The sequence below is a fragment of the Oreochromis niloticus genome, linkage group LG5 (assembly GCF_001858045.2).
Source record: "Oreochromis niloticus isolate F11D_XX linkage group LG5, O_niloticus_UMD_NMBU, whole genome shotgun sequence".
NCBI classification, from domain to species: domain Eukaryota; kingdom Metazoa; phylum Chordata; class Actinopteri; order Cichliformes; family Cichlidae; genus Oreochromis; species Oreochromis niloticus.
In genome coordinates, this window is record NC_031970.2 from 27,670,787 (window position 1) to 27,803,682 (window position 132,896).

The window sequence follows — 132,896 nt, forward strand, 5'->3', positions numbered from 1 at the left end:
GGTGGAAAAGACTTTTTCTTGTGAGCTAAACAAAGATTTTACCTTTACACTAGAAAATGAGGAGATAACTCAGACCACAGTCATTATCTGCACAGCTTAAGTCAGCTTTCTTTGAGCAGACGCACTCAGCAAAAATCGACAGTTCTCACAGAAAATCCATCCATTATTTCTCAGAGGTGGAAATAGACTAAATGCCATTTAGGCACAGTGTTAAATCTCAATATAAACCTCTGTGAGAGAGTGTTAATTGCACCCTCAGCACACGCTAAAACACTTCCCCTGATAAATGATTGGTGTAACTTTCCTTTAATATTCCTGCAGGGAGTTACAGAATTACACTGTGTGTGTGTACAGCAGTGAGATGATAGCTGGTTTTCATGGATTTTATGTCAGGTTAACGTGCTGTTATTTTTCTTCTTTTAATCTTACTTCATGTAAGGCAAAGGTTTGCTTTTGTTACCTGAGAGTTCAGAGTTAACAGGCCTGTAAAACATGATTATATATATTTTAGCATCATACTGTGTGTCATTCAGAATGACAATGTTTTCATAGTGATGAAAGCAATCGGGACACCCATCGCATGAACTAGGGCTGTGCAACTGTTGCAGTGTGTACTTGTGCTTTGAGAGGGAGGAGTTGTACAGTGAGAAAACCACAGGCAGGAATGATTTCCTGTGTCGTTCAGTGATGCATTTGGATAATCTCAGTCTCTCACTGAATGTGCTCCTGTGACTGGCCAGCATGTCATGGAGTGGGTGGGAGGTTTGGTCCAGCACTGACCTTATCTTGGACAACATCCACCTCTCTGACACCACCTTAGGGCGAGCACAGCTCCATCCCCACAACGTAACTGGCCTTACAGATCAGTTTATTGAGTCTGTTGATCTTGATCAATAGTACTCCGGGCTTTCCAAGGTCTTTCAAAGTTTTTCTCTGTACTTTAGCTGCTTTTTCACTTATTTCCAGTCCAGTCCTTGTACCCGACCATTTTCAGAGGAACTATTAGTATACATTATTGTTATTTTGTTAGCGACTTAAAAGTGACCTGTGAATCATTCAAGCCTAAAGGTAGAGCTAACTCAAAGAATGAACCAGTGTTGTATCTACACATAACAGACAATTAGCAATGAAACAAATGCCATTGAATGATTTGTTATCATTTGTTCCAAATTTGGCAAAAAATGCCAAAAACAGTTTAACAAGCATAAAATAGTATTTTTGACCAACAAGGTGATTCTTAAAGAGCTATTAGCTGAAAACTTGGCATATCTCAGCATAGTGTGCAGTGTGTCTTTGAAAATATACTACTACTACTACTACTACTAATAATAATAATAATAATAATAATAACTATCTACAGCAGATGACCAGTATCTGAAAGCCATGTCCTTAAGAAAGAGGAAAAAATTGAGCAAAGACCTGACACAGGACCTAAGAGATGCATCTGACTCTTCAGTTGATTCATCTAATGGTCACCGAACCTTCGTTCGGTGAAGAAATTGTGGCTATGAAGAAGCCATTCCTACGAAAGGGAAACAGGGAGTAAAGGATGAGGTACACTGAATTACAGAAGAACTTGACTGCAAATCTGTGGCAACAGGTCTGATTGAGTGATGATTCCAAATTTGAAATCTTTGGTTCAAATTATTGTCAGTAAGTATAAAGCAGCCAGGAGATAGGTACAACAGTGAGTGTCCAGAGCCATGTTTTGTGTTATAAAGGCAGAGTGCCGTTAGATTTTAGAAGTTTGCGGCTGACTCTGCAGTAGTGAGGAGTATCAGAGAGGGGTGTAGTGGACAGTTTTGTTGCTGGGTACGAGCAAAACCATCTGCAGCCTAACATGGCAAAGACTAAGAAACTGGTTGTGGGCACGAGGAGGACAGGAACACAGTGGCCGCTGCTTCCATCCATATGTATTAAAAACACTTCAATGTTCACACTGATAAAAAATTGGATTTCATTAAAAGCTCTCTACAAAAAGTACTAAAGCCTCCATTTCCTGAGATGACTGAGGTCCTTTTGCATCTGCCAGACGATGCTCAGGATATTTTATGGGTTTGCGGTGGCCAGTCAGTGCCATCCACTATGCTGCAGTGTGTGGGGGCAGCAATCAATAGACTCAACAAACTGATCTGCAAGGCCAATAACACTGTGTGCGCGGAACCCGATTAACTGACAAAGGTTTCAGAAAGGGGATGCTGCCCACGTTAAAGTCAGTATTGGACAACTCTTCACACCCTCTCCATCCTGTGCTGGATAGCTACAGGAGCACATTCAGTAAAAGAGATACAGGAAATCATTCCTACCTTTGGCCATGAAAGTTTACAACTCCTCGTTATGACACCTGGACTATTTTCACATTCATATCTTGTCTGTAAGGTACATACTAGTGTTTTGATTTTGGAATATTTCATTTAAATTTCAGATTTCTCTCCAAGTGCCTTAGTTTTACTTCTTTTTTATGTCTTGATGCATGCTCGATCATCCAGGTAAGTAAACCCTAAAAGGTTGATTCTGCTCATCTGGACGTAACGTTTTCAATGGGAGGAATGTTTGGACACTCATCCAAGTTTCCCCCAACCTTATAACTGAAACCAGCCCACTGAATGAACAGTGGGCTGTGAGGTCAGTACCTTGATCATTAATATGCAAATTGTCATGACTATTGATCAGCAACCACTGATCAAACCCCATTAATCAAAGACCAAATATTTTTTATGCTTTCTATCTTTCATCTTTATATTTTCAGTGAGCATCTTTAACAACATTGTCCCAGTGGATTAAAAAAGTATTCTGACTCCAATGACAATGATCACAAACACGCTTCCCATGCAGTAAAAGCATATCTGGCCAAAACAAAAAACACACAATGAAACAGTATCAGTCATGGCCCCCAGAGCCTGGACGTCATCATTTTTGAAGCAGTGTGGCATCATCTTGTCAGTGAAGAGAACAAAAGGCATCCAACTTCCAAAGAAGAGCTTTGAATGTCCTGCTAGAAGCCCGGAGAACTATTCCTGAAGACTACTTAAAGAAATGACAAGAAAGCCTGTCTAAGAGAGTTCAGGCCGTGTTGAAGAATAAAGTTGAACACATCAAATATTCACTTTCAAGCTCAGTAAAACTGTACAAACTCTTTAAAAAAAAAACTTTCATAGAGTATTTTCATTTGTTTGCACACTTTGTAAGAAAACATTACACCTATTTTCTATAAAATATACAGAAATGAGGCGTGGCTCAAGACTTTTGACCACCAGTTTACATGTTAAACAGAGTAACATGGGGTGATTTTTCTGGGCAGCCCTATAACTACTGTCAGTCTCTCTGGCTCTGTCTTGGTCTCCATGCTGTCATGAGGGATACACTTGGCTGTTCAGACTCCAGCCTCTTCAGTATGTTCAGCAGCAGCCTGGTAACCTTTGTTTCTCATTTGTCCCTGAGCAGCAAACATTCAGTCTTAGAGCTAGGTAGGATCAGCAAATTTAGGTGACAGTGATTTTGTCAGTAGTAATTTCCACCAGACAAAACTAAAAATTGAATGAGAACTGCACCTTTTCCCTTCACTGACCACATGCTGCACTTGCAGACAGTTAAAACTGGAGCTGAAAAAGCCAAGTCGATCCAAACACTCATCCCTCACCACTCCCCACATGTCTCGTCTCATCCACAGTATGAAGTATCCACGGTACTCCTGCCTGATGCTGTCAGACTGGCTCCTCCCTGCCCTTAACACTTCAACTGGAACAATCAAGGATTTACACCCCCTGCTTAACCCTGCCAAGGTCTCAAGTCGGGTAAGGCGACGGTGGTGAGGATCGCTCGATGGCATCCTTTTGTGAGCAACTCCCCCCCCTTACTCCTCAGTATAGCATTACCCTCTTTACATCACCACGACACTAAAATAACAACAGGGCTTTGTCTTAGTAAAGCCCTTTGTTTCAGTAGCCAAACATTTCCATGCACACCCAACACACACATCCAACTTTCTGCGCACACACAGACACTGGTGCAGGCATGTTTTGGATTCTACAGGGTCACCAGCTGCACATGCTCGCTATTCTTAAGTGCTCAGATGCACTACCTAACATGGATTTTAAGGAGTATCTGGTATAGTCATCTGTTCAGGCAGTAATTGTGTGATCCTTGAATAGGTAATGACAGTTCACTGCAAATCAGGCTCTATTGAGTCTGTACCATCTTCCCCACAGTGGCATCCAATCTTAGCAAAAACAGCAGAACCATAGCTCTCGTAGCTTTAAAAATCTTTATTAGACTGACAAGCAAAGATCTAACAAGTGGCTATGGTAAAAACAGGCGTGTGGTTATTAGTATAGAAAATGATAAGGAAAAATAATTTAATCAGTCTCAGGTGAAGGTGGGGAATATGCTGTGGATAAAGCAGAAAAAGAGCACGACACTTGATGATGTTTGATGCTGTAAACTTCCCATTTTTACAGGCTGGAAAAGACTATTTGTCAGGATCCTCCCCCTGCTCTTGAGTGAGGACAATACAGAAACAATGGTGGCATAAAAGCTGAGTAAATAGTCCACATTTCCTTCATGCGCAGTGAGTCAGTTTCAAGTCACAGCTGGGTACACAAACTGACTTTCTACTTCTCGAACGCATTTAAATGAAGGTTCACTCCTGGTCCTTCTCCTCTCCATGAGTAATGATGTGAACCAGGTTTTTGTAGTCCAGGTTTCCAGCCACATCCGGGGGGAAGGCAGCAAACATCTGCTCCATCTAAGCAACAGAAAGGCAAACATTAACACCGCACTTTTATCAGATGTTATCCCCCACACAGCCCATAACCCAGTGTGCATAAAAAGGGTGTTAAGATGATTCACTCAGGGTTTTTTTGCATGAAAATGTGTCCGACGTGGACGCAGGTGGTCGTCATCATGACGTTCATCCTTGTATTTTTTTTTTCAATTCAACTCACCCACACTCACAAAACTGTTATAATGATGATAATTAGCATGGGGTGGGGGACTGCAATGTACCTCTTCAGCTGAGAATCTGTCGGCTTGTGTCGTTAGCATCTGTGTCACGCTGGAGAGGAGAAAAAAAGGAAGGGAAAAAAACGCTGTAGAGATGACGAGACTTCTTTTCACAAGTGAATGAACTGTACGGGTCACAATGGTTTTTAATCATTGTGGAGCTGAGCTGTGTGAGGATGAATGACTGCAGTCAGACTGAGTCATAAACTGTGAGCGGCAGCTTGCTCACTTGCAATAAATTTGCATATGCAAGCTGATGCTGCGTGACAAGTGTGAGAAGCCACTTACTAGTCCTTCCTCAGGACCCCTTTACCCTCAGGGTCAAAGACTTTAAAAGCATTGAGGATGGTCTCTTCCGGATCGGCACCTGGGAACATCAAAACAGCACTGAGACACATTCGCATCAATGCTGTATTCATGTCTTAGATGTAGTTTTTACTGGCCGGCCAGTTCTTACCTTTGAGCTTCTCGCCGAACATGGTGAGGAAGACGGTGAAGTTGATTGGGCCAGGAGCTTCTTTGAGCATGTCATCGATCTCTTCTTGTTTCACATTCAGACGTCCTGCAGCACCAAAGAGTCAATGTGAACGCACGGCACGAGCGAGGATGAAGGCTTTGAGTGTTTCTTTGACTGGTGTCCACATACCTAAAGCAGCAAAAGTGTCCCTCAGATCGTTCTTGTCGATGAAGCCGTCTCTGTTCTGGTCCATGATGGTGAAGGCCTGAGATCAGAGCACAGGAAAAAAAAGCCATCCAGAGTCACATCAAACAGTTTTACATTTTCTTTTTTTGGGTTCTCTAAAATTTTTGGTAGGCCATCTTTATACATGAACACTGTTTAGTATTTATAACGCGTTACCCTCCCCCCTCCCCTTGGATTTAGTCTGGCATCCTGGGCATGCCCTGCAGTTCATCTGCAGCCTAATCACTGATGACAAAGTCTGGATGTCTGGGCACCACTGTCCCTCATACCAGCATACCGCAAGCCTTAGTGCTGTCAAGCCAGCAAGCGGGCAAACAGACAGGTGCGCATACTGCCACAATGAACAATGTAAGTGGAAAGACAAAGAAAGAAAGTGGAGACCTTTCTTTGTAATGCTTTATGCAGTTTATTTTTTAATTCAGAAATGCCTGAACCTTGGTGAGCCGACTCGCATATTAATACACCCTTTGCAATATTGCTCGGCGGTTCTCTTCCAAAAGGAAATCCGTGAAATAGAAAGTGGTTTCAGCAGCAATCACCTCTTTGAATTCCTGGATCTGGGCCTGCTCAAACATGGAGAACACATTGGAGTTGGCTCCCTCCGCTGCCCTCTTCTTGGCTTTCTTGGGGGCCTTTTTTAGCACAAAGACAGGAGAGGTGAAGCAGAAACTACACGTTTGTTCAGGTAAAACTGCATGTCAGAAGAGATGAATAAATAGGATTGTGCATCCTTGTAAGAAAAAGCAGTTTAAACAGCAAAACAGCTACTGACAAACAATTAAATAAGTTATGTCATCTTTTCATCCCCCCTCAAAAATGCTAAAACTGTGTGCTTTTAAATGATATGGAGGTGAAAAACTGTTATTTTCCTCATCAAAACAATTGCAGCATCCTCAAAGCCATAAGACACACCTCCCAACAAACACTGCACACACACACACACACACACTACACAGACTTACCATGGCTGAGCAGCTGGGAGGTCAGACCAACTATGATGCCAGTGAACAATAGGGAGGCTGTGGGTGGCCTTTTGTAGCCCACAGCCCTCCGCTCCAGTGGATGATATTTATAAACTATGCCCTCTTTAGGAAGTGACAGGTAAATGATGCTTCATACAGCATATACAGTATCGCATGCTCACACACTCTCATACATAGCCGCTCACCCTGTGGAGTCCTGATTGGCATTCGACAAAGAGAGTGGAATAACTGGTCTAGAATATCAAGAGCAGACTGAAGGTGAAAGCACTTAATCACTTTAAACAAGACTCCATCCACAGGCGTTGTCTTGTCTGTACGAACTACTGACTGCAATTGTTGTAAGTGAATGAGAGTGCTGTACAGTAAAAACAAAAGCAAGAGTGTGATCTGTCAATCTGTTGGTCCGTAGTCTTTCCATAGACAGCATTATTTATAAAAGCAAAATGAAAGGAGAACATTAGACTAGCCTACCTAACTCGACCTCTGTGACACACTGATCTTTATGATAGCCACAGGTTAAAAAATGCAATCAGAAATCATAAGTGATATGATTAGAGGTTTGTGTGGCCGATACTTCTGCCCGCCTCTTTTGCAGTAGCGCTGACAGGCTTGTGAACCTTTAGATTCAAAAAGTATTTAAGTACTGCAGAGAAATAAGAACATACTTCTTAAGACATACAGTATAAACTGTATTTACCCAGTGGGAATGAATACAAAACAAGTCAGTTTGAGAATTTGAAATGCCCAAATGATGTAGAACTAAAACCTGAGCTGTGAGAGATTATGTCAGTGTATTAAAGCAAAGTCTTTGGAGATTGAATTCACTGTCTCTTTCTAACTCTGATCTGTGTGCCAATCATTTCTTGCTCTCATCTGATAAAAGGCATGAGAGTGCCTGAAAAGGCACCAGCTCATTAAGTGTAATTTACTGACCTGTCAGGTCTGTGTTAGCGCCAACCTTTCTAACATGCTTCATCACATCATATCTTTGGCTCTGCTTACCTTGGCCAGACAAAGCAGTGCAATACAGCATTGCACAGGGCTCTTACATTAAATCACTTAATTTATTCTATCAAGGTTATTCAAATTGGAGATATTTATGGCAAAATGTCAGATTTTCAGGTCGTTTTTACAGGGTTCTGTGTCCCTACAAATGGTTTGCTTAATTTAATAGATAATGAGAGGAATTAAAAGAAGCCAGAGCATCAAGTGGCATCTTCAGTCTTCTTCACAGGGATTGCGGTATTAAGCTCATGGATGTCAACAGCTCTAGGTGAGACATACTGTGTGAGACACTGGAGACACTGAACACGTCCTTACAATGTGTCTCTCAGCACCATTAACAAGTCATCCCCCATCACTCGGGGCTCCCAGGTCAAGAAAAGTGACAGCGCGTGAAAATGAGCTGAATGAGCAGAGGTTGGGAGGTGACTGGTCTAAATAAACTTAAGCCTCCTCGCACTCGATCGTCTTACTGCTAAATAAATTGCGATGGACGAACCAGCAGCAGATGCCGTCGGTGTCGTCTCGCAGCGTGCACGCAGAGGACACAATTAGACGAGTTATTGTTAACCCAGGACGCAGATGCTATTGTTAAAAAAAAAGGCTTCTTCTTCAGCTCCTCTCAGATCAAGCAGCCGCTGCAGCTACTGTGACTGGAATGGCAGGCTGAGTGCTGGGATCAGACACCTATAAATAGACGAAACCTTCTCCAACACAATGGATGTGGACAAATGGCCGTGTCACTGGCCGTCTTGAAACAGAGGGTAAATGCTTCAGATGTGACTGTTTTATGATGCTTATCCACTCAGAGATAAGTTTAAATGTCTTTGTAAAGAGACACGCACAAGCACAACAGAAGGAGGCACAATCAAAGTGAAATGCAATGATTATAATATTTAATACTCTGTGACAAAATCTCTACAGGGAACGCTAATTAAACATTTGTTAGCAGACATCAATATCATATCCAGCGTTACAGCAATATGATTCAAGATCATGTGAGTGAGAATACAAATTTAAAAGAATATAAAAATAAAACCAAATACGATGGATAACCCTTTTGTACAGAGTCCTATAGAGAGAAGAAGACATGTGCAATCTAAAGCATTTGGTGCTTTGTTTTTGTTGTTGTTGAACATTGAGACCAACGAACCGGCTGTATCTTATTGGCTTTAAAATACATTCAGGAAGATTTTTACCATCTTAAAAATAATCATAGGGGACTTAAAGGCGAAGAAATCCTCCTAGTGAGCGCCTAACTGTTGACAGGCAAACTGGGCAAGTTAAAGTTTGGCATCTCGTTTGTTTACATTCAAAAAATTCTGCTAAAATCCACAAAATATTCTATTTCTATACATCAGATCATGATGTACAGAAATACATCCATCTTAGCCATGTGAACCAAATGAGTGTGGATGGACTTTAGCATTTGTTGTGATTGGACTGGATGTTTTAACTTGCCAAGAATGCCTTAAAGAAAAGAAAAAAATAAGAGTTATATAATATAGTTGTGTGAATTTACTGTGCAAATACATGAGAGTTTAAAGATAGAAAGTGTTATTCACGTGCTTTGTTTTTAAAAATGTAGATTAAAAATATAACCCAAATGAGGCAGAAGCAGAAGACAACACCCCGTTTCATTTTCGAGATATATATATCCATGCCATTAACGGATCAGGGAAAAGAAAAACAAAACAAAAAAAGGTTTTTTCTTCATCTTCACTTTAAACAATTTTGGGTTATATACAACAGCAGGGGACATTGTACAAAAAGAAATGCTCAAGTACTATGTTTAAGCTTCAAACATGATCTTTTTTCCCTCCTGTCGTTTAGGTCAGCACTGAGGTTTTGCCTTTGACAGATGGAAGTGCATACACAAGTTTGAGATACAATCACTCACTTGATAAAGGACGTTTGGACATTAAAAGAATACTCATCGGACATTCAAGAGGACACACTGTCACTTTTTTTTTTTCCTTTAACAAAAATAGACACGGCTTATCCAGCCTTGAAATTCCTTCTTAATATATATAAAATTATGTCTCGTCTATTTACAGTCAGATAGCGTTCTGAAGATTTAGAAAGGTCCTGCTCCATTGCTGCTGGGGATTGTGGGTAGTGCAGTTTTAGTGTGTGGTTCTACAGAGTGGATTTTTTGGGAGGGATTATATATTAATTAATTTTGATTCAATTTATTCATGCTCCAGCCGAGTCCAGCCAGCATTACTGACCAAGGACCGAGCTGAAAATGATTGTAATTAGCCAATAACGATTGTGTGTTAACATGTGAGCACAGGGCTAGAGCCAGAAGTAATACTCAGTGTCACAACAGGTCATCTGCTACACCTTTGCCCTGATCTGTAGCTACTGTGGACAGCACATGTGGAAATGAGCCACATGTGTTAATGGCATTTTGAATAAAATGACTAAATATATAGGCATCACTTGCTATGGCTGTGCTTATCCATTGTAGTTAATGCTTTCTAGAGTTAAATGAAGCAAGCCAAACCCAGTAGTCTTAACTTGAGAACTCATCTCAGATTTTCTTTGTGGAAGAAGAAATTATATGTAATTACTAATCCCTACTCGGAGTAGAGAACACATGCTCAAATGCATCGCAAAAAACCCTGCTCAGGTGGTTAATATGGCATTTTGTTGACCTTTATTTAAAACTATAACCTGATACTAATGACATCTCTTTATTTATCTGGTGCTCGCTACGTTCTGACAGCTACAGTTGTTTTCCTCCATGGGTTTTTCAGTTTGGATATCAGGCAAAATAGATGTGTGGCAGTGTTTCATCATGAGTTGGTAACATTCTCACTGGTTCTCTGCTACATCTTCTCTCTTTTCAAACATGAACTTCTTCTTCCACAGCGGACATGAGGGTCTTTTGTCCCTCAAACAGATGACTGATCCCACACCTGTAGGGTAAAACCACCAACATGAAGTCAGGTTAACATACAGATAAGCACCATCACTGAGATACTTATACCCATTTGAGGCTTCTTGACTTAGAGTCAAAATGTACACTAACACAAGAGTTAGACTAAGAGTCCACAGCCTTGAAAGCTGGTCTTTCCATTTTAAGTACATCTGAAGTGTCCTGAAAATCCACAGTATAAGCCAAAACTAAATAAATTTAAAAGACCACATGACCACTGCAAGACTAAAAAGTCTGGGGAGAAATTTATACTCCTTAAAGGTCTGTAACAGTCCATCCTATAGTCAGAGTATTTCACTCAAAACAAGACATCACAACTCACTACTGTCATAAAAGCAGCATGAGTGCATCAGGAACCACTGAATCAACCACCTGAATGGAAACGAAGAAGTTTTGTACTGAACCTTTTATCATACTTCAACAGTTTCCAATGTATGTCAATAAAACACAAAAATATTCAGCTTATTGCTAACAGTTACATATTAAAGTTAACGTAATGCAGAATTTCTTGACAAACCTTGTTAACAGGGTTTATGGGCGTGCGTCCAGAGCCAGTATGAAGCCTTTGACGCTCTTCAAAACGTCCAGGGGACCTCTCCCTACGAACATCCATCATCCTGCCAGGGGAGCGGTCCATGCGAGGGTCGGCCATGGCCCTGCCTGGGGATCGCTCCAACCGGGGGTCTGCCATGGCTCTACCAGGCGACCCCACTATCCGGCTTTCCAGCATTCTGCCAGGAGACTTCTCTCTCTCCAGTGGACGGCTGGGGGACTTGTCCCGCCGAAACTCTGTGCGAGCCTCTCTGTAACGGTGCGGTGTGCCTGGGTCTCCGTGGACCAGAGGATTGGCTGCCAGCCTTTTAGAGATGTGCTCATTGTAGGAAGGAGGACCACGCTTGTTGGGACTGTTGGGAGGAACCAAGGTTAAAATAAAGGGGGAAAAAAAAAAAAAAAGGAACATTGGGCAAATGTTGGGCAATGTTTTTATTTGTCTCAGTTCATGGACTTAGCTTGGCACTGTGGGACTGTGGTCACTCAGCAGATTTGGTGAGATTGATGGACTTACAATTAAGCTGATTTAATAAGCTAATATATACATACACAGCACTGCTACTACTACTAATCAGAACAGACTGATCATATAAATTCAATTTGGTTTCCTAAATAAGAGTGGACTCTGTCACTGACAATTACTGTAGAACAAAGCTTTGACTTGCAAAGCACAGTCAGTAAGCGTCACGATGAGTAACAGACCAGTCATAAAAGGGAAGATGTCAGTCTTTATTCAAAAATTTCCTTTCTACATTTGACACAGAACTTTAAAAAGTAATTTAGGTAAAATAAAGAATGATGACGACAAAATTTCTTAAAATCTGCTACAGATAAAAAATGAACTCTTCTTCCTGCAAAAGACAAAATGATGGCATTACTCTCCTGTTTTGTTTTTTTTAACTAGTTCAAACATTTAAGCCAAACTTACGACCTATAGGTGCCAACCTATGCCCCTCAGTGCCAGCTAGGCCCAGTGACTCATTAACACCAGTGTACACAGAACAGAAGAGTGCAGTGTGCTTAGAAATCTCCCTCTATGTACATCTCTGACCTACAAACCCGTTTCCAAATATTTGGGATGCTATGTATAAAGGTGATTGGCAGATGGTATTTAATGCTATTTGTGTGTCATTACCTGCGTCCAGAGCCATTACGCTGCAGATCTCCACCGTCTTGGCTTTGGACAAGGTTGCCCTTGCAGCAAATGACCCGAAGTTTGTTCTGATAGGATGAAGCCAGGTATATGGCTCCAGAGGAAATGGCTGGGCCAAGGTAGCGTGGGTTAGGGATATCCAGATGCGCGTATGAGTGAGGACTGGAAAAAGAGAAGAAAAATCAGCCATGGCAGTAATAGAAGATGGAAAATAAAAAGAACTTGATAAACAATTTAAAAAAGCTAAGAACACTCTTACCCAAGAGCAGCATGTCCCTGAATCTCAATGACGTCCAGAGAGTTAAAGTAGGTCACAAATAGGTAAGGCTCTCTATAGGCTGAAATACAGAAATACAACTTGTTATTTTAAAAAACCTAAAGATCCTTAAATCAAGAGTGAAGATATGCAGCAAAAGGCCCAGAGTCAGACTCAAACCCAGGCCACTGCATTGAGACTCGCAGGATATGGTCACCTGCTCAACCCAGTGCCCAAAGAAACTACGCTTCTAGTAAACATGCAGATTTACACTTACCAAATGAGAGAGGCAGACGGCTCCATTTGATGTCCTCACTTCTACTTCTGCGGCCATATGCATCCACAAACACACCAAACTCTGCAACAAAAAATACATAAACAAAATGAGTTCTTTAAATTTAGCATAGAATATGTAACCAAAAAAGAAAAAAATGACTTTAGAAATGCTTAAGAGATCGCTTGTCAAATACAGATTCTCAGACAAACTGTTCCACAACTTTGTTTATCCACTAATTTGGGGATGTGTATACACATTCAACTGAAAGGGTTTGCGAGCACAAGTAACTGTCTAACCATGGAAACAGAGCAGGTATTCATCCTTCTGTGGAGCCGTGGTGACCTGGATGATAGAGATGGGGAAGCTGTGGGAGGACGCCGCGAAGACAGCTGACGCTAGCGTCACATCGTTTTTATCCAAGAACTCTGCAGAGAGAAATCATTAGTATCATTCAGCTTGTTCAGGTGTGAATGTTGGAACACAACAGAGACAGAAACACCCTTGAGTGGACTTTGTTGGAGCACCATCTGGTAGTAAAGAAACAATACTAAAGAAACAATAATGCTGCATTTGACAGACCTTCCAGTACATACTGCTTCATCTCAATCTCATAGAACTTGTTGGTGCCGATAATGATACTGTAGCCAGTGAAGTGAATACAGCTGCAAGGCTCTGATGTCTCAATCTCCTGCAAACACAAACACAAAAGTTCAACATTGCCACTCTTTTTTAAACTCATTATTTCTAGAAGAAAAACAGAGCATCTATATTTCCTAGAAAAAATGGCCATTGTTCACAATAAAGGTCTCTTCACTGTAAGCTGTTCACTTTTAATGCTCATTCACCTTTCTGATGCAGAACTTGTTGAGGCCTTGATTATGCCGCAGGATTGTAATCTTATTGGGCATTGCAGCACAAATACAGAGCCCATTATCAATCTGTAAAGAAAGAACAATTCTGCAATCAGGCAGCACACAACACGATGCCATTACTGTGATGTTCAGCTCCTTAACTCAGACCCAATAACAGTCCAGAAGGACTCTGCTCCCTGCAAGTTACAACATGACTCACCTTTCCAGAGGAGAAGAGATGGCATCCTTTGACTGTCTCAAAGATGAAGGGGTTGAGGTCAGGCTGAGCTGGGAGATGGGACTGTGACAAAGACTGTTTCACCTTCTTGATCTCTACCAGGCACAGTGCCCTCTCCTCCCCTGAATGACACATCAAACATGCCAAGTGTGAGATGATGCGCATCATCTTCTCTTTACTTCAGTACTTTCGTTCGCTATTACTTCAAAGCACACATTACAGTTTCTAAAAGATAACTATAATGTGATGTAATGTGTTACAATAAATGCACACTATCCAGAAGCATTATGTTACAGCTGAAACACAGTGTACGAAGAAAACACAAATCTGATAACATCATAAAATAACTTCAGTATAATGGCCTCCGTTAACTGACCAGTGATCATCAGCAGCTTATCAAGCTCCTTCAGGATCTGGATCTGGAAGACGGAGGTCAGGCCCGGGATGTGAGTCAAAGAGTTCTTTATCACATTCAGAGCATACAAACCCTCCTCAGAACCAACCAAGACAATCTGCAAGAAAGGACAAGAAGATCACCAGAGCTTTAAAAAAAAAGAAAAGAAAGATAAAAAAGAAACATCCAGCATGGTGATGTCTAACTAGAAAGCTGACCAGTTAGGTTTTTAACTCTGTTTATGACATGTTTGTTTTTATACCTGGTCAGTGAGAGGCAGAGTGCAGTTGATGTCCAAACGGTCGTCACCCTCCAGCTTCAGCAGAGAATTGCCCAGAAGTTTCTATGGTGAGAGAGAGAAAGAGAGAGAATGGAGTAGGGGAAGGAGGCGGATTAAGACTTCCTGCAGATCGGGAGCTTTAGCAAGACAAGCTAACACAGCAAGGATGCCAGCCGGAAAGCTGCCACAAAATAACCACAGCAACATAACATTAAAGATGTGTCATAATTTAGGTGAATCTGGTGTCTAAATGAGCTAACAGTAAAAGAGAGTGGGAGAGAAAGAGAGAGCCTTGCAAAGTCTTTCCTGTTGAGACTGAATCTCACTTGCAATGCTAACAACAGAACAACTACAGAGCAAGAAATACATTTCATGTTGTTTAAAACAGAAAAGCACAAATGAGCTATGTCTGTCCATTAATAAAAGATATTTTTAATTTGAGGACACACTGCCTTTTGTTGACAAATGGTCAGAGTAAAACCCTCCAAGTTTATACATTCCATGACTGTAATGGGTTCTGTGGAGAGCAGCTCTTTGTTTCCACTTTATACATTAAAATCAATGATGAAGCACAAGCTCAGCAAATATCACAGTGCCATTTCTCCAGTAATGTTGGCCTTGAGGCTTTATCACTGAACATTAGTGCCTGACCTCAGTAATGTTCTTATGGTTTAGTGGGAAGAAAACTCCTCAACTATCTTAGCGTTAGACCTGCAGCTGCAGAGCCTTTTCCAAAAAAGCTGATACAGTTCATCAACATACAGCCAGGCTGTGTAAAATACACATAAATGAGAATGGAATGATTTGGAAATCATTTAGACCCTTCATCTAATTTAGAATAGTAGAAAGATAACATATCAAAGTATGAAAAAGAAATGCTGTCTGTGGGGGGAGGCATTTTGAATTTGAAGCAAGCAAAAAAAGTCTGAAATAGTTGTTAATTGTTAGCAAGAAGGAAAAAAACCCCAAAACAAAACAACCCCCCCCCCCCCCCCCACACACACACACACAACAATATTTAAATAATCCACAACAGCTCAATAACATGAGACTTATTAATAATAATAATAATAATAATAATAATAATAATAATAATGATGATAAACAAAACAGAGGAGAGTACAAAATCCCTTTAGATATAGGAATAAATTGAAGGTGCTGCATATGAGTTAAAGAAGAGAAAGGAGAAAAGTTGCTGGCATTAATTCAAAAATTTTCACAAAAGCAATAACAGAGTCAACAAAAAATTTCACAGATTATGCATTTCATATGTTATCTTTGAAGTATTTAAATAAATATGGGGGTTAAATGATATGCAAAGCATTGTCATCTGTCTTATTTACATTTTACACCCTGCTCCATCCTTACTGTATGCTGTACATACAGTAAGGATGCAATGTAAGCAAGCTGCCGCAAGCTGTATGTTCAACTTTCAAATCCATATTTAGTAAGTGATACAACTAAAAACACAGCAATGCAACTTTTTGAGAAAACTGAAATACACTTTTGGAACCATTTGACTTACTACTTCACTTTTAATTTAAGGGCCATTTTGCAGAGAACATAGAAAATATTTCTTCAGTTTCTTCTAAAACTGCAAGAAACACAGAAGCGCCAACAGCATATAGCTGCACACTGAAGTTAAATTGCTCAAGGTCTGCGTGTGCGTGTCATATTTCTGGGAAGGGGGGCTTAAGCAGTGCACGGGCTTTGCAGAATCATGCATGACATAGCATAGGACACCAAATAAATGGTGCACAGCAGTCTATTCACATCCATGCACTACATATGTTTCTGTGTGAATACACACACCATATTCAGGAACTGATTCAAGGACTGTACTTATAGTGCATCAGTGTCATATGTATGTACAGCTACTGCATGCTCAGTCGATCGGTCGACTGAAGCTCAAGCATTCGTGCAGCTACTTACTGTACCTGAACCAGAGGGGACAGGTTCTTCTGTCTTTTAGAAACACCTGCCTATAATATGATTCACACAACCGAGTTGAATGGAGATAGACAAACACACAGAGTATAGTCATATAAAGAAAAAAGACAATGACAACAAATAAACACAAGACGTGGATGTTGAGAACATGCAGAGAGAGAAAGAAGAGGGAGGGGGAGAAGAAGAAGTGAAGGCACTGGCTGATGTTTAATGGAGGTACTCAATATTTTACCCAATTTTCACACAAAATGACACAACCAGCTTTGTATTAATTTGCTCATTCATATGGGCCTAACAACAAAGCTTGTGCTGTGTAAAGAAGGCAATGGTCTTTTGCGACACCTCAGATACACTACAGTAAGCCTAAATTATGAACGCTATCAAGCCTGACACAAGGACATTCATAGGTATGTAATATGCAGGCATGATACTTACAGCATCAGAATCCACTTTCTCTCTAGATCCACGACTACCACCCACAACAGACTCCAGTACTGCCACCCAGCGCTGCTTATCAGGAAAGCTAGGAGCCATGAAGTAGAGGGACTGGCCAGGCCAACATGTGGTGTGCGGATGCGATTCCAGCTTCAACACATACGGGATGTCTACGCACAGACATAAAAAAAAAAAAATGCATCAGTTTGTTCCTCTGCAGCTGAGCAGAAGTGTCAACATTTTTGCTGTATTTTGTGTTTAAACATTTTAGACAGGAGAGGTAAATCCAAATCAAAATTTGGAGAGAGGATGATACACTTAATATCCTACAACAGATTGAGTACACTGGGATTAACTAGTATTGATCCAGTACCTGACTTGGCAGTGTTGATGAGCTCAGAGGCTCCAACAGCTCCATGGACAGTCACCTCTCCATCAGGCAGACAGAGCTCAAACTCTTCCTCAGCCTTTACAGAGTCTACAAAGGAGGGGAGAGAAAACAGAGGATTCGCCAATTTGACTAACATGGTAACATTCACTATACAGCTAAATTATGAGCAAAAAGACAGAATCAGTCATTTAGAAAAATAATAAAATAAATAAAAACAATTTAATGAAGTACTGACCTTCTCTGGGCTCAGTATCATAGATGGACACTTTGGTCCCATCAAGAACCACATATTTCCTCTCCCAGCCTTGTTGCCCACGCTTGCCATTTCTAAAGGAGTAAATATGCAAATAGATAAACTATATTCAATGCAGTGTACATAACATACTGCATACATTCAGGATGGCAGTAAGGACTTAAATCGTTACCTAGGCTGCTTCATCCATCCTTCCAAGCGAACATGCCCACTGGCCTCTTTGACCTGCAGTGCAGGTGAGTTTGCCTTTTCTCGGCACAGAGCTTCTGAAAAGTGAGTGGCATACTCAGCTGGCAGACCACAGGTGGCCGGAAGACACGGCGAGCATTTGGGATGGCAAATAGTGTGGCACTCTACAATGAGACAAAGAGAAGGACGAAAAATCTGACTGGATTTAGTGAAAAGTTCTTTAACATGCTGAATCTTGTCAATAAAGAAGGTGCCAAATGTCAGACTCATTGTTGAGAAAGCAAGAATACACAGTGGTAGGGATTATCACATTAAAAATATCCAAATTCTATCTATCAACATTTCATTTATACAGCTGTACATATAAAACTTGGAAGGGTGCTGTTCTAAAGTGCTGGTTTGGGAACGCATCAAACTTACATACATTCTAAGACTCACAACACTTGGAAGGTGAGACTGATTCCACCATGCGATGGCGATGCTACAATAACTATTTCCAGTATTTTTGTTAAAGCTGGCCAGTAATGTATCCACTGAAATATTTTCACATTCAGTCTGCCCAGCTACAGCGCAGGATACAGACCTAGACAAGTGGCAGCTTGCCGTCCAAAATGCACAGTGTCCAGGCAGACGGCACACTTGGCAGCCCTCATGTTGAGGCCCACAGTGAAACGATGAGGGATGTTGTGATGCATTCTTTCTTTCACACGATGACCAAACTCTATAAAGCAGTATAAGTAGGCAGTGTAAGGAGTTAGTGAAAGTAGGCATAGTCACTTACAGTCTTAATCACTTAAGAGTTAACAACAGTTAAATGAGATCCAGCTCTTTAAAGCAGTATGAGGCAATCCAAATAATGATTTTTTTAAATACAGATATTGGATATAAATGAAAGCTCAAGTACCAAAGTAGCTGACTGGAATCAGATTGTGCATGCCAGTGAGCATGGGATGTATTAAAATGTTTCCAGGTGAAAAGGTACCTATCCTACCATATGCTATCTAAATCATGACTCCAGAAATGGGGGGAGGGAATGAAGGAAACTTGACCCCTTAAAAAAGCCTTTGGTCAAGCTACAGTTAGCCAGTGGACAAGAAGACAGATGTTAATACAGCAATGAGCATGTGGGTGCACAATTTACCATGCGCAGCAGATGAGCACATGTGTGAAGAGAGACCGTAGTGGGTGCTAACTTACTTTCAAACGTGACCCTCCTCTTTTCTGTGAGGAGCAACAGGAAAAAGACAGAAAGGAGAGGAATCTAACAATAACTAAGTGAAACCAAAGGAACATGGACAGTAAGGAGCTTGAAACACAAAGCAAGTCCAACTTAACCCTCTCTTCTCTTATGGATTTGGGCAAATCATTGTTTTAGGCTGGTCTGTAAATATAGACTAAAATAAGGTACAGCAACTTTCCTTAAATACTCCCAAATATACCAAAAACACCTTCTGTATCATAAAAATCACTGTATTCATCGCCTCATCAATATTTTGGAAAATACAAATATAGTTATTTCAGGTTTTTCCTAAAGAAGTTTATTAGGAGAAGGTTTTTTTTTTAACCTTTGGATGTGATCTATTGAGCAAGCTACACAGCTATGACAGAGTATTCAGCAAATGTTCAGTTTCCATGGTGATCAACAGCATAAAAAGATATAATTTTGCTTTGTGATGGCGGAAACCCTGGACTAAAACCAATGCTACCTGCCCAATCCACTGTTGCTTTGCTTTGTGAGACAGACACAAGCAGGATTACAAAGTCAGCTGGATAAATGCTGTGAATGAAAGCTGAAACAATGATTTTTGTTCCTTTATGTCAGTCCATGTTCCTGTTTGGAGCGAGTTCTCGGCTTAACATGTTCTGAGAACAGTTATCCAACTTTATTTCACTTCATAATCCTGCTTTGTGAAACTGGTCACACATAAAAGACACACAACGTAAACAAGACAAGTGATCAGGGAGTCCATTTATTAGCATAAGGTGGAATGTTCCTGTAAGAAAACTGTACAGCCTCAATTTGGGAATCTGAGGTTCAAATTTGGCTGCATTTAGATGAGCTGTATATTTGTTTATGGTCTGTGTGTGAATGACTAACCTTCAGGTGTAGAAGTCTCCTTGCAGCGGGTGGAGGGGTTAAGCAGGCTGCTGGGGTTGGGCTGATGTTCTGGGGATTTGACAATGGCTGACATGAGGATTTGATGTCGAGCCTGGGCTGGTGTGGAAGGAGCTACATGGTCCTGGGCTTTGAAATGAGCCGCTGAATCAAAGAAGCAAATAAAGCAATGTTTTGGTGGTAGGAGTTGGAAGGAAAAGGGATTATAAGAACACCCTGTTTGCAAAGACTGAAGGGCTTACTAGAGGGTAGATGTATGCATTTGAACTTTTGTCCTTTTTTGGATGATTACAAACCAGGGTTGTCTACCTAAAATATTCTGACAGAGATTTTTAGTCTTGCTACATGGCACTTCAGTAATCACCACACAAACAAAAACTATAAAGACTAAAAACACTCTTCAAGATTTCTGCCCTTACCCTCCTCTCTGAGGGACCGCAGCTCTATCCTCATCTTCTGCAGAGCCTCTTCCAGCTCGGCACACCTTGAGCGCTCCTTCTCCAAAGCTAGTTTCATGTCACTGTACTGCAATGGAACTGCCGGCTGGGCCTGTGGAGCTAATGCCCCATTAGTTGTGGTGCCTACATCTTCCCGCCGCCGCCCAAATATACCCTGCTCAGAGAGGAAACAGTACTCAGTTGGCTTTACCTTGAAGCTGATTATTAATCTAACATGGTTTGTACATAGATTTTGTAAATATTTTCCCACACCTTCTTTTTTTTAGTGGGTTGGTCCATTTTGGCCTGGAGGAAGTCAATGAGTTTAGTCTGCTGGGAGATTGTCCCCTCCATCTTCACCTTCTCGTGGGAATATACCGCCTGTAGGCAGGAAAACAAAAGCTCAGAGAAGGAAATACTTCTGAAGACAGCTATGAGAAGAATTTCCACTGGGATTGCATGACTTAAGATTACTTTATCCTTCTTATGCACCGGTATCAGTGGCACTATTTTAATATCCAGCTGGGACTCCTTCTCCCCAGAGACCACAGTATTTTATCTTATTGCAGAGGTTTGCACTGAGCACCTGCATATTCTCCAGCTGGTACTCCAGATCGGTCCTCTCTGTCTTGAGCATGTCGGTTTGGTCCAGAGCATCCTGCAGGCCCTGGGTCAAACGGAAAATGTGGCTCTTCTGGAGGTCCATCTGCTGCTGGAGTTTTGCTTGCTGCATGAATACCAGCACAGAGCAATAGTTACAATAGGTAACAACAAGAAACCCAAGTTTCTTAAATACATGTGTAGAAATATCTGCAGGTTAATTGATTTTCACTTCCTACCTCTTCCATCAGCCTTTGTTTCAGTTCTCTCTCAGTCTCCAGTTTCTGCTGTAAGCTACGGGCATTCATCTCCAGCATGGCATGTTTCTTCTCCAGATCATTGAGCTGTGAGAACATGCGAGTGCCTGTTAACCTCTAATTCATCCCAGCTACAAGTCTAACCATATTTTTGAAAGATTGAAGCTGGGGTTAAAGTTAGTTCATGCATGACAGACTCACAGTATCAGATAGACTTTCAGCCTTTAGTCTTTGCTCCTTCAAAGCCTGTTGTAAGGCCAAGATCTCAGCCTTATGCTCTTTGACTGCCAGCTCTACTGCCTGGCGAGACTCAGTGCTGCGCTGGTCTGCACGCAGCCTTTGAACACAACAATAAAGTGTTATGACTGTAATATACTAATTTATAAATAGAAATGACATACAATGACCACTTTCTATGTAATAAGTGTAAGTATAAATTTAGGAATGTTACCTGTTCTGCTTCTCATTGTCCAGCAGTCTTTGCATGTCCCTGGAGCGTCTCTCGGCTTGGCTTTTTTCATCTTCCAGAGCTGCTCTCCAAGCCTCCCACTGCCTCTCCTTTTCCAGCAACTCGTCGTTTAGGGACTCCAGCTCCACCACCTGCTCCTCCAACATGCTGCATGTGGTCTTCAGTGTCTCAATGTTCTGAGAGCATAAATGAAATAACAGACTGAAGGGAACATCTTTCTCAGCGTTTGGCAATACCACGTGATTGTTGTCTCTATGCATTTTCACTGACAGCACATGATAAAAGTATTAAAATGGAATGATCTATGATGCATCATAATAGGTTCTCTGGTCTTGAATATTTCAGACAAAAAATACAAATAAATTGGGTTAAAAAAGTAAATTAAATTCAAAAAGGATTATAAATTGTTGCTTTTTTAATCTGCTGGCAATATTTGAGCAATTAATAATGAATCTTTCTACTCCATCTACTAACCTGTGGTAAGCGTCTAATCTTTTAATTTAGGTTTAGACTCTTTCAGAGATACACTCCTTCCTATTCAGCTGCTGGTATGAGATGGTCTCAGCACAGTAAGTGAATGGCACACAGCTGACAGAAGACACTGACTGCACGCATTTAGTTATCAGAAGGACATTTAGCCTAAACACCCCATACGGCAGCAGAAACCATCCATGACATGTAGCAAAAGTGCTAACTTCATTAATTACTTCTAATAAAACCTGGTGACAAGACTGAACAGCAAATTACACTGCGTGCACCGGTTCAAACAGCTGAGCCACACAGAGTCACAGTTTATAAGCTAGTTTAATATTGTCTGATCTGTTTACCAGTGCTGTGTTGTAATGTTTATGGAAGCGTTCCCATAAACACTAGTATATAACCCCTCTAGTTATTAAAACAAGTATAAAAATAGAATTCCCTTGTGCAGAAAACTCTGATCTAATATATTAAGTGTCACTGTCAAATCTCACCTGTGTGTTCATAAAACAGGCTCATTCAATAAGTGTTGTGGCGATGTCTCACTGAAGCAAGGCACGTTACCATAAAAATGATTTACATCTGAATGACACTCAACACACTGAGAAGCCAGCAATTTGTCTGGAAACTGTTTTTGTTACCTGTTTCTGGTTGTTGAGGTGCATCTCACGGTCAGCCACCTCCCTCCTCAGGCGGTCCACTTCCTGGCTGAGCTGCAGCCGATCCTCTCTCTCATCTGATGCTTCATCAAGCTGTTTGGACAGGTAGAAGTTCTGGCGATTCAACTCGGCGTTCTCCTGACTAAGCTGTGTCAGCTGTTCCTCTAGGTCAGTGATCACCTGAGGAGGCACAAACAGGTAAAGGTTTACATGTGCAAACAAGAACATATTTTAAGGCTTTATGCACAAAACTGGCTGTGTTGTAATAATTCTATCTGGTGAAATACAACTCCAATTTTTTCATTTCATTTCAATTGGTGAAGTTTAGAACTCGACTCTGTAATATGTGCAGTATGCAGTTTAGCATCGTCTTGCTGAAATATGCAAGCCCTTCCCAGGAAAAGATATTGACTGGATATATTTTCTAAAACCTGTATACCGGTCAGCACTGAAGGTGTCTTTCTAGATGTGTATGGTGCCAATCCTACAGCACTGATGCACTCTCATTCCATTAGAGATGCAGCCTTTTGAACTGAGCGCTGGTAACAAGCCAGATGGTCCCTCTCCTCTTTAGTCAAAAGGACATGAAGTCCATGTTTTCCAAAAAGATTTTTACATTTTGATTTATCTGACCACAGAACAGCTTTCCACTTAACCTCAGTGCATTTTAAAAGAACTTTGGCCCAGAGAAGACGGCAACGTTTCTGGATCATGTGCATATATGACGACTTCTTTGTGTTACAGAGCTTTAACCTGCATTTGTGGATGGCACGGTGAACTGTGATCATAGACAGTGATTTATAGAAGTGTTCCTGAGTCCATGAAGTGATTTCTGTGAGGGAATTGTATCTGTTGCTAATGCAGTGCTACCTCATGGCACAAAGATTATAGGCATCAAATTTTTATCTTCAGTCTTGTCTCTTGCACACAGAAACTTCTCCAGATTCTCAGAATATTTTGATGATATTATGCACAATAGATGACGAGATAATCATAGTCTTCACATTCAATACTAATTAAGATTCTTATATTACATTATTTGTAGGTGCGAGTTTTGGCAAATTGGTGAATTTCTGTCCATCTTTACTTCTGAAAAACTCTGCTTCTTTCTTCTTGCTACCCAATCTGCTGCTGCTTAATTAACCGATTTAGTTTCAAAACATCCCTCAAATTTTTCATGAGTCAGTAAAATGTTTCAGTTTAAAGATTTAAAGTTTTCTATATTCTGTTGGGAATAAGATAGAAAATGTATGAGATTTCCAAATCTTTGCATTCTGTTTTTAATTTACATTTTACATATCATCACAGCTTCTTTGGAAGTGGGATTGTAAAAGCACAGCTGTAATGAGTATAATCTACAAGTGTAATGAATACAGTGACAGCAAGTCATTTCCAGTCAGAGTAATAGGAAACATATTTTTGGCACATATGAACCACAAAACTGTTGTTTCACTTTAAAAGTAACATAATAAGAATTAGTTTCTATTTCAACTCGATGATAAATAAGATAATTTGTTGAAGATGATAGATGGCCATGTTCATCTTACATTTACAGTACATTTTTTAAAAGAACTGCACAAATTGGAAGCTACCTAATAGTTGAATTAAAGTGGTCTCAGCACTACTCAGGGGTAACTGAAGTAATGTGTTGGCTGCGCATCAAAAAGATTTTTGTCTTTGTGACAACTGTAATGGCACCCTTTATAAAAAAATAAAACAAAAACAATTCACCAGTAAAACGCTAACAGAGTGCTCTGCACAGCAAGCTGCATTTTGCTGCCAAAGATTGATTCAGTAGACTACATTGTTACATTAGAACAATCTTTTGGAGCTACACATGAATCACTATATATTCAAAGGTCTTGTGAAACCTTTGAAGAATTTTATCTCCTGCTGCTGAAAGCACAGACAAAAGGCTGTGGAATCACTTACTGAACAACTGTCTCTTAAGGCATCAAACTTTCGCTGAATATCATCCCTGTGGTTCTGGAAGAAGAGCAAATGAAAAGAAAAAATACAACCAAATCTGAGTATGCATAATGTGTAATCGTAAAGAATGCCGTTCATACTAACAGCACTATAAAAACTTTAGTTATTATTGTATTAATAATACAGACTTGCATCCATATATAGGAAATGGTGAGTACCACCATTACTTTGGGTGACTGTGATTGCATACATGTGTGCTTCCTCTTGCTCGTCTTACCCTGAGGGCCGTGATCTCCTCCTCAGCCTCTGCAGTTGTCTCTTCCAGCTCAGTCTTAGCTTGCTGCAGCTGACTCTCCAATGCAAGACGTGCAGCCTGTAGGCTGCTGATTTGGGACTCACGCTCCTGCAGGGACAGGGTCAACTCTGACACCTGCCTCTTGATCTCCAGTTTCTCCTCTTCATGTTCTAGGCCCATCTACAACACAGAGAGTTACTGTGAATACTGCGTTGATATTGAACAAATCGAACCTTTAACACTTTGTATTTGAATATCATTTTCAGCATAATTTTAACCTTAATCACATCATTAGGAAAGCAGGGTGCTACTAATGAAAGACTGCTGGAATTAATATGCAATTTTAGTTAATATCAGGTTCTGCACTTCTTACTGGCAGATACAGAAATGCAGTCTGCTGAAAAATACACAAGAGTTCATTTAGCTGTTTCATAAGTGTTTGACAGATGGAACGGCCGATCACAACTGAAGTACATATTTGTGTGTGTGAGGACAGTGTGTATGTGTTTAAGCGAGGGTGCAGAGAGGCCAGCAATTAGTGCCAATCTGTGTATCATGTCTCAGTAGGGAAGACCGTGTGGAGGTAGAATATGACATCCAGTCAGCAGGCTGTCGACCAGGAGCGTTGACAGACAAGCACACTGGGGGGTGAGAGCGTTCAGAAGAAAGGGGGCATTGTGTTCCTCAAAATTAAGCCGGAACTTCTTTTTATAGAGCAGATTTGCAATGGGTTCATAAAGACATCATGAAATTGAGGGGTGCATTTCTCAGTGACCGAGAAACATTATATACATACATACAAGTATAACTTGAGTTTAATGCTTGCAAGCAATTATCAGTCATCCAGTTTGAGGGTAAAATGTTGACTGTCCACGCCAGAACTTCTTGTCCTGCTTCATTTTCTTATGGTTTTAGGATTTAATCTGTTGTTAGGTAATAAACAGCACTGCTCCAGAGATAATACAGGAAGAGAACTGCAATTTTGTAAAGAGTGCCATTACAGATCTGTTTTTAATTAGCTGTTTATCTGAAAAGCATCTGAGCTCACTTGCTGATCAGCTGCCCTAATCCCTTTTGTGGATAGTAAGGCTACACTGTGTGTCGGCTAAAGTGAATTAGTTAATCTTGAGCTTGAACAGATTTCGCACTGTCTCTCGGCCTCCTGTTGCCTCACCTCCCGCAGCCTGCTCTCCAGCTCCAGCAGCCGGGTTCTCTTGGTTTGCTCCTGTTGACTCATCTTCTCCAGGTGTTCCTCTAGTTTGGCATTTTGGGCCTCAAGCTTGCCTGCCTGAGACTCCAAATAAAACTTTTGCTGTCGAAGCTCTGAGATCATTTCTTCCTGGGCTTTCCTAAAAAAATTCAAACAGATGCCAATTATATCACCTGTTTTGAATTTATATTCGTAAAACAAAAGTTGGAGCTTCATGTGTAAACAATTTAATTGCACTAATACAAAATGCACGGTGCAGCAATTTAAAACATCGGTACCTGCCATTAGACTAATTATTATCTTAAAAATCAATATTAGACAGAAATTTAGAGTCTGTGCATCTCTAATTGTATTAAACAAGTGTGATACAATGCATCAATACAATCATTTTCATTCTATACATTTAATATAATAAGCATATTTATCCCCCGTGCTGCAACAGCACAGTGCAGGAAAATATTCCATTCTTGCTGCAGGCAAAAGTGCAGGCAGGCCAGAGTTTTATAATTTTATGGCAGAGCTATGCTGCAGTAATGCACACAAATGCCATGTTCTTGCTGAAGTAAGCAAGGCCTTCCCTTAAAAAGATGTAATTTGGCATCGTATGTTGCTCCAAAACATTAACTTTCCTCTTAAGTAGAATAAAGCGTGCATGATTATTATTCTTTTATCAGTATTGCCATTTTCCACCCAAAAGCAGTGCTTCTTGTTTATTTGCATGTGCATTCATGGATTAAAAAGCTTATTTGAAGTGCTCTTTAGCTTAGTTTCACAACTATAATGTTTATTTCAGTCTTGATGCTTGCATAGAGAAATTCCTCAGGATTATCTAAAAATATTATGTACTGTAGATGATATTATATTGAGAATTGCTGATTAATTTGCTCTTACTGTTTCACTTTTTACCTTCTAAAGACTCAGCCCCTCTGGCATTGCTTGTTTTGTACTTAGTTATTACTACTGCTACTTAATATCAGTATGTTATTTGAAATATGTAACTGGTATATAATTGAAACTAAGAAAATATTTTAGCATTTAAAGTCATCTTTGTACCATTTTGAATTAAATACAGCATTCAAATGGTTAGTAAGCTGTTGAATTCTGTTTTTGTAGAGCAGACTAACTTCTTTGGTAATAGGCTTGTATATTCTATTAAGACTACATGAAAGTGCATTTCCTGTATTTAATCTTAAAGATGACACAGTTTACACACAGCGGGGACAGATCAGCCATGTTGCACAAAGATGTAAGTGCAGTCAATGTGTGTGGACACACTCGTCAAAGCACAGTGTGGGCAGAAGGTCTAGTTAACTCACATATTCTTCTGGGTGTAGATGCTGCTGTTAGCAGCCAGCTTGTTAGCCTCTGACAACTCAGCGATGCGCTGCTCCAGGTTCTTCATCTTTGAATCCATAGCATTAATGGTCTTTGGGAAAGAAGAAGGTGCAAAAACATGCTGTAGATCACATCCCAACACAAGGATATATTCTCCACTGACTGATAACCAGATCCGGGTCAGAATATAGGACATTCAGCTGCACATTTTTTTTAAAGGTAGAAAAACCTTTTACTTCAGAAAAATCCTATTAGAGACTATTAAGGTGTTGCCTGAGTCGTCTACTGTCAATGTCAGATGACTACCTCTAAAAGCTTCTTAACTGCCTCAAGTCTACCATATTAACCAGATTAGAACTTAAGCCCAGCCTTTATAGTGCAACATGAAGCATACTCTAATTTAATCCGTCTTTTTAACCTGTACATTTAAAAACAAAACAAAAAATCACTACTATAGTACTATAACAAATTATGGTGTAAAACAAAAAAATATATTTGTCTAATCCTTAAAATAAATGCATAAGAGACAGCCTTTACCCAATGAGATTAGATTGGGAATGCTTAGTATATGTAAAAAGGAATAAAATACTGTAAATCGGATAAATTGCATATATTGTTTTTCTTTTAATATCACAAAAGTTAAAAAGTTACCTTTACTCATTTTAAATCAGGCTTTGTGTCAACCTGAGCATAAAATTTACAGCAAATGCCTGAGATGATATGAGGTTTTGTTGCCTTACTGCTTTCTGTTCACTGATGAGTTTACAGTTCTCCCTTGACTCCTCCTCCTGCTGCGCCCTTCTGGCCTCAAGGCTCTCTTTGTCAGCCAGGTCTGCTTTCATCTGGGCCTCAAGAACCTTGATGAGCGAGAACCAGTGAATAAATCCAGTTTTAATTTGACACATTGCTATTTAGATTCCGGCCTCCCATGTGAAGCAGTCATTCAATGATATGGTTGTAAATGTATAACCTGATGTGGAAATATTAATTAGTGTGGTGTCACATCTCACCGTAAGACATGTGACAGCTCTGACTTAATCCAAAGCAACACCTACTTGAAATGTCAGGACTGACTAAAACTGACTGGAGCACACATATATGCTAATATTTCTTTAAAATATCTGCAACAGTCTGAGAAACATTAAGCTGACTCACTTTGATCTTGTCTTCATAAAGCCTTTCCTTTTGAACCAGTTGCGTTTCCATCCTCTGTGCAGTTGACTGGGCATCCCTCAGGTTTTCCTCCAGTTCCTGGACAAATTACAGTTGTAAATGGATAAATCTAACGTGATAGCCACAGATAAAAAAAAAAAACAAAACAAAACAAAAAAAACTTGACTACATTTTAACAAAAAAAACAAAACAAAAAAAAATTAGATGCATATACACACAAATTCTGTATTACATACAAAGAAAAAAATGCTAAAACACAGATGAAGTCATAATCTCTTAAAAACAGAGGCAAAACTGCTCTACTACACCAAAAACATTACAAAAATTAAGAAACTTGCATGGAAAAGCTGGAAATCCACAAGTCGACTGCAGTGATGCCTGCTCATGCTGACTCTGGTAAAATCATGAATATGTTAAAGCCTATTTATGTACCAATACTGGATGACTAGTAGCCATTTGTGATGGCTCAGCTATCTAAGTGAAGAGTATGTAGTGTGTACATGTGTGTTCTCCGATATCTGTTGAGGATAAATGGACAGAGGGCTGGTTGAGTGGGCAGTGGGGTGAAGTTAGGGGTGGAGTGATGGAGAGTATTAGCAAGTCTTATCTGTAGCTCTCACCAGGATCTTTTCAGCCATCTGCTGGATCTGTTGGGATTTGGTCTGAATGTCATCCTTCAGCTTGTTTTCCCGACGCTCAACCATCTCCAGCCTTTTTACCTGATTCTCAAGTGTCTTCCTGCCCTCCTGCTTACACAACAAAAACGTAGCAAGGCTAATTACACAGAAAATTGCAGGGTAGTCCAACTGTCAAAAAGGTTATTTAACATACGAATAGAAAGCATTAGCATTAGCAGGTCAGTCTGGTACCTCCGTCTCCCTAAGACGGCGTTTTAAAGTGTCACTAGAGTCGGTTTTGCCTTTCAGGCGCTCCAGATCTCGTTCCAGCCGCTCTTTGGCCTGCCGAACATTCTGCAGCAGCTCTGTGGCTTCTGTGCTCGCTTTCACTGCCTGGGGAAAAAATCAGGAGGTCAAAGGCTGTTAGTAGATCCCCAGACAAACATCTTGATATGCTTGTGCAATTTCTGCCCACTAGGACAAAAAGAAAACATAACAAAAAAAACAAACAAAAGCAATTCTGCTGAATAAATAATGAATAACAGCAGAAATGGCTGCACAGCTTCATCCTGGATACATACACATGTAATAGTGGTCTGTTGTTTTTTTTGTTTTGTTTTTTCCTTTTTCAGATAAATAGGAAAGATTACAAAATCCAAAGGCTTTAGTAATTGAAATGTAGGTAAAAAAAAAAACAAAACAAACAAACACAATGTTTGTTACAAAAATAAACAATGAAAGACAGTTGTGAAAGAACCGACCTTGGACAGTTTGTCTTGGAGCTCCTGGATCTTCACCTGCTGCTCAGAGTTTGTCTTAAAGGAATAAAAAACAATTTAGAACGTGAAAAAACTCAAACTTTGGGGTAACTACAGTTCTGTAAGCTCTGCACACATTTTTGAAAAAGGAAGAACACCTTTTCAAGTTTGGAGAGAAGCTCCTCCACTTCAGCTTTTCCCTGCTCTTTTGCCTAAAAACATTAACAATATGATAAGAATTGAGCATAAATTCATCCCGAAATATTTGATTCACATGAGTAAAACAGCTTGGATCCAGAAATTACTAATGATGGAAAGAGAATGAATAAAAACCTATTTGATATTTACTGCAATATCCTACAATAAAGTGTATGAGGCCTTTTCTCTGATTTATAGTATGCATATTATCATTCATTTATTCATTCATTATTCTGCAAGAGGGTAAGGACAGCAGCAGAAACAGCACATTTTTTCTTCTGAAGGATCCCTCCCCTGTTTTTAGGTCAGCAGGGAGATGTAATCACTACAGCAGTGCACCCTGGGTCTGCTCTGGGATCTCCTCACAGTCTGCCATGCCCAGATCACCTCCAAAGGGAGGCATTCTGGGCCCTTCCAAACCACATGACTGTACCAATTCAAATGAGACTAGTAGTTTTTATCATCAACAAAACTGTCAAATATTAAACTCTTTATATCCAAGTAAAATGCCCCCAAACTAGGAAATGCAGTTCACTTGAATCCAACTGTATTTTATGATCAAAAGCCAAAACAGAAATCATCTTCTCTGTAAAGTGACACAGTCATGTTCATAATTCATGAGATGTGCAACTTGTAGTTTCATTCCAATCCCTCTTAACAGGTTTGTGCTTTGCTTTTTAGAGCAGATCGAAAATACAAAGCACAAAAAAGTGTTCCTGTTATTTGGTTCAATTTAGATTTAGACATGACATGAACTATAAACATATATGGTTTAAACATATACACATTTACATACCTTCTGGATCCTTTGTTGGTATTCCACAGCTTTTCTTTTGAGCTCCTCACTTGTTTGTCTCGAGTCTCTAAGTTCAGCTTCATAGAGGTCGCTGCGACGTCGGGCAGCGGAGAGATCCTCCTCCAGCTGCCTGATGGTCACCTGCATTTCCTCCAGCTGGGCATGGTACTCCTGACATTAATAAGCACAGAGTGGTTAACACAATTAATTAAATTAAACATACAATTTACTGTAAAAACGACCACATGTTATGCAAGCTAACTAATGACCAGATCCAGCTCCTCAGTTGGGTAGAACGAAAATTCTTTTGCACAGATTTAATTTTCACCTCAGTTCAACTTATAATTTTCATTTAAAATCATGAATTTATATTAGAAAGTGTAAACACTGTGTATCATCTCCCTAATTAAAGGGTTGATGAATCTGTAGATTAATGATCAAGTCTCCACTTTTGTACCTTGCAGTTATGCCATCTGCAGGAATGACCTTTGAGCGCTAAGGACAAGGGAGTCCTTAGAGGGAAAACCCTCCCTGTGTGACAGGGACACACTGTGAGGATAAGTAATCTCATCCTTTTTTCAAGGACTCCACTATCAGTTACAACGGTACAAACAACACTGTGTCAAATAATTTCCCCAAAAAACAAAAAACAGTATGCAGATGCAGTTTAAAGGCACTTTTTCCCCTTTCACTAGACGGTTTTATTATAAATACCATGAAGTGTCCATGAAATAATTCTTCATCTGCACCACATCATTATCATGATGAGGAGGAGGATTCAGAATCATTTAAATGAGAAAATTTACATACTTGCTCCTTAATTTCTTGCAGTTTGTTGCTCTGTTCGCGTATGTCGTGCAGCAGCTGCATGGCCTTGTCGTCCTCTCTAGAGACTTCCACTCGTGCCTCCTCCAAGCTTCGCTTTAGGCTCTGCAAACAAATACGTGTTTCAGACTGACACAAAGTGCAGCAAGATTTTAAAAAAATAAAATAAAATAAAATTTAGTTTACAGTATTCTTACCTTCTTTTTTTCTTTTTTTTAACTACTTAAGCTCTAGGCTACTGTCTGACATTTCCAATTGAAAAAACAACCGACAATTTCATCAGTAAAAGCTGCAAAACTTCAAGTTAAATAACAGAAACTTAAACAGGAATTTTTACAGATTTTTTTTAATTACAAGGCTAGAGGGAGTTTCAAAAAACTACGGCCAATAGTGCCATCAACATTTCTGCTAAATCAAAACCCAAGTTTGAAAGGAAACACTTTGTTTGTTTAACCTGTTCTAAAAGTTGTCAACTGCAACTCTACCATACTTAGTACAACAGAACTTAAGCATGACAATGCTACATGGGTTTAAGTCATTATTGTATGCCTCAGTGATTGTACTACACTTGCAATCTTCATGAAATGGTAGATGCATTTTTATAACAGATGGAAAGCCTCCAGGGTAGAAGAGGTTAATTCAATAAAACACAAATGGACAATGCTGGTAGTACAGTATGACTCACGCTGCACTCAGTAATGTAGGTGGCAAGGTCTTGCTCCAGGATACTCCGCTGAGTCTCAGAGGCCTTCAGCTCCACATCCTTCTGGTGGAGCACTGACTCCAGGTCAGTCATCTTACGCTGGAACCTGGAGATTTCCTGCTCCATCTGAACACAGCAGTGAAAACATCACTTGTTTAAAATCTTCACCTGAAGGTTGATTAACATTGCTGGTTCGTGTCCCAGCTGTCTTCTGCCTGCGTCAGAAGTATAAGGTACTTAAAGTGGCTATTTACTTCTCTATAAATAAGGGGTCCATTAGCTGTAAATGATTTTTCTAACAAATGGCCAAGCAAGAATGCTTTAAAACGAGTAAGCTGCTATGTTTTTCACACTACAAAATGAACTTGGCTCATAACAGCACCAACAGACGCTTCCTTGATCTGTGTTAGGCCAGTCAGCCAGAATAAACACAAGAAATCTGCTAATAAAATCCACAATAATGAAGTGATGTTGCTCAAAACAAAGTTTCAAAATATGGAAGTCCAATTTCACAGTTTGTCTAAAAATAAAAAGCCTTCTTTCCAGAATATGTTAATGTTATTTATTTGCTAATCAAAGGAGCATTCTGAGTTTGCCAAAATAACAGAGACAGAAGACAAAATATACTGCGGATTTACTAAATTACGTTAAAGCTGAAAGCTTTGTTAACAAAGGTTTGTGATGAAAAAAAAAACAAAGAATGAAAGCCAAAACAGGCTGTACATACTCACCTTGTGACATTTGTCTTGAGTTTCTTGTAGTTCTTTGCTTTTAAGGTGCAGTTTCTTTTCCATTGAGTTGGTCTTAGCAGGAGAGTTGAGGCCTGCAGACACTGACCTGGGGCAACAACATTTACAGAAATTCTTGAAACGTAAATATTTCAACAATCAAACTGGTGCACATGATGTTGAAATGTGCACTGTAATAATTTGTTATTTAAACACAGAGACATATTCACTCTAACTAAGGGCAATGTTTTCTCTTTGGCGAGCGAGTTCCTGTCAACCTCTTTATAATCAACAGACCAGAGAGCGCAAAATGCTTCAAAAATCTTCCTCTTGTGCAACAAACTATGGAAAAAAAACATCAATTAAAAATGCAACAAATGACTCGAATGATCAGTCAGACTAATGAACAAGAATGGGGATCGGCTGGCATTCTTATATTGCCACATAAGGACATAACACATAACAGCAAGGCTTACAGTCATTGTATCTGTAATGAAGTCGGTCAAAAAGCAGACACAACACCCACACGTCATAAACGAGCAACAGAAACCAGGAGCATAAAAGCTGACTCAACCTTCCCTTTGGAGTTGGTGACTGAAGAATATCTAGTGATGACAATAATTCTCCTGACAACAATTAGGACAACAGAACAGCTGAGCAATTTTTATGCAGAGCAATTTGTATATATATTTTTCTGCTGCAGTATGATTAGGACAAAACAGACGGCATGAACAAAACGGACCTGCAGACCCGGGAATGTTTGCTGTTAGCCTGACAAAATAATTTGACAGGAGAATTTGGGCTATGCTGTTGCGTGGGGCTGGTCTCCAGAAGGCTCAGTGTGAGTACAATACACTCTTTTTTTGTTGTTATTTGTATAAAGTAATGTTCTATTTTGTTTCCATTCTCTGCAGCAACCGAGAGCACCAAGTGAATTTTTCCCATTTTGTTGACCAGAGACAAGGCAACTATGAATAGAGGTCCTCTAAATAAATGAATGAATCTGTATGAATGAGTTCACAAACACTGCAGAGGGATCTTTAATAAAGTTGACTCAGACTGAGTCACAGTGTTAAAAATAATCACGAAAGCAAGCACTGCTCCCTTTGCCTCTCTGCACCGAGAAGCATCCCCCTGAAACACACACACAACATATATACAGTATACAGAAAAGTGTGTGCACACACATTTGGCTCATACTGCTGAAACAAAAACAGCAACACCCTAGGCAGTCCTTTTTCACAGGCCTCTAGATTAAACAGAAGCATTTCAGCCAGATGCCAATTAAAAATTGATGTTAGACATCAAAATTCAAGTGGGAGATGGGGGGTGGGGGGGGTTTTGTACAGATAATGTGGCCATTAAATAATTAGCTGGAGATTTTTGCTTGAGTTTCAGGAATCATAGGTAATACTTTAATAGCGCTAAACATAATGTGACCATGAAGAATTTAAGTATTTAAAAGAGGGAAAATGTTAGACCACTCTTTCCACTGAGGAATGGGAGAGCTGTCATGTCTTTGAACTGTGGAGGAAAAAGAAATGAGTAACCAGTGCAAACTGCATTATTGAAGAGACTCAGAAAGACAATGACACAAAGAAAGTTAAAAGGCTTAGCAGCACTCATCAGGTACGCAAAAGGATGGATAACAGTCATGTAAGGAAGAAACAAACACGTAATACTAACAAGCAGTGTGATGAAAACAAGGCAACCTCTGGGGAAATCTTTTGTAGGACATGCAAAATTCCCAATAACAATTTCTTCTTTCAATTTGTGCTTAAAATAAAATAACACACAAACACACACACACACAAAATAATGTGTGTATATACACATATTTTTTTCTCTGTTGTTAATATAAGTGATAGCAGACTCTTCTTCTCCTGCCATTGCCAACATTTTTTGGTCATTCATGTGCTACATGTCCTGGGGCAGTTTGTTCAAAAGGGTTCCCCATGTAAAGCTTTGACCATGATGGCACCACTGTAAATGGCGGGAATTCAGTACAAACACTTTTTTTCCCCCTAAAAGCCCATGAATGTCCTCAACGGATTTCCTGCATACTGTGTGACCAGTTGCCAAGACACCTTGTAAAACAAAAATCATAGCCTATATGACAGGATTACATTTGACGCCAATGAAGGAACAATGGGCACCCATATACCTTTACCCAGTATCGGTAGATATTTGGCACAACGTTGGATGCCTGACCAGACAGACTGACCTAATAACACCGTTTTATGTCCAGCTCCAAACAGGCAAAAAACGGATATTTATAAACTGTAAATACTGCACATGTTGTATTAACCATCTCAGAATTTCCTTAATCCAGCCAAAAATCCTAAAAATGTCATTTTTTATGGGTGTTTAGTATGATTTTCCGACACCATACCACAGACAGCTTCTTATAAATTTGAGGCAAGTTTTTAAGAGGATTTTGCTGTTAAGTTTTTACTAATGAGGAGTCAGACAGACAAGTTCAAAAAGGAGAAGAAAAAAAAAATAAAAAAAAATAGCAGGAACCCCCAAAACAGATGATTAGCATTTCATTATGCCTGGCTCTAGGTTCATTTCTCTTTCCTATTTGGCATTGTAATGAAGAATGTGTACACGGATATGCATGCTCCCACACACGCAACACAATTCTGACACATCTTATGAACACTGAGCTCCTCTTAATCAAATGCAGCATAGAAAATGACTGGCTTCTGTTAAAAACCTTGAACAGATGACTGATGGTGTAACAGCAAGGGACATAGACATTAGAAGAGGGAGAAATAACAGGAGGAGATGAGACGGGTAAAGATGGGGGGTGGGGACTGGGAGAAAAAAAAAAAAACATCACGGTTGTAACCATAGAAATAATTCTCTCCCCCAATCTGAGCTCTCATCCTTTCTCCAGTCTAATCTGCTAATGCTTTTTCTCCATTTCTGTTGCCGCTGCTGTCATGATCTGCAGTCTCCAGCACCATTAACCTCCGAGAGCACTAGCATGGGGCTGCAAGAACAAAAACCCATCCTCTTGCTTTATTATCAGGGGTTAAGAAGCCAAACACAATTAGGTATAATTACAGTCCCAAAACCCATGCCGTAAAAGTCAGGAGCCCATTATGCTTCACAGTAACAGAGAAGGCACAATAACAGCAGTGAGGGTGGGAGTGTGTCTATGTGTGGGGTTCCACTTCTCAGCAAACCTCATCGGCACACTCAGCCGCATACCAATCAGAGTCGATGGCAAGATAACACCAGCTAACATCCTCTGAGCCATTCATTTGATCTATCTGCGCACTGGATCACTTACGTGTGATCTGAAGGTACAAAAACAAGAAGTCAGTAGGAGAGAGCACCACAGAACAGGGGGATCCCTCCCTTTTCTCATTCCTTGTCTGACACAGCATATGGCCAAACCCTTTTTGGCCCCAACAGGCACAACACTAATGACAGGGACAATACCAACTGCCCTGGGCACCATGCTAGGTCACCTGAAACAAGGCTACCTGGAAATTGTTGCCGTGGTAATGAGGAGACTAATGGCAGAACAGCATTCAGTACTAGCATGTGGTCTTTAACCAACAAAAGGTATTAGAAAGGTGCATGCAGGAGGTCTCTGCATTGTCTAAAGAAAAAACAGGCTTTAGTCTACTTTGAATGATCCCAACAATGACTAGTAAACAGGTACCACTTACTCAGTTTTGGCCAATAGTATCAACGCTCTGCTGAAGAACCAGCCTAGAAAAGGCAGATCCTGGCCCTGGAAGCCCGCCGGCGGAGCTCCTTGCTGGGCTGCTGAGGCTGGCCAGGGGGCTGCCTGCTCCGGCTCCTCAAAATTAGAGGTGTCATCTTCAGCATGCAATGCAGGAACGAAAGGCGGGAGAACTGCAGGGGAAGAGGATGAGAGGTGGGAATAAGAGAGAGGGCAAGGGAAAAAGGAAGCTGCTATGAACAAGGTACTTAAAAAAATGTTTAAAAAAAAAAAAAACACAAGGAGAAAGGGGAGAGAAAGGAAGGGAGGAGGAATAGAGAGCGGAGAGTGGTGGGAGCCTAGAGTGCAGTAAGTCGCGCGTTGATGCACATGCTGCCTCTGTCCCTCCCTCCTCTCTCTCGCGCTCTCTCATACACACATGCTCACTCACTCTCTCACTGCAGCAGAGCAAGCTAATCAGCTGGACGCAAAGCTGATGCATAAAGCTCCATCCGTGTTCAGTTGTGAATAAACAAGGATGATATTTTTAATGCAGACATTTGTACATATATTTATTTTGAGGTTTTTTGCTACTACTCAAACAAAATCATTAACAAAGAGAAAAATAAATAAAGAAAAACTATAAATCTAAACACTTTACCATAGACAAACAGCTGTCAGTGGTAAGAGGCAACCACGGGCATAGTAATGTCATATAATTACTTTCTAATAGGGGGGGGGGTCATCTGCAGAAAAAACCTATTTGGTAGAGCCAAAACAAACACTCATCACCCCTGCAGATACACTTGTGAATTACAGTAGCACTGTAGGCATGTGCTTCTTCAATGTGACCATGCTTCACTGAAATTATCTATTAATTTGAGTGTTATGGGTGTGTTTTCCAATGGCCAGTCAGGGGAAACTGTGAAACTCACTGGCAACAATGACGTTCAACAAACGCACTTGTATTTCCGCTACAAAGAGCATGTCTGGTGTCGCCTGCGTAAACGATGCGTGCTGCATCTGTTGAGAAGCAGATGAGTCGCAGATCTTAACGGTCTGCCTTGCCTTCCTCAGAAAAAAAACTGGCTTACTGCCAACAGTGCACAGAATCTCATTATTTTACTATAGACAACACCAACGCTATTGTTGTCTATGAGCTCACCCCCTGAACACACACACACGTAGACTAGATGTTGTTGGGTGGGGGTTTGGGTTGTTGTTTTTTTGTTTATATATAAAAGAATAAAAAAAGAAACCCAAGCATTAGAATTTGACAGCCAGTAAGATATCAACTGTGTCGTAACACAATTATAACAAGAATGTGTCATTTCAAGTGAAATTGAGCATGTCCACTAAAAAGACTGCAGAGGAGTCTCAAAGGAGAGGAATCTCCTCACCTTGTCGCAAGTTGTTCCAGTCGACACTGGAGAAGAAAGAGTGACAGTGGAGTCCCTGGAAACCCAGTCGCTCCTTTGCACCACAAAGTAAGCTCTGTACCAAGTCTACAAACTGCTTACTGGTACGTGGCTCCTCTGGAAACTTTAAGCAACGCTGTAGGCAAAAAAAATGAACAAGAATTGAATACATAATTTATAGACTGATTAAATATTGCCTAAATTAGACTGCATATATTACTGATTGTAACAGGAATACTGATTAGACTATTTGTGTCTGATCTGTAATAGAGATTGAATACATAAACAATGACAATGTCAGCACCTGGAAGTTAAGGATGTTGTAGATAGTCTTGGTCGAAGTGGCTTCAGAAAAAGGTGACCGGGCATAAATCATCTCATAGGCAATGACCCCAAGGGACCACCAATCACACTCAACTCCATAGGTGCTGTTAGAACCCCCATTCATGGCTGTCAGGACTTCAGGGGAAAGAAAGTCCTGGGTTCCAACAGGCACTGTGGGAGTGGCCACCTGGGAAAACATAACAGAAACTCTGTAATGTCACTGCGAAGAACAGTGAAGTTAATACATATAGCAAAGTCTATATTCGACTTACCGTTTTGTTAGCAGTCAGCCTGGCAGCTGATCCAAAGTCAGCCAGCTTAATATGACCAGTCCGATCAATGAGAATATTCTCTGGTTTGACATCTCTGTAAGTGGATAGTTTAGTAGAAATTTGAGACTGCTTTTACAGAGCTGTTTGCTGTCTGAGTACTGTAAAATGCTCTACTGCTCCAAGCATAACGGAGACATTTGCAAACTCCACGGTGTTTTTATATCATGTGCCATCACACTCTACACTAAATTAGTTAAAGTGATAACAATTCTCATGTACAGGATCCGGTTATTGTGGCCTTTTCAATGAACATTTTTAATATAGACCTGGAAGTCGAGAAACCCACTCTACGGGAACACTGCCACTCCTTCATTGATCATGTTTTACTGTTAAGCCTTACTTGGCTAATCCTCTATCAATAACAGGTTGGATTTGGTAGCGGGTATTTTACCTGTGGACGTAGCCCAACTGGTGGACAGCATGAATGGCCTCTACCAGCTCAGCCAAATAAAATCGAGCCATGGACTCATCAAACTGATCCTCATATCGGTTTAGGAGAGACATCAGGTCACCGCCTGGCAAGTACTCCATCGCCTGAAAGCATATGTGTGTAAAGTGAGGAACTGGCAGGATAAGACTATAACCAGTGTATGGCATTTGAAGGATTGTGTGTTGTTGTTGAAGGCTGTAAAAGCTTTAAGAACGCCTCTAAATGTGTCTATATTTAGAAGGAAAAACAAAGCAACAAGTGTAGGGCCATGTGTTTGAGCTTACATCAAAGCTCTGCTCAGCATAAGCTTATAGGGTGGTTCACCTCATTATAGATTCAGTTATATAACACCGGGTACTATTGCTGATTTATCTATGATACTGCAGTCAAAGCATTCCTGTTCAATTGCTAAAAATATGTCAAGAATAAATGCATAATCCCAGTGTAGCCTAGAATGAACGATCATAGGATGAAAGAAGACACATTTAAGTCAAAGCAACATACTGCAAACATAACATAGCTCATTTGAAGACATGTAGTTTTTAAAGTTTGGAAAAATAAATCAGCCTTGGTTAATTTTGCCTAAAATTCTGTTTTTTCCTGCTGTCTGCACACTGAGATAAAAGGTGCCGTGCCAAGTTGATTTGAGCTATATGTTTAAAGCCATACAGCCATAAACAGGCAAAGCCCATGCACATGAATGGTCAGCGAGTCTCAATGAACGGGAGCATTCTCCAGTGTTACCTAGCAACAGGGAGACTGGGTGCCTCTCTGACACACGGATAAAGATGGATGCTTTGTATTTTCCTCCATGCTCAGTTAGGGAGCACAGAGACAGAGGGGGAGTGAAAAAAAAAAGAGGAGGAAGAATTGAAACAGATATGCAGGGGACATAAAGGAAGGTATATAGATGGTGAAAGAGAAAAACAATGGGCAGGATAAAATATAAGGCCCGGCTGCACAAGAAACTGACTGCACTCTTTCCTACTACCTAAGACAGCCTTGATCATAAGGAAAAATACAGATTGATTGTACGGTTAACAGCTAACTGTAACTGACAAAGTGCTAAGATTGCATTATTAAAGGGATATGTTTCCCCCTTTAATTAGTTATTCATACATTAACACAACATAAAGAGTATACATTCACTGGGTGTTTTAAATGGTAAACAGTAAGTTCAGTTCCTGATTTCCCTCCTCATTTTTTACAGTGATAGCTTAAAAAAATGTGATACTGTTGTGTTAGTTGCAGTAAGCTTTTAATTTCAAGCAAAACTAGGTCCAAAGATTGCTCACAGCATCTAAGAAGCCACAGGAGGAGTCAGCAATGAATTGTGTGATTTATCTGAACAAAATCCTGGTCACTGTGGGATGTACTGATGGCTAGCCTGCAAGCTAACATGACACTATAACAAAAATAATGACTTCTTAAGGATGAAACCTTTTTCCCCCCTGCTACAAACAGATTTGTCACTTTATAATTCCTCCTTCACATGCCATTTTGAGTGACTGCCAGTTTTGTTGGTCAAATTTTGAAAATCAAACATAGAAAGCAGGTGACAAGACAAATTTTGATGACTGTATTTCTAGGGTTCATGTATAGTGTGGGTTTTTGTTTTACTTCTGAGTCTAGCCAATTTCCCACAGTATAATTTTAGAGTTTGGGGGAATACATGGTGTGCTTATGATACTTTGAGTGACAGCCAACAGGTCATACCAACAAAGCTCAACTCATTTTTATTTATTTATTTATTTTTCATAGCACCAAATCACAACAGGAGTTTCCTCAAGGGGCTTTATATTGCAAGGTAAAGACCCTACAATAATAGAAACACTATGCAACAGTAGGAAGGAAAAACTCACTTTTAACAGGAAGAAACCTCCGGCAGAACCGGGCTCAGGGAAGGGCAGCTATCTACTATGACCAGCTAGGAAGCCACTATACGGTCAGTACTATTTTGTAACACTGGTACTAACATTACATCGAGGCCTACACTACAAAATACAAGGCCTGTGCTTTATACATGAAATACAGCACAAATATTGTATTAGTAATTGCAGTATGTTGTGTGTGCGATTTTCTCTCTGTGTTACAAAAGATCCTTAAAACATTCTTTTGAATCAGACAAATTTAGCAAACTAGTCATTTCAGTTCATCCTTAAGATAAAAAAAGAAGAAAAAAAAATGTGCCGCAGTCTCACCAGGTAAACATGATCTTTATCCTGGAAGGCATACAGCAGCTGTGGGATCCAGGGACTACTGTTCAGAGCCAAGATCCTCCGCTCCTCTTCATGAAAAATCACCTTTGAAGAGTTAGAAGGAAGGTGTGCAATGAGCAGTTATACTGTTTGAAATGTAAGCAATACAAAGATTTACTGTGATTAGTATAATGGCCATATAAACAGATGTGTCTGAAACACAGAAAATTCCATATTAAGAAACTGAATGTGGGTTAAATGTAATTGCATTTTATTTCAGATAAAACTGCTTTTAATCAAACTTTTTCTGGTGATTAGAATTCTTGCCCTTCTTGTCTAGCTTCAGTTCTTGTTCCCTCTTTTTATAAGCGACAGATCATCTAAATTACACAAAACTGTCACAGGTGGCACGAAGAAGACATTTCTTCTTCATTAAAACTGTTCATTCTTCAGCTCCCTTTGTGTCACAGCTCATGTACTATTCTGACGGAGATCTGTCCGATTAGTCATATGCCAGAGAGCACAGCTGTGAAATATTGGATCCAAGTGACATTTGTTGTGCTTAGCCCTACAGCACTCTCCAGTGGACTTTTTTAGGACTACAAATTTTGAACACTAAGTAGCTAAGACACTTCAATACTCCTGAGGAAATCATTTTAATGGTGGACTATTATAACAAAAAATGATAAAATAATTATCCATCCCATGCATCCTGGTTAACTGGTGTTTCTAAATTGCTCATAGGTCTGAATGTGAGAGTGAATTGTTGTCTCTGTGTCAAAATAATTAAATAAATACTTTTCAATAAATGCTTTTATTACATGATTATTCTCAGTGAATTTCATTCTGACAGAAATCCATCTCAAGTACATGAACCTTTCCACTCCCATACATAGCTTTAGATGGACTCTAAATCTACCCGTTTTATAGGGTTTCTACTTGTGGTAGTGAGCAAACCACAGGTGGCATTATAAACATGAATAAAACATTAATAATGGGCATTTGTTCCAGTAATCTATGACAGTGTATCCAAAGAAATCCTGAAACAAAAGCTACAGTCTTGAGAAAAAGTTTTTTTCAGCAGTCTATGCAGTCATGTGAAAAATGAAGTACACCCTTACTGTGTATGAATTAAGAGGGTAAGTAGCAGCCAGGTGCTGCTGATCACCAGCAAATGTGATCACCTCTGCAAAAACAGAAGTTCAACAAAGTAATCCAAAGGTCAGATGGCCCAATATTCAAAGAAATTGCTAAAGCTACACCCAAACTAGGTCATGTAACTTAACAATGACCCCAAGCACAGCAACAAATCTGCAACAGAATGACTGAAAAAGAAAAGAATCAAGGTGTTGCAATGGTCCAGTCCTCAACTAGACTGAAAAGTCTAGAGGAACCTTAAGATAGCTGTGCATAAACAAATTTTCACAAACCTCTGCAAACAGAAGCAACGTTGTAAAGCTACAAAACTGTAAAGTGCACAAGACTGCTACAATGGAATCCTTAAAACTTTCTTTTTCACGCAACTTTAAATGGAACCAGCATACATTTATTTTAGTACTCTCACCTCTGGTTTTCCTTCTGGAAAAAAACTATTAACAAATAAATAGTAAACTACCAAAATTTCCTTTTTTGCGTCCCAGATATGGATATCAAAACTCTCTGGTACGATGTAGTTCTTAGAGGATGAAACTTACATTTTCTTGAGTGCGTAAAACTGTCTTCTTCATGACTTTAAGTGCACAAACACCTCCAGTAGCCTTCTCTCGGACAACGCGGACTTCAGCAAAACGACCCCGACCCACCACTGCACGCAGGTCAAAGTCTTGAAGCCCGGGCTGTAGGGCCCGCAGCTCCGAGACAACTTCGGAAACTGTTTCAAAAAGCACGAACAGCTCAGCACAGCACAAACAACTTTTTCACCCTTTATGGATTCAAAATTTGAAGTAAAACCTTTAAGACATTTTTTTGAATGCGAACAATCAGCTAAATACCTTATTCTAACTAGAACCACAGCAACATACTCTTAGTACAATTATCAAAGTCCACCTTGCAGATATTACAAAAAATGCATATGCCTTGTAGTATGCTAAAGAGCATTTTAAAACTGTGCATCACAAATATAACTGCTCTGAATCAATTTCATCAGTTGATATAATCAGGCTCTGTTAAAACGGATATGACTGATAAATAGAACAAACAAAAAAATCTTGCTCATATTTAAAATGTATGCTTACATTTATTGACGAAGTTTGCCACATGATGTATCTTCATAAGTTCTGGGGAAGTGCACTCTTGGTAGAGAAGCAGCAAAGCATCCAGAAACTCTTCCCGACCTAAAGTGCATCCTCCCTGCTCCCCACACAGACTCAGTCGTCCCTGAAAACAATACACAAACAAGAAAAGTGGAGTCCACAGGAGACTGTTATTTGGGATGTTTTTAAACTGAATTTTAAGAGATCGAGCTGATGCTGATTTTAAGCTGATGCTGATTTTAAGCTGATGCTGATTTTAAGCTGATACATTACTTTACCTGAAACAGCTGGTTGAGTCGTGAGCTGCGGCTAGTGATAGGGTCAGCAGAGGAAGACGGTGTTTTCAGGTTTCCCTGACTCACGTATTTAAACTTCAGCATGGTCTCTTCACAGCATAAAACCAGGTAGCAAGTCGAGGTTTAAATCCAGAGCGTTAACGAAATATTGATACCTACGGACCAAGGAAAAGCTGTCACTTGGTGTCAACAACATGCCCCCCTTTAGCGCGCTAAGCTAACGGTGGGTAACGTTCGCTTTCTAACTTAGCTTATAAAAAAAGAACATTAAAGACGAAACACTCTTGACATATGAATAAAATTAAAGCGGTCTGTTAGGAAATTACTCACCAGCTTGTCATTTAGGTAGCTATCATACTCTTTTTAAGTTACATAGGCATATTTATGTGCTTAAGAGCACACTATTTTCTACACGGCCAACCTGTTTCCGGTCAACTTTCAAATTTTGCGCGTTGCCCGCCCAGCTCACGAGCCTGCTGAATGAATCTTGGTTCTGATTGGATGTTCCATTTTATGTGGGCGGGCATAAATGCAGTTGTTAACCAATGAAAGTTGAGCACACCAAGGAATGCTGGGTAAGGTTCTGAAGAGGGGGGGTGATCGTGTTTTTATCAACAAAACAGTGCCTGAATATCACAGTTAGTTTACAATCTAACAAAGTGCCTAATAGTAGAAAAATGTATAAAAATAACAAGAATTTTATGAGCATTAATTACAGTTCCCCAAAGTTAAAAAGAAACGGGGCCTGACTAGATTCAAAGACTCAGAAGAACCAAACATCAGGTCGACAGTGATTAAATAATTGAAAAGGAATAACAGGTTATCAGTGGTGGTGTAGCAAGGATTTCTAGTGTCACAAGAAAAACAAAGCTTTTTTTTCACATCACGCACCCTTCTAATGCAAATTATTAATAGTCGATAATTATTTCTTTCTGGTCTGAATTATTATTTACTTAATTTTAATATACTTATAAGTTTGTTTGTCTAATTCACAGATCGTTTTAACACTCTCACTCCAATCCCATGTATTAATTTATACAAAATAAATGGCACTGAATAATTTACAAATAACCAGAATCAGGGCTAAAACCTTTATTTCCAACAGAGATGCATGGTTCATTTTTTCAGTTCCAGTTTTCCAAAACTGCTTGGTCAGTTAGCATAAACCAATAAAGAGCTTTAATAAGGAGAGACTAAGGACTGGCCAGCTGCCTTCAGCATTCACCAGTTTCTGTGGAAGGTGTCAGAGGTGGGAGTTTAAGCTTGGGGCTGAGTTTGGGATTTGGGGTTGGGAGTAGGGTTAGGATTAGGATTGGGATTGGGTGGTGTAGGGGCAGGGGCTGGAGCTGGGGCTGGGTCTGGACCAGGAGCTGGGGCGGGGGCAGGGGCAGGGGCAATATAGCACCCTCTCTTATGCCACTGCATGTCCCGCACACGTCGGACGGACTGGATCTGAGGTGCAGTGGCTCCCCAATCATTCCAGTGCTTGAAGTCTCCTTGCTCAAACACATACTGGCGCCCTCTGTAGCCTGGATACATGTATCCTACCCACCTTCATGAGGAAGAGAAACAGTATCACATTTCTGGGACAGTGATTTTTACGCAAATTTAGTATAATTTTGCACAAATGCACTTCTGTCTTACATTTCATGACTTCATTTCTGATAAGTGAAAATCAGTGTAGTGAGAGACTGAAAATGGTGAAACTTACGTTCCATTGACAGCCTTAGCACTGGCCACACGGTCTTGGAAACCATGAGCCCACAGACTGGGGACATCATCATCAACAATCTCCATTTTTCTGCCTTCAAAGCCAGCATTCTCAAACAGATGTAACTTGTGATCTGCACTGTCCTGCAGAAAATAAACAGTATATTTCCACATTTTTAACATCAACCCTTGCGAAATCACAAAAAGTCTGAGGTTAATTTAATTTCAGGTACTTACCACTTTCAGAGGCCTAAAGGAGCTCAGGCTGTAGCTACTCTGGCAGTTGGTCCAGGTGCTCCAACGAGGATACTCTCCCTTCTCCAGCACAAACAGCTCTCCAGCAAAACTTGGACGCTCAAACCCTACCCATCTGACAACATGGAAAATCAGCAAGCCATATAAATGCACACATTTATTGCAAGCAAGGGCAACAGCTAGAAAATAGGATCAGCATGCAGGGAAAATGAAGGAAGGGTAACTGAGTCACTCACGGTCCCGACTCCACAATGACTGAACCAACCCTTTGTGTCTTCTCCAGCACATCTTTACATTCACCAGATAGCTCCACCTTTTTTCCACGAAAGTTCTCATACTCAAAAACCGCCAGCTGCAACACAGGGACAGGTGGAGCAGTTGAATGATGCAGTCCATAATCCTGTGGTCTTTTTGAGCTTGTTTAACAGAAAAGTCCCTGTTGTTAAATCTGGTACCTTATATGTTGCTCCAGCCCCTCCTTGGCCCTTTTCTGCAGGCAGCTGGTCTGGGGTTCCCTGCTGGTCTGTCATTTTTAGTCTACAAAGCACAACAATGACATTTCTAGGTGTTAGATTAAATATATACACCTGATATACAGAATAAACATTCAAATAAAAATTATGAGATATGAGCTATTGACTTTATGCATGAAAAGAAAAGGTTTCCTGCAAGATTGGATTGCATAATACAGCTTATTGTTCAGAAATCAATCAGGAAGTAACTTGCAAACTTTTGTTTAGCTTACACAAATCTTACTTGTATCTGTTAGAGTAGTACACTAATAGTCCCTCTGGAGCCACACAGAAGAAGTTCTTGAGAGAAAACAAAAAAGGGAAAAGAATTATCTTGGTTCTTTTTCCCTTTTTCTTTTTTTTTCTTTACCTTGATGGCTTGTGCTTCAATGCACCCCGTACAAGCCACGTTTTCCGTCTTCCCTCTTTCTTTTCTTTGCCCTTTCTGTCTGTGACTGAGTGAGGATCTGTGTGGAGGCCTGGTGAGCGGTTGGTGGATGCCAGTGGGGGTATTTATGGTTTATTTCTAGCCACAGCAGCAAAAAGCCTGTTGATGCAGCAAGTCTGTCGCACCCATTGTGTCCATCACACTGCTTCTCAATAGGCTTGCCCTCTGTCCCTGGCACACTGGCAAGCGCTGCCCAGCTCTCTGCCCGTGCTGCCATCCTGACCATGATCCTATAGTGGCCACGAGCTCTGACTGCCAGCCAAGAGAATGAACAGAGATCAGTCTCACTCAGCACTATTGGCCCCACCCAGCTATCTTGCTCTCCACTCTCCAGTCTTCTACCCCTTTCTTTACCTTTCTCTTCATCCAGTTCTCAACAGAAATTGTGTCCAAATTGTTTCTTTATGTGCAATTTCAAAAGGATAGGCACATTTTTATTTTAAACATTTAAAAAAAATTAACTCCAAAAAAATGACAAGAACAAAAGGATTTGTAAAACACAATTAAAACAATATTATATATAAATTCAATTAACACTTTTTAGGCACACCTACTGCTTGTTATCTAATCAATCAATCGCATTGACCCTGAAACTGCATAAAAAAGTGCATTTAGGCATGTGGTCAAGACGGCCTCCTGAAGTTCAAATTGAGAATCAGAATGGAGCATAAAGGATGACTTAATTGACTTTGAATCTGGCATGGTACCAGATGGGCTGGTCTGAGTATGTCACAAAGTGCTGATCTACTGGGATTTAACACACAACCATCTCTACAGTTTACAGAGAATGGTTCAAAAAAGAGAAAATATCCAGTGAGCTGCAGTTCTCTGGGTGAAAATTCCTGGTTGATGCCAAAAGTTAGAGGACATTTGCCAAACTGCTTTGAGCTGGTAGGATGAAAAAAGTAACTTAAATAGCCATTTATTCCAACCAAGGTATGCAGAAGACCATCTCTGAACAAATGACACATTGAACCTTGAAGCAGATGGGACCACACTGGGTGCCACTCCCATCACCTAAGAACAAGAAACTGAGGCTACAGTTCAAACAGGCTCACCGGACAATTGGAAATTGGAAAAACGTTGCCCGATCTTGATTTCTGCTGTAACATTCAGAGCATAGAGTGAGAATTTGGCATAAACAAGATAACACTATGAATCCATCCTGGCTTATATCAATAGTTTGGGCTGCTGCTGGTGTGATGATGTGGGGGGATATTTTCTTGGCACCCTTTGCTACCAACTATTTAAACACTGCAGTCCACCTGAGTATTGTTGCTGACCCTGTCTATCCCTTAATGATCACAGTACACCCATCTTCTGATGGCTGCTTCCAGCAGGATAACACACGTGACAGAAAGCTCCGATTATCTCAAAGTGGTTTCTTGAAACTGACAGTGATTTCATTGTGCTCAAATGGCCTCCACAGTCACTAGATCTCATTCCAATAGAGCTCCTTTGGGATGTGGTGGAAGGGGAGATTCACATCATGGATGTGCAGCAGCTGAATATGCAGCAACTGTTTGATGCCATCATGACAATACGGACAAAATCTCTGAGGAATGTTTCCAGCTTCTGGTTGAATCTATGCCACAAAGGATTAAGGTAGTTCTGAAGGTGAAAAGGGCATCCAACCCAGTATGAATAAGGTATACCTAATATATTGCCCAGTTAATGTATCTATGCTTTACTGCCACTGAATACAGGCAATAGGAAGTTCAACGTCCAAAATAAATCAATCAACAAATAAATAACACACTCAACTTCATTTCATAGAAAACATTTTAATAAAATTCCCCAATTTCCCATTAACATACAGTAAGTTGATCAATAATGAATTCCATTTTGATGACATTCACTCTTAAACATTAAAAAGGCACATAAAACCTCAAGCACATTATTGCATTTTTCTCCTTTAAACATATTTTTTTTCTGACTCTGTTATTGCACCCCAGAAATATCCTCTCAGCCCACTGTTGACGCTCTAACCAGCTAGTGGGTGGGTTAAACAAATCAGGCAGTACTTAATTAAGCCTTGTGAGATCTTGTTTTAAACAGTAGATAGACACTAATGATGTAACAAAATGAAGAAAGCACAAAAAAAATCCCTGGATTCTGTCACTACAGTTTTTACTCTATTGCTGTTTGGACGGTAATTTGCTAGAACTTTTCTTAAAGTGCTTCAAGCCTTACTTGAGATGCTTTGTGATCGGTTAAACAACATAAAAGGCATTTTGTACAATTAAAACTAAATACACACAAGGTGCATTATTTATATTTCGTAATTCTGTACACGTGTCTCCTCATACATGTATTTCTGTGTTTATGAGGATTTAAAAAAATATATATATAAATCATCGTGAGGGCACTTCTGCATTGTGAGGATCCAGAGCCTCAAAGGTCTCTTCGAGGGTTCACACTTGATGATAATGACGTGGTTAAAATTGGATTTAGAACATGACAAGAGTTGGGTTGGGAGAGCGGGTAGGCAATGTGATCAACGAGTGTTCTCACAACTATAAAAAGGCCTGCGTGTGTGTGAATGTAGATATCCTGCTGAAGGCCTAGTGTCATCAGTCCCTGTCAGTACATGACAGTCTTACAAATTCACACAATCCAGGCAGACAGTCCATGACTTTGCTCCAAATGACACTGGGGTATTTGCTCTCCATTGAGCTTCTTACACAACATTTCATATAACATGTACTTGGCATTAAAACATCACAGGCACGTAGACTTGGCATTATATTCCATTTCAAAGGAGCGTTCAGCAAAAGTGAACATCCCAGTGAAGGTACAAAATAAGGCACTCTGGGCACACGATGGAGCGGTCATGTCTGCCGGCAGCAGCAACTGAGCTCAATGGCAGTGGCACGGTGTTTCCTAAAGGGTGGAAAAGATGCAGTAAGATCAAATGGAAACATTGAAAATATAAAATTCATAATGTGGTAACATCAGTAACACAATGTGTGTTTGGTGTGTTCATAAGCACTTTATACTTCCATAATTTCTCCCTAAGCTAGTCAAAACCTGTGAGAGTTAGGGTTAATTCCACAGGCAGGTTAAAAGCACATCAAGCAGAGCAAAGTACATTTAGGTACAAAATGTTTTTCCCCTGTGTGTGGTTCTCATTGTGATAGAAGAAGAAAAAAGCAAAGATAATGGCCTGTTTCCTGTTGGGTTTTTTCTTGTCTTCGCTGTCGGTTTAGTCATAGCCTGCCTTAGAAAAAAAAAAAAAAAAAAAGGAAAAAAAGGAGAAAGCTCCTGACAGTATTGCCACCAAGTCTGAACCATTCACTCTACTGTAGTATATGTATTCAGCAGTGCTGCATTATGACTCACAAGAAAATTGGGCCTTTTAAATAATGCTTCCATTCCCACCAAAGTGATGCACAGTGTAAGCCAAATGTTAAAAATGTCAAAATTTTCATGCCTATCTACAGCCAATCCTATTAAGCCCTATAATTATGCAATGCACCAGTCATAAAATGGTTAAAAAAAAAAGGCAGAAAAACAGCTGATGAATCTACAAGTCATTCAAAGGAACCTTTTGCACAAAAGACTATTAGATCACTTTTTGGATGAGAAAAAGTAATTAAAAAACCCTTTTACCCCCTACTGACAACTACACTGAAGGAAATAATAATAACTTTATTCACAAAGAAATCAACAGTCTCTACTTTTTATGGTAGTTTCATTTTAATGGAGAGAGACAGAATATCAACCAAAAATCAAGAAAAACACACATTACATAAAAGTTATACACTTATTTGTGTCCGTCCATCCATTCTCTTCTGCTTATCCTTATAAGGACCGGGAGGGGTGTAGTTGGATCCCCAACTACAATAGGGCAGGAGACAAGGTACACAATGGACAGTTTGCTAATCTGACACAGGTATAACACAGAGAAAAAAAACAGCCAGTGCCACTCACATTCACACCTGTGGGTAATTTAGAATCACCAATTAACCTAACTTCACTAACTGCATGTCTTTGGGCTGTGGGCGGAAGTCGGAGTAACCGGAAAGAACCCACGTAAACATGGAGTCCCATATGTATGTCACTGAATGAAATAAGTATTTGATCACCAAGAAAAACAGGACTTAGTAGAGAAACCCTTTGGCAAGCACAGTGGTAAGATATCTCGTAATGGACTGAAATCCTGTAGCGGCTGCAAGGCCCACCTGGTCAACAAGGCACATGTTCAGGCCTGTCGTAGGTTTTCCAGTGAACATCTAAATGATTCAGTGAGGCTTGGGAGAAAGTGCTGTGGTCATATGAAATTAAAATTGAGCCATTTGGCACCAACCTGTCATGAGAAATACTGACCCAAAGAACACCATCCCCACAGTCAAGCATGGAGATGGAAACATTATGGTTTGAGGTTGTTTTTCTGCTAAGAGTACAGGACAATTTCACTGCATTGAAGGGCCAATGGACGAAGCCATGTACTGAAAAGTCTTGGATGAGAACTTCCTTTCTTCAGCCAGAAAACCGAAGATGAGTTTTGGATGGGTCTTCAAGCATGACAATGACCCAAAACATACTGCCGAGGCAACAAAGGAGTGACTAAAAAAGAAGCACATTAAGGTCATTTTGTGGCTCCAGACGCCAGTGCGACAGTAAATCTGTGGAGGAAGCTGAAGCTTCGAGTTGCCAAGCAACAGCCAAGACAGCCAACTGAGCATGTCTTTGCACTGCCTTTCTTTAAAGTTTCTGTAAAGGGGAGCAGGCCGAAATCCCTCCTCAGATGTGTGCAAACCTGGTGACCAACTACAAGACACATTTTTTTCTGTATTATTGGTTGATTGGTTAATACTCTGTCTCTCTCCACTAAAATTAAACCAACATAAAAAATTTTTGTCTTTGCAAGTGAGCAAACTTACAAATTCTGCATGTGATCAAATAATTATTTCCCCCACTGTATGAGTCATACAGCAATGTAGGAACTTCTGTACTGTAACGTAAAAAATCTATATATTAAAAGCTACAGTAAGATGTTTTTACATTTTTGACTAATACACGGAATCATATTTTAGCATATAAGTAGAAATACAAAAATCATGGCAAGCTTTTTTAATTATATTAAATCACTCACCTCCGTCTGGCTAAGCGTCACTGCCGTGCTGACTCATACGCTTCTTAGATTTCAGCTCTTTCAGCCAAGCAGGCGAGGAGGCACCACTGAATGTCACAGACGATATTTCGATATTTCAGTCATCTTCCCCAAAGATATCTGGATCATTTACACAACATATATATTTGTTTTGGTGAGCAGCGCTTCTTTCTGCTTACCCTTCTTCCTTGTTGCCTATGACTGGCAGCACCCGTGTAGCTCCAGCCAGACGGGCAGGCGTGCGAGGAGAACGCGAGAGCTCCACGGAAGATGGTGCCACTTCTTCATCTTGATGTTCCTTCTCTTCGCTAGCTTTGCTTTCTACGGTTTCCTCTTTCACTCCAGTTCCTCCACCACTTGTTTTCCTTTTGAGTTGAGCCTTAAAAAAAGCAAATAAATACAAATAAGAACTTAATTTAATAAAAGAAAGACCCGTTTGCATCATATTACACATATTAATAATAATAAAAAAAAACACATTTAAAATAAATTTAAGTTGTTCTTGAATGCTTTGACAACTTACAAGCAAGCCTGCAGGACTGATACCAGGAAACACTGGCACTCGCTGGGACGGGGAACAGACTACCTTGGGTTTAGGCTGTTCTTCCTCAGAATCTGACTCCCTTTCTTTTGAAACTGTCTCTTTTTCAGCTGAAAAACACAAACACGAGTCAAAACAATTCGATACTGTCAGCTGTCTTTATACCACTGACGCTTTCCCATAGAACATTACAGATACTCTAATAACCTGTGGAGTCCTGGGTCCTCCAATCCTGCATTTCCTTCTGAGCTAACCCTGCGGTCAGCTTGCGTGATGGACGTGTTCGAATACGCCTCTTTCCCAGATCCGCCTTGGATCTTTGTGCACTGGTGTCAAGGAGAGGAGTGGAGCTCTGTACAGAGACACATAGACAAAATGTAGCAATGAAAAGCAAACACACTGGCCACAAGTGTGCATTATTTATTACTAGAAAATAATTAGAAATATAAAAAGTTACTGAAATTTAATTACTTGGGGTAACAATAAAAAGTCAATTATATGATATTCTGGAAGTCACATATTGAATACATTAAGAAAAAAGATTTTAAATCAGCTATGACACTGTATAAAGTCAAAGATTTCATAAACCACACTGTGCTTACAAACGTCCCTATATGACATAATGTGTAGAAGTATGGGGAAACACATCCAAAAGAAATATACAGCCAATATAAATATTACATAAAAGAGCAATAAGAATAATTATTAACACTGGCTTCAGTCAGCTGTCACTCAAATAAAAAAAAAACCAATGTAGTGACCTGGTTGAGTCAAAATTATGTACAAAGCAAGACAACACAAGTTTCGCCCAGAATTTGTTTCAAGCCAGACAAAAACATCACGCACAGAGAGAAAATGATATGTTTAATAAACTCGCCGTAAGAATCAATAGTAAATATCACAGCATTACAGTCAGGGGAGAGAAGACAAAACACTGTGGAAAGACTGCACAGAGCCAATGAAAATCTGTTTATCACTGCACGAGTTCACACAACTGTATTAAAAAAATGATGTGAATATCGTAAATACGTTTTCTGTTTTGCTGAGTTCTGACTCTTGTCTTCTGGATGCCACTGTTTTCCATTATCGATGTTATGTGTACATATCTATAGCTATGTGAATGTAGACAGCGTGTATAAAGTTTAGTTGTTTTTGTTTTTGTCTTGATAACTCTCTCCAGGAGTTGATAAAATTATTTCCACAATGACGAGTTAGTGTATGTCTGCTACAAATGTCATTGATATCTTTGTTTTGTGCTTCTATTTATCTTTCCATCTATCCATGCTCCACACTACAGAAAGACATTTTCTAAAGTAAGTTTGCAAAGTAACAACTGAATTCCATGTTACCTCTTTTGGTCGATGGCACGGGGAAGATTTAAAATCTCACTAACCTCGGGAAAAGGGGCAAACTCTGGCTCTTTCAGATCATCTGCGGTGTCTTCAGATGAGACTTCAGGTACTTCGTCAGGGACTGGGTGTGGACTGAAGAGAACAAAAGTGTAAACAAAGCTGAAGAAGAATGTTCACAGGGCATTGCCAAAATGCTTTTGGCTCAGTTCAATTTGTTTTTTGTTTTTAATTTCACCACTCCGTCAAGCATATGTGTTGTTGACCACAAGGGGGCACAGGGAGCTCAACTTTCAAATGCCTGACAGCACATTTTACTGTACATCTGCATTTGGTTATGGTGTCACAAGCTTTCTGTTCCTAAACACTTTCCAGAAGTCTAAATTATGACATTTGGCCAAACAAATAAAAAATAGAAATGTTCTAAAGGCTTGTGGATTAACACTGTTATACAAGTACAAAGAAAACTCAAACTACATGAAGATTTTTTTTATTTTTTTTAAATAATGCAAATGATTTCCTACCTGTTTCTTTCAGGTGTTTGTTCCCAGACTGGATCCTGCTGGTCATGTTTAAGGCCAAAGTCTATCAAAGCATCAGTGTCCTTGTCTTCATTGTTTGTGGAGAAACTGTTAGTCTGATCCTGCGAGATGGACACAAAATTTCAGGTAAATTCAAAAGGAAAACACATGCAGAAACCAGAGTAATCGTCAATTCAATTCAATTTTATTCATATAGCCCAAAATCAAAACAACAAGTATGTAAAGTAAAGAACCTATAGTAAGACAGAGAAACATGGGTAATTTAGAATCACCAATTAACCTAACCCCACCAACTGCATGTCTTTGGACTGTGGAAGGAGTAAACCCGCGCAAACACGGGGAAACGCATGCAGCTTCCACACAGAAAGGCCATGGCCAGATGGTGGATTCGAACCCAGGACCTTCTTCTATGAGTCAACAGTACTAACTGGCAGGTCACCATCATGCTTCCCTGCTAAATGGCATATTTGGCTGTATACCTTAACTTAAATTCTAAACTATTGCTCTGTTCATTAATCGAAAATCCTTTTTTTTCCAATGACCCAAATGATCCTCTACGTCGTATAAATTTGTGAACAAGAACTTTAAATTGTAGAGTTGAAACAAGGAGAAACTAAACTGTGTGCTGAGCCAAAACTCACCAGCTACACAGAGAGAAAGGACCATCCAAGCATGCGTCTTTTAATGAGCCAGTCACAGAGGCTGGGTTGTCCTCAATGAACACCGGGGGCATGAACATGCGCACACAGACACACACGCACTGGCGTACACACCTTTATGCCTCAACAGAGACAAAGTAAGCACACTGATGATGTCACGCCCACATGCTATAATACACGCGCGCATACACGGACGCACGCAAACACGTTCCAAACAAAAGCAACCACTTCCTCGCAAAACATTCCTCTATGCTCACTTCATATTTCGTTGAGGGGCACATCCCAGTGCTGTATGGCCAGACACTGTCACCTGGATACAACACAACAGTTGAGTAAACATCTCGTCTCCTTTGTGAGGCCATTTATTACTCAGGACGCTCAGGGCAGCTTCATTTGCACAATGCCTGTTATCTGGCAGCATCACAGCACAAATGAATAGGCTTCTAGTGATTTTCCTATAACCACACTCCATGTTCAGATGCAGAGAAAAAACAAAGTGCGCAAGAGGAACAGCTTTTCACAAGCCGTTCCTCTGCAATGCGCTTTATCCCGTGTCTGTGCCACCTTTATCACAGAGCTGCAGCTGTCACTCACAGTTTTAATGTTGACTAATGCTTCCCAGGAAGTATCTTCTGCTGAGTTCAGTAAGAAAACAAAATAATTTTACAAATATGCAGTAATTCCTGTTTGGGTGAATCTTAAGTATGCAAAGATTAGAAAAGCATTTGTGCAAGAGATTAAAGAAACAGTGAGGCATTGTATTGTGTGATTTGGAGACACTGTTTTTGGTTTAAGTTACTTTTGGATGCCTCCTCGTCACAAGGGGTCACCACAGCGGGTAGCTCTGCACATTTGATTTGACCACAACCCCAAAGGGGATTCTTATCTCTGTATGGAACTGAACCAGCAAAATTTAGCTTGCCAACCAAATGCGTAAACCACTACACTATGGAGCCAGTTCCTTCCGTTTTAAAATATCAAAACAAACAGCCTCGTCTTCCTACTTTGGCCATAGCTAAAGGAGTTTTCAATAAATTAGATATTAGAAACATGTTTAGAAGTTGAGCAAAGATATTGCAACAATTGCAGAGAAATGAGAGATACATTTGTGAACTGGAAAAGTATCCAGTACTCCAGTACTATCCTTTTATCTCTGCTTTGGTTTCTACCAACTCCCAAGTGAAATTTTTGGCATGTTCCCCACGCCATAAATTTATAGTCCAGTATTTGCCATGTCCTACGTTCAGGGTTCTTGGTTCTTTGTTTTATGCTCCCCAGTTCAATATTCTGTATACCGTGCAATGAAAAAGTAATTCCCCTCAAACATAATAACAGATTGTGCCACCCTTGGCAGAAGAACTGCAATCAAGCATTTATGATAACTGGCAATAAATCTTTCACATCATTTGGGAGGAATTTTACCCCACTCTTCTCTGCAGAAGTATTTTAATTCAGCCACAACGGAGGGTTTTCAAGCTTGAACAGCCTCTTTGAGGTTGTTTTTAAGGCCAAAGCATCTCAATCGCATTTAAGTCTGAATTTTGACTACGTCACTCCAAATACTTTACTCTGTTTTTGTTTTTTAGCCATTCAGAAGTGCTGGTGTGATTCAGATCATTGTCCTGGTGTATAACTCAACTCCGTTTAAGCTCCAGGGTACAAACTAACACCCAAACATTCTCCTTTGGGATTTTCTGGTCGACAGCAGAATTCATGATTCCATCAATTACAGCAAGTGATCCAGGTACTGAAGCCAACCAACCCAAGAATACCACAATACCACCACCATGTCTGACTGGTGGGATGCATAAAAGTACCCAGTCTCTTTCCTATCACTGAATTATAATTCTTTAGATGTTGTTCTGGGTTTTTGTGGCCTCCTGGATGCGCGTTGGAGTAATTAATTTGTCTGATAATATGAAACAATTAAGCATGACAAATGTGCAAAGAATGAAGGAATCAGAAAACTCGCACATTTTTTCATGGCACTGTAACTTAACTATTATATGCTTGGGTCAGTCTTATTCCTTACCTATCATATCAACCCTCTGGGGTATACTTTATCAACAGCGATCACTCCAACCCTAACCTTAATTCTAACTTAGACAATCATCAATTAAATGAATATTCATAATTTTTTTAAACTCAAGAAATCTCTTTTATCTTTCTACAAAACACAGGGTTAGATTAAGAGTTAGCACTTATGGTGATTTACATCTCTGAGGATAAATGAATCCACAATTAGTTTTGCAGGTTCTTGTTATATGCTATAGAAATCTGGGGAATAAGGAACCCTGGGCCTGTAGAATCTAGGCTATCATCCAAAATCAGCGCTGTAGCCATCTACACCTGAGGGCACTTTTGACTAAAATGTCTGTTTCTCGGTCTGGATTTGCACTGTAAGAACCAGGGTTAAAATTTATTTTCCCCACGTCCTGTTGCTGATTGGTCAGGCAAGCTAGTGTTTTTCTCAGCACTTACTAACTTTCTAAAGCTACTTTTCTACAGTAAATATCCAGCCTAACATAAATTTGCATTGTTAGATGCAAAAACGATGCAGTGAAACCGATCCTGCTCATTGACTCCCTTTCATAACATTAAGAGGATTTTTTTAGACTGCATTGTACAACAAAATAAGACAAAAAGAAGAAAAAACCCCCCCCAGAAACATCAGGTTACTCCTTGGCTAATGAGCTAAATCTTTCACTGGATCCACTGCTAATATATAAAAAACATGAGAGTGCAGCTTTATTCATCTAGGAACATTTGAAGATTTAGGACAAGAACTTCTAAACAGCGTACACACTACTATAAAGGATAAAAGCACTACCTCTGTGTTTGCCAGTACAAAATGTGCTGCTGAGGGCGCAGGATGTGCTGCACAAGTTAGGACAGAGTCCGCTTGATTATAGTTTACCTGCATAACATTTTTGTCATGGTCACTGGAATGTATATGGAACCTTGTTTGCAGCTAAGTGGAGAGAATAAAAGCACAACTTAATGAGGAACAATCTGATTCACAACGAGTATGAAGGAGTGTCACCACAAGAATCACAGTGATAGATCGCCAGATAAAGGAATTAATCTTTCCTTTATCCTATGTTTCTCCTGAGCACCCACATGTATGATAAAGTTACAGACAAATGTACATGATATATAGCGGTACTTAAATATAGTGTAAAAATGTTGTTGGTGCCAAAAATGTGCAAGGATTGCCTGCAAAATCGAATATAATCTATTATAATATAATGTAATGAGATGTAATCGCATACAATGATAGAAATAGGAAAAAAAATGGCATTAACTGAGAACGGTTAGGCTGTGAGCCAAAGGCGGCCAGCTCAAACAAAAGGCAGATGCAGATATGGAGGTGACACCCATAAATAACAACAGTTAGATAAACCTTGTCTAAGTGTGTCACACTTTGTTATTGTCCGGCTCGTTATCTCCCACATACACCACAGACAGAGAGGGAAAGGCCATGACTGCGCACTGATAAAAAAAAAAAAATACAAGCAGGAAACTTCATCAGATATCTCTGTCCTTCCTGAAACACACTGCCACTGCGTGCTGCACTCCCTATTTAGATTTGCATGGTTATCTTTTAACCCATGTCCATGGAAATTTTGAACAGGCTAATAAGTTACAGGCAGTTTTGAAGCATTCTCTAACAAAACTCGCCCTAAAAGCTGCTGCTTTGGTCATTGCACCCAATGATAATGGAAATCAGACAGCAAAGTCTTTAAATATAGTTACTGTAACTGTATATTTTTACTGGTTTGTGTATGTCAGCTCTTACAGAACAGGTTTTAGTGGCTTTCCTCTGCAAAGTCTTGCGACTTCTGATGGAGAAGCGATGCAGGGATCTCCTGCTGCGACTGGCAAAGCTACGGAGCGGTGACATGGCCCTCTGAAACCTTCCTCCTTCATCTCCACTTTCCTCTTCTTCATCTTCTTTATCATCCTCTTCCTCCTCCTGCTTCTCCTGGCCCCACACAAGCTCCAGAGCCCCTTGCAAGGACCGACGTAGGCTGCCCACCCAGCCCACCACCTGCAGCTGGGCGGCCGACAGTTTTCCTCCGAAGTACTGCATGTTTGAAAAGCTCACACAGCTGGCTGCACTGACGGCAGGGTCACCATGGGAACCGGTTCAACAGAGAAACTGAGGTTCAACTTTATTAGAGATGACAGGATTTTGCGGGTGAGTCAGAAAGCTGGCTCTGCGATCCAGCTGTCTGTTGACATTTTAAGCAGGCAGAAGGTATGCACAGGACAAGTTATATTTTGTAGAAAGAACTTTTCTGACATCACAGAAGACAAAACGTAGTCCATCTGTCATTTGAAAGGGATGCTTCCTCTCTCCACATATTTTCACGACTCAGCTTACGTGAACTTCCTGGAATAGTCTACAATTTGCCGTCAGTGAAGAAGTAAATAGTCCAGCCAGCCATGTGTTTGCAGTGTGACGACACTATTCCACTGTCACATTAACTATGATTGATGTGAGACAGCGGCATCCTAAAGAAAGAGCTTCCCATCATCGATTTAGCATCCAATTAAAAGACAAACCGACTGAAGCCTGCTTCAAAAACTCCTCTCTGTCGTCACTTGGGAAGCAAAAAGAGCTTCGAAGGTTTCAGTCTAAAGTTGGCAATTTACATCCTTTTATCTCTTTGACTAAAACCTCTTTGACTAAACCTACCCACGTACTTCCGAGTTCACAAAAAAAAGGGGGAAAAAAAAAATCACATGGGAAGCATCTGACACTCCAAACATCCAAAGGCAGGAACAGAGAGACAGATCACCCCTTTATCACCGTCAGACCTGAGTGATTTCACAGAACGTCAACACAAAGCGGAGGTCTGTGCTCGGATGTGGAAAATCCCGAGGGAAGTAGAAAGGTGTGGCCTGGCTGGGCCAAGGTGCTTTCTGTACCTCCCTCTGCCGGTCTCATCCCGTAGGTAAATGCAGGCAATGAATGAGCCAGGTCTTTGTGAGAGGAAAAGGCAAATGAAGCAGCAGAAAACACACAGACAGTAGACGTGAACTTTCTTGTCTCTGGATTAGACCGTCCTCTTTGTGTGCGTATGTGTGCCAGAGAGTGTGTTTGTGTGTGAGGGAGGGAGGGGGGATGACAGGCTCTCTTTCAAAACTGGGTGGAGAGATTGAGAGACAGAGACAGAAAATGAGAGCAGACATGGGGCACCATGTATGGTCATTCTCACATCCTGCTCTGCTGGAGAGACCCAAAAGAGGGCATGCTGACCACACAGCACCTAGGCTCTTCTTATCATCATATCCCACCATCATCTTTCTTTCAATCAGAAGCCTGACTGAGGGTGCACGGTTGGCTGCACACCTTGTGTTTGCCTAGTAAACATTTTCTCCAGTCTGCTTTGTCTAAAAATGAAAAGCTTTTTGTCAGTTTTCAGGTTGACATTATTGCATCAAAAGGGAAAGAAAAGAAGAAAAAAAGATTACAGTTATGAAAACATATAGTTTAGTGTTACAGAGGTCTTTTATTTTAGATGATTTTTAGGTGCCTTATATGAGATAAAGTTCATCATTTCTGCAGCACACAGTGAGGAAGTGCAAAGTCAGAGAGCAGCAGCGCCACTCAGTGGTGCAAATAAGAATGCACTCACACAGACAGACAAGCAAAGCCCCTTTACAGCACCCAAGTGTTTGCATACATTGCCCTGTATGTGATAGGTTATGTATGGTAAGGTTTGCTTGCTACAGCATTGACAGAGCAACCACAAACACACACACTCACAGTCCAGGGTTAGTTCACTGTTTTCATTAAGTCTGCAAAAATGTTGCAAGTTTAAACAGGCGGTGAGCCCATCTGTCTTAAATGTCATATCTCTGGCAGTCCTGCTCTCATTAAGTGCAGCTCTGCTCTGTTCACCTGGAATTTGTTGGGTTTGCTGCCTTTATTTTTTTAAATGCTGTGACAAAATTGAACATCTGTTCACTTTGCTGTCTACTTGACCTGTCACCTCCAACCTCAATTATAAAAGAAGAAGTTTGGACACTGTTTAAGAAGTTAGTAGAAAAAGAAAAACTTAGATTTACACAAAAAGTAACACAAAGACAAAACATAAAAGGTTGATGCAGGTAAAATGTATGCAATAATATAAATGATTAAAAAAAGACCATCTAAGACAAACTGTGAGGTGCAAAGAATAGCAGCCGTTCACTACTATTAAGGCAACAGTTCAGCTATGTGAGAATAATATTTCACAACATAAAATTGCATAACGATAAGTTTCTCACATGAGTCATTAGAGAAAAATACAACATGGATTCAGGAGCAGCTCTGAAAACAACAATGTCAAAACAACCGTCACCGATTTGCAAAAAAATTTCATGGTACAAAGTTTGAACATATGTAATAATTGCTATAAATACATATTGAAATATATTTTCAATATGTTTTTTGTTTGTTTTTGCCCAGTGAAATTTGCAGCAATGTTTAAATATTAATATCTAAAAACTATTAAAACTATAAAAGCCTGAAAATGAATGAAAATGAATTACAATGTGTAATTTGGGCCAGATACATCAAAAAATGTGAGTATTAGGTAGTTAAAATATGGAAAATATGTAAAGCCCTATATTTGAGCACACACACTAATAAAGCTCACATTGCAAAAGACAAGTAGTCCCAATGTCTGAATGGTTTATAGTTACATTTCATAATACTGTAAAATAAAGCATATAAAACTCTTTTTAACAAGAAAAAATAAAGAAAGTGCTACTTTCACTCAACTTTCATCCTGGCTTGAGCAAATATTATAATTTGTACCTCAAAAACAAAATTATACAAAAAAATGGTTTTAATGTATATGTGCATATTTTCACCTCTGAGACCTTCTCTACCCATTTCAAGACCTACTGCTCTGAAGCAGGCTACTCATTCAGGTTATTCCAGGTATTAAAACGCAACAATGTAGCATAGTCATGCATCTTAATTACAATTCTTGCGGCCTTCATTCACACAGTTAGCATACAGATTGCCTCTTTATATTTTAAGTACCCAATTATCTTTTTTTCATATGTATCCATCCCAAATTACAGATCCTGATTCATTTTGATACTGAGAAAATCTTTCATCTTTAATAGTTTTTCAAATATTCATGTTCAAACACTGCCTCAGATTTCAACATGTGGAAAAAAACGTGCCTGAAAGTGGATCGACTGACCATTTTTTCCAAAAGATATATCCTAAAAAGTAGTTGATATATGAAACTAAACTTTCACAGCACTCATTACACATGTTCAAACTTTGGACCATAAATCTTTTATGTAAATCAGAGATGACTGAGCAAATTTGAGAATGAATGACCCAACAGTCAGCGAACACGGATTGCAGCTGTGTTCACAAGCTTGTTTATTATGAACTAACGAGAAGTGGAACAGTTTGTGGTCTGACCAATCGAAATGTGATATTTTATCAGGAGACAGTCTGTGCACCTGTGACGCATTAGTGCATCATATACCTTATTTCAGCAAGACAAACTCAGCAGACCTGTAACAGTTGGGATTGCAGGTTCGCAGTCCCAACTGGATCACACGTGTTGTGAAACAGAATACATAGAAATGTGAAATGAAATGCATCGAAGCATTTTTGGAACAAGGGGTTGCATTATCCAGCATAAAGGCGAACTAAAACTGCAAACTGCAAAGTGATCATGTTTATTTGCATATCCATCTGTACGTCAGTCTTGTACTGCAGCTGTTCTGTGACGTCATTGTCTCTGAATGTCAACTCAAACCAAAAAATAAATCTGTTTTTTTTTTGTTATTTAATCAAGTGAAATCATTTTGCAGATTAACCACTTTTACACTGAGGGTTAGATAAGTGCAATACCAAATCTATTAATAATGACTGAGCGTTATGACTGAAGAAGATATGACTCTCTGTCATTTCTTTGCCTTTTCTCTTTATTGATAGCACAGTAGTGCAGAGTGGACAGGAAATGGGAGGCAGACAAAACTTTGTTTCCAGCTTTTGTGCTAAACTACGCAACTGATGCTATTATTTATCCTACATACATGACTTCAATGTTAATTGCCTCACAAAACTCTCAGTAAAAGAGAATATAAATGTTTTTGTTTGCAAAATGCTGAACTACACCTTTAAACAGCACTTCATATTACATAATCGTGTAAACTAACATCTTCAATACCAACCGAATTTGCTTGCAATGTGGTAATATGACAAGACGTGTGAAACTGAAACATATGACCCATTATCTCACGGGTTATAGCCCCATGGCCCACATCGTCACACAGCACACTCTTAAGTAACACACACCTGCCTTACACTCACGTTGGAGATACACAGTATGAGCCAAACATTTAACAAAAACATCATTACTCTTCCACACACTCATACCAAACCTTCTTCCACGTAACATGCGTCTTTAAAATGTTTGCGATGCTTCTATTTAAAAATGTTTTTTTTGGCCTACACACAAACTGAAAGCAGAAGATACAGAAGATAGACGGCTACTGGAAACACACACACAGGAAGTCGTAACCCATATTTCTGCCGTCAAAACTTCGCACTGTCATCGCACTTCTTTTTTGATCTCGCTTTTACCACAATGAATGGCAGTAATTTTGAGAGCAGAAACTTTGAAACGTGCACATTAGCAGTTTACCTCGCCCTAGCCTTCTTTGATGTTTCTCGCTGTAATAAAACAAGTAATCATTTCAGAGAGAGGGGGGGAAGTACTACTGATATGTTTATGTTTATGTTGCCTTCAGAAAACTTGACTTACAGTAATTTCCCTGAGAATTAACAGTATAATTTCCTAGACCCAGCCTTACTTTATAAGGCAGTTATATAAGGAAATTTTGGTTTGGTCTTGCTTTGTATAGTTAAAATGAAGGAGTCTCCCCAGCTGTGTTAACATGAGTAATACAAGTACACGCACACACACTAACACAGTCATGAGTTCTTAAGCTGTGACTTAACCACACTGAAGCAAGTAAGACAAGATATTTCTCTCCTTGTCTTACAGGAATGGCAAAATGCTGGTGCAGGTGAGGTGTGTATGGCTGCCTGGCTGATGTGATTCATTGACAAAATAACTACATTTACTAGTGGTGCACACCCCTGCTTCTCTTCCTAACCTCACCCTTTCTGCATAAGTGAACAATCGGAGCTTTCATATAACCATAGTGATGTCCACAAAACAAAATCTAATCAAGCATGACAGAAATACAAATCAAGCTACAACCTAACCAAATAGGGCTGACCTCTTGGTTGTCTTCTTCTTCCACCTCGTCCTCATCCTCGGTTTCTGTCTCCTTCTCCTCCTCCTCTTCCTCCTCCTCGTCAACGTCAAGAGAGATTAGCTTCTCCTCTTTCTTCACGTCTAGAGAGATGAGCTGCTTCTCAGCTGGCTCATCTTTTATCTCCTCCACCCATTCTCTCTCCTGCAAAGGAGGTGTACTCGGACACTGCTCTGGTTTTTCTATTTTGTCTTCCTCGGCTTTCTCAGTTTTGACATCCACAGGCACCAGTCCCTTCGCTTCCTCTTTATCCAGAAAGTCATCCCAACTATGGAAAACCGGACGGTTTTCTGTTTTACGCCGTGACGTCACTTTTATCGGTTTGACTGAAAAATCATCAAATTCTATGTCGATCGGATTCTGTTTGACCGAGAAGTCATCATAAACCACATTCATCAGATTCTCTGTGGGCCCAGAGCTGTTTGGTGAGGGGGAAAGTGGTGACTTTGACTCCTGAGGCCAATCTTCAGATTCAAAACTGATTAGATTTGACTCTGCTTTGTGCATCAAACTCTTCTCTTGCATGTTGTTCAACCCGGATTGTTTTGTTTCTCTCTCTTCCTCCAGTCTTTGCTTTTCTTTGAGTTGGTTTGCCTGCCTTCTTTCCAGTTCCTCTTGCATTTTTCTCTCCTGCTCCTGCTTCTCTATTTTTTCTTTTTCAATCTGCCTCCTTCTTTCCTCTTCCCTTCTCTCCTCTTCTTTCTGTTTTTCTAACAGCTTCTGCCTCTCCATCTCTGCCTCTTTTTCCTTTTGTATTTTCATCTCCAGTTCCATTCTTTCTTTTTCAATCTGCCTCCTTCTTTCCTCTTCCCTTCTCTCCTCTTCTTTCTGTTTTTCTAACAGCCTCTTCCTCTCCATCTCTTCCTCTTTTTCCTTCTGTAATTTCATCTCCAGTTCCATTCTTTCTTTTTCAATCTGCCTCCTTCTTTCCTCTTCCCTTCTCTCCTCTTCTTTCTGTTTTTCTAACAGCCTCTTCCTCTCCATCTCTTCCTCTTTTTCCTTCTGTAATTTCATCTCCAGCTCCATTCTTTCTTTTTCAATCTGCCTCCTTCTTTCCTCTTCCCTTCTCTCCTCTTCTTTCTGTTTTTCTAACAGCCTCTTCCTCTCCATCTCTTCCTCTTTTTCCTTCTGTAATTTCATCTCCAGCTCCATTCTTTCTTTTTCAATCTGCCTCCTTCTTTCCTCTTCCCTTCTCTCCTCTTCTTTCTGTTTTTCTAACAGCCTCTTCCTCTCCATCTCTTCCTCTTTTTCCTTCTGTAATTTCATCTCCAGCTCCATTCTTTCTTTTTCAATCTGCCTCCTTCTTTCCTCTTCCCTTCTCTCCTCTTCTTTCTGTTTTTCTAACAGCCTCTTCCTCTCCATCTCTTCCTCTTTTTCCTTCTGTAATTTCATCTCCAGTTCCATTCTTTCTTTTTCAATCTGCCTCCTTCTTTCCTCTTCCTTTCTCTCCTCTTCTTTCTGTTTTTCTAACAGCCTCTGCCTCTCCATCTCTGCCTCTTTTTCCTGCTGTATTTTCCTCTCCTGTTCCCTTCTTTTTCTCTCTTCATCCTCCTGTCTCAGTCTTTCCCTCAACAACTCTTCCTGCTTCCTGCAAATAGCCTTCTGCTTTTCCTCAGCCTCTGCCTTTAATCGTTCTTTCTCTCTCTGTTCTTCTCTGAGTCTTTCCTCTATCTGTCTTGCCTTCTCTCTTTCCTCCTCTTCCTGTTTCAGCTTCAGCTCTTTCTCTCTCTCTTGCGCTTCTTTTAGTCTCTGTCTTTCTCTTTCCTCCCTCAGTCTCTCCTCTTCCTTTAGCCTCTCCCTTTCCCTCTCCTCCATCTCTTGTTTAATTTGCTCCTCTTTCTGCCTTGCCCTCTCCTCTTCCTTAAGCCTGAGCTCTTCCCTCTGTCTTTCCCTTTCTTTTTCCTTTTCTTCTTCCACTCTTTTCTGCTCCTGTTCTAGCTGAAGCCTTGCTTGTTCCTTCTCCTCTGCTCGCCGCCGTTCTTCAAATTCCAGATGTTTCTTTCTTTCTTCTTCTTGCCGTTGACTCTCATCATAATTTTTCTGAAAAATTCCTACTCTTTTATAGACAGGCACTACATCAGGGACTTCCTTTTCAGCTGTAAATCCAGGACTCTCCTCCTCCTCTTCTTCTTCTTCTACTTCGTCTTCTTCTTCTTCTTCTTCTTCAGTGTCAGAATCAGAATCCGAGCCTAGGATCAGTGGAGGCCCACCATCATCGCTCTGCACGGTGCCAAAGCGAACAGAGCGACGTTTGACATTGTTCCCCTTTGGTACGTCTTCACTCAGGTTAGGGGTGCGCAACTGGACGTCAACCTCCGTTGATTTGTTCGCCTCTTGTGGGCTCTCTGCAGCACTTTCTGATGATTTCTTTTCAGTTTGAACACGTTTTAGCATTTCTGTTGGGGACTTTGTTGGTTGTTCAACAGGTGAGACCTTTGACGGGGGGTCCACAGTCGGACTCTGCGGCATTTCTTCGGCAGAAAGTCTGAGATTTGAAGTTTTTGGTGTTTTCACTGCTGTTGGAGAAGTTGCAGGCTCAAAGCTGTGGAGGAGAAAGCAATCATAGCTTTTCATTGTGAACAACAGAGTTTTAATGATGATTTGTTCTTGTTTTGTTTTGGGGGCTTTTTGTTCTCAACATTCAAGAGTCACTGAGCAGATAGTTAGGGTGTCCTGTTACATATAGCAGTCATTTTTTAGGCAGATAAAAAAACAACAAACCCTGCTCTAATGTGATTGGTCTATACCACATGACTACAAACACAAACAGGAAAAATTCTGGTAGGTTGTATCTAGAGATTAACATGAAAGTAACAGACAACAACTAGACCTAGACCTACATCAGAAGACTGACACCACCCTGTGTGTACGTCTGTCTGTACATACAAAGCAAATGTTTAGCTTAGTGTAGCACTGGGGGATACGGCCTATTAGCACCCTGAAAGATCGCGAAATAATACCTTGCGTGTCGCTTTTAACCAACACAAAAAGTCAACTTTAATGTTAACAAAGTTTTACAGAGAGCAGTGGATCTAATGCTTATTTAGACCAGTGACTTCCGCGAGTCTTCGGTGGTTTGCTGGCAACCTCATAGGAATCCAGGAAGCATGTTACATATTTATGACACCCAGCATAAGGGCAAAGAGTGGTATATATCTAACCCAGCTGTCAGTGAGAGCATAAATTACCTGGAAATTGTGAGCATTTACTTAAAAGGTCTGATTTCAACATAAGTTAAAAAAACAAACAAGGTTTTTACTTATCCACCCAGTGACTGGTCACTTAAATAGTCTTGATGGCGTTTCCACACAGTCAGCAGTGCTTCAGAGATAATAATGCGTATTCAGTACACTGAGTAGTAGTTCCACTGAAAATGTCTGACAGTGAAAACTCTCAGAAATATAGTCAGGATGCAGATTTTCTGAAAGATTAATTTCTCTAAATGTTATTTAGGGAACTGTAAGCAACACAACTAAAATCCCATTAACATCCACTATAGGGACTAGCTAAATACCTGAAGCTACGTGCAGACAGCTGGATGTCTAATCTCAAACTTCACACACTTCGGTAGCTTAGTTTGCTTCCTTATCTAACCTTGGTTATTTAAGGACATAAATCTGGCTGCAACATCGATACTGCAGCAGCATTTTTTCATTTACCACGCCCGGATTACTTTCCAAACACACTGAACACGGAGGAGCATCAAGAAAGCAACGCTCAAACTTTCCTTCCTTAACAGTTCTAGACTTGCACTCTTGCTACAGCTGCTCACAGAAACCAGAAACTGGGGCCGTGCTTTCTGTCGGCATAAACACATTTGCAATGTTGTCTAAATAAGAAAGGCCTGTATGTGCTCTCAAATCCAAACCACTAACATAAAGAAAATCTAAATCAAGAGAAACCACATACAACCACACACCCACATAAAAAAAAATGTATCCAACATTTGCTCACCCAAAACAACAAATGAATCAAATTTAAGGTTATGGCTTCCTAGACATAAAGTCATAAATCATTTACATCTGACTAACGAAGATGGGCTTTGGGATTTGAACCTGTGCTTGCAAATGAATGCTCACTTCCTTTTCTTCGTGTCTAATCTTGTCATCGCACACAAACTGCAGAGCCTTACTCACCTCTTGGAGCGTGCTCGGGATGTAGCCGGAGGCTTCTTCTCCATCTTTGGACCCTCAGAACTTGTTTCTGCAGCCCAATTTTTGATGCGCTCCTTCACCCCTCCTATACCGTTTAAGATTTCCGGTTCGTCCCTCTTCGGCATGGCCTCCGGCCTCGACGCAGAGTCAAACAGTTGACTAATTCTGCGTTTTATGCTGTTTCCCCCGGTGTAATCCTCTTTCACTTCACCGTCATCGCTCTCTTTGTTTGAAGGCTCTGGAGATGCCTGCCTCTGCTCTGGCGATGCCTGCTTCTGCTCTGGAGATGGCTGCTTCTGCTCTGGAGATGGCTGCTTCTGCTCTGGAGATGGCTGCTTCTGCTCTGGAGATGGCTGCTTCTGCTCTGGAGATGGCTGCCTCTGCTCTGGAGATGGCTGCTTCTGCTCTGGAGATGGCTGCTTCTGCTCTGGAGATGGCTGCTTCTGCTCTGGTGATGGCTGCTTCTGCTCTGGTGATGGCTGCTTCTGCTCTGGAGATGCCTGCTTCTGCTCTGGAGATGCCTGCTTCTGCTCTGGAGATGGCTGCTTCTGCTCTGGAGATGCCTGCCTCTGCTCTGGAGATGGCTGCTTCTGCTCTGGAGATGGCTGCTTCTGCTCTGGTGATGGCTGCTTCTGCTCTGGTGATGGCTGCTTCTGCTCTGGAGATGCCTGCCTCTGCTCTGGAGATGCCTGCTTCTGCTCTGGAGATGGCTGCTTCTGCTCTGGAGCAGGAGATACTAGCCTATTTGAACGCCCTTTGGTGTTGTATGTGGAGATAGCTGTGGTAGGCTGCGGGGGCAGAGACAGACCGCCTGACTCAAACTTTGAGGTGAGCTCCATGGACAGACGCTTCCTAGCACCACCCCAACGAAATGTTTCATCGGTTGAAGAGGAACCATCGCTGCCTGAGTGATTCCGCATTTTGACGACAGAAGCTTGAGTTTCATCTTCCTTCGCTTTTCCGTCGTTCTGCTCTGAGTTACTTGCAACATCTCCAGAAGCTTTGTGGTTTGTTTGGGTGATGTCGTCTTTCTGGACAAGCTCAGATTTCTTTGTCTCTTCGGGCTGACTGGTTTGTGAGGCTGTTTTTCCTACACTGGAATCACGAGTTTCCTCTTTACCTGCCTCACTAGCTTTGGTTGTTGTTGGGTCACTTTTGGGAAGCTCACTTTGAGAGCCTGGTTTTGCATTTGAGGTGACAGCCGGCTGAGATGTTTTCTGAGCACGAGGGGTCAAAGTCGGTTTGGAGACACCTGTAGGCTCTGATTTTTGAATTTTCGAGGTAGCGGGGAGCGTCTTTGGGGCATGAATGGAGCGGATGGTGGTGTTCTTCTGCACAGAGAAGGGCTTAGGAGCGAGGCCAGGTTTGGGGGCCAGTGGTGGCTTGGGGTTCGACGTAACACTAGTCTTGGAAGCCTCAACGGAGCTCTCCATGGCAGAGTTGCTAAAACAGGACGAGTGAAGAACAGAACATGTTTAGCCACAGCAAACTCCATATTTACATTAATGAAAACCCATTTCATACTCAGAACAGAAAAAGCCAGTCGGTTATGTTGTTACAAAGAAGACGGGAAAAGTCTGGTTTGTCTAGATTTTTCAAAGTGCATTACTCTCCTACAGAAGCAAAGAGAAACTAATCAATCATTCTGAACAAACATCAGCCACTATTAAAAAAATGTCTTCCTGCTGCTCTCTTTCATATTTTCTCCCTCAGGTTTCAGTCTTTGATTTGGTCTTGTGATAACATAAAATGCACTGAACCTTTCCTTGATTGTTTCTCTCTTTCTCCAGCTAAAATTAAAGTAGTTAAATGGTAAGACTCTCACACACAGTGAAGCTCTGACAGCGTGTGATGGCTCATCTTGACTGAGGATGTTTACCGATACGTAAAATGGGAAACTAAAAGGAACCGATTGAGAATGACCAAGATAAACTGCTCTGAACAGGTCCAAGTGATAACATTTACAAACGTTAAGTATTACCCAGCGATGAAAGTGCCAAGCGTTGAGTGAGCACCTGAAAGGAAAATAATCGAGATCAAAACAGGCAAGCAGGGGACACTCGAGGACTCGAACAGACCTGGTGAACCGTACCATATATCTACAATACAATCTACAGCTCTGACACAGTCAAAACCCGGAGCCGTCATTGATCTGAAACCACTAGAAGATAAACAAACTGCAACTGTCCCGAGCAACCTGTCACGTGAGCACTTTGACCAACAGAAATGGCCTCCCTCCCTCCCCACTCACAAAAAAGGGACAAATTTACACACCGTGTGAAAAAGATAACAGTAATACAATATGTGACCAAATCTGCTACACTAAATACCACAGGCATTGTGTGCAGCATGTCATCTGGTTTGTCCTGTAGGACTAAAACCGGTAACTCCACACCCTGCAGTTTTAAAACTCTCTACACTAACTAGTACAGCTTGAGCAAGAATAAAAAAAAATGCTTATAGAGCATTGTTATCAATCTGCAGCTGGTTTGCATAAACTGTTTAGATTCCAAACAGCAGTTTTCAGTATGTGTGCACTTAGGTATTTTTACATATGCATTGCACTTTTTTTTTTCTTCGCTATGCCTCTTAAACACAACACCTCTGGGTGTGCAAGATATTGTGTAATGAGATCAGGTTGGACTACAGCTGTGTGCACCACCCAATGATTTTTTTTAGGTTTGTTTTGTTTTTAAGTGTCCAGTTTGTTTCTACCCCTCCCCAGCAGCTAAATTCCTAAGAAACAAACACTCTGGAGGAGAGAAGGCTTTCAGCCCTTGCTTATTTCAATTATTTTCAGTGCTTTCTGCAGAGCTCGGTCTCCTGTAGCACTTTCTTTATCTCTGTTTGCCTTTAGTGCCCCTGTTGTCGTGTCAAGGCCACACTGGCTGCCTTTAGTTTTTATGTTTAGGTTAATTTCTTCTCCCCAGTGATGCTGTGAGAGTGCGCTTACTTCGAGGTCAGTTTGATCTTAAAGAGCGAATCGTCGCGATTTAACGACTTTACCTGTTAAACCAGCGTTATACCCCCATATTTCATTTCGGGTTGTTAATAAGTTACTAGTGGACGCGTCAATAGTGAACTCCGAGCCGGCTCTGTGTCCTCTCAAACTGGACAAAGAAAGGCGATATAAACGAAATGAAAGAGTGATCCGAGCCTGTGTGTTCTGGACACAACTCTTAAGTAAGGAATCGGATGCGAGGACTCATAATGAGGTTGTGCCTCAGCCAAAACATTTCACAAAGCTTGGGAAACACCCATTACACTGTCACATAGGTTGTGCACCTGTCCACAAACTTACCCCTTCCCATCATTAAGATAACAACATCAGCAGTTAGCTTTTTATAAAGTTTTCTTTCAATCTTTTTGCGTGCGAGTGTGTGTTTACCTTTCGTCTTCACGAAGTCATAAAGATGGAAGAGGGCAAGGAAGCGGGAAGAAGATATAAAAGAAAACTGTTCCTCCGTTTCCCGTGATCGTCTCGCCTGCCGAGCTGTTGTCTGACCAAGTGTGTGTGTACGTGTGTGTGTGTTTTCAGCTCATTCACACCAACAAGACGTCAGCCAGCTCATACACCCAGCAGACACTCCCTCAGCCCGCCTGACAGTCCGAGCCACGCTGCCTCCAGCGAAAACACCAGGAGACCGGAAGAAGCGTGTGCGCACTTCAAAATAAAAGTGCATTAACCGGTGTCGGGCCCGGAGGAGTTGTTTGGCTGAAATATATGTTTTTGTTTGGGTATGAAAGCAGAGCTGACAGTAAGAAGTGCTGGTTAAAGTCTTTCACATTTGGATCCACAAAGAAAAATTATTATCGAGTTTTAAAATTACTAAAACTACAAAAACCTTTATGTGACATAATATGCTAACATCATTTTATATTTCACTGCTTTGCAGCGGAATAGCTTATTAAATTAAATTAGTATTAAATTAAAATATGATAGGTGACATTTTACTAGCCTGTAAAAGGAGTGTCTCGTGAGTTAAATGGGAAATTTCTTTGCTTAAAGCTTCTGTGGAATAATTTTTCATACTCTATTGTTTTCCTTTTAATACGCTGACTTAGTGTTAGCTTCCTGTGTGGCTGAAGAATTGTAACAGGTAAGATAAGTTTTAGGACTCTGATTTTTAAGGAAAGGGAATAAAACAGCTAGTTTATGGCATTGGTGCAAGGTAAATGCTCAGTTTGAAAAGGTGTACCAGTATCTAGTGCTTGAACATATCTGGAAAAAGTAAATAAATAAATAAATGTCTTAACTCACTTACCATAAATTGAACGAAAGCAAAACCCCTTCCAAGTCCTTGTTCTTTTGAAAATTTAGTCCGGAGGTTCTCTGTGAGTTTATCTAACTTGACGGTAGTTTGCTTTTCAGTGGACTGGATTAACAGGTTCTAACTGAGATGAAAAGCCACTTTGCCCAGAGAGAAAAGGAATAAGATCCGTCCAGCTCATACTGCTTCATGGTGGCGAGGATACCTTGGGCTTTTTAACAGCAGGCATCAGCACTCACACAGTAAACCTGAATTTGCATAACACCTGAGTCTTTACGACATTAATTTGCGTTGCATGCGCCGAGAACAAGAAACAACTCACAAGTGAACTTTGTGCAAATCTGAGAAGAGTGACTTCTTTGAAAACTAAGAAGGCTTTTTAATAATTATTTCAGTGCTAGATGTGTTTATGTGTGTGTTAGTGATGTTTGATGCATTGATATGCGGAAACATATCAATGCAGAACGGTAAAAATACATTTCATCATCACAGAACCAAGCAAAGCCAATAAAAGGTACTTCCTTATTAATCAGCAGTGGTGTAAAGATCTCAAAAGTAGGATTTTTTATTTTAGTCTGTGTTTATACTCATTTATACTCATACTCAGTTGCTTTTTATCCAACTATAGGTGCGCTATTGATACAGATTTTTACATTACAGATACAGAGTTTCAATGTTATAACAGTTTTTAATACAAAAACTGCAGTTTAAGAGTACTGATAAGCAAAGAATTCATTCTACATGATGGAAACTTACTATTATTAATTGGCACATCTGGATTAATGTAGCTGATATAGCTTTTTCATGTATGAATATTTTATTGTATACATCAAAGCATTTATTTTATTTTATTTTATTTTATTTTATTTTATTTTATTTTATTTTATTTTATTTTATTTTATTTTATTTTATTTCCGGTTTAAGAGCTAATGCATCATCCACCCCCTCTTGTGGAAGTCTCGGGGAAGTTCCACACTCTCCTTCAGTTCACCGGGCTCTGGGCTCGCCAAGCGGGTTGTCATGGCAACTGTACAGCATGCGCTTGCAAAAACAAGAGCTTGACCATTCACCCACCGCTCTCTCGACATTCGACATCCACGGCGCCATCTTCTTCTTCTTCTTTTTCAAGCCTTTAGATAGGCTCTCGTTTAAATAGGAGGGAAGCTGAGGAGAACGGGAGGATGAGCGGAGCCAAATCCCGCGGCGACCAGCCTGTTGCTGAAAATGTCACCAGCGGCGGGCACGGCACTGCGGCTCCTCCGCGGGACCGCAAGACAGGCGGAGGAGTTCTGAAGAGGCTCAAGTCCCGAAGGAGCCAGCAGGTGGACGGGAGGGCCGTAACGGAGGAAGACCTCCGGGCACAGACTGGACACATCACCCCGGAGGACGTGCTGGGGCTTCGAGTAGCTACTCGAGGTTTGAGCCTCTGTCTTTGAAACAGCAGATTAAATTTTGACATAAATCTAGAGCAAGCGATACCGTAATAACATGCTGTTCGAGACGGAGAGGAGAAATACATATCTGACAACACAAACAACTGTTACGTCATTAGCCAGACTTTCTATTTTTAAGCGTCTTAATGAGCACTTGAATTGTAATAAATAGCAGACGTTTTCTATTGTCACAGTTGGGTAGTGCTAAAGATCATATTAGGACTTTAAACTCCTCACAAATGTCCGACAAACAAAACTAAGCACTGCTGTGTACACAGTGGGGCTGATCTGGGTGGTCTTAGGTATGGTCTTCGTTAAATTAAAAAAAAATCCAGTTAAGTAGATTCCTATCTGTGCTATGGCCTACATGTATAGCTGTCGGGAGCACATGATCTAAGAAAGAGAATTAAAATCGTGGAAGCCAAATAACAAGCTTCGTGTGATCGTGTCTTTGTTTATGACATAATTGTAAAAGGACGATCAATGCTTATATTGATCTACCCTTTAGTATAAGCACACAGAGTGAGGCTGTGCATTTTGATCCCTGATAGACCTGCACTGAGGCAAAAGCTCCACAGTTCGACTCATTTTATGGTTGTATGCCATAAAATACACCGTGTATGTGTATATATTCAAAGTTGCATGTGCAAATGTGCACACAAAGCTGTGTAATCAGAGTCTGAGCATGGTCTGTAACACATTTTGCAAAAATGCAAAAGCAGCCTGCTTTTGTATTTTAAGAGCGATAGCTCGAGAATGATTCCGGGGGGAATAACTCCTTTGGTCTCTCTCATTATTTACAGGGTACCTCTGTAAACCTGAGGACAATATTTACAACATCGAATTTGTCCGCTTCAAGATCAGAGACCTGGAGACAGACACGGTCCTATTTGAGATTGCCAAACCCCCACATACAGGTAGTGTGTGTTAGCTCACTGCTTGTGTTTTTTTTATGTGGTAATGTAGATACAGATTAGCTCCATAGTATAGTGTTTTTTTTGTTGTTGTTGTTATTGTTTATTTGCCTAAAAAGCAAAAAAACAAAAAGCAAATAACAAAACAGAGGGAAATCCCTGGTTCAAGCCCAGGAGGAGACACCTGGAACTGAGGGGAAACACAAATCAGGAAGGGTTCTGTGGAGGTCACCCCTTGTGAATAAGGGAGCAATCAAAAGTAGCTTCTGTAATGCAGGTGCAGGTGACAATCATAAGTAGCTGCCTCCAAAGGGTTGACCCGCCTGACAAGGGTTCCTAAATGGTTTTTAATAAGCTGGGTTTGGAAACATCTGTCACCTGTTATTTTGATTAAAAATAGTCTTCAGTATGGATCATAGAAAACGTCTCTGCCTAATCTTGTTGGTATCAGATGATGATGAGGAGAACAGAGAGTCAGACGCCAGCACAGGCCGGTTTGTACGCTACCAGTTCACCCCAGCGTTCCTGCAGCTGCGGACCGTGGGAGCCACGTGAGTGACTCACGCATAATCTACGCACACCTCATCTGCTCCGTACGCAAACAATGAAAACAATTACAGCATTATCTTCTATCAGCTACACACCCATGCCTACTATTTTTATCCGTGTGACTGTAATAAGCTTCTAATTTTCTAATTCTATAAGAACGCAAAACCTGCAGTTGTTAACACCCTGATGTCCTTTTTTTCCTCTTTCTTTCTTACTTTATTCACTCAGGGTGGAATTCACGGTTGGGAACCGGCCTCTAAGCAATTTTCGCATGATCGAAAGGCACTACTTCCGTGATCACCTGCTGAAGAGCTTTGATTTTGACTTTGGCTTCTGCATCCCAAACAGCCGTAATACCTGTGAGCATATCTATGAGTTCCCTCAGCTGTCTGAGAGCCTGGGTGAGTCACCTTTTTAAAACTTTTAACCATAACAAGAGCATACAAATGCCGAAACCTTCCCACGTGGAGATTTTATAGCGTTTTATCAAATGTCGATTGTCTAGAAGAAGACTAGCTTTTGGCATTTTGTACCGTGCACATACCAAAGGAATACATCAGCATTTCCTATTCTTGACATTTGCTTCAATAGATCTTTAAATCCATATTTGTCATGCATCTAAGCACAACAGTAAACATTTGGTTACATTTTAGCAGGACTTTTGCTGGCGACGTCATTACTGATGAACACATGGGCAGCTTGCCAAAAGGTATTTGTAGTTTTATTAAGCCAGACCTCCCAGACAACCTCAATTCCAAAAGAGTTGTGACACTGTCAAATGTAAATAAAAACAGAATGCAATGATTTGCTCCTATATCTGCTATACCAATATTTTATTCACTGAAGAACATAGAAAGCATATCAAATGTTTACAATTTAAAAAAAAATACAATTTTAAGAAAAAAAAAAGAGATCCTTTTAAATTTGATGACAGCAGCACATCTCTAAAATGTGTTACACGATCATTTATGGACTGCTGGTTTTAACAACAGTCCATAAATGATCTCTGGGAACTGAGGAAACCAGGTGCTGGACCTAAATGTTATCCTATTCTTATCTAATATAGAAATCTAGTTATTGAGCAGTCCCAAATAACTACATTATAACTAGAAACTTTGTTGCAATTTCAATTTTATGATGTATTAAATGGTTTCAGTTGGTGAGAAGTCTTCGACAATGAAGCCATGCTGTTGTAATAGACACAGTACACAGTTTATCATTGTCTTGCCGGAATATCCAAGGATTTCACTGAAGAAGACGTCGTCTGGATGGGAGGATACGTTGCACTAAAACTTGTATATACCTTTTAGCTTTGAAGGTGTCTTTTTCCAGACGTGCAAGCTGCTAATTCAGTAGGCATTAATGCACCCCCATACCATTAGAGATGCAGGGTTTGGAACTGAAAACAATCCAGATGTTCCCTCTTCAGCATTTCTTGATCATGTGCACATTATAGCTTTGTCTTTACTTGATAGCACTTTAACCTGAGTTTGTGGATAGCACAGTGAACTGTGTTTACAGACAGTGATTTCTGGAAGTATTCCTGAGTCCATGATTTCCAGAATAGAATCATGCCTGTTTTTAATGCAGCGCTGCCTGAAGGCTTGAAGGCCATTGTCCACTGCGCACGGAGATTTCTCCAGATTTTTTGAATCTTGATGATATTACGTACTGTAGATGATGATATATTTAAAGTCTTCACATCTTTACACTGAGCAACATTATTCTGAAACTGCTCAGTGTTCAATTGTTCAGTGTTTTTCTGTAGATTGGTGAACCTCTGCCAATCTTTACTTTTGAGACACTCATGCAGTCATGCAGGTCACGGTAATCTAAGGAGCTCGGAAGGAAAAGCGACCGGACTTCTTTAGGTTTCTTGAAGACAGCTCCCATTAGGGCTTAAATACCTGGGACTCTCCACCATTTGGTCTTAGAACTGAAGAAGCTTTTCGGATGAGAGGTGTAACGTCTTCAGGGAAGTTAAACAAGTCCAGAGGCTTTTCTTTCCAACCTCTGCCTCTCTTTTTATGCCCAGTCATGTTGCTGACCTGCTACCACTTTAGCAGGTCAGTCAGAAAATATTTTTTTTAGTACCACTTATTTTCCCAGGCTTTTGTTTGCCCCCATCCCAACATGTTTTTTAGATAGACTCTGAAATAAATTTTACAGAGTGTTGTGTTTTTGGAAATGCGGCTCTAATTGTATCCAGAACATCACACAGATTCTCTGTATGAGACATTATGTCATTTTCTTCAACACTTGGCCATGGTTTAGGTTTTTAATCCTGGCTTAATACTATAATACTAACCATAAACGCCATATGTACTTTGAAACTGTGCTTGGCTGCTGTGATAGTTGCCACTCTTCACTCTGGCCGGGAAGAAATCCTTCCTGAAGCAACAACACGAAACAAACTTTAGCCAAAGCTAATATGAAGCTTCAGTAACGAGCTAGCTAAAAATAGTCGAAATCCAGACAGTCTGTGTCAGTTTCTTGCCAGAGTTTTGTCTGGTAATCTACACTCGACTATCACAGAGGGCTCAGATGAAGCAAAACACAAAGAACTTAAGCAAAAAACACTTTGAAAGATGTCATTTTTATTGCTTTTGCAGTACGTTAGCGTACATGACAGTGTATAATGCACACAGCATTACTGTTTTAATAAACAGTTATATTTACTTGTGTATCTATATGTATACACTATACCTTGTGATGTTGCTGAGCCTTTTCTCAAGGAGCGATAGAGTTACTGAAGTGTTTTTTTGTTTTGTTTTTATTTTTAAGTTTTACTTACATGGATATTCAAAAAGTTTTCACTGACATGCATTTATCATCTGTTTTGCAGTCCGTCAGATGGTGGAGTGTCCTTATGAGACTCGGTCAGACAGCTTCTACTTTGTCGAGAACAGACTGGTCATGCACAACAAGGCAGATTATGCTTACAACGGAGGACAGTGATGTTTGCCTGCTTGCGTGCAACCACACACACAAACACACGAACACGCTCATACACGCCCATCTGCTCACTTTTATTGATATATACACAGGCACGCACACATGCATGTTTCTGAACATACATACGACTCATACCTGGCCCGGGAGCTGCTGCAGACACGGTTCAGTTGCCTCCAGTGTTTGTAAAGATGAATTACCATTCGTTGCAATCACTTTCAGGAGATGTGTTTTGCTTTAGTGTGAGGTTACAGATGGGTTAATTTATAGGCTTTTGATTATAGAGAAATCTTTCAAATCCGAGAGAGCTTGCAATTTGCAGCCGTGTATAACACGTGGCTCAGATCGATCAGATGGACATTAGTCTTCTCTTTACAATTTTATAAGTGTCCTAACAGCCATTGAGTGAACACACACACATTTGCATACACACACATGCACACTCAATCCCCGAGTGACACACATAGTGTTTACACAGGGTTTGTCAGAAGCAGCTGTTCTCAGAGCTGCCGCCTCCACAATCCACTCCAGACAATGTCGGGGGAGAAACAGAGGAGCCATCCACAAAAACACTCCTGTCAAACGCACATGGTCACTCCTGCAGCCCCCTCCCTAGCTCCCTCTCCGCCCACACAAACAGACACGTCAATAGTAGTACTGTATAAGACTTTGAATTCAACCAAAGGTTTCTGACATTATCACTGTTTTTTATTTATTTATTTATTTTTTATTTTGCAGTTCTGTGACGGCTCGTTAAGAAAGGCCGCGTCAAGTAGAAATTTCCCCCTGGTATCTTCAGAGAGCAGCAGAAGTGTCCCAAAGATGTCCTGGTTTCCTTATTTCAAATTGGAGCTGTTATGTTTGTCCTTATTTTCTGTCATTTACCGTTACGCTAACAGATGCTGATTTATAACAAGGTCGCAGATAACAAGGTCAGCATATGTACAAGTTATCACCACAAGCTCTTGGCTCTGTATGATGCCACAGAGCTGTGATTTCCTTAAGATGGTCATCTCTCACTGTGAGCACACCGGCCCCACCCACCTGCTATTCAAACCTTGTCTTTGCAAGAGACAACAATCAAATGTAAATTGTTTTAACAGGGATAGGGAGCTTAAAATGGCTTGTTTCAGACAGCGGACATCCCACTGTAAGGTAATTGTGGATTATTAGAAAATGTGAATCACGCAGCACTACTTTTAATCTGGAAATGAGCAAATTACGTCCCCTTTTCTTGGTGACAGCAATCAATAAAAGTGAAGATTTTTTTCTGAACATTTAGGTTTGATTATCTGTACTTCCAATTCCTTATCACAAACATCTTAAAAGCTTGATTATGTCTGATATTTGAGTTTGTCTTTATCCTAACTGGACAGCATACTATCTCTTGGTAATTTGTAAACTTTGGTGTTCGGGGTTAAAGGTGGTGTTTGTAAAGCATATACATATATATATATATATATACAATTTGTAAAAAGTGAAATGATTAAATAAATGTAAATTTTCAGGTAGAAAATGTGTGAAGCTTGTTTCATTTGTCAGAATAGGAAAAGTTCAGTTTGAAATGAGAATATCCCAAACATGGCCACTAGGAGGAGTTGTACCATAATACATTTAGTGCCACCGGTGTCAGTTTAGTCGTTTTATGCTTTAAGTTTGTTTTTGTTTTGTTTTTTTGTTGTTGTTTTTTTAATCATTGTGGTGGGACAAGTTTGCATTAATTTCTTGTGTTTGGTTAGGGCTTCAAATGAAGTCATGATCTGAGCTCCTTATATTCATGCATGACTGATTTATACACGAGACATGAAACTGATAATGTCATGTTAACTTCCTACCACTATTTTACCAAAAGTTACATAAAATGGGGCAGGGCTTCATGCAGTACATTTCAAAAATGAGTCCACTTTGATCATCCCATTTTGGACTCTTGTGATTTTAATCAGATCGTTGTTTATCTTGTATCGGGGTTCATCTCTCTCAGTTTCCATCTGTTTCCAGCTCCTAGGCTGAAAGTCTCATGGAGTTTTCTCTTTCCACACCTATGCAGTTTTCATTGCCTCCCTCTCACGCTGTGTTTTTTTCCTTTTTCCTTTTTTCTTTTCTTTCCCTCTCTCTCACCTGGTAACCAGACCTCTGGACTGGAGTGTTGAGTTTCCACTTTCCCATAGAAGAGGACAATCTGAGCCACACAAAGACCTATAATGGACCCCCTCTGCTCTCTCCTCCCTTTGCTCTGGCACTGCACAGCTGCACACACACATGCACACAGAAACACACACTGCATATGTAACAATACATGCACTGCCCGTTCAAGTCCTACCTGCTTTCTCCTATTGTTTCTCAAAGTAAATCCTTTGCTCATTATCACCCTATTTGATCTGGTGTTCAGGCACATTAAATCATTGTCATCGAATCTACATTTTCACCATCCTTGAATACACCTTTAATATATCTTATAATAGCACATCAGATTGGAGACGTGACATAAAAACCATTTTAGCTCATCCTTAAATGATTTCCTGAATCTTTGTTTTGCAACTGTGGCCAGGAAGTGGTTAAAAAATAAATTTAGCTACAATAATAAGAGCGTTTCAGACAGTGTGGACATCACAAGGAGAGCTGGTTTTAAAGTGTGAGAAAAACCTGTTTAGATGCAGCATTCATTTTCTGTTTTTTTTGTTTTGTTATTTGTTTTCCAGCAACACTCTTTAGCCACTAGCAGAGTGCTAGCTACTAGCATTTGCTAACGGTGACTGACTGCGAGCGAAACTATGTGAGAAGGAAAATTATTAAAAACAATAAAGCTGGGGACACAATTCGCAAATGGAAAATAATGAGGAGAAAGATGATAAAAAAAAATTTATTGCTAAGAGAAAATAATTTGATTACAGTGAGTCTGGTGTTTTCATCTGTTTTCATCTCTAGCAGCTCCCCTGTTGCATAAAGGGCCACTTTATTAGATACAGATTGCTAGTATTTGGTTGGTTGCCCTTTTGCTTTCAGAGCTGCTTTAATTCTTTATGGCATAGATTCAACGAGGTGCTGCGAACATTTCTCAGAGATTTTGGTTCATATTGACATGCAGTCACACAGCTGCTGCAGATTTGTCTGCTGCACATCCGTGACGTGAATCTCCCGTTCCACCACATCCCAAAGGTGCCCTGTTGGATTGAGTACAGTAAACTCACTGCAACGTTTAAGAAACCAGTTTGAGATGAGCTAAACTTTTGTGTACATTATCCTGCTGAAAGCTGCCATCAGAAGATGGTACACTGTGGTCGTCAAGGGATAGACGAGGTCATCAGCAATGCTCGGGTAGGCTGTGGTGTTTAAACAATGGTTAGTTTAGTACTAAGGGGCCCAAAGTGTACCAAGAAATATCCCCTATTACACCACAAGCCTGAACCACTGATGCAAGAAAGGATGGATCCATGTTTCAGTGTCATTAATACCAAATTCTGACCCTGCCATCTGAATGTTGAGCCAGAAACTGAGACTCATCAGACCAGGCTACATTTTCGTCATATCTGTTATCCAAATTTGATGAGCCCATGTCAACTGTAGTCTCAGTTTCCTGTTCTTAGATGACAAAAGTGACACCCGGTGTGGTCTTCTGCCACTGTAACGTGTCTACTTCAAGGTTCAAACGCTGTCTGCTCAGATGCTCTTCTGCATACCTTGTTTGTAACACATGGTTATTTGAGTTACTGTTGTGGTCTTATTAGCTTGCATCAGTCTGGACATGCTCCTGTGACCTCTGGCATCAACGAGGCATTTTCAACCCTAGAAACGATTCTGTGTGAAATTTCCCAGTACATCAGCAGTTTCTGAAATACTCTGACCAGCTCGTCTGGCACTGACAACCATGCCCTTCAAAGGTACTTAAATCGCCTTTCTTCCACACTGATGTTCAGTTGGAACTTCAGTAGGCAGTGAATAACTCGTTTTGGTAGTTGAGTTAACAAAGTTATAAAAAATATGTTTTATATTTCTGTTTTGTTGGACTAGTTTACTACATCTGGAGATATTTAAAGGTGTACTCTCCTACTTGATCCTACACATAACGATAAGCTATGTCACTCATGAAAACCTTTAAGAAACCTACAGATCCTAGGTCATGAATGAATTTATGAAACTTGCAGTTTCTTCTCCCCCTCAAAAGAAGTAAAGTATTACTTTAAAATACATACAAACTGATGGTGTGAAGACTCAGTGTGTCAGTTGCTGATTAGACCACAAAGCAGGGTGCAATTTAACTGTGAGCTCATAAATCAATAACCACAGCCTCCCATCAGGCTGTAGGCCCTGCACACTGCAGCACAGCAGTAACGCAGCTGTACTGTACTAAACTATCTGTTGATATAAAAAGAATCTCGATATATCCAGTAGGACTCAAAAATTACCATGCACGTGTGCATACAGACACATCCACAGCAATAAATAAGCACACTTTCCAGGGATGATTTGTGTGTTCCCAGGCCTTCGTGGAACACATTTCAGCAGCCAGTTGTGGATTGACACACACACACACACACACACACACACCGGAAACAAGTGGACAGGTGGGATAAATCAAGCGTATTCACGCACCCTCCCCCGCGTGCACACGTATATCTCTGTAACTGGCTTCCCCATATATCCTGTTCAGTGAATCGCGCCACATTGAGATTAGGAGTGAAAAGCACAGGTTTATCGAGGTTCCCCTGAAACACACTCACACACACATACGGATCTACACACGCAAGCAGGGGGACGGGGGGGACAGTGGTCTTCTATAAATAGCAGCTAGGAATGGTGTTGATAGGTCCTGTGAAAAGAAATGGAGGGGGGGAGTGGAAAAAGGATTAAAAGAGATACAGGGACACACTATAACTCCACTTGTTCGTAAGTGTGTGTGTGTGTGTGTGTGTGTGTGTGTGTGTGTGTGTGTGTGTGTGTGTGTTTGTGTGTGACTGTAAGGTACTTTGGAGAGAGTATGGATTTCTTGCCATCAACACAAAACAGCCTTTCTTGGATCTCTCCCATCACCCCCAACAACAGCATCCAGCCACATCCCTCCATCTCTCTCTCTCTTCCTTACCTACACACACACACACACACACACACACTACCTCTAACCCATCTTATTTGTCTTTCTCATGTTCACTCTCCCTTTCTTGTTTTGATTTTTTTTTCCCATCTTTCCATCCGTCGTTGCTCTCCAAGGCCCTGGTGCGAAATCCATCATGTGTTAAACACCATGTTATAAAGAAAAGAGATGAGTCACCACACGGTCCTCTTAGTTTAGGTCAGCACAACGATGTTCTCAGAGATGGTCGTGACTCCATCTGTGTCATTATGTCATTTCCAGCAATTACTCTGTGACATCATCTCAACCCCTGAAAAAGGTCAGGGTGAAAACATGTAGGATGGAGCGTGTACTGTAAATATAAATAAACACCTTCATCATCACAGCTACCTTCGTAAACACTCGCTGTCGTTTCCCTGTAGGTGAAAACCTACTTTAATGCTTTTTTTTTTAAGGTATTATGTATTGCATTTAAATAAAGATCTCATTTTTGACCTAGCGGATGAGCAAGGCTTTGTAGATGTGACAAGAGATAGCACATAATTAGTTATCCGCAAGTTAATAAAGCACTCAGGGCAGCAGTGATGGATAGACGGTCCTTTAACAAACTGTGATTCCCCGACCAATTTCCATGGTGGCAAGTGCAGTATTGACAATCTGTCTTTAAGTGTTAGGTCTCTGCTGATGTGTAGGCAGAAGCCTTTGTGCAGCTTGTGTGTGTGTGTGTGCTGTTCCTGCATTTGTCTGCCCAACTGTCTGTGTGGTATTACAGTGCAGATTTCCGCCGCTGCTTACACTCATGTGGCCGTCAGACAGAAATAGTCATCAAGGTAAATAGTTTGTGGTGTGTTGGTGCTTACAGGAAGCCCACAGCCACCTTTGGAAGTCTCCCCAGAACCCCCAGTCCAGTTTGTTTTGTGTGCGTTTGATTAATAAAAGGTTAACTCAACCCTCAGTCAACTGTTAAGAGAGGCATGTAAATCTCCCCCGCAATCTCTTCCTTCCTCTGCCTTTCACTCCTCCCTTTGTCTCTTCCTTTGCCACACCTTCCCCTGGGGGATGCAGGGATTGTGATTGGAGAAGAGGTGGGGCTCCTGGCACAAGCACAGGTGTGCTCGTTTCCTCCCTTCTCCTCTCTCTCATGTAATGATTTCTTCAGCTCGCCACCTGCCAGGTGGAAAAAACACCCAGAGCAAATGGAGCGCTTTAAAATGGCCTCCTGGCTTCCGCTTTAAAGGATTTTCTTTTTTTTTTTTCTTTTTTTTTCTTTTTGCTTGTTCAAACATTCCATTTTCATCCCTTTTCATTATCCATTGACTACGTTTAACTCAATGAAGTCTTCCTGGAACTACTTGTTGCTTGTTTACATTTTGCGTCACATTCAAATGACGACTCCTGGCTCTGAAAAACTGTTCACCGAGGCACCCCCACTAGCTTTTCAGATGATCAGAACCTGGCTCTCTAGCTCCATTCGCTCGACGCCACTTCTCGCCTCGCCCTTTAGAGCTGCCTGGAGGGTGGCGTAGAGCAGGTCCCAGGCCCCGAGAGGTCAAAGTTCGCTCACAAACAATGGAATCTCACTCTGGGTCAGATGCAGTCAAGGAAACAAAAGCCAAGGATTGGACAAACTTCTGTGACAAGGAGACAGAGGGATGAAGATGCATAGAGCAAAAGCCAAAATGAGACGTGGAATGAATGCACTGAAAACCTTTCTCATACACTTACCCAGACACACACACACTCACACAAATAACTGTGCAAATTTTGCTTTCACACACACTAAAATCTGCCAAAGCTGTTGCTTAAGCCCATAAAACAACTTAGTCAAAGTTTCTCAGGCTACAAAAATCTGTTTCCCAACAGTTCTCTCATTGTATTTCTTGTCTTTAAATAATAATCGCTTGGAGAAACCAGCACGCTTCAATATCACAACAGTTCAGGTAAAACCAGAACTTTTTTCCCTTTAACCTATCTATATCTTTTCATGTTGCTCCAACTTGTTCCTTCCCCTCCCCCACGCTGCTGTCTTTCTCCTCTCTCTCTCTCTTTTTTTTATTCACTGCCATTGATCATGCATGCAGAAATTCAGCACACCCAACCACGGCTCCAGCCAGGATAGGTTAGCTAGTGCAAGGCCCTGTCCTACATACTGTTCCCTCGCTATGGTCCGCCAGGCCAGTCACACCCTCCCCCTGACCTGCCTCTCCTCACTGACTCAACCCCCCCCCCACCACCACCACTGCCACACACACACAAACCCCCCGCGGCCCATCTCAGAACCAGCACATGCACAGATCATCATGCGGTGGTGGGAAAAGTTAACTCTTCATGACTGAACACTTTTTAGTCAGGTGCAGGGTTGTGTTTGATCATTGCTCAGTCTGTCCTCTAACTTGCAGCACACACACACAGACAAGGGATTGCTTGCTGCTGTGATAAGATTTGACAGAAAAAAAGTATTTATGGATTTTTATTATTATTATTTTTAATCTTGGCCAATAAAGCTCACCAAAACAACCTGGGCCTGTAGCTTTGACAGCAGTATGCTGCTAACCTTTAGTTTCCAGTGTCTGAGTTTTAATGTGGTGAGTGAAAACAAGTGCACTTCACGCTCCTTTTTCAGCGCTACACTTGTTTCACTTTGGCCGGAGCAGCTGAGGTATGTGACGAAACTGCCTCAGCTGACCAGGCTAACCGCGGCCAAGAGAAAGGCTGACTTAGAAGTAAAGCTGCTAATCTTCCACTTAGCTGGTTAGGGCGGCCTGTCATGTAGTAAGACAGAGAGAAGGTGGTTAGGTAGGGTCAACTTTAGATGAGGGCAGTACTGTGATTGGGTAACTGGATGAAGAATTAATGAGGGGTGAAGAATGCAGACAGGTGGCAACACCTGATTTGATGGGAGGGATGGCTGTGGGTGCTAGGTTGAAGGGAACAAGTGGACTAAGGGTGGATGAGGGTTGGCTCAGGCAAAGATGGTTGATGGATGGAGGGTAATTTAAAAAGAGGGACTTCCTGATGGTTTAAAAGACTAATGATTGTGGGGGCAAGGTTAATGACAACAATACAAATGAACTAGGACACGACATTCTGCATCACATTGCATAAAAGAGATGCACACACGGATGAGGCACAACATTAAAAGCACTCGCCCAATATTGTTTCAGTCTTTCTCGTGCTGATAAAAAAAAAGCAGTGTTTAGTCATCGATCACAGGAATATCCAGTGGTGTCTGGAACTGGGATGTTTGTAGTGGATCCTTTGTTTGCTGTGGTGGCATTTTGAGATCAAATTCAGGAGTCGGGTCGGTTCATAGCTTAAGTCAGGAATTCCAAACTCATTTTATAGATAGTTCCCACCTTATATCTCACTCTTTCCACATGGTAACGAAATGCTGCTCTAATGAAAGAAATGTGTCAGCATGACTGTTTGGGCTTAAACTGTAAGTAAGAAATAAATGTGTAAAACTCCAGAAAAAAAAATGTTGTTAGGTCATTGACCAAACTGCCCTGTAATTCTAAAACTGAACTCACAGAAAATATAATTTTATTGTGGACACATTGTAAAAAAAAAATTAAAAAATTCTATAGTCAACAGTGAAAAATAAGGAACTTTTGTTATTTAATTACTGAGGTGTGATATGAATGGATGGGGGCGGGGCCTCATCAGCAGAAAAAGCTGGAAAAAATTTAAGCCCTCCTTTACATTTTCTAAAGTTATCCAGTGGACCAGACTGGACTCGTTGTGGGGCTGATTCTGGTCCCGGGCTTTATGTTTGACACCTCTGTGTTCCCTGAGCCATTCCTGGCTAATTGGTATGGTTGGAGTGTGCTGTTGGTTCAGCAGCCTTAAATGACATGATGAAGGTTATCCACTTCACCTGTCAATCAGTATACATTACATCACATTAATAAAATTGCATTACATTGTGTAATATCACATGATACATCACTATGGCACTGATTACATTATATATAAGATCAAATAACATTCTGACATTGTAGGCCCAAGTTTAAATCAGATCATATATGATCACATTTAATTATGACTCAGTGAGATCACGTGTGAGAACCAATATAGAAAGCAGGACCTCGCTGACATATGCAATATGAAAATAAAAGAGCAGCTTCCAGTCAGCGATGGCTGTTTCACAAACTGTATCCTGGTTACAGATGCTTCATTTCACCTGAGGCCTAACCTGGCACCACAGGAAGCCATTTTTTTCCATTATGTCTTCCTGTAAAGCAGCCCAAACCCTGCTCATACATTAAGCTGATGTGAAGGGATTATTAATGAGTGACAGAGACCTAACAAGGAAATTTAAAAAAACAGCAACAAAAAACAATTTTAGCGCACATAACCTGTGATGGATTCTGTGCGTCTTAAATCAGATCCTTGTTTTTGAAATGTTTATTTACTGAATCGTTCTCTCGTCCGAACATTTGAAGACATCCAGGAGGGTATTAATGGGCCACGCTGTTGTGATTCAACCAATGACGAGAACGGCGGGGAAACACTACACAGAGAGCGCCACTGGCAGCATGAATAAAAGGCAGGCAATGTGCGCAGGAGGGGAGGTCCGAGGCCCGGGGTAGGCTACGGGAAAGCGAGGTAGAGGCGGAGTCTGTCTGTGAGCGTATATGCATCTGTGTGCTTCCTCGCTCACCCCTCCTCTTTTTTTCTTTTTTAAACCACCCCACCCCCACCTCTGCTGCCCCCTCCCCCTTCACCCCCCCCCCCCCCCCCCTCCCCTCTCTCCCCGACCCCTCCTCCTCCCCTCCTCCCATCGTGCTTGCCCGCCCCTGAGTCTGGAGCAGCAGCAGCAGCAGCAGCAGTGGAGCTTCACTGCCTCTCCTCGCCTCACAGTGCGGGAATATACCAGCGGAGAGCAGAATGGATACGGAAGGGAGCCAGAGCAGCCTGTCCTCCGGCACGGACAACTCCCCCCACGACCCCTGGTAACAGCCCGAGTCCGTGCGCCCGTGTTTCGCTCGCCTCTCGGCCCGGTTTGAGTTCACCTTGGACTTAAGTTGAGTTCAGTGCGGGGAGCGGAGCCGCGCCGAGACAAAAGACAAGCACGCTGTGTGTGTTGTGTATGTGTGTGTGTGTGTCTCTCTCTCTATGTGTGGGATGGATAGACTCAGCGGAGGAGACGCAGACGCACCGCTTGCTTTCCGCCTGTTATTTCTCTCTCCCTCCCCTCCTCTTGTTTGTTTATTTTTCTCGCTTTTCCGCTAGAAGGCCACATTGTAACTTCTCCTCCATCATCTGGAAAATCCTCTCCTTTTTTTTCCTCCTCCTCCTCCTCTAGGGGATTATAACGGCCCGACTGGCCGATTGGTGACTTCGCAACATGGCCGATGCTTTCTTCTTACTTTATTGATGCTATATTACGCACAGATCCTCCAGATTTCCCCCTTCACTCCACGAATGTGCATGTGTTGTGCTTGAAAGACGCTTTGAGAAAAAATCTGTGTGACTTACAGCTTCTGTTTCTCTCATTCAGCAAAATGTTCATCGGGGGTCTGAGTTGGCAGACAACACAAGGTGAGCTGTCCCGCACGCTACTTTAATAAGTCTGGATGAAAGCCTCCTGTTTACTCCTTTTTAAATATAACGTTTGCTCTAATAATAGCTGTGGCGATAACCTGCGAGGCTTCTTGAAGTTTTAAGGAGAAACGCGGTGAACAGTTCAAATCAAAGCCTCCTATTCATTAGGTTTAGAGTCGGGAGACGCAGGAGATTAATCGTGCGCACACGACGACTTGTCTGCCTTTCTTTCCTGTGTACTCGTTACACTGTTAATAACCTGAGGAGGGGATTCACAGTAGAAAAAAAGGAAAAAACACTAAAGTGATCGAGTAATCAGCGTTAAAGCTGGAAGTTGGGTTCGTCATCATGGCCCACGCTAGTGTTGTTGTTTTCCTTATTGGTAGCACTCCGCTCAATTCATTCATTTATTCGAAGAGCCGTGAGCGCAGGCTGACGCACGGGCACAGTTTAGTCTTGTTGCGACGGCCCGTGTTATTATCTCCACTGCTGCTGCTGCTGCTTCTGCTGCTGCTGTGTCAAAACAGCGAGCGTCACCAAGTGTGTAGCTTTGTTTGTGGTCCGCAGGGCCTAATGGGGCTGGTTGTGCTGAATGGCCAAAGAGAGCCCGGTGTAACAACCCCGGCAGGACACACGCACACAAACACAACGTGGTCCGCCCGACCCCCATTGTCTCTCTTCAGCCACTGCACAGCACACCAGGGCCCTGTTTAGAGAGAAGTCCCTCTCTCCTTCCCTTCCCCTTTAACGGTGTCTCCCCGGTGTCTTTGCAGAGGGCTTGAAGGAGTACTTCTGCAAATTCGGCGAGGTGAAGGAGTGCATGGTGATGCGGGATCCCGTTACCAAGCGGTCGAGGTAAGAAGGAGGCGTGTGCGCTCCGCCGTCCTATCACCGGATGCCTCATGCTCTTCCATGCTTTTCCATGAGAGCTGTCGTGAGTTTGCATTCTGATTTTGTCACTTGCGTGTGCTTTCTTCCCCCCCCCCCGCGTTTTACAGAGGGTTCGGCTTTGTAACATACGCAGAACAAGCCGGTGTGGAAAAGGTTTTGGCGCAAAACAGACACGAGCTGGATTCTAAAACGGTGAGTTCTTAAACTTTTGAAGTGGATGGTACAACTTGGGCAACTTTTCTTACTCTGGGAGTGTGTAGCCTGTTTCTTTCTTCTTCCTCTCTCTCTCTCTCTCTCTCTCTGGGTGCATTTTACCTCCAACCCTATGGCTTGTAAAGTTGAGGAGTGCATTTTGGAGCCCACACCCCTCCTCCTCCTCTCCTCTTCTGCTCATTTCCCCCTCCAAATCCTGGTTCAGGGCGCCAACATGAAAGCGTTCTTTCTTGGTCTTCATTGCCATGGTTACCTGGGGACCGGAATGGGGTAGGAGCCCCTTTGCAAAAACCCTCACAGTTTTTCATGTAGAGCAGAGAGTTCACAAGTTTTTTTCCTTCTTCTTTTTTTCATAGGAAATAGCAAGTGATAAGTTTTTTTAGTGGCAGCTCTCAGAGTTTTTCTGGGGTGGCAAGAATTGTGGGAGTGGATTCCAAACCTGATGGCAGGGAGAAGGAAGACTGTGGGGTCAGAGCAGCTGAATTTAAATAGTGATGTAACTCTCTGAGATTTGTGTGTGTGTGTGAGTGTGTGTCTCTGTGATTTCCCCCTCCTACACTGCTTAAACATGAACAAACAAATGTGGGCAAATTTCACAAACCACTCACCAAACCAGAGGACAGGCAGCGCCCTTGTGTTCAGGTAATTCATATTTTTGCGAGAGACAGTGACTTGGGCACGAGTGCAAATCTCTGTGGTTTGTTTTGGTGAGAATCCGAGGCCCACATTTGAATATCTATTAAAGTGCGAATGTCTCTGTCTTGGTCATGGAGATTGGTTGTAGGATTGGGGACTGGGTGTGTCTTTGTCAGCTTGTTGTCTTTCCTAACCACACGTATGCAGACACACACACACACACACACACACACACAATAGGATCATTTGAGAGTGAAAATTGGTGGCACAGAAAGTCAGCAGGGCCCAGGGGTGGAGGAAAGGTAGAGTTGGTTAGTTTGTTGGAGCAGGCCTGTTGCTGGGGGTGACGCCAGCCTCAGGAGACGGTGCTGTAACTGCACAGCCCAGTGGGATTTATGTCTCCATAACAACTTCTCAGCTATTTTGCATTGACTTAAGATTTGGTTGGTTGGGTGGCACAAAGATAGTGTCAAGTTGTGTCGGGCATTTATAAGTACGCGAGATTATGATATCATGTTTGTTTTTTTAAGTGAGACAGTTCATAATTTAGAAATAATCAGACCTTTCAGCACCACCGCTGGAGGTCCTGATATTTATTACAAAATGAGCACTGCTGCTGGTAATCTCTCCATATTTTTTTTTTTATTATTCCTTTTTCACCTAGCTTGGAAGTAGGTTCTAAGAAGCTGCAAAATATTACTCAGTGAGTCATGTTACCTCTTAAAACTAGGTGCTGCCAGAGCCTTTGAGAGCCAGACCCTCTGTATTTGTGTGTGTGTGTGGGATGTGAGCGCTGGTTTTGGACGCCTCTGGTAGCTCAGCTTGGCAGGCCACTGGTGGGGTTAGGCGTTGCCCTATTATAAACCAAAATACGGCATAAGGCTAAACAATAATAATGTTAATGACTCAAATGCAAGGCTGGGTTGCTCAGGTTGTTGTGGCAGCAGTCTGCGGGGGGAAGCGTGCCATGGTACCATTTATCCAACAAGGCGTTTTAAATGGGGGGTATGGTTGCCATTTTGTTGTTCCGTTTTGGAAATGTGAGCCCAGAATTTATTAGTTGCAAATCTCATATTTGCCAAATTGGGATGTATTTTTTTTTCTTGTCTTGCTTTTAGCTTAATTCTTGAAATGCTACGCAAAACATATTTGAGAGAACGTTTCTGCATCACACCTGGAGTCTCCCTTTCTCTCCACAGTATTGTTTGATCAGCCTGAGACGTGAAAGAGGCATTCCTCACAGGCACGAGGAAGAATATTTGATGCTGTGATGTGTATGCCTTGTTATGCCGAGGTTTGGTTTGCGAGAAAATATGTGAAAGGCATGAAGCAGGGACGGGCGATGGTGTGAAAAGGATAAAATGCACAGGGTGAGAAGTCAGGTGCAAACTGACCGGTGCAAGGTCCACGCTGCTTGGTTAGAAGCGGTATTAAACATTTACAGTCCTGCTACATCGTGCTAGCTGCCCTCGGAAAATGAAAGTTACAGGTTAAAATATCAACTGAACTGTTATAATTGTTCAGTTATAATGCAGTAAGGCTGTCTGTTGTGTTCAGTGAGAGGGTCTGTCGAGGTTGTTGTTTTGGTTCGAGGTTAGATTTCCTGTCGGGGGCAGAGTGTGGCCTCGGGGCATTGGTGTGCTGCTGTATTTCCCTGGCCAGAGAAGAAGGGCACAACTGGTATTTGTTTTCTTGGAGAAAATGCTTCACTGGAACCGGTTACGGGAAGAAGTAAAAGACGAGGCCAGATATTCTCTGAAAAGAGACCACTTCTCGCTCCCTCTGTGCAGTGATTTCAGATTATTAGAAAAAAATTGTGGTGAATTATGGTTTTTTGGTGATTAGTGTGATTATTTGGCATTTGCTATTTCTTCACAGGGAACTCTATCTCTCAAAACGACCCCCTAAAAAGCCCAGTGTAGTGCTGAATACAGGTTACTGAAAACATTTTTAATAGAAAGCACAGACAGATAAGAAATACTCTGATTATTTTTATTTTGTGTGATTTTTTTTTTAGCGCAAGTAAGCTGGAATGTCCTTTTCAAGGTGTTTTATATAGTAGGTGGTAATTGCTGCTTTTGGCACGACTTGTCTGCGAGGCTAAAGTAGTCGTCAGCATTGTGCTAATATAGCCGCTTTCATCTGTAGCCCCTAACATATGTTAGCAGCAGCCACTGTGGGCCACAGGCCCCATAGTCTGCAGTTGCTAGTGGTCTAACACCTGGTTAGTGGAGAGTTTAAATGCCAGGATGGGCTGCTCGCTCCTGATTGGAAGATTAGCTGTTAATGCTGACGTGTACGAAACAAGGAGAAGGGGGATGGAGAAGGAGAAGAATAGGAGAGAAGGGAAGGCCCTGTGCTGTAATTAGTATGGATCTGTAAAGCAACTAATCGGATTGAAAGAAACAAACTGGATTGGGCTCCTGAGGTCCGTGCACGACCTCAGATCCGGGATAAAGCTTGGACCAGCTCTGAAGGTGGAGCGATGGAGCTCTCTTGTCATGTTAAATGTACACAAACCCCCCCACCCCACCCCAACAGTAAACACGACAGCCAAACGGGTTAGGCGCTCACATAGAGGGTTACAAGAGGTAGGGACGGGGTTAGGTTGGAGGTCCTCATTAGTGAGCTTCGTTAACTAATTACTGTGCCATTGTTCAGCTGTGCAGATTGACCCGGCTGGCCTGAGCCCAAACCAAGACTCCCTCTTACACTGTGTGTGCATGTATTGACATGTCAGCCCCTTTTGTCTCCTTGGGTGTTTGTAGCTTTTTGTTAAGCTCATATTGATTATTTTGTCATAATGACGGTAGCCCGTGGTGTCTTTTTATCAACGTGGTTGCCCTTTTCTTGCGAGAATGTCTTGGAAACTCGGCCAGTGTGTCAGAGCTTGAATGTCTGTGTGTATATGCTTGTGTTTTCACCTATGAACTTACACGTATGTCACTTTGTATACTCGTGGTGGCGTTTCCACTCTCGCTGCATTGTTTGGGTGCTTGTGAATGTGTGTGTGTAAGTGTATATGTATGTGTGCCTGTGGGGGTAGCACGGGAGCCCCAGTTCCTCTACGGGCCCATCTGTTTTGTACTCTTTGTCCTGTTAATTAATGAAATCAGAGGGGCTGCCTGCTGGGACGGCCCCACTGCACCACCACACCGGACAGGCCCGCTTTCTCATGGGTGACTCTGTTTTCCAAATGAATGCCTTCTCTTTCTCTCTGTGCTCTCTCACCTTTACACGTACGCATCTACTGGTTTGACATTTTTTTTTTCCAAAATTTATTTATGCTTTGATTTTTGTTTTCCAGTTTGTAACACTGGTGGACACGCCGCGCCCTGCGAGGTGACTATTGGTCGTAGATTAGAGTAGTCTTAAAAGCTAAAACCACTAAAATCATACTGCAGGCTCTGCTGTCACTATGCTGCTTAGAATGAGCGGAGGTTGGATGTCATAAAGCAGGATGTTAGACCAGTTCATGAACACTCAGTTATAACTCTTGTCTGTCAAGTCTGGGAAAAGCACCTTTTTTTTTTCTTTCTAGAAAGGTTTTCACATTTTTCTTGAGTAGTTACGCTTTCACCAGTATGATTGGGAACGCTACGTGGCCGAGCTTCTTTTCAAATGTCAAGCCACCGAAGAGCTATTTCTGAGTGTTGCAAACAGTGACCTGGCTAAGTCATTTCACTTTTTGCTTTGTGGCCTATCTGTCTTCCTTGAGGCTAATCCGCCAGTCTGATAGATGCTTTAGTTTTCATTTTTATTATTGCCTCCCTCTGAGTACTGCCAGATGTAGAAATTACATGTTAGATATATTCTGTTACTTCACTGAAGTGGAACGACGTTTTTTTAACAGCATGGCATGACAGTAGCTGTAGTAGCACTACTACAGATATTACATTAGGCCTAACGTAGCCTAGCTGGTAACCTTCAGTATTTTGAAGAGGTTCTGATAATTTACTAGCTGTAACAATACTGTTAATTTGTAAAAATGTGAAGTATGATGGGCAATCTGATCCGAAAATTTATTAGCAAGGCTGCTATTCGATGTGATCACATATCTTGATTTCTTAGGTATTTAATTAGCCCATAAAAAATCATAATTTGTGTCCCGTCTTCCACCCCTCACCCCCAACCGGTTGCGTCAGATAATTGCCCCTTGTAGAGCCTTGTTCTGCTGGAGGCTTCTTCCTGTTAAAAGGGAGTTTTTCCTTCCCACTGTCAACAAGTGCTTGCTCATAGATGCGAGGGTCGTCTTGGTGATTTCTCTCTATTATTTTACATCATAAAGTAATTTGAGATGACTGTTGTGGTGATTTGGCGCTATGTAAATACAATTGAATCATGCAAACATACGGATTTCACACTTCTTAAAAGAAAGGGGGTTTCCAAGAAAACGTTTGTTTATTAATCAACATGCTGCTGGATTAATTAAAAAAAAAAGACTTGGACATTAGTGCTTGTCTACAACTAGCTTATAGAAACTGATATATTTTTCTTCGTGTGTTTACAGTGGTGATAACAGTGGACAATGTGGCTCGTGTTAGATGTCTGCTGCTATCTGACCGCTGTCATTCTCAGCCCATGCTCTGCCACATGATCGCCTCAAGGCAGCTCCTGCCCTCTTGTCGTGTTAAAACAGTAAAAGGCAGGTGGGCTGAACAGAAAGCCCGAGGCAGTGACCTCTCAGCACTTCAGTGCCAGGAGGAACAACGGACATTTTGCCCACGTATGCCAACCGGTTTACATCATCAGTATGGTGATTAGGTGATGTCATTAGGATGTTACAGACTCTTGGAGTTGTTTAATTGTGATAATTATATTATGCTGTAATATAAATGAGTTTCTTTCCAGTAGTACAGTTGTACTATAACTTATATGCTATTGTTTTTAGTAAACAGTGAAACTAGTGTGTAGAAATTGATGCATCTGCGTTTGCAGTATTTGGGCTGGAATGATGTGAAGAAAAGCTTTGACATTAACTCAATTATCTTCTCTCATTAAATACATTTCAAACATAGACTCCATAAAAAAGATGTTTAATTATTTTAAAACGTTTTTATTGAACAAGGTCAAATGCTGCCATGCTGGGTGTGAATGCGCGGTGTGAGTAAAAGGAATTCTCTTATTCACTGTTCATCGTGCTTGATCACATCGCAGTGACCGGATGTTCAGTTTATAAGTCAGCGATATTTGTGACACATTTAAATAAAAATGGCTAAAAAGCTGAATCATAAAGCGGGCAAACGCGCACATCTGTAACGCTGTAATGTCACATTTGGCCCACACAGACACAGAAATGCTGCGCTGTCATTGTTTGTGAGCGCGCTCGGTTGTAGCGGATAGTCGCTGGTGGCTTCGTGTGTCCTTGTCACCTTGGTCTTTGTGCTCTGACCAGCTGGAGGTGACATGGCTGTTCTCATCTTTGTGTCCCACTTCAAGGTGTAAAGTCCCTCTGCAATCCCTTCCAAGGACGCTGCAGCTGCATCTTAGTTACACAGCGCTGTGCTCTCGAAGCGGCGGCAAATGTGAGGCACTTAAAGGTCCTCGAAGGATATATCTGTCAGTAGATTTGTCATCAGAAGCAGGGAATTATCACAGGGAAGAGATGAAAGGATTGTTTGAATATTGAACGAACACCCTCCTTTGTGTCGTGCGTATTGTTCACATTAGAACTAATTATTTTAAGCTATTTCACAGGGCACTTTTTACTGCCAATATCAATTCAATACCTCTGATAGCGGCTGTGGGAGACACGAGGGGTTTCGCTTCACACATCCAATTATTAGAACAAAGATGAAACTCTAAGACCATAATACACTACAAGGTCCTGTGACCTAAAAATCATCTCACTCGTCGGTTTGAGTGAGAATAACACGAGATTCCGCACAAATTTAAAATGCCAGGCCAAGCTTTGCATATTTAGCATTATTAAAGGCCAGCTCATTCAAAGCTCATTTACTTCTAATTTTATCTGTAACCTTGACCAATGCTGAGACATTCCAGTGGGGAGGAATATGGATACAGTCAAATCGAGCTAATCCAAAATGAAGCTTGTCAGGATTTGTGAGATTTAGAAAAAAAAAATCTATGTGTGATATATTCAGAATCTTAGATGCTCATTTTGGATTCGAGACTGCCCCGCTCTGTCTAGTTTGTGGCGAAGATGCATTTAGTTGTGTCTCAACACACAATTCAGAGAAAGTACATATTCCTGTCTCACTGTGTATTTTGTTCCTTATGCGTGTTTGTTTGGCTGCCGTGTTTGGATTTTCGGGGGCTTGCATAAACAAGGGTCTACTATACATATTCGCGGATTAGCATACGATCTATTTCTGGACCTGTAGTCCTTCAGATGGGTCCAGACTTAGAGGCTCTGTGTTGTAACTAATTCTAGTTAGTTAACAGGGTGGTAATTCATTGATGTGCGTAGGGGTTTTTTGAACAGGAACTTTTGAGCAGCGAAACCAGAGCAGGTAGAGATTCGGTATCATTGCTGGAAAAAAAAATCAGATGTCAGAGATATTTTAATGTCGCTTTCCTAGAAGGGATAAGAAAAAAATATTATTTTTGATCATTTTTTAAAACTTTAATATGCATTTCCAGTCCCGCAACCATTCAAAGCACGCATTTGAGTCTGGATAACTTGTGTTTATGGTTGCCAGCGATCCAAACTTGCTTAATGCCGTGTCTGTTATTAGTATTGATGGTACTTTTTTGTAGCTTTACTGCTCCCAAATCCTTAATAAGTCTGTTCTGTTATTGGAGCTGTAACAGAGTGTGGATTAGACCTCTCTGTGGTCTAATTGACCCCAAACACAATAGTACGGAGCAGAACGCGTAGTAACGTGTAGAAGGTGTGCAGCTTGTACATTTCTTTTTGGCAAATGTAGTTGATTATATGTTTGCTGATGACCAGTCGTAGATTATTATGCATTTGCTGCCTGTTTCTATTACAACAGAAAGAGTACAGCATTTATATATATATATATATTTTTTTATAAACAAATCAAATGTGTCGATTTGTCACTTAAAAAAACAACAACAAAAAACTCATCATGACTCATCTCTTCCCTACAGATCGACCCAAAGGTGGCGTTTCCCCGCCGGGCTCAGCCTAAGGTGAGTGCACCCTGAAGGAGTTAACAGCAAGGAGGAGTGGAGATGATGTCATGTGTCACCCCTAATAAGGCAGCCCTGGTTGGCTGGGATTAGAGTCAGGCACATGATCTAATTGGAGCTACAATCCACTTGTCCAGCCTGACACCATGACCCTGTGTACACTTGCTCCTGTACTGCCGCCTGTATACGTGCACACACGCACACACATGCATTTTCTGGCTCACACCTAAATGGATGCTTGCACCGATTATTCACCTGCACACATGCGGCTCGCATGCGCATGCCTCAGAGGCCTTAAATTGACATCAATTAGTCTGAATTCCAAGAAGAGCTTTAAGCAACCTTTGAGATTAGACAAACGCCAACCAACACAAAGTCTCTTTATCACAGGCAGCTAGCACAGACCTAATGTTATTAGTGATAAAAGATACCTTCTTCTTCTTTTTCCTTCTGCGCTGTTAGCTGGTGACCAGGACAAAGAAGATCTTTGTCGGAGGACTGTCAGTCAATACCACCATCGAAGATGTGAAGCAATATTTCGACCAGTTTGGAAAGGTAAAAAAAAAAAACAGCACAAACCTACTAAATACTTGCAACCATCATGCTTAAGCCTTCACTCTGAAAAGCTGTCTTTCAGCTGTACTGCTTCTGCTCAACCTTGGTCTGACCTTGACTTACCCTTCACAGATACTACCCATCATATTAGATATATGAGCATTTTAGTGTTTTTTAAATGGCAGTTGATAGATAGATATTTTGCAAAGCTATATTGTATCAATAAAGGGACAACAAATATCAATTTTTTAATAAATCATTATCATCTCGCCTGATAGGAGGCAACCTTTTTGCAAGCAGTTGCACTCTGACTGGGACTGACTGCAATTGCTCTCAGAGAGGTTTTTAGACATTTGCAAATAATTGCTATTTAATTTATAAATACAGACAGATTGCGTCGACTCAACTGGCTGCCAGCTGTTTGTATTCTGCAGAACAGGAAGGCTGCTGAGCACAAATGTAATGGTTAAGTGTGTGCAGAAAATATGTGATTTTTAAAAATTTACCACAGTTTATTGCTGTTTTATCAGAAACAGATTGTATATAATTGCAACATTATGACGTATGGCAACATTTATGGCACGTTTAAGTGACAGTGTTGGTGTGCTTGACATTAATAACTGAAGTGAGATAACTTTATCTTATTGGATAAAACATATTGGCTGTCTTGAGGACATAATTTGTAGTTGAAAAAAGGGTGATAAATCACAACACATGTTACTACAAAAGCTTAATGTCTTATCGTGAGTGAGATATTGTGATACTGTCGTATCGTGTGGGTGTGTGGTGTTTACATCCTCTACTTTTAACCCAGATTTCTTAAGGTGGATGCTAATATTTTGTCAGCGTTTGGCCGCTTGCAACTCTTCTCTTAGTTTTAAGGATGAATTAGCTTTGCAATTAGCCTAACAATTCATCCATTAGCCAACAGTTTAAACTTTTTATAATTTATGAGCCTTAAGGTGTTTCATCTATTTTTAGTTCAGAATTTAATAAAGTACAGAAACATTTCAATCAGTTATTTTTGAGGTGAATAATTTTTCTGTGGTTTTCAAGAGTTTGACTTTGAGCTTACTGTTAGCTTCTAACAAGTTTTCACACTATAAGTGGGAAATTGTTGTGTTCAGGTGTTACAGTACTTTGATCAAATTACTTGGTAAAAATTGTATCAAATTACTTCAGCTTGCCCGCAATCTGTCCGTGTACCTTCTGGTAGCTGCATAAGCACACCCTGGGGTACCTCTGGTTGGGCTTGGCTGCTCTAATGGACTGCATGCCTTTGATAGATTATATTCATCTACTGACTCTGTCCAGCTAAAAGTTTTTTTTAAACTTTCCTTGTAAACTTTTTTTTCCACGGAGAAAAAAACGACTTTTATGGCTTTTGTTTTAAGTATGTCCGTTTTTCGGTTCAAGTCAAGACACCTTAAAAAGAGAAAGCAGACCTATTTTAGGAGAAAAAGTGAAACGAAGGCACGCAGTGAAAGTGAAAGAGACAAATGGTAAACTGTGTGCTGCGCTGATATACATCCTTTTAACCTTAGCTAGCTTCTTCAGAAGTCCTCAGAGTGGGTTTCTCTAAAGAGTGCAAATATCAAAGAGGGGAAACAAAGAAAATGCTGTGTGGTCATTGGTGGTTCTGCTCCGTCAGCTTTAGCATGACTTAGTTTGTTAGTTTATCTCTCTTGTTGGCTTTTTTTGCTCTTTTCTGATCACATTTTAGCATTTCTGGCTTCTGCATTTGGCCTGCTTAGCTCTTTTGAAAGAAATTTGGTGAAAGGCAAACACATGCTGTGGAGACAGATGAGTGGCCGGGGGTAGAGGGAGGTAAAAAAAAAAAAAAAAGCAGGAGGGGAAGAGGGAGAGGGAGATGGCAGGGGACTGAAAGGGAAGAAGAAACCCCCCGTGGAGAGAGAGTGGGAGGGGAACTCAGAAAAAGGTTGAAGGGCAGAGGGAAGGAGGAATGCTGAGATAGTTGTGAGGGGCAAAAGTGATTATTAAAGGGGGAAAAAAAGGACCAATCTGATGAGAAATAAGAGTGTTAAATTATCCATAAAGCGTGGCATGTTGGGTTAGTTTTTAGCAAACTACTGTGTGTGCGAATGGAGATCAGCCTTTTCAGTATTAACTAATCAAATGCAACAGCTGCTCCTGTAACAGCCCCCCCACCTTACCCAAAATCAGTACTTCAGACTCCCTCCCATCTCCCATCTCACACACACACAAACACACACCCTGCTCTAGTCCCTCTCAGCTTGTTGCCGTGGTGACCTGCCTTCGCCCATTGTCCCGCTATAATCCAGTGCTTTTTTTTTTGGGTTTCCTTTAAAAAAAAATGTGCGAGAAGTGTGTATTTGCATGAATGGAAAGACGGGCGTTCTTGTGAAAGTGTGACAGTGGCATCGTCGTGGATGCGAGCTTGCATGCATTTGTCCCCATGCAGACGGAGAGCGAGGCTCACAGCCGGCGATCCAGTTGTCACAAACATTAAGTGTGCACCTCTGCCGCCGTTGGTGAGCAGGACAGTCTGAAAATGAGCATTGCTTCAGGATGTAGGCCTAATGGGTTGGAAGAAATTAACAGCACGAAGCTCCTTCTGCCTCGTGTCTGCCTGTGTTTTCTCTCAGTTGGCCTCTGACTCATGCTTAAGGTATTACTGTATTTCAGGTACTGGTTCAAATTTAAAGAACGCCGTTTAATTCCGGCCCGCGTGCTCACGGAAGACCTGGATTTGCGAGCGTGTGACCCGTGGCACCGATTCAGGTGGCTGTTGTGACATGTGACACGTTTCTCCTCGGTGCACTCACTTAAAATGGCTGTTTGCAGTCTGTGTGCCGAATCATTTCTCCCCGGTGATTACAGACACTCATATCTAAGACAACACTCCCTCCGCAGGATGAGGGAATATTTGGACTGTTTGGACACGTGAGACCAAAGCTGTATCGTGGATAGCGGCGATCCCACAGTGCATTCCTGCTGAGCGGGAGGTATTTCTTGTTTATTATCTGAGCCTGGTTACAAGGTGCAGGTTTGGTTGGAGCAGGACTCAGTGTCCTGTTTATTTTCATACTGTGGCACCGCCTTGCAAGGAAAACACAGAATGCACTCTGCATTTTATGCAAGTCTTTGATATGTGCCGAAGTTGTTGTTTTTTTTGTTTTTTTTAGCAAGCCTCTAAGAACACCTACATAAACTTCATTAGCTTGGACTAGGGTGGCTGCTCGGTTGTTGACGCGTCAGGTGTTCTGGGTCAACCTGAGGAGTCAGAGGCTTTTGTTTACATCGAAAAAACTCTGAGGGCCTCTTGCTAAATGTTCCTAGGCCAATGAGACTGCAGCAGCCATGTTTCGATTAGAAGTCTGAAATGAGGGTCTTGTAATTCCCCTCGAGCTCATGTGGCTCTTTTTTTTTTTTTTTTTTGGCCAAAGCTGAATATAAGATCTGTCCACACACAGAAATGTGTTTAACATTTCAGGCATTAGCATTTCAGGCATTTTGGGCGTACAGTCAGTTAGGTTTAATCCAAAGGAAATCTCTGTTTTCATGCCTGTTTACCCTGCCTCTCTGTATCTTACACGAAAAGCCCGATGATTTCAAATCTTCCTTTTTAAGTAAACCCAGAGAGTAGGTTAGCAAGCAAACGAAGGAGCGGATAGGATGAAAAAAGCAGCATGGACAGGGCAGACGGGAAAAGTTGGGACTCCACTCACCCATGTGAGCTGGCGATTAGAAGGCTTGACTGAACACTTTGTCTGCTGGCCTGTTTAGAGAGAGATGGCCGGAGAAAGCGAGCGAGAATGAAACGAGGGAGGGAGATGTGAGGAGACGGCGGGGAAAAAAATGTGAATGCCACCTTTCATAATCTGGCAGAAAAGTGTAATGGACTTGTCAGCAAACACTTGTTCTTCAGTACAATAGCGGTACGCTTCACTAAAAAGCGGTTATTTTTAATGCCGCTCTCGGGAAGCAGCTCGAGATCTCGGCTGACCCTCGTTCTCTGTACATCTGAGAATGTCAGAACTATGAGAATATGACCTTAAGTTTACTCTGGCTTTGCATGCATGCTGAGTAGTTAGCGACAGAGCTGCTGCTAAGTCAATCTCAGAACTCACAGCTATCCAATCAGATTGTCTTACAGCACCCTGGGCAGTGGACATCGTGAGATCTTCTCCTTATTGGTTTTGGCAAAGGCGAGGGGGGCTGGTGTGTGGCCACAGTCTGCAGATCTTTCTGTTCTCATGGAGGACAATTAGCAGAACCATGTTTGCACTACTATACTGCTTATTATCTGTAATTTTTTTTTCTGTTTCCAATACTTAAAATCTCCTCTGGCTGGCAGGGTTCGCTCATCTCTTCCAGAATAGATGTTGCTAATGCTAACAGGAGGACTAGCTGTGAGTGTAACTCTACTCTTATGATAACATGTTGGCCTGCAGCTGTCTACTTGCTGTCCTCTTCCCTGGCTCTCTGCTGTGTCATTGAGTCTGGATGACCGGAAGGCTGGAAGACATGAGGGGGAGAGGAAAGGAGAGGGGAAGGGAGGAGGAGGAGGAGGGGATTGCGGGATAAAAACTGAATGAAGGACAGCAAGAGGAGCACAGGGGGGAGCTCTGTGTGTGTGTCCCATGCTATATGTTAACAAGGATGAGAGTGAGGAGGGCTGTAGACGCAACCTTGATCCTCTTTGCATATATCATTTTTCACTTTCGTTGGTGCAAACACTTGCACAGGCTTGATCTCAATCAGACGAGAAGGCGTGCATGTGTGTTTTTCATCTGAGATACGTTTTAGAAATCAAATGACCTGCCTACCCAGAGGCCTCAGGCACTCAGGTTACACTGGTTTGGGTTTCAGCACGCGCTGCCTAATGAAAATAGCCATGTGGTAGGGCTTTGGCATATTATATCATCATCCCCGGTAATATGGTTATTTTTGCTGATATAAAAACATCATATCGTGATATCATACATGCTACAGCAACGCCATATGTTCCCCAGTCGGAGCAACAAGGAGACAGGCCCAGGCATGTCTGACAGCAAGAGCGGTAGCTAAAAAAGCAGCTGCTGCAGCACCCTCCAAGCGAAGCACGGTACTTAGAAAAAATGTGAGAAAATAGGTCCCACTAAAGGTGGAAATAACGAACATGGCAAAAACACACCCTTGAGTACAAAGCAGGCTATGAAGCAGGAGATACTAGCAGCCCGTGATGTGGGACCCAACAGTAAACAAATGACTCAACTGAGCATGCTAGAGCACTCTCCATATGACAGGAAGAGCGAACGGCGGATGGAAATTACTGATGTGGTTACACGGTGTTAGAGCAGGGCTTTAAGCAGCTGATTAGAAAGCTCGACCCTGAGAAACAACAGGTAGAAAACACTTTCATCTTTATTGTGTGACAATACTGTGCAGGCTGCTGACAAGTTGCAAGGTTAAGCTACTGTAGTTACTGTTAAACTAAAGCACGACGCAGTTATTTTATAGTTTCACTTAAATGTCCCAGGGAAAGCACAACCTGGGCTAGTTTTGTGCTCACATTTGAATTTCTGCTGTGTCACTGTATATACTGCTGTGTCACTACCATTGCACTGTAACGCTCCTGCAGCTGCTGCTGGCACCTTGTTTCAATAGATTCACACTTGTAATTAGGAAGTGTATCATCAGTGACAGCAGCTCATTGGAAAAGAAGGTTGGTAAATGCCCTTCATTTACTTACACTTACAAATGCTGCCGACTGCAATCTGCGAGCGTCGATACGACGTTCAGTCTTCTTTTTAAATATATTGTTGTTTTCTTGAAATAATCATGATATAATGTTGACGCTGTATCGCTCACCACTACCATGCAGTCACACTCATGTGTCTCTGTGTGCTGTGCAGATTTTTCGGCAATTACTTTTTGTTTTGCTGCTAAAGACTGAAAATGTGAAAGTTTTTACTTCCACCTTGATCCCAGGCCTTGGCTTCTCCGTGTGTCTCCTCATGCCGTCAGAAGCTGCTAACTTTCCTGCCAGTGAAGGACGAGGGAGGGAGGGAATGGGATAAAAAAAAAAGGGGGAGGAGGTGGAATATGAATAGGGCAGTGGAGTGAGTGCAAAAAGGAAAGTGGAGGGAGAAGGAGAATAAAAGGAGAGCGTGTTGACAAAAACCTCAGCTCACTTTGTTCTCTACTCTATAATCCAGAATGCTCACTGGCAGGGTTCCTACCTGCCATCAAGACTTTTAACTTTTATCAATCTTTTTATTGCTGTTATTCATCACAGCATTATTTATCAGCCCTTCTTCTTTACTTCCACATGCTTTTCCTCCCTCTCTTTTCTCTCCAGCCATTGAAATGAGCTGGAGTGGGTGTGTGCGTGTGTGTGTGGGGGGGGCGGGGTGAATTCTTCTAATTGAAATTCTTTGCAAGGTCTCCATGGGAATGGTAAACTTTGCAGAGAGGGAAAGAAAGACAGCGAGGGTGAACGAATGAAAGCAAAAGAGGGGCGAGAGCGGGACAGAGTTTGTAAGAACTTGGGTGAAGGACGGAGGCAGAGCGAAGAATGGGGAACATTCAGCGCCTCTTTTTTACCGCTGATATATTGCATTTCATTTTATTTTTTTACACGGCGCCCCCTTTCCCCCTGTTTTCCCCGTCGCTCTCTTCCCCTCTCACCCATCCATTCTTTTTTCTTCTCTCCTTTGTCACCTGTCACCCCGCCCAAGTCTCTGCCCTCCACCCTCTCCATCTGTTTTCCCCTCTTACTCCGATGCTAAAGAGGGACAATGGCACCCCATGCTGTGTAATGATGTGCGCGCGCGTGTGCGTGTTAAGATGTCCGAGCTCATCTATTCTGTGCTTTGTTCTCACAGGTCGATGATGCCATGCTCATGTTTGACAAAACAACCAACAGACATAGAGGTGCGTATCCAGAGTTATACTCAAATGTGCGCCCGCACGCATTATGTTGATACGCTTAAGTGGGACCACGATGGAGTCATTAGCTCTGGAGAGCTAGCTAAAAAAAAAAAAATCAAACAAACAAATTTTTCTTAATGTTGTCTTTCCTCACTCTCGCCTACCTCTGTTTATACAAAGTCAGGATCTAACTTAAGACAAGTGGGGGAGGGGGGAGAAAGAAAAGAGCAGGGTGGAGTTAGCCACGCCCTATCCCCCCTCTCCTCCATGATGCTAACACCTTAATTGACAAGCAAGACCTGTGAGGTTGGCCTCAGCTCTTTGAGTTGCACGTTACAAGAGGGAGACATTAAAGTGATCAATTATTTTCTGATAACTGTGCTCGTTCTTCCATCTCATTATAACCACTCATATTCAGAGCCCATGTAAAGGTGGAAAATTCAACATGTTTTCAAATGTTGCTCAAATGTTACAAGGGTTTCTTTAAGAGTTTTTTTTTTTCTCGCTCTTTTCCAGGTTTTGGTTTTGTTACCTTTGAGAATGAAGATGTGGTTGAGAAAGTGTGTGAGATCCACTTCCATGAGATCAACAACAAAATGGTACGGACGTGAGCTGTAAAAAAATATTTAGAGCGTGGTTTACTCGGTGGTGTAGGGATTTGTTCCTAGTGTCCCAACTGCCAGACTGAATCATGTTGCGTATCTGTTGCGTGTCTTTATTTCAGTAGCTTTTTTTACTAACTCCCTGTTTTCTTTGCTTCAGGTGGAGTGCAAGAAAGCCCAGCCCAAGGAGGTGATGACGCCGACAGGCTCAGCCAGAGGCCGTTCCAGGGTGATGCCCTACGGGATGGACGCTTTTATGCTGGGCATTGGCATGTTAGGTAAAGTATTAAACAAACAGCAAATGCAGTATCTGAAAAAAATCACTATTAATCAAGTGCTAGCAGTGATTGACACCATTTTTCTTTACGAAGACGGAAATAACAGATTATGTGAGTAGGTGTGTGTAACTTCGTTTTAGATTGTACTTATTCTAAAAATACTTAAAAAAAAAGTAACAGGAGAATAAACTCAGACATCTAGAATGTGGAAAAACACCGACACGAGACATATTTATGTATGTGTTGCTGATCAGAAATAACAGAAAAGCAACCAAATCACAATATAGGTTTATCCTCAAATTTCAGTAGTGCTTTGAAAATGTCTTCTGTGCATTAATTTAGCAGGGAATAGTTCAGCAATTTGAACACATTTCTTAGGTTTCCTCATTCACATTAAGAATTAAGAAATGTCATATTGTAGGTGCGCCCTTTGTTCAAAAATATTTAGGCTACGTGAGCTAAACGCCTGCTTTGAATGACGTTATTTTCTGTGATGTATCGAATATTTAGAGGTCACGGACTGAAGGGCTCCACACGCTGGAGTAAAAATACAGTTTGAAGAGATCCTCATTGAGAAATCAAAACCGAGAGCTACATCATCTGCAGTTTGTGGTTGTTTGATGCCCTCTACTGGCAATTTTCAGATCGTAATACATAATCTCAGTAAGGGCCTGTAAATGTCAGTGACTCATACTACCAGGTCTGGCTCATGTGTAATTCATCTTTAATGACCCCATTTCCCGCAGACGTTAAGATAATGTGTATGCCTGGATCACCAAGTGTCCGGAGCTTCGCCTTATATTTCAAAATATTCCGAGGTTGATTAAAATGAACCCCGGATGAGGGAAAGCAAAATCAAATAAATGACCTTAAATCACTCAGTGGTTAATAATAGCCATCTTTACTGTAACTCCTTAGTAGCTGCACTCTGTTGTACAAGAGCAGAGGAAATTACCGTATAGGAGATCGGTTAGCTAACTGCCACTGCAGCAGGTGAATGTACGACTGCACTCTTGAGGTGGTTCCAAAAATAAACCTGGATAGATCAGATGGCTAGATCTGCCTGTGTGTACTCATCGTGATTTCTGCTCACACACCAAGCAGCCTCCCCTTAAACTCATTTTCTGAGTTCGCCATCATATAGCCAAGTCAATTAATCCTCTCTCTCTCTTCCTCTCTCCAACAGGCTACCCGGGTTTTCAGACTGCTACCTACACCAGCCGCAGTTACTCTGGTATCGCGCCCGGATACACCTACCAGTTCCCAGGTACGTCTGCATAAGCCTCGATCACAGCTCACTGACTCTCTTTGGGCCTGCAGACAGGGACAGAGTAAAGGCTAAAGGCTACAGGCTGCAGCATGCTGACAATTTTTAACAGTGGGAGGCGAAACATGTATGAACAGCAACGGCCACGTGGCTAGACGCTCATGTGCGCGCTCAGGTTCGCGTTTCATGCCGCCTTCATTTCAGCTGCAGCAAGTGTGATTTTAAAGTGCTCTTGTTTGTAACTTAAACCCCCTGCACTTTCTGAAACATTGTCTTCTGTTTCGAATGTTAGTTGTTGATGTTTTTTGCCTTTCATTTGTGATATTGAACCTTCTTCCTCTTATATTCTTCTCTGTTTATTTGATCTGCTTATGTAAGCCCCATTCAATTGGCCGTATCGCCCCTCCTTTTCCTTTGCTCCCACCTTCCTGCCTGTCCTTACAGTAGGTTTTCTTTTTTTGGTTTGTTCTGTTTTGTTTTTACTTTCTGTGCTCGTGCATCTATGTTGACATTGTCTCTGTGTGCGTGTGTGCCTTTGTAGTCTGGCTGGTGGATGGCGACTATTTACAAAGACATTTTTCTCTCTCTGGATCTTCTCTGTTTCTAGAATTCCATTTAGAGAGGACCCCCCTCCTGACATCATCCCACCCTCCTGAGCTGGCAGGTGAGTGTCGCCGCAACCCCTCTGAGAACCCAGAGAGAAAACCCAAAGGTCTTTAGCAGCAGAAAGCCAATTTAAACCACGAAGCCCATCTTTACTAAATGCAGTAACCCTGAATCACTGGGATACTTCTTCAAAAACAAAAGCAGCATAACCCCAAAAATGTGTCTGTCTTTACAAACCTGTTTACTTTTACTTTTAAAATCAGATTTCGATTTAATTTTTCATTTAAGAAATAGTCCGCCTATGTACATACATGTGAGGCAATCCAGCAGCAGGCAGAAATAGGGTTCAAAGGTAATGCAAACGACCTTGTAACACTTTTCAAGAATCAAACTTTAAGTAGTTTCTGTGAACATATGGGTTGTTTTCACGAAGCTACTGTGGAGGTCGCCTTAAAATGTCTTTTCCCCTTAAGCACCATTCCCAAACATGCTGTGAGTAAACTAAATCCTGGGTTAAAACAAGGTCAAACTGAATTCACAATGTTATTAAAAATAAAAATATGAACCCCCAGGTATTGGTTAGCACTGTTATAGTAAGAAGGTTTCTGGCTCAGACCTCCTGGCCGGCTGGATTCTGTGTGGAGTTTGCATGCTGTCTCCTCCCACAGTCCAAAGACATGCATGTTAGGTTAATCTGTGATTGGCCATAGGTGTGAATGTAAAAGTGTGTAATCTGTCTCTCTTTTCGAACCCACTGACCAGTGACCTACCTACAGTGGGTCTACCATGCGTCTTGCCTAAAATCATCTTGGGTGGGCTACAGCCTTCCATCAACCTTCAACTGGATAAGCAGTTAAGGAAATTAATGGAGGGATTTATGGATGTACACTAGACGATCTAAAGAGTTCCATTTTACTTTGAAGACTATTTCTGCTCCTAACTCTGCCGGTAAATACTTTTAGTCTTTGGATGTGTTGTGCATGTGGCCCCGATCTACGAGCAGCTGTGCCTTTACACTGACATCTAGTGGCTCTGAGCTGTACTTACATCTTTACTTGGAAACGCCATCCTCTTTGATTTTAGCCATCATTTTGTGTCTTATTTAATGCATCTAAGCCAGATGCTATAGGATGTTAGATCATTAAACCTTACACCAGTGGTATTTAAATGACATGTCAGATCTCTGGGTCAGCTGTCAGTTCAGCCACACTGAGCTGTAGATCATGACATACGTGTTGTGTGACAGTTTTGTTTGTTGTGTAATCCTCAGCCATTCCCCTGACTGCATACGGACCAATGGCAGCAGCTGCAGCAGCCGCCGCGGTAGTTAGAGGTATGTCCCTGTTTGTCTGCGAAAGAGTGAGAACAGCAGGAGTGTGTGCATGTTTACAAATTTGCATGCTCGCCTTACTCACAATGAGCGCGTGCGTGATGGCCTGGTTGGAGAAATAAAAGAATATTTTTAGACATGTGCATGTTTCTGTGTGAGTGTGTGTGTGTGTGTGAGAGAGAAAACCCTCCAGTGTTTAAGACTGACTTGTCTCTCCTGCCTCTCAGGCTCCACCCCTTCACGCACAGCTGGCTTCCTGGGCACCAGCAGCCCTGGACCAATGGCTGACCTGTACGCTGCAGCCAATCAGGACTCAGGAGTCAGCAGCTACATCAGTGCAGCTAGCCCCGCCCCCAGCACAGGGTTCAGCCACGGTATAGGGGTAGGTCACACGCTCCCTTCCTCACCCACCAACTCACTCAGACATACATGCATGCATGAATGCACACGTGTGTTGACAAAGCTGCTAGAAGTGTATTCATCCTTGCCTCTATGTGTGTGTGTGTGTGTGTGTCCTCAGGGTCCTCTGATTGCTACTGCCTTCACTAATGGCTACCACTGAGAAGTCTCAGGTCACCGAGGGATGGGAGGGCGTCTCCTCTGCTGATGAGCCAATCACAATGCTGACTGCCCACTGATGGCACAACCTGATTGGCCGGCCACCGGCTCTTTACCGGGCTCTCCTGGCTCCATATGGCTCCGCCCACCGACTGAATATCTTTTTAAATCCAGAACTCTTGTTTCTGCTGTACTAATCTCACTTCAACATAACTTCCCTGTTTTCTCCTCTTTTGTCCTCATCATGTAGTCTAATAACTAGAGCCCACCCCCTCTTCCCCCTCAGTTATCCATTTTTTTCCTTTTGAAGCTGAGAAAAAGAAACTGCAAAAAAGCAAAAAAAAAAAAAAAAAAAAAATCTCTGAGGAAACATTTGTCATCGTTGACAAAGACACAGACAACTATTTTGAGTTTTTATTATCGTCATTTTAAACTTCACTTCCATCGTGAATCCTTCCCAGCTGTCGTGCTGATGTTAACAGAAGCAGAAAGAAGGAAAAAAAAGAAAGCCGTGCGAGATGAGATGGGTCTCAAAGCCGTTTTTAACAAAGGAAGAACAAATCCAACACAGTCCTTTTTTTAACTCGAGTCTCACGGAAACATGGAGGAAAAAAAAAACAACCAACAACAACAACAAAAGTTAAATGTATATTTTGGTAGTCTTTAAAAACAAACAAAAAAACCTTTGTAATATTGTTATTAATATTGACATAATAATCTGTAAGGTATTTTATTCTGTAATTGGTTTTAAAGCAATGTTTTTATGTCTTCCTGTAAAATATTGTACATAGACATTGGGTGAGGTAGGGTGGGTGTGGGATGGGTGTGGGAGGGAGGGAGGGGTCACTGAACCGGCTGGCATGTCATTGGTTGGTTTGGAAAAGGGTTAACAGCAATTTGACTGGATGTCATTTACTACTCTCTGCGGTCATCTCACTACTTTTATGGGTATGCGTATGCCATTATGTGTACACTGTGGGGCAGTCCACTCTAGCGTCACTTCAGCGCAACGCTATCCAGGATAGCTGTTGGCGAATAAACTTCCAGGAGCTTGTCTGACATATTTTTTTCAGTTGACACTTTTTTTTTGTTTGTTACCAGGTCATATTTTTGTTTGTTTGCGTTACGTCTTTCAAAAACAAAAGTGAGAGAAAAAAAATAAGCGAATAAGCGAATTTGTCTCTTGCGTCTTTGCGGAAATCAGTTTATGAAACCACGATGGGACTTTGGATCATTAACAACTTTAAAACAGGACAAATAAGGGGTTTCAGGCGATTCGGGACTTGACTTCCTGATTTTTGAAAATATTATATATATTTTTTTTGCGTGTTTCTCTTCTTAATGTTTTTCTTTATTTTATTTCTTTTATGAAAATTCTTTTATGCGGTGTTCTCCACCGTGACAAACAAATGAAGGACATTCTCAGAGAAGCAGTTGTAGAAAAATCACGATCATGTTCTTTCCTCTTATCACTATTGAAGGTGCATGTGATTGCGTCTGTGTGTGTGCGTGCGTGCGTGCGAGTGAGTGTTTGTGCGCATACATCAAGGTGTAATATGGAACTACTTTCGTCAGCGAAGGAGCGTTTTGATTGCCTTTTTTTCCTTTGGTACTGAAAAAAAAAAACGTTTGCCCTGCTCCATTTGGGTTCATCTGCTCTTCTCCACCCTGACTCTCTCCCATTCCACACTTCGTTTTAATAAATTTGTGCTCCTCTGGAACCAACAGATAACTGTTTATATATAGTTGCTGCTCAGTGTGGTGGTGAACAGACAGGGTTTTGGGCAGGGAACCAGAAATGGAACAGGGTCTCGCTCCCAGTCGGCTCTGATACGGGGCCTCAGTACAAGACGGCGCTGGCTGGCAGGAAAAGTCAAAAAGCTGGAACAAATTCAACCTTTGCAAAAACAAGTAGCCTGTTTGTTCAGCCTTCTTGCTGCAGCCTGTTTGATGTTCAGCACAGCAGAAAACTTCCTGATCCAGCCAGTAGTTCCTCTGTCAGACGGGCTGGGACATGATAAAAGAAAAAAAAAAAAAACTACTGCTGGACACCAACACTGTAACTTTTTAACTTACAATAAAGCAATAAGTTATTTTTTACCTTACAAATGAAAATAGTACTATTATTGGTAATAGCAGACGACAAGTGGATAATTCTGCGGCATTAAGACTTATTTTCAGAAAAAAAAAAAGAAACTATATTTTTCTGTTTTGAGATCTTGTTCCCCTTGTATATTGATTTTAATGATGTCTTTTGTTGTGCTGTTGTAAGGAAAAGGGCCAATGCTTTGAATGGAGTTTGTAGCTCTACATGAGTTAAAGTTTAAGATTTGGGCTGTCCCCCGCCAAGCTTTACAGCAATGCTTTTCTTTTCTTTTTTTTCTTTGTTTTTTTTCTTTGTTTTTTTTTTCCTGACAGTTTCAATTTGAAAATCCTAATAAATTATTCTAAAGTGTTTGTGACTCCTGTCTTTTTTTTTTTAACCCAACATTTGTTCACATGCACGCTGAAGTCATGTGAACTGACCTGCGTGTTTGAAATCATCAGTGGAAATGCCTCCTTTTAAAGTGGTATACTGGCACAAATAGTCGGTGTAGTTAACTGCCAGGCTTCAACTGCTGAGGCTGAAAAGTGAAGCCAAAACACAAGTGCCAAAAGTTGCAGTTCACAGAATGGCCATTTGAGGCTGGATTTGCTCCCTTAATCAAATGCACAACCTTACAGTAGGGATAAACGTGTTTGCAGCCTGGTGCAAAAAACATTTTGGTCTGTGTTGTTCATTAAAGCTACTAAACGCTGGACTGTGAGTCATTCGAACATGTAAACTCCACCTAACTCCAGTGACGAGTGACAGAGAACTTATCAAATAATTCTGTCTTTAGGCACATTGTTACTAGCACCCTGTCACAAAAACACATAATTTGTTCTCATTTCTTTAGTTGACTCTATAAAAAATATCAAAGATAACATAGATTGACAGACATAGAAGTATTTTAGCACCAACACGGTGATTCCCAAGTCGCTATTATCTGAAAACTTGGCATATCTCAGCATGGTGTGCTGCATGTTTGTAAAAAATTTGTTGAAAGCGGTGGAGGACAAAAAAGGAAGTGGCCTAAAGAACTATCCACAGCAGATGAATAATACCTGAAAGTCATGTCTATAAAAACGGTCCAGCCAAGACCTGACATAGGACCTAAGAGATACAGGTCTTGATCTACTGTTCGCTGAAGCCTCATCAGAAATGGTCTCAGTAGAAGGATGGCTGTCAAGAAGCCATTTTTAAGGAAGGAAAACAGAGAAAAGACAACTGGTATGAAAATCTGGAAAACACAGTGGAGGCTCTGTAATGGTTTGGGGCTACATTTCAGCCGGTGGTGTTGGGTATCTTGTCACACTTCATGGAACTACGAGTGCAGAATAGTAAAGTTACATTTTGACCCACCATAAAGACTCCTGTAGACTACTTAACGAAACAACAAGAAGTCTGCATCCACTTTTACCCCTAGTCTATGAAAGTCCTCCCGATTTTGGTGGGTTGAAGTATTCAAAGACTTCCCTTCAGTAGCAAATTTAGTAATATAACTTTCACCAAAACTGCATGGTCATAATGAGCAAGGCCACTGTTTTCTGTGTAGAGAGTGGCTACTTCAAGCTACTTAAAGTGGATAGAGTTGACAGAACAAACAAATACAGTGAATATAGGACTTGTTCCCATATGCATATTTTTCACGGTCTTTAACCCGACAAACTAAAAAAGGGGGTGCATTGTTTCATCAGAAGCTCCGTGCATGTGTCGTGCTGTGCTAACAACATTCATCCATCTTGCAGTGCAGTGACTGTGTTTGTGTGGGCTGCCAGCAGTGGTAAACAGAGTCTGATCCCTCACACTTCTATCAGGGTCAGAGTTCTGGATGGAGGCCAGCAGGGTTAGTGATCCTCTCCCACCTCTCTGCTTTGCCTTCTCTCCCTACAAACTTTTTTTCCCAGCTTTGAGGAAGGATTAGACCCGGTATACAAGACCAGAATTTTCAAGCTGAGTTTTAAGCTGTTGGTTTCATTATTTTTTTCCAAAGTTAAAAGTTAGACTTAAACTCCCTCCTGCTGTATTTAGAACACTTTTTTAGCTTCTGTTTTTCTGTAACATTTTTAAATTTTTATTTTTCACCTCACGCTGTCAGATTCGATGGCACTTGGAGTGCTAAATCCACAATTAAAGAGCTCCTTAAGTGGGAGCGAATATTTTGACAGTGGTTATTTAGAGGAACTACCACCTCTTCAAAGCTACCTTTGTTTGACCATTTTTACATGCTTTTGTCCTGCGTACCCCGTCAACATTGTGGCCTTGGTCTTCTCTATCATGGTAAGTATAAACAATAAAACTTAGATCAGCCGATGGGGTTTTAATAGATCATGTCAGACCACGGCCGGGCAATTAATTTTCCCAAGAGCCCACAACTAACGACTGATAGTAACATCTACTCTTACCAGTCGCAGTTTATAAAGAGATAAATACTGAGCAGAGTTCAGCTTATTGCTCTGGCCTTCCACAACAGTTCCAGTGTGTCACGTGGTCCCTTGGGAGAATTAATTGCCCACGCCTCTGTGTTAGACTATGCATGCTCTGTGCTCTAATATTAAGGAAATAATGAGTCAGAGAGAAATCACACGTGTTCTTGTCCGGGCTGCTTTAAATGTAACGCTTACACAGTGTTCTGATGTGCTGCACCCTAAGATGTAACCCAGTCACACAGACACCTGCTCTGCCCATCAAACAAACTTACTTCATCTTCAGCTTTGGAAAATTACATTTTCATGCTGCCTGTTGATGGAAATAAACTTTCACTTGGCAAATTAAAAAAAAAAACTCCACTGATTAAACTTTGTCATAGACTTTTCAGAGAGCTCTGCGTACCACTGAACATTTTGAGGACAAGTGTTTTTAGCAGGTTTGCCGGTGAGTTTTTATGCTTTACAGCAATTTCTCTCTCCCAGTCTAGAAACAGTTATTACAGAGGGGACTACGATGGCTCCAGGCGGCTGGGCAGGAACGCGCTCTACGTGGCTATTGCCTCAGTCATCATTGGGCTCCTCATCATCGCCATCTCCTGCACTGTTCATTTTACCACAGTAAGACAGCCTCAGCAGTGTTACCACTCATAAAAACTTCTCAAGTGAATTTCTGAAAACTTTATATTGGAATATTGCAACTATAACTTTAGACATGACCCTAGACAGAGCTAATTTCATGAGGGTGACAAATACAAGCCTAATCTTTTATTGGTACCTTAATATTACAGAGTAAAAGATCACATTATATATATACAATATACACTGCTCAAAAAAATTTAAAGGAACACTTAGATCTAATGTGTTAGGAATAAAAGGACGCCACGTCGTTTGATGGTACTCAGTAGCTCGTGTAGCCCCCCCACGTGCTTGTATACGTGCCTGCCAACATCAGGGCTTCCAGTGAGATTGGAAGATCTGGATTAGGACATCACTGAAACTGGACAGTCTGAGATGCAACCTGGTGGCACTGGATGGACTGAAACATAATGTCCCAGAGGTGATCTGTTGGATTTAGATCAGGCAAGTGTGGTGGCCAGTTAGTGGTATCAATTCCTTCCAGGGAACTGCCTGCATACTCTCACCATATGAGCCTGGGCATTATCGTACACCAGGAGGAACCCAGAACACTGCAGTGGGATAGGGTCTGAAATGTGTCCAAGCATTTCATCCCGATACCTAATGGCAGTCAGGATGCCGTTGCACAGCCTGTAGAAGTCTGCGTGTGCCTTGATGGATATGCCTCACCAGACCATCACTGACCCACCACCAAACTAGTTATGCTGAAAATTGTTACAGGCAGCATAACATTTTTCAAGGCTTCTCCAGACCCTTTCATGTCTGTCACATGTGCTCAGGGCAAACCTGCTTTAATCTGTGAAAAGCACACGGCGCCAGTGGTGAACCTGGCAATTCCAGTATTTTAGGCTAAATGCCAGTTGTGCTTTGTGATATTGGGCAGTGAGCACACGGCCCACTAGAGGACGTCAGGCCCTCAAGCCACCCTCATGACAACTGTTTCTGATTGGTTGGTCAGAGATATTCACACCAGTGGGCTGCTGGAGGTCATTCTGTAGTCTCATTCTGTTCCTCCTTGCACAATCGAGCAGTTACTCCTGCTGATGGGCTAAGGACCTTCTACAGCCCGGTCCAGCTCTCCTGGATTCTCCTCCAAGCTTTTGAGGCTGTGCTGAAGGCGCCTAAAGGTGCATTATATTGTGAGGTGGATCCTACAATAGTACATACAGAGAAAAACCCAACAATCATATGATCCCCTATAAGCAAGCACTTTGGCGACAGTGGGAAGGAAAAACTCCCTTTTAACAGGAAGAAACCTCTAGCAGAACTAGGCTGAGGTGAGGGGAGAAAGACAGCACAAAAGACATGCTGTGGAAGAGAACCAGAGATTAATAACAAGTATGATTCAATGCAGAGAGGTGTATAAACACATAGTGAGTGAGAAAGGCGACTGAAGAAGAAATACTCAGTGCATCATGGGAATCCCCCAGCAGCCCACACCTACTGCAGCATAACTAAGGGAGGATTCAGGGTCACCTGGTCCAGCCCTAACTATATGCTTTATCAAAAAGGAAAGTTTGAAGCCTAATCTTAAAAGTAGAGCTCTGTCTCCCGAATCCAAACTGGAAGCTGGTTCCACAGAAGAGGGGCCTGAACATGAAAGGCTCTCCCTCCCATTCTACTTTTAAATACTCTAGGAACAACAAGCCTGCAGTCTGAGAGCAAAGTGCTCTAATGGGGTGATATGGTACTACAAGGTCATTAAGACAAGATGGGGCCTAAATATTTAAGACCTTGTATGTGAGGAGCAGGATTTTGAATTCAATTCTGGATTTAACAGGAAGCCAATGAAGGGAAGCCAAAACAGGAGAAATATGCTCTCTCTTTCTAGTCCCTGTCAGTACTTTTACTGCAGCATTTTGGATTAACTGAAGGCTTTTCAGGGAGTTTTTAGGACATCTTGATAATAAAGAATTAGAGTAGTCCAGCCTGGAAGTAATAAATGCATGAACAAGTTTTTTGGCGTCACTCTGAGACGAGATATTTCTAATTTTAGAGATATGATGCAAATGGAAGAAAGCAGTCCTACATATTTGTTTAGTAATAAAAAAAATTCCTGTTTTGGCGGGTTGTCTCACTGTTGTCCCTGTTGTGTACCTGCTGTTAATTTAATTAACATCAAAGCAGCTGAAACTGATTAACAAAAGCCTCTGTTACTTAACTGACCAGATCAATACTCTGATTACATAGTGTTCCTTTAATTTTTTGAGCAGTGTACAACATGTAATGTATATCTAATAAATATAATACATAGATTTAATTGTACATGGGAGACTTGCCACTACTGACTATTCACCACTACATATAATATAGAAAAATTAGCCATTCATTTAATGTACTTTGTGTTGCAGATGGATTTTTAGTGCAGTGGATGCAGAGAGAGCAGAGAGACGAAAACTTTGAGCAGAAACCTCATTACGAGCTCAGGTGCCAACGAAAGGATTCAGACTCAACTCATGTTTACTTTAGCCTGTACACTGCTTACTTTACTGTCTATGTTGTTCCTTACAAAAAAATCAGTGACTGTAAAATCTGGTGGGCGTATACACTTCAGTAACTAATGTCTTTCCAGATTTGATTGCAAAAGGCAGCTTTCCACAAGGGTGTAGACAATCCACTGTTTACTGTTGCCCATAGCTCCAGTGATAAAAAATCCTGACCGTAATGCCTTCTTTAATGATAATAAAACCAGTTATGTTAAACCATAATGGTGGATAAAGAATCTGAACAGACAACAACTGATAACAATGAAATATGAAAATAATTTAGGCGTGTAGAGTATAACTTACAAATGTATCTCTCCAAGGCAGAAGCCCAATTGACCTTTTTAATAACACAGAGTGTCTTAATTAGCTTCACTGTATTTATAGATAATCCCCTGCTGTGGATCAAACTTGTTCCTGGAATTATTATGAAAATTATTGTGTAAACAAACAAATGTTATTTTCATTCCTGTAGCAGTTACAAAGAGCATGTGAAATGTGTGTATCGCAGTGCAGCGTATCGGCGGCCACCATGGTTCACACAGAGACTTTTGGAAGAATAAATAATTCATAAGAAGAATAAATGAATTTTTCCTCTGATGACAGAAACGTTAAAACACACAATTGTGAAATCAAATCCAGTCACAAGTTCTGCTTCTGTGGCTTTATTTGCCTAGTGTGATGATAGATTATAAACACAGCAGTTAATATAAATGTAAACCAATGCTGGAAAACTTATATTACAAGTTATTCCTGACTTTGTGCCTCATGTTTATGATTATCTACAATTACTGTTTTTTTATTGCATTTTTTTTTTTTTTGCATGACACTTAAAGATGTGTTACAAACTTAGGCCGTGAGGTTTAAAAGTTGCTTCCATTTACCAGACAGCAAGGGTCTAATGAGAGAACTCATGAAGATACTACACAATGGGAAATAAAGTATCTTGTAATATTTTGGGGGGGGTTTGCTCCATATTTGGACTGGATGTTAGAATATTTGGCATTTACTGCTTTGGTGTTTACTATTTTTATTCAGTTCTGTTTGCACGAGCCTGCTACCTAAATGCATTTTTAAAGATATATGTGTATTAAAATCAGTTCCAGACATTTCTTGGCACTTGTTTAATTATTCTGTCTTGTTGACTGAAGAGCTATTGCTGCAGTTGCGTTATCTGACATGTGCAACAACAGCTTCCTGTGTGGTCTGTCACGACTGAGTAAAATTTGGCATTACGATCACACAAAAGTAAACTCAAACCAAGCATCATGTTACATGCATTTGAGATCTCTGTCTGCTCCCTGTTAGACCCTACGACCTATCTCTTTTCAATAATTTACCCTGAATGCACACAATAAATAAAATAAAATAAATAAAAAGACTAAAAATAAAAAGTATTTATACAGACTTACACCGCCTCAAGTTCACAACTTGAGCCTTGAACTACAACTATCCATGCCGGGACTTTTCCTTGTAGTTTGATATGTCGCAGCATATGCCCAGCTAAATATAGCAGACCTGCCCTCTGTGTGGCAGATTGCTCAGCCTCTCACATGGTCAAATAAAACTCATCCTTTCATGAAGCAACATAAAGTGGCCTAAAGGTGGGAGGGAATAAAGGGATGATTCAGACGGGTTTAAGCGGGAGAGTCATGATCCTGTATGTCCATTTCAGTCTCAACTCATGACTCATCTCTGTTTTCTTATTGTTGCTACTGAAAAACAAGCCTTTCAGACTGTTTTCATATATTTCACAGCTATCTGCAGAGTAATGATGCTTTCCCTGGGCCCCAGGGAGAGACGAATTACACATACATGCTCCACATATAGAGAAACTAAAATCTGCTGTTTGCGTCTTCACATTTGGTTTGCAGTTATGCAGTGTTGTTTTTTTCTTCTTCTTCTTTCAAACCTATCTCCTACCTGCAGGTGCAATTCATAGCAGTCCCTCTGATGTAACAGGCCCGCTGCCAAGTTTCAGCAGTTATTCTAATGCACTTAACAAATCACTTTTGGCAGTAATCTTGTTCTATTATCTCCCTTTACTTGAAAGAGAAATGCAGCGTGATTGTAGTGCAACCTCTTTGATGTCACACCAAAGCAAAACGCGAAAGGACGGGATGAAAAAAAAAAAAAAAGATAAAATGAGCTCCGGGATAAGGCGACTTGAAAAGCACTTTGTAAGATTATCAAGGGATCAAGACAGACTTTGTGACAGGAAACTGACGACCGTAATATGTGCCGAAGAAAATTTCACACAAACACAATTAATTAAAATAGTTTCCATTTATGTGTTTCATGTTGCCTCAAAAAGAGATTATGACTTCCGTCTTTGTGAGAGCGCTGCTTTTATTCTTCTGCACAAGAATAGTGAATCATATTATTTTTCAGCTTGCATTCACATCAATAATTCATCATGAAGCTGTACTGTTGTGTTGTTGGCCGCATTACAGCCGGTAAATTTGGAGAGCACTCCATGACTCATGCGAGGTGCGCATAAATAGGCCACTCAAACAAGTTGCTTCCATTAGCACTGCATATACCCTTCATGTGTACATATCGCATGACACATTCCTCCTATCCGGCAGCAGTTTGATCTAGTTGGAATAAATGAAATAGGATCACTGTGGGAACGATGCTGTGCAAGCAGAGAAAGAGCGATATGCATTTAGGTACCTGATATTCAAAAAAAAGGCCTCAAGGTCCTTTCTTCTTTTTTCATACTAAGAATAGAATTTCTACCATGCATCCGTCAACCAGTCAGGTTGAATTCATGTCCGCTTAGTCACATACAGTTTAATGAAGACTGGAATTTAATATCGCCTGACCATTTCAGAAAGTGCTGATCTGCTGGGATTTTCCCACACAAATATCTCTAGGGCTTACAGAGACTGGTCCAAAAAAGAGAAAATATCCAGTGAGCGACAGTTCTCTGGGTGAAAATGTCTTGGTGATGTTAGAGGACAGCCAGACTGCTTCAAGCTGATGGGAGTGTCATTATTATTATGGCATTATTAGGACGGGGAGCCAAGAAGGGTATGGAAATTAAAAAAATAAAGAGATAAATAAATGAAAAAAAGAGCAAAAATAAAGAATCAGAAGAGCATCTCTGAATGCACAACATGTTGAACCTTGAAGCAGATCAGCTACAGCAGCAGAAGAGCACACTGGGTGCCACTCCTGTCTGCTAAGAACAGGAAACTAAAGCTACAGCTCACGCAGACAGGAAAAATGTTTCCTAGCTTGATGAGTCTCAGTTTCTGCCACAATATGTGGATGGTGGGCTCACAGTTAGGGTAAAACGAAATGAGACCATGGATTCATCATGGCTTGTATCAACAGTTCAGGCTGGTATTGTCATGTAATTGTGTGAGGGTTATTTTCTGGGGCACCTGAATGCCAATTACCATTGTTTAAACACCACAGCTGACCTAAATATTATTACTAACCACGTGCATCCATAGGATGTGGTAAAATGGGAGATTTCTATCTGTTTTCTGAGTTACAGCGTTTTTACAAACATTATGATGTAACTGATGCCTTTTTAATATGAAATGTCACCACTTTTATCCTATTGGACATTTGTGATATTAATTAATTCTTGAGTTATTGCCAAGAAAGTGTTTTGTTGACCTTTGACAACCAAAACCAAATCAGTTCTTCCTTTTAGTGACAGTGAATGACTGTCAAATCTGATTAATTATGATTATAATTAATTATTTCTATCGTGTTCCAAAGAATGGGACTGATGGATGGGTGAAAAAATGGGATGGATGGGTAAATGGGTTCAAAATGTATATTTTTTCTCAGAATTAAAGACTTTTGCCTTAATTTTATTAAAATTCCATCAGGTCACATGTTTTGGGGTAAATGGCATAAGCTAGATAGATAACACATAGACACAGTAGCTTATTTAGATACATTTGGATCATGAACTTTAATATCCATTTCTCTCGCAGCTCTGTTTTTGCTGTGACGCTTTCACTGTGAAACCCTCCACTGGTTTGACCAGACAGCTTAGACTGCCTGTTAGCTGTGCTCTATTTAAGGTTCAGTGGGTTTTTATAGCTCTAGTTTTTTTACCTTCTGGAAATGTTGTCGGGGACAGTGTGTGAGCACCAAACACAAGAGTAAAGTTGGGGGCCTGACCTCATCTTTACCCTCATTACAATCCATAATATCTGAAGAGTGCTACCTTGAACGCCATCATCGTTACATTTAATGCTAACTGACTAACAACGAAATTGATTTTGTTGACGCAGAAGGTCAGCACATTTGATAAAATACATTTGGCAGTCGTTTGAGAAAATGTCAGCCTGTATTTGTAGAAGTCTGCTATGTTAATAGAGGAGCTCAAAGACACCCACGTCAACAATGATGCTGCTTATACCGACAATGACTTTGGCCTCGTGAAGCACTCCCAAGTCCTGATCATTACAGATGCTAATGGTAGTTTAGGTGGATGGTTGTTGAGAGAGATGATTACCCTGTTATGTAAGAATTTAATAATGTAATGTGCTCAGGCTTATGAAATGGTGCTGAAAAAAATGTTTGGGTCAAACTGAATCACATTTTTTTATACTATTGTCATTTTTTGTTCATTTTTTATGGCCCTGTATTTTTTTTCCAACTGAGACTAATTAAAAAAAATATTATTCTTTAAGCACAAACTAAAAATTTCTTTCTGACGTGCTGCAATTTGTCCTGTGCATGAAAACTGTGATCACACAGAACACAAACAATGGCTGTTGACATTTAGCATGTGTGATGTACGTGCAGTTAGATCCTAAATTTCACCACACAGAAAACTATTTATAGCAGCCGTACAATGATCAAGTAATAGATTTAAACTGAGTTTATTATCTGGGCAAGCAGTTAAGATGAAACAACTTTGTGGTCTTTGCCACATTACAGTGGCTTGCAAAAGTATTCGGCCCCCTTGAACTTTTCCACATTTTGTCACATTAAAGCCACAAACATGAATCAATGTTATTGGAATTCCACATGAAAGACCAATACAAAATGGTGTACACGTGAGAAGTGGAACGAAAATCATACATGATTTCAAACATTTTTTACAAATAAATAACTGCAAAGTGGGGTGTGCGTAATTATTCAGCCCCCTGAGTCAATACTTTGTAGAACCACCTTTTGCTGCAATTACAGCTGCCAGTCTTTTAGGGTCTGTCTCTACCAGCTCTGCACATCTACAGACTGAAATCCTTGCCCATTCTTCTTTGCAAAACAGCTCCACAACTGCCCTGTGATGGCCTCAGAGGTTGTCTAAGAGAATATTGGGAGCAACAACACCATGAAGTCCAAAGAACACACCAGACAGGTCAGGGATAAAGTTATTGAGAAATTTAAAGCAGGCTTAGGCTACAAAAAGATTTCCCAAGCCTTGAACATCCCACGGAGCACTGTTCAAGCCATCATTCAGAAATGGAAGGAGTATGGCACAACTGTAAACCTACCAAGACAAGGCCGTCCACCTAAACTCACAGGCCGAACAAGGAGAGCGCTGATCAGAAATGCAGCCAAGAGGCCCATGGTGACTGTGGACGAGCTGCAGAGATCTACAGCTCAGGTGGGGGAATCTGTCCATAGGACAACTATTAGTCGTGCACTGCACAAAGTTGGCCTTTATGGAAGAGTGGCAAGAAGAAAGCCATTGTTAACAGAAGTTCTGTTTGCAGTTTGCCACAAGCCATGTGGGGGACACAGCAAACATGTGGAAGAAGGTGCTCTGCTCAGATGAGACCAAAATGGAACTTTTTGGCCAAAATGCAAAACGCTATGTGTGGCACATCACTCTGAACACACCATCCCCACTGTCAAATATGGTGGTGGCAGCATCATGCTCTGGGGGTGCTTCTCTTCAGCAGGGACAGGGAAGCTGGTCAGAGTTGATGGGAAGATGGATGGAGCCAAATACAGGGCAATCTTGGAAGAAAACCTCTTGGAGTCTGCAAAAGACTTGAGACTGGGGCGGAGGTTCACCTTCCAGCAGGACAACGACCCTAAACATAAAGCCAGGGCAACAATGGAATGGTTTAAAACAAAACATATCCATGTGTTAGAATGGCCCAGTCAAAGTCCAGATCTAAATCCAATCGAGAATCTGTGGCAAGATCTGAAAACTGCTGTTCACAAACGCTGTCCATCTAACCTGACTGAGCTGGAGCGGTTTTGCAAAGAAGAATGGGCAAGGACTTCAGTCTGTAGATGTGCAACGCTGGTAGAGACATACCCTAAAAGACTGGCAGCTGGAATTGCAGCAAAAGGTGGTTCTACAAAGTATTGACTCAGGGGGCTGAATAATTACGCACACCCCACTTTGCAGTTATTTATTTGTAAAAAATGTTTGGAATCATGTATGATTTTCGTTCCACTTCTCATGTGTACACACCTTTGTATTGGTCTTTCACGTGTAATTCCAATAAAATTGATTTGTGTTTGTGGCTGTAATGTGACAAAATGTGGGAAAGTTCAAGGGGGCCGAATACTTTTGCAAGCCACTGTAACTCCCCTGTACAAAAGGTCAGATTTCCTTGAACTGTATCCTTTGACTAAAGCAGTGTTTACATTTGATCCACTCACCACAGGCTTGTTCAAGTAAATCAACATGCAGCCATTGTTCACCTGTTATAAGGATATTGCTCACATAGCCCATTTTTAGACACAAACTCCCTCCAATTAGTCTGTCATCCTCATGTCTGTATGATCACCCACAGCAATCTAACAAGAACAAATTCATTCATTTATATATATATTACTTTCACAACTGTACGTATGAATTGCATGCAGCTATACAGGCAAGTTCACGATTAATCTTGAGAATGAACTAAACACCATTAAAAAGTAGAAAAGCACAACATTGCACCTCATTGGCTACATTTCTAGTTTAAGTTTTTATTTTCAAAAACACCATCACTACTGTAAATGTGATATTGATGAAGCAGCCAGTGTTATGTATCCCCATCGAAAAACAGAATCACAACCAAGTGTGAGTGTGAGAAGTCAAATTGCTACTCAAAGCAAAGATTTATAATGTACTACTGTACAGTACTACTGGGTAAGCATAATTTTTTAACATTCAGGGTTAAAGTTGTGAAGGGGCATATTTGAACCTAACTAGGTGGAATTTAGTAAAAAGGGCTCTAAGGGAAACCCTGCAATGTTAAAAAGCCCAAAGCACACACAACACTGTAATCACCACAGTTAAATAAAAGTGGAATCGCTGCATGTGATGACATAAATGTATGTATTAATCACAGTGCTACCTGGGAACAAACTGTGCCAGCACAGTTGACTGGGTGTGCTCGGCTGTCCTGTATCTCTGCTATGTCATCACACTCTACACAAAGGCTAACGCAGGCTTAGACTAGCACGACTTCACGGAATTAAAAAGTGCAGCCAGTTTGAAAGCAGATTGTTTGTGTGAACTGCACGTCCTGCAGCCTTTCAGTTCCATTCTGATAAGTTATGTTAATCAACTCTACATGTGTGGGCGTGTTTCGGCTCAGTGTGTTGCTACAGCAGCCCCCGAGTATCTGTGCTCCAGGAAATTACAAAAATTACCATGCAAAGGCAACCATAAAGACTGTAACTTCTATTCAGAGACAAACATGATGATGTATTGCATACATTACACATAAAAAGTGGCACACCAAAGTGATAGAAGTACATTTTAAAATACTTAAATCTTACACTGCTTGACAGCTGAAAAAAATGAGACACAGCACAGACAAAGTCAAACTTCCAATACATTCAGGAAGCAGCATACGACTGAAACAATGACTTCATGAACACCTTATTTAAGGATAATTTAATTTAATTTAATTTCCTTAAATTAAATGAAGACTTAAATTAGAATGGTAACCCCACTGAACCATGAAATACAAATGCACATTAAACAGAGGTGGAAAAGCCACACTGCAGGACAGCGTGAAAGACACAGAGAACGTTATACAACCTTATCTCTCCTAAACAGTTCTCAAGATTGTGCAGCACAGTGCACTGCTATCTGTACAACAGTCAGCAGAAATTGAAAGCCTTAAGAACTACACGTCGTGATGTTTAAAAGTGCAAAAGCAAGACTAAAATTAGATCTGTAAATTACAAGACACAAATATTTAATCTTTTAATATGCGGCATGTTGTTTGAAAGAGAAGCCATGAATAGGACAAGTGCGTATTGTCCACACACTGAAAGCAGCACCCACGATAAATGCTTGTAGACTGAAAAGCCATAACATTTTCAACACACTGGGTCCTAATCAGTTACTGCACAATGCACAGATGCTGTTGTAAGCATGGTAAAATCTGACAATGACGCCACAGTTCCTTTTGTAAGACAGGTCCAAAGCAGCACCTAAAGCTGGCAGTAATCACATTTGTTTGCCCTGTCATTATTCTTTTGTCCTGCAGAGGGGCCCCAAGCTAAATGCTCTAGTGTCTCTAGCATCTGACAGTGAGCCATGAAAACAGAGGACGGATTCTTTTATATTAGCCTGATTGAAATGTGTTAACATGCGCTTAGTCATCCACAGCCATTTCTGATTATCGACCAGAAATGGCTGTAATCAGACAAGTTTAATCAAGTAAACCCATCATACATTGCTATAAATACTTCTTAATACACCACACTGACCTCAAACGTGTCAAACTTGGAGTAACCTGAACAATAAAAGATCACGAGAGAGAACAATTTGACCGAATCTGCTGCAGAAACCTGTTTTTGCAACAGAACACGATCTCCTTGTTTGGTGTCTTGTTACATGAGGGTATGCTGTGTGCGCCACAAATGCTGCATTACTGATTGTCTCACTCTGCTTATTCAGATATTTAGTAGTCTTGACTACATCTCTGTGTTAATGCAGCTCATATGATAGTGTTACTTACAGGAATTTTCAACCGCAGTGATAAGTATGTTGTCACTTAGATTGTAGTATTGAGATAAGCTGCAAAAGAAGAGAACATATGTCCTGACTTAAAAGTTTATTATTTTTCACTTGGAGTAAATCATATTTAAAAACCCCCTAAAACATAAATGGATCACTATTACACTCCACAGGATCAGGGACACTTGTAGGATCAAAGTGGACAAGGTGCTGCTGGACACTTTCCAATTAGAAGATTAGTTATGAGCATTGTGCTCGGAGTTCCACAAACCATGTCCTTGATTGAGTCTTAATTTAGGTTCTCCTTGTAATAACTCAGTTTGATTCCCAGTTTCCTGCTTTTGACGGCTGAAATTATTTGTTTGGCCATACTATGCACTGCGATGCAAGGCGGAAGTCATTGTTTTGTCTGACAGGCAGCTTTGCTTGTTCCCCGTAACAACCTTCACACCCCCTCCTCCTGTCTGCAGCAGGAGGCCTGTGTAATTACATCCAAACCATTCCCCTCTCCCTACGCTTGATATCACTGCTGACATCCACTTGCTCGGCCCCTCCTCTTGCGCGCTCTCTCTCTCCCTCTCGCCCCTCTGAATCTCTGCTGCTCTGGCAGACAGTGCGCAATCCTGCCTCGTCTACAGTTGTCTGTAATGCAGCGGAGCAGGTGGAGAAGGAAAAGAAACGGGGGAGACAGAGGGGAGAGCAGCAGAAAGAGTATGGCAGACAGCTGGAGAAGGAACTGTTATCCATGTGAATAATGGAAGATGGCTGAATTACACGCTGGGATATTTATTCAAAGAACAGTAGAAAAACTGATGCCTGAGTGTGTCGGGTAAGTGTGCAACTGCTGTGAATGTAAGACTTTGCTCTCTAACAACACACAGCGTTATAAAAACAAATTCAAAAGTCTTAACATTCTTATTGTTTTGAAGTTAAGATTGTTATTAGAATTATGTTTTCCATAGAACTGGGGCCAGCCGGTGCTATTTAAGTACGCAGCGAGTTATGAGATCAGGGGGAGATCACCAGTTGTGACTGAGGTATCCTCCTAAATCACCTAAGAGTGAAAAAAATGGAGCTTCCTTTCCACCTGAGGATTGAAGGCTGCACCAAATCCAGATCAAATGCGCTGTGACTTTATCAGATCCACCTGTCACACTCTGTAGGCAGCCAGGTCTCCAACTGCACATGTGGGGGTATGAAATCAACTGACGCAGGGGACTCTGATTAACATGAGACTGATAAGAGGTGATAGTCTAGGTGTGACAGCGCTGTCACTTACATGCACATATTGGAATTAGAAGGGCTTCTCAATAGTTATGTGAGACAAGCAGATTTAAGACTGACTGATAGAAATCATGCTAGATTCAACTGAGTCACGTGAATAACACACAGAGGGTTATATCCATGTGATTCACTGGGTTTGAAGAGGCGTTTCTTTTCTCACGGGAAGTGGCTGTACTCATGCTATTCAGCACTAACTTGAGAATGCAGAACAAAGATCATGATAGGCCTTAAATACCAAGATCAGTGATGAACGATGATTGTAGTGCCTTAAACTCTAGATGCCTCTGTGCTTTTACGTCGCACTGATTTTAGCATTGAGTAAAATGATGTGGCGTGTGTTTCATCTACAATAAAATATTCACAAATAAAATGAATTTTGATGTTTTTAGAAAGTAACAAGATTCAAAAAGCGATCTTCGGGACAACACTATTAACTCACAACATAAGTTCACTGTTCACTGGTAAGTGCTTTTCCAATGTAAACATATTGACATGCTAAACCTCCAAATGGGAAAATAATGGGAGTGAATTTCTGTCTGGTTAATGTGCATCTACATTAGCAAATGGTCCACCTTTATTAAAGATGTTCTGTGGAAATATTGTCAAGTAAGATGAGCACAGCAATTTTGTATGCATGTATGTGTGAGAAAGAGAGAGAGAGAAAGAGAGAGAGAAAGAGAGTAGGTTAGCACAACTTTATTTGGGTGAATCAAAGCGCACAGTGTGCAGCGAGCTTGTAGCATGTGAGTTGTGCATGGAAACAGAATGCGATTAGTAGGAATGCACAGTCCATTGGTTGAGTAAGGGAACACTTTTGGCTTAGTAACAATCACAAACTGATATTATTGCTTCAAAAGCAGCACTAACTCTATTAGCTGTGGTTGTGGAGCGAAGTCCAGAGGAAATCGAATTCTCGTGTGCAAGCAGAGCTGGTGCATGTGAAACTACAGTGGCCTGCAATCAATTTGCATCAACCTAGCGGTGACTGTATAAAATTTAAGCTTAACACAGTAGATATGGTGTGCATAATTGTGTACAAATGGAGCATATGCTCCCTTTCGCTGCCTGCGTAGCCACTCAGCTGGAAGGGAAGGCTTTCATATAGCTCCAAACAGATGTTCCATTCATACCAGGGGTGGCTAACCATCATGACCGATTTGATGATATTTTAGTAATTTTGTGTTTAGACCTTGTGGATGTGTTGTTTTTAGTGTTTGGATGATTGAAAACAGTGGTGAGGTTTACCTAGCTACCGTGCCCAAGAATCCTCTGGCCAGTAATGATGTAGTGTTTACGAGTAGCATTTATGAGCTAGTGTTGACGTTCAGCATTTGTTTTGAAAGTAAGTTCAATGTACCAATTTAGTGCATGGTCAACTAAGAAAATCCTTTGTAATAGCACTTTATATATAAGATAATAATACTCACAATAAAGAAGATATCCGAAATCCACCTTCTAAGTTTAGTTGACTGTTCTCAGGCAAACAAGGTGACTTATTATATGATACGGTAAAATTTACTCTGGTGAAATGTATGATTTTTTAATCTTTTTATTAAGTCAATAGTCTTAATGAACACTCATTCTCCCTTCTTTCTCAAAGTAGGGGATTTCTGTCTGTTCGGGCAATACAGTGTGCTTTTCTGTTTAATAAAAATTATGATTAATTTGGTAAATAGAGTGTGTAAAGAGCAGAAACAAAGCATATTGTGTAGTAGTTAAAAATTAGCATGCTGGATCGTAGTCTGAATTGCTTCTTTTTGAAAAATCAAAGTAAATTGCCATCAGTTAAGTCATGAAGAGAGCATTTTTTTGGAGTCAGTATTCTTGCAAAGGCTTTCCTCAAGTTTTCTTTCTTGATCATCAAGTAAAAAGTCATGGACCTGATCTTAGCAGCCATATTACCTATCCCGACACAGATCAAAAGATCCAGCCTTTGAGATCTAAGAGTTTTATTTTAAAATACACTCTCTAGGACTATATTTTACTGAAAATTATAATTCAAGTTTAGTAAAGAAATAAAAGACTGAGTTACAGATATGAGCTAATTATCTTTCCACAAAGTTGGTTTTTGTGTCATTTTGAAATGAGACAGCTAAGGAAATGAGCTGATGCATTATCACAATAACGGTCCACAAAATGGAAGGACACTGAGACTGACCTGAATTCATTACACTGTGAGGAGGAGGAGCGATGCCATCGTTTCGTCTTCAGACTTTGTTTTTTTTCCCTCTTTATTTAATTGTTGGTGCCTCCCATGTTAGCTTAACCTGTATTCAATTAGTTCCCTGTTTGTTTCTAATCCTGTCCCTATCATTGTTGTTTATCAGGTTGCCTGCACAGCCTGTGTTTACACCTACTTCCTCTTATCTGCTTCCTCTGTTCTAGTGTGTTCCTGTGTTTAGTTCCTCATGTTTTTTGAGAGTGTTTGAGGTTATTTGGGTTTACAGCAAGTCGAACTGAAATTAATATTTTGTTTATACATCCTGCCTATGTGTCCAGTGTTTTGATCCTCATCCCTGTGCTGTTCTGTGACGAGCAGGAGGGGGTCCTCCCATACCTCCCGCTGTGCCTGTGTGTGCTCTCAAATGCTGACTTCTATTATAAAAGACGTTAATTAGACGGAGGTGGCATTAAAAAATAGTATAAATATTACTCATATATTAATATATAGTATAAAACTGATATTAAACAATGAACAGCAAGGAGAAGGAGACTGATTGAGAAGATTGATGGGCTAACTTAGACATACTGTGTTCCAATTTCCATTTCATGCTCCACAGGTGTTCAATTATTCCTAATTGTTCTGTTTGTTTCTCTCTTACAGACAGTTGCAGACGTTTACTGGAATCATAAGCAGTGTTTTGATAATACAGACTATTGTGAAATCATCACTGCCAGAAAGTGCTGCGAGCCTCCTCTGCATGTCGGAGCACTGGTGTGTCACCCTAAAGAAGCTATCAGGAAAAACAGAACCTTGAGGAGTAAACATTCATCTTTGAAGTGACACATACAAGCCAGCTTTCCTGTGCTTGTCTTCTCTACAAATTCTGCACAATACAGTGTGTGCGTTGTGGAAGGGAACACTCCACTTTGATGTTCATGGTACATATTATTTTATCCCACAATAATTACCATAATTAACTATATGATGGAGATATATGTTAAGTTCTTCTGTGGGCATCACCTCCTATAGATACATGCTTTCTAAATAAATATGCTGCTGCTCGGTCTTACTAATGAACGAAGGACATCAAGGAGCCAACTTAAAAGCTCAAATTTAGGCTAAACGTCACTGGGAACTTCTGTCCAGTCTTAAATATGGAATCAGAAGAAAGCACAGGACTGTCCACAGCTGCACTGGTGGCCATCGCCTGCAACACCTTTGTTGCCATCCTCCTTCTCCTCCTCTGTCTAATCCTCTACCGAGCTTGCAGGGTTCCTTCTAGCCCAGAGAGGCAGCCTGTGCTGGCTCCAAGTGAAGCAGAAACCCAGCAGATGAACGAGCACAAGTACCTGTTAACCTCCTGACTGATGAAGAATGAGTCAAATGTAGCAACAAGCTATGACCTCAGCGTACTCCTCCACAGGAGAGGGGACTGAAGGAGCACTGAGCCTGACTGCAAGCAATAACGAAGCTTGTCCTCTCCTAGTGTCAAAAAAATAAATAAAAATATCAGCTGTCGCTCTAATATCAGAAATGCCTCACAAAAACAGAAAGGATGAGTTGTTGTGGAGTGAGAGAACTATTTTTAAACGGCAATCACTTGTCAAATCTGGTAACTGGTTTGACAAAACACACGGGGGGAGTGCCGGTGCAAATGTATGTTTAACGCACACACAATAAGCCTCGAGAGGAACACATGGTCACAAGGATGTCTGCAGGTTACATACAGACTGAGAGAAAGGAGTGTTCAGTACATGAAGAATGACTACTTGTTGGAGGTTTCTAAATATATATCCTCTTATTTCATATGTTGGCCTGAAAAAAAAGAGAAACAGTCTGTTACTCAGAACAGGGACTTGAGCCCGTGTGGAGTGTGTGTGTGTGTGTCACTGTCACTCATAAATATCAGTGGACTGTGAGGCACAGTGCTTTTGCTAAGGGTGTTGCATAAGAACTAGCGATGCTTAGTTGAAATGTGTGTCCTCTTCAATAGCGGCCCTCATAGTGACATCTGCCTGCAGCCATGTGTGACGGGCAGCTCGCTTTGGACAGAATCACACGCTGATCACGTAAAGATCTTCAGTTTTACCAACATCCCATTGCAAATTATTAAGACTCAACCACTTCTCCACTATCACAGCTGAGATCACACGTACACCAAAAAGGAGTAAGAAAGAAAAGGTTCTCAAAATATATTCCTACTCCAAGCGTGAAAATATACCTACTGCTAATAGACTCCTTTTCATCAATAGCTTCCACAGAGTAGAA

The 132,896-nt window shown here is 41.1% G+C and overlaps 7 protein-coding genes across 19 annotated transcripts; 3 read left to right on the top strand and 4 right to left on the bottom strand.

Annotated features, from left to right (window-relative positions):
* Nucleotides 1–4,247: 4,247 nt before the first annotated feature.
* myl2a (myosin, light chain 2a, regulatory, cardiac, slow) lies at nt 4,248–6,755 on the bottom strand. The gene is made up of 7 exons (XM_003441556.4): nt 6,667–6,755; nt 6,244–6,336; nt 5,648–5,723; nt 5,459–5,563; nt 5,290–5,368; nt 5,005–5,053; nt 4,248–4,744 (listed from the first exon to the last, which is right to left on the bottom strand). Exons 1-7 carry the CDS (start codon nt 6,667–6,669, stop codon nt 4,640–4,642), a joined length of 510 nt encoding a protein of 169 aa, XP_003441604.1. The 5' UTR covers nt 6,670–6,755; the 3' UTR covers nt 4,248–4,639.
* Nucleotides 6,756–8,563: 1,808 nt separating this feature from the next.
* On the bottom strand, nt 8,564–44,853 carry cita (citron rho-interacting serine/threonine kinase a). 7 transcript variants are annotated; one of them, XM_005469264.3, is made up of 50 exons: nt 44,697–44,853; nt 44,349–44,521; nt 44,053–44,194; nt 43,513–43,688; nt 41,822–41,923; nt 39,582–39,724; nt 39,131–39,224; nt 38,839–39,045; nt 38,517–38,670; nt 37,121–37,310; nt 33,438–33,543; nt 32,689–32,832; nt 31,989–32,108; nt 31,179–31,349; nt 30,343–30,396; nt 30,188–30,241; nt 29,679–29,819; nt 29,430–29,555; nt 28,792–28,887; nt 28,377–28,493; nt 27,618–27,727; nt 26,266–26,440; nt 25,074–25,271; nt 24,800–24,853; nt 22,850–23,047; nt 21,714–21,907; nt 21,464–21,599; nt 21,245–21,349; nt 20,992–21,132; nt 20,679–20,786; nt 20,388–20,580; nt 19,951–20,112; nt 19,050–19,073; nt 18,436–18,573; nt 17,836–18,016; nt 17,646–17,737; nt 17,393–17,497; nt 17,020–17,189; nt 16,572–16,616; nt 14,617–14,697; nt 14,337–14,472; nt 13,943–14,082; nt 13,717–13,809; nt 13,451–13,559; nt 13,168–13,296; nt 12,872–12,952; nt 12,598–12,676; nt 12,321–12,500; nt 11,151–11,538; nt 8,564–10,613 (listed from the first exon to the last, which is right to left on the bottom strand). In XM_005469264.3, exons 2-50 carry the CDS (start codon nt 44,448–44,450, stop codon nt 10,590–10,592), a joined length of 6,408 nt encoding a protein of 2,135 aa, XP_005469321.1. In that variant the 5' UTR covers nt 44,451–44,521; nt 44,697–44,853; the 3' UTR covers nt 8,564–10,589. The 7 variants fall into 7 exon arrangements, with proteins under 7 accessions (XP_005469321.1, XP_019214294.1, XP_019214295.1 ...); XM_019358749.2 differs by having other exon boundaries at nt 29,430–29,558; XM_019358750.2 differs by lacking the exon at nt 19,050–19,073 and having other exon boundaries at nt 29,430–29,558.
* A 603-nt stretch (nt 44,854–45,456) lies between these two features.
* LOC100700174 (beta-crystallin B3) lies at nt 45,457–47,503 on the bottom strand. Its single transcript, XM_003441557.4, has 6 exons — nt 47,214–47,503; nt 46,787–46,868; nt 46,568–46,683; nt 46,314–46,446; nt 46,078–46,220; nt 45,457–45,918 (listed from the first exon to the last, which is right to left on the bottom strand). The coding sequence occupies exons 2-6, from the start codon at nt 46,859–46,861 to the stop codon at nt 45,624–45,626; spliced, it is 762 nt and encodes a 253-aa protein (XP_003441605.1). The 5' UTR covers nt 46,862–46,868; nt 47,214–47,503; the 3' UTR covers nt 45,457–45,623.
* Nucleotides 47,504–49,059: 1,556 nt separating this feature from the next.
* On the bottom strand, nt 49,060–72,600 carry LOC100706805 (trichohyalin). 4 transcript variants are annotated; one of them, XM_025907400.1, is made up of 10 exons: nt 72,350–72,599; nt 68,944–70,404; nt 64,772–67,349; nt 54,822–54,940; nt 54,342–54,432; nt 53,156–53,300; nt 52,931–53,058; nt 52,587–52,786; nt 52,390–52,475; nt 49,060–50,174 (listed from the first exon to the last, which is right to left on the bottom strand). In XM_025907400.1, the coding sequence occupies exons 2-9, from the start codon at nt 70,392–70,394 to the stop codon at nt 52,400–52,402; spliced, it is 4,788 nt and encodes a 1,595-aa protein (XP_025763185.1). In that variant the 5' UTR covers nt 70,395–70,404; nt 72,350–72,599; the 3' UTR covers nt 49,060–50,174; nt 52,390–52,399. The 4 variants fall into 4 exon arrangements, with proteins under 4 accessions (XP_025763185.1, XP_025763188.1, XP_025763187.1 ...); XM_025907403.1 differs by lacking the exon at nt 49,060–50,174 and adding an exon at nt 50,181–50,507 and having other exon boundaries at nt 72,350–72,600; XM_025907402.1 differs by lacking the exon at nt 49,060–50,174 and adding an exon at nt 50,181–50,511 and having other exon boundaries at nt 72,350–72,600.
* Nucleotides 72,601–74,177: 1,577 nt separating this feature from the next.
* LOC100700719 (protein unc-119 homolog B) lies at nt 74,178–80,008 on the top strand. Of its 4 annotated transcripts, XM_013269145.3 has the most exons (6): nt 74,185–74,648; nt 75,469–75,582; nt 76,031–76,130; nt 76,357–76,529; nt 76,782–76,837; nt 78,974–80,008. In XM_013269145.3, exons 1-6 carry the CDS (start codon nt 74,414–74,416, stop codon nt 79,319–79,321), a joined length of 1,026 nt encoding a protein of 341 aa, XP_013124599.1. In that variant the 5' UTR covers nt 74,185–74,413; the 3' UTR covers nt 79,322–80,008. The 4 variants fall into 4 exon arrangements, with proteins under 4 accessions (XP_019214293.1, XP_025763189.1, XP_013124599.1 ...); XM_019358748.2 differs by lacking the exon at nt 75,469–75,582 and having other exon boundaries at nt 74,178–74,648; XM_025907404.1 differs by having other exon boundaries at nt 74,184–74,648; nt 76,782–79,121.
* An 8,921-nt stretch (nt 80,009–88,929) lies between these two features.
* LOC100700987 (RNA-binding protein Musashi homolog 1) lies at nt 88,930–113,102 on the top strand. Its single transcript, XM_003441562.5, has 14 exons — nt 88,930–89,103; nt 89,652–89,692; nt 90,469–90,550; nt 90,694–90,778; nt 98,513–98,554; nt 99,017–99,109; nt 105,961–106,009; nt 106,523–106,605; nt 106,769–106,886; nt 108,073–108,153; nt 108,761–108,817; nt 110,030–110,092; nt 110,317–110,471; nt 110,610–113,102. Exons 1-14 carry the CDS (start codon nt 89,039–89,041, stop codon nt 110,649–110,651), a joined length of 1,056 nt encoding a protein of 351 aa, XP_003441610.1. The 5' UTR covers nt 88,930–89,038; the 3' UTR covers nt 110,652–113,102.
* Nucleotides 113,103–114,540: 1,438 nt separating this feature from the next.
* On the top strand, nt 114,541–119,387 carry LOC102082676 (transmembrane protein 233). Its single transcript, XM_005469257.4, has 3 exons — nt 114,541–115,010; nt 115,643–115,777; nt 118,147–119,387. The coding sequence occupies exons 1-3, from the start codon at nt 114,834–114,836 to the stop codon at nt 118,156–118,158; spliced, it is 324 nt and encodes a 107-aa protein (XP_005469314.1). The 5' UTR covers nt 114,541–114,833; the 3' UTR covers nt 118,159–119,387.
* Nucleotides 119,388–132,896: the final 13,509 nt, after the last annotated feature.

What these genes read in the sequence shown, in the direction of transcription:
- LOC100706805 (XM_025907400.1), bottom strand. Translation starts at nt 70,394, where the DNA reads ATGGAGAGCTCCGTTGAGGCTTCCAAGACTAGTGTTACGTCGAACCCC. An exon ending in GAGGACCCAGGACTCCACAG is followed by an intron (nt 53,059 to 53,155) that starts GTTATTAGAGTA and finishes TGTGTTTTTCAG; the next exon opens with CTGAAAAAGAGACAGTTTCA. An exon ending in TCAGTCCTGCAGGCTTGCTT is followed by an intron (nt 52,787 to 52,930) that starts GTAAGTTGTCAA and finishes GCTTTTTTTAAG; the next exon opens with GCTCAACTCAAAAGGAAAAC.
- LOC100700987 (XM_003441562.5), top strand. Translation starts at nt 89,039, where the DNA reads ATGGATACGGAAGGGAGCCAGAGCAGCCTGTCCTCCGGCACGGACAAC. An exon ending in ATTTCGACCAGTTTGGAAAG is followed by an intron (nt 99,110 to 105,960) that starts GTAAAAAAAAAA and finishes TTGTTCTCACAG; the next exon opens with GTCGATGATGCCATGCTCAT. An exon ending in ATGAGATCAACAACAAAATG is followed by an intron (nt 106,606 to 106,768) that starts GTACGGACGTGA and finishes TCTTTGCTTCAG; the next exon opens with GTGGAGTGCAAGAAAGCCCA.
- cita (XM_019358749.2), bottom strand. Translation starts at nt 44,450, where the DNA reads ATGCTGAAGTTTAAATACGTGAGTCAGGGAAACCTGAAAACACCGTCT. An exon ending in GAAGCAGTATGTACTGGAAG is followed by an intron (nt 13,297 to 13,450) that starts GTCTGTCAAATG and finishes TTCTCTCTGCAG; the next exon opens with AGTTCTTGGATAAAAACGAT. An exon ending in ATACCTGCTCTGTTTCCATG is followed by an intron (nt 12,953 to 13,167) that starts GTTAGACAGTTA and finishes TTTTTGTTGCAG; the next exon opens with AGTTTGGTGTGTTTGTGGAT.
- LOC100700174 (XM_003441557.4), bottom strand. Translation starts at nt 46,861, where the DNA reads ATGACAGACCAGCAGGGAACCCCAGACCAGCTGCCTGCAGAAAAGGGC. An exon ending in GTCATTGTGGAGTCGGGACC is followed by an intron (nt 46,447 to 46,567) that starts GTGAGTGACTCA and finishes CCATGTTGTCAG; the next exon opens with ATGGGTAGGGTTTGAGCGTC. An exon ending in GCTAAGGCTGTCAATGGAAC is followed by an intron (nt 45,919 to 46,077) that starts GTAAGTTTCACC and finishes TTCCTCATGAAG; the next exon opens with GTGGGTAGGATACATGTATC.
- myl2a (XM_003441556.4), bottom strand. An exon ending in AGATCCAGGAATTCAAAGAG is followed by an intron (nt 5,724 to 6,243) that starts GTGATTGCTGCT and finishes CTCTGATCTCAG; the next exon opens with GCCTTCACCATCATGGACCA. An exon ending in GGGGTCCTGAGGAAGGACTA is followed by an intron (nt 5,054 to 5,289) that starts GTAAGTGGCTTC and finishes TCTCCTCTCCAG; the next exon opens with CGTGACACAGATGCTAACGA.
- LOC102082676 (XM_005469257.4), top strand. Translation starts at nt 114,834, where the DNA reads ATGGCACTTGGAGTGCTAAATCCACAATTAAAGAGCTCCTTAAGTGGG. An exon ending in CCTTGGTCTTCTCTATCATG is followed by an intron (nt 115,011 to 115,642) that starts GTAAGTATAAAC and finishes TCTCTCTCCCAG; the next exon opens with TCTAGAAACAGTTATTACAG.
- LOC100700719 (XM_013269145.3), top strand. Translation starts at nt 74,414, where the DNA reads ATGAGCGGAGCCAAATCCCGCGGCGACCAGCCTGTTGCTGAAAATGTC. An exon ending in TCAGCTGTCTGAGAGCCTGG is followed by an intron (nt 76,530 to 76,781) that starts GTGAGTCACCTT and finishes GTTACATTTTAG; the next exon opens with CAGGACTTTTGCTGGCGACG. An exon ending in CATGGGCAGCTTGCCAAAAG is followed by an intron (nt 76,838 to 78,973) that starts GTATTTGTAGTT and finishes TCTGTTTTGCAG; the next exon opens with TCCGTCAGATGGTGGAGTGT.